The sequence below is a fragment of the Condylostylus longicornis genome, unplaced genomic scaffold, assembly GCF_029603195.1.
Source record: "Condylostylus longicornis isolate FDR11 unplaced genomic scaffold, ASM2960319v2 ptg000038l, whole genome shotgun sequence".
NCBI classification, from domain to species: Eukaryota; Metazoa; Arthropoda; class Insecta; order Diptera; family Dolichopodidae; genus Condylostylus; species Condylostylus longicornis.
In genome coordinates, this window is record NW_026578007.1 from 16,639,240 (window position 1) to 16,783,418 (window position 144,179).

The following is a 144,179-nucleotide window of genomic DNA, read 5'->3' on the forward strand; positions in this document are numbered from 1 at the left end:
TCATAAAATTGATATATTTAAAAAAAAAAAAAATAAATTAAAAAAAAAAAAATCCAAAAGAAATATTCTTATAATAGCTATATATCAATAATTTTATGCCATAATACTTACATACTTTTATACAAATACCTCTATATACTTTTATACAGTATATAGCGTGTGTATATAAATATCCTTTAACTGCAATATTATTATCCCAATTTTCTATTTATAATAATAATATTATTATCCTTAAATTTCCATGATAAGTTTTTGTTATATTTTTTTTAAAGATATTTTTTGTATAACACTTTTTTGCTGTTATTTTTATGATTTTTTTTTTTTGTTTTTTAATATCCAAAATTCTTAAATCTGAAAATTTTGTATAACTAAAATATTTTTATGTATATATGTGTATATATGCAATATTTATAAGTATATTTATAAGTATTAGTGTTTGTATACATGCATAATTATATCAATTTATGCATTATATACATGTTGATCTTTTTCCTTACTTAAAAGAGCTTATTCTCGGTACACTTAATCTTAAACTATACAAACTATATTTTATAATTATTATATACGTTATGTTTGTATATGTCATTTTCATACTTTATAATAATTATGTGTTTAAATGAATTTTTTTTTCTCTCTGTTATACTGTTTTTATAATTCCGTGTATACATATTTTTTATTTTGTATGTATGGATGTGTATTTATTGTTTATATTTTTTAATTGTCTCCTTATTTTAATCCCTAAAGTTTTCTCTTTAACTACAATGGTTTCTTTTTTTTCTATTCTTTTCTTTCATTAATTCTATATAGCTAGTTTTATTCTTTTTTTTCATTTATTATTACATGTATAGTTGTATATTTGTTATATTTATGTATATATGTATATATATACATATATATATATAGTATTATAATAATAGTTTAATTAAATTTCTATCTATATACAATGGGTCTTATACAAAATGATAAAATAAATGTTTGTGTGTTTTATTATTTTCTATTTTTTGTTATTCTCTCCTGCTAACTTCTGTTATATTATTTCTCTTTTGTTTTATTTACTTTTTTTGTTGTTGTTGTTACTGTTTGTTGAATATTAATTTATTTTTTTTGTTTTGTATATTTTTTTTTAATTAGCCTGTTACGTTTTTAATAATTGTTGCTGTATTTGTTGTTGATTTTCTTGTTGTGACTGTTGTTTTGACTGTAGTTGTTCTGACTGTTGCTGTTGTTGTTGTTGTTGTTGTTGTTGCGTTTGCTGTTGTAATATTTCTTGTTGTCGTAATCGTAACTCCTTTAAATCTAATTGTTCTTGTTCTTCTTGCTGTTTCTGTTGATTTCTCCAATGTCGAACTTCATCACTTGATGTTAATTCATTAATATCATATCCTGATGATTTTAATATCTCATAATGATATGGATGATTTTGATTAGAATAATTATTTAAATAATGTTGATTATTATCATTATTATGTTGATAATTATGTAAATAATGTAGATGATTTTGATTATGATGCTTATGGTGTTGATGGTGGTGATGTTGATTATTATGTTGGTTATTTTGATGGTGATGATTATGATGATGATGGTGATGATGTTGATGGTGATGTGGATTAGGATGATAATGTTGATAATTAAATTTTTTTCGAATATATTTATTAAATCTATTATGTCTATTATTTCTATATTTTATTCTATTATCATTATTATTATTATCTTGATTATTTTGATTACTATTAATACTATTACTATTATCATTATTATTATTATTATTATTATTATAATTATTAATACTATTATATAATATATTATTAGTATTATTTTTATTAATTTTTTTAAATTTACTAAATTTATTATAATTATCTAGTAAAATTCTTGTATTAATATTTTCATTTATATTATCATTATTATGATCATCATTATCATTTTCTATATCATCATCATCATCATCGTCATTATTATTGTTGTTATTATTATCACTGATATTTTCAAAAATTTCATCATTATCATTATTATTATCATTATTTGAAATTTGATTATTATAATTTGAATTTATATTATTTTTAAATTCAATTTGATTTGGGGTAGTTTCTTGATTTCTCTTTTGATTATTATTAGTAGTATCAGCTTCATTACTATTACTAAAATCATTATTATCATCATTATCATCATTATCATCTATATCATTATTACTATGATTGTTGCCATCATATTTATTTATTTTATTTCTTTCCTTTGATAATGTTAATGAACTTATCAATCTTTTGGTATTTGTGCTACTACTAGTGCTGTTGTTGTTGTTGTTCTTGTTATAATTATTAATACTATTATTGTTGTTATTAACTGTTGGTGTTTTTAATTCTTTAACTGTAGTTGCCATTTTTGATGAATTTGTTATTGTATTTGTTGTTAATGGAATTGATAAATTACTATTATTTGTATTACTATTACTGCAATATCCGGGCTGTATATCAAATGAAATGAACATTTAAAATGTAGAGAGAGAGAGAGAGGATGAGAAAATAAAAGAAAATAAATATAATTTAATTAAATAAACAGTGATATTTAAACTTTTTTTATTTTTAATATAGCATTATATTTTTTAAACAATTAAATTAAATGTTATATTTCAAATTATATAGGTGTTTTTTTAATTGTACATTGGTTTCCAGGCAAATATTTCTAAAATATCATTAATATTTTTAAAATAGTATTAAAAAATTCTTAATTCTTAATATGGGATTGGAATTATAATTTTAAAAAATTAAGATCATTTTGATTACATTATTTGGAGATCATTTGATTTGGTAAGCTTCTTTTTCAAATTATTAAGGACGATTAAGTTTTTAATGCTATAAAATAATGGTCTGAAATAAGAACGTGGAAATAATTATGATATATTTGGCCAGCGTCAAATCTAGATTCTATACAGCTGTCTGCGTCAGTCTGACTTTGCATGGTAAGCGATAACTAAAGTAAAATACATTAGTTACGTTTTATATTTTAATAAATGGTAATCTCATAATAATAAGGCCCAAGTTAAATAAGGCTCTGGTGTTCTACTATTAATAATTTCAATTACTTTTAATAGTTTTCAATGGTAAACACAAGTTTTTACTGAAATTATTAATAAAAATAGTAAACCCCTAAGACTTATTTAACTTGGATATCATTCTTGGGCTAATTTATAGAGCTAAAGTCAACACCATGAAGACAATTTAAAATATTTACTATAGCATAAATTCTAAAACACAATGAAATCTATTATACAATTCCTATAATCGTATACTTGTATCGGCATGACAGTACTAAAATAATCAACTCTACTAATTCTCGTGTTAATTAATTTAGATAATAATTAATATTCAACACAAAAAATCTGTGCAACAACACAATGACGGCAGCCTTACAATTTTTAATGAAAAAATTTCTTCTAACTCTCTAAGTTCGTTTTCAAATTAATGTTAAGAGCCACTGTCATATTTCTACATTTAAACATTTTGAAAATTAAATTTAGATAATAAAATTGAGAAGACAAAAAAACAAAAGTAACAAGATGAAAATTCAAATTAAAATCACAGAGAAAATAGAAAATTGAATGATGTTTTTTTGTTTTGTCCTTATTTGCCTTTCCATTTTTTTTTTTCTTTTGCATTTTAATTTTCATCATAAGGACAACAACGTAGATTTTTTCAAGATTGTAAATTGAAGAATTTCATTTGATTTATTATAACAATCAGTAAATTGAAAAATAACATTCTTAAGACTGAAGAAAAAACAGGAAAAACAAGAACAACAACAGTAATTGAGAGTTGATTTTGCAAAAAAAGAAAATCGAAAATAAATGAGTCTTTAAGGAATTATTAAAGAAATTGTTGTTTTACAGAACGAAATTTAAAGAGAAACGCATTTGTTTTTAAGCTTCTATTAAATTAAATATTGTATTTTTAATTTTCGGAATTGGTTTTATAATTTATTATTGAAATAAATTATCCATTTTATTAATTGTCTATTTAAAAAATGAACTTTTCAACTTTAACAGTAATTGGATTGTAAGGAACATATAGTCTAATTTGTTGATTTGGAACTAGAGAGAGAAATTCTGAGGTTTCCTTAAAAAAATTAAAATCCATCTGGATCCTTGACTTCTAAAATTCAGTAATACGGTATTAATACACAATTCAGCAATTCAAACTTATCAGCTGAATTGTGTTTTAATACACAATTCAGCAATTCAAACTTATCAGCTGAATTGTGTTTTAATACCGTATTACTGTAATTAAGAAGTCAAGGGATTTGTTGTACTTAGAAAAAGCAATAATCTGTAAATTGTATATTGTATCTGGAATTTCAGGAATATATGGTGATCATTGCTACTGGGAAGAAGTTAAAATTATAAACACTGTGCTAACTGCATGTTTCGAACATTATATGCACAACTTTGGTGTTTAAGTGTTACTGACCTGACAGCGTATATTTAGACAAAAGTATTTAAAAACGAGAAAGGGAAATGTTGAACTTATCGACTATATGATAACTGTACGAGTTAGTGATTTTGAGTGCTGTGTGCTGGTTGCCACAATGTTCCATACGTCCTCCATACGTCCTCGCGGTTTTAATTAGTTTTGTGCAAAATTTCAGTACTGTAATTTCAGTAGTTCCCATAATAATATATCACCAAATAAAGTTCGAAGTTGAATATGGCAGCCATTACCGCAATTCTAGGAATTCTAAGAAGTTTTAACAATTATAAAGCAGCCATAATAAAATATTTGTTTGTGTGAAATTTCTATATTAAAATTTCAATAACTTTTGAAATATAGCCAATTAATAATTTTAAAAGTTGTAAGGCAGCTGTCCGAACCATTGCGGCCATCACATTCAATTTAAATATAGGATTCTGGCATTTATTATTACAAATCATATGTGAAAATTTAGTGAATTTATTTCATTTAGTTTTTGAGTTATCATTGGAACGGACAGACTTAGAATCGATGCTGATCAACAACATACACTTGAGTCAATATCTCAGGCCATTATTTCTTTGTGTTATAAACGGTAAGGCAAATTTAGTATACTGTATTCTAAATTTCTAAATAACTTTTATTATTTCCAAAATAATTTTTTCGATTAGACGACGGGAGGAGTCACCTTACAATAAATGGTATCATTCTATTTCAAAAAATATTCAAGTATTTTCATCTAAAATCTAAATCAAGGTACCATAATTCAACTATTGCTACAAAAATTTAAAAATTTACAAAATTTTCATCTAAAATGAAGCAGTGAAATTGCCTGAAAACCAAGTATAGAATTCATTATTAATTTATGTCCTTGTCATCCTTTTCATCCCGAATATTTCAATAAAATAATTCGAATATTATTAATAATTTTGTTCCTTTGTAAAAGGATCCTACTCGATCCTACTATAATTATTAATTTTTATATAGAAAATACTTTTTTTAATAAAATTTTCACGTAGAAATAAAAATTTTTGTTTTTATATATCTAAAAATTTAGAAAACCCACCATCCATTAATATAAAAATTACATTTAAAAATTATGAAAATTTTAGACTTTTCATTTTCTACACAATTATATTTGCATTGCTACATTATAAATTTATTGTTCATAAAATGAATTTCTGTTTTAGCTTTTCCTGCAATACAAAAAAGGATTCTAACATTTATGGGCTCAATAATTTTTAATTTTAACAAAAATATTTTCATTATTACAATTATTATCTTTATTTATATGCATATGGGTTATTTTGGAAAATTTATTTATAATTGTATTCAATTCTTAATTAAGAAATAATTTGTTAGAAGAATTTTATTAGAGCTTATTAAAAATTGCATGTGGAACATGTGTGAATTATTTTTAATTCAGATTTTGAATATTATTCAAAATATTAGTAGTGTTTCGATCGAAACAATATTAATTAATCAAATCGTCTGTTGAGTTCACGTTTAAAATTTAACATCATTTTAGTTCAAAACTAAACGTTGAGGTTTCTTAAATTTTTATTAGTTATTTTTATTATAGTTTTAGGGGTTTCGGCCTACAATTTGTTTCGATTTCGATAAAAGAATGGCGAGTTATAGCAAGGTAATTAGAAAAGGTCCGGAGCGATTTTGGTCGTTATTCACGTTTTTCTTTAAAAATTATTATAGTAACTAAAAAATTGTATGAAAATTTGATCAATACGTCGAAGATTTTAGATATAGATCAAAATATATCTATAAAATTAAATGAGATAGCGAAAATTAGATTGCATTATTCGCAAAGATCGTTCTGGAAAACTTGTTAAAATCTTCTTAATTCAAAAGCCATGAAAGTGACGCATGGATCAAAATATCACTTGTTAAATATTTACTGTATAAAAATTTATTAATTAATTGAATTTTTTCGAATATTTCTAACTAATTTTAATATTTTGAATTCATACAAATCCAATAGGATGAATAAATATTGGCTATCCATTTTAATTACACAGAAATTGAATTTTATTTTCGATATTACATACAAATTTTTTTTTGACTGTATTGCCAATTTCCAAGGTTTTGTTTTACGCAGAACAAAATTTCATTAATTTGAAAAAAATTTTCATAATGGCTACGACGTTCAAGTAAATTATTGGCTGCCCTGTGCCTCTTAATACAAAATATTTTCAAAATTTTTTTAATTTATTCATTTTTTATTAATTTTTATATTACCTGTGAACTGCATTCACATTTTAATATCCACTGTACTGATATGAATTTATTTTCAATTTGTATTTGCCTAGATTGTAACAATTCCTGATTAATTGGTTCTAATGATGTACTATCCCAAAGGCTCATACCGTTCTTTATATAATCTAATGGATCACCTGAATTAACTGGGCATAAAAGTTCAACCTGCAAAAAAAATAAATATATAGAAAAATTAAAATTAAATTAATAAAATTATTAAAAAAAATTTCGTAAGGATAATAAGGATAGATTATTATTATTTTAAAAATGAATTGAAAGTAAGAAAACCTTTTTTATTGTTGTATTTGTATTAAGTGTTCTTGAATGAATTGATGATAAGGATTGAATAAAGAAAATAAAAATTATTTTGTTTTCATAAGTTCCGAAAATAAATCAGGAATTTTAAAAATTGTTAAGTCCAAAACGAGAGCGTGTTTTATAGAAATTAGGTGTAATTTTCAAATTTACATTATTCAATTTGAAATATAAGCAGAATTGAAATGGTGCTGCGCTATAATCTATAAAATGCTGCAGAACTATGCTGTACGAATTATATTTATATAAAATTTAAAAAGAAAAATTGTAAGGACCATAAGTACAAAATTTTTAGACCAGACGAAATTGTACTTACCAGTAGTAAAGCGGAGAATAATATAGAGTAATTATGGGGAAATTAGTTTCAAAACACTGTTAAAATTTTTATGTTAAAAAATATTTCACAAAAATACTAGTACATGGCAAGTATAATTGAAATTTCTTAGATTTTTTAAAATTTTTATTAATTTAAGAATGGCAATTAATTGTCATAAATTTCCCTAACTATAGCAAGGAGTCGCACAACACCTTATGTAAATAATTCGGAGCTCTAATTTTAACCTTAATGTAAGTAAATGGTTTTCATATTTCATTCACATTCAACGTATATTTTGCTACCTTACGTGAAAATCACTACTCTTTTAGTTTAGCACAAATATGCTAAGAGAAATTTTTGATTATTATTGTTGGACTACTTAAACATTAAAATTGGAAGTACAACTACACGCGGGCCTCGAATTAAATCATTCCATTTTATCCTCTTTACATCATTAATTTTCAGATTAATTGTTCTGTTTTGTATCCTTATTCCTGATATACATCCACTTAGAATTCAATATTTAAACAAACTAGCAAAATTATATAGGAATGCAATCATCTTAAGATTGTACAATTATTAAAAACTCTTGCCAAAGTACAATATTAAATTACATTTAATTCAATAAAATGTCAGTTATAGTATTATGTTTCTTATAGGATGTGATCTAGTATTACAAATAATAGTTCCATTTTACATATAATTTAATAACGGTTCGAATTTTGTTCGAATTACGCCCCTCAATTTTTTAAACGTAACCTGAACGTAAATCGAGGCCCTAGTGTAAAACTATTGAAATGTAGCTTTTACTATTTTATCACTTTTATATTCGTGAATTTGAAATTTTATTAAATTTCCAAGAACTACAAAAGCCACGAAATATTTACGAAAACTTAGAAACTCAAATTAAAATCAAAAATAGAAAATACTTTGATGAAAATAATTGGCATAATCTCTTTTAGTAGAAAATTACTTTCAATAAAGAGATGAATTTACAATACTTTATGAATGCAAAAATGTATAACAGTTTTACAAATAATATTCTTGATTCAAAAATATTGAAGACTTAATGAGAATATGAGTCGCCATAAGTTTCCAATTTATTTATGCTTTTTTAAATAGAACTCCAATTAAATTTTAAAATTTCACTTGAATTTCATACCGGAAAAAAATTTAAATAGTCTTTTTCTTTTGAGGAGCATTGTAATAATAATTGTTTACACAAAATTTTAATTACATTTTCTTGTAAGAATCAGGAGAGGGATTAATTTTCAATTACGAATATTACAATCATTAAAGCTAATTAACTAAATAGCTAGAAATAAAAGAAAGGCAAATGATATTTTTTAATTAAAATCAAAAATTTTATTTTATTTTTTAATAAGATCTTGATGATGGAATTTTGAAAGGAGATCTAATTTCAATTAATTTTTTCAAAGGTTTTTAATATTAATGAATTTGGATTGATTTGTTCCTCTAATATTTTTTTAATCATTAAAATTTTAATGACTCTTACACAATGAATTCGAGTCATTTGGAAATTTTTTTTTATTGAATAATTGTTATTTCTTTAGAATGGAAGTGTTAATGAAAATGAACAAATACACGAAAATTCATCAAAAAATTACTATTATCAATCCAGATTTACCAAACTCCTGAAAAAAATATTTATTACATTATATTGCCTCCTGTATAAGGGATTGCATGATTTTCTGCTCTATATAATATACTGGGTGTTTCGTGTAATGTGTCAAATAATTTGATAAATGATTAATTTCCAACTAAAAAATTTATGGCAGGGAGGAGGAGAGGGGCTTTAGTCTGTTGAAAAAAAGGTACCAGATCTTTCTAGCATATAAAATAAATCCATATAACTTCGGAAGTATACAACATAGAACAACCCTCTAAATCTAATTTCGTTCTTACAATCAATTTGATAATGCGAATTTCACACAGGCTGTAGCTCGAAAACAAATATATATGAACCGCCCTCTACCTTTGGTGAAACACTCTGTATATAATATTATTATTATACTTATACATGCATGAATTTTTAGTTACCTACCAACTAGATTCTAATATATTAACTGAAAAATTTTATTATTTTAGAATTTATAACTAAAAATTCATAGAATATTTTTGTTTCCTTGTTATTAATATGGAAAATATTTTGTAATCCTATTATTCGAAATGAAAATATTATTATTTCAGAATATGGAAGGTTTTAAACGGTACAATGTAATATTTTATTGTCATTATTTTAATCCTTTCTTTTAATATTAATTCTTTGAAATTGCAAATTACAGGGAAAGGAACAAAGAGGAGAAGAAATTATTATAAATGTAGTACCTTCTTCCTTAATAAATAAAATTATTTGTAAAAGACTTAAAGATCTTTGATTTCAATTGTTACATTTTAAATAAATTAACAAAAATATAAAAGGTTTGGCAATGCTTATAAATGATGATTCTCTAAATTGCCAGACCTTTTATATTTTGTTAATTTATTTAAAATGCAACAATTGATGATTGCAAATGATGATTGTTTTTGGCTCTTTCGCTTAATGAATTTGCAATTTGCATGATAATTAATGCTTGGCTTAATTAATACTTGGTCTCGCCCCTCGATTTTCATTTTCAATTCTTTTGGAATGCACGTAAACGTGATTATTAAGTAATTTTAATATTTTTAATTTCAAATTTTTCTTTAAAATTCTAAGTTATACCTGTGTTTGCACTTGTACACCTTCTATGACTACATTTAGTTCGCACTCCTTACTACTTTCAAATTATGCAATAAATATTGAAAATTGCGCATAATAATTTAGCATGCTGAATACGAGATTAGCTATAGAATTAAAGCGTGGTATCATCTTTTTGTTAGAAAGAAAAATTATTAAAATAATTTTTTTTCAAAAAGTTTTCAATAGCGCCTTGTTTTCCAGCGCCCATTGCAAATGCTTATTTTGCATATAAGGTAGATCCGGCCCTGATTGCATAATCTGCTTATTATATTCACAATTTAAAAATTAGTGGGGTCGTTAAATTTTTTTATACAATATTTTAATTTTTGATAAAGATTAAAAAAAAATTTGTTGTTTCAAGCGATCAATTGAAATGTTTAAAGAAATTTCCTTTAATTAAATCTAAAACAAAAAAATTTCTTTTTAACGTCGACGACAAACACACACACAAAAACGACTAATTAATTTTTTATGGAGTAGTTTTTTTTAAATTAAAAACAAAAAAAATACCTGATTTTCTTATTCCTTGCTTCTTTTTATTATTTTTCAGATGTGAAAATTTTTTCTTTTATCAAAAATCTTTTAAACCTCAGAAGAGGGTTTTCTTTATTTAACGTTTTAAGAAAAACAAACACGAATGAGTAAAAAATGTTTTGTCCTTGACATGAAGTTCCTAATAAATTTTTTGTTAAAGGTTAAAAAATAGTTTTGAAATTTTTTTATTCTATTATAGAAAAAATGAAAGAAAAGAAAATAAAATCTTTAAATTTTCAGAAAATATGCAAGGTGGAAAAAATTTTCTTAAAAGTTTCATTCGTGAACATTTCCTGCTGATGAACTTTTTTTCCATTCAAATTTTTAAGTTTAACAAGTCTCAAATTTCTATTGCTGTTCCTAATAAATGCACTTCTGAATTTCTAAAAGAAAATTCTTTAGCATTACTCATTCAAATTTATCAAGTTACTTTAGATTTATGTGTTTTAATTCTTGAAATATGCAATTGTTATTAAGCATTTTAAGTGACTAAAAGAATTTTATAAGGTCAAAGTATAAAGAACTTTGCAATCTTTTAGATTTTTTGACTTTCTAATTTCGTTTGTCAACAATAAGTTGTTATTTTGTTAAATTTATTATGAATAGAGATGAATATGCCCCGTGAGGTATGCAATTTTTTTTAAATTTTATTAAATTTTTAATATTTTATTACTGTTAATGTTTAAAGTTGCTGAATTTCAATTTTATAATAAAAATTTTTGAGTGCTGAATAAAATGCTGAATAAAACTTTATAATAAAATTTTTTTGTATGTTAGCGGCGAAACTATCAAAATTATGAACAAAATCTAATATGGCCCCTGAGGTATGCAATTTTTTTTTTAATTTTCTTAAATTTCTAATATTTGTACTGTTAATATTCAAAATAAATTTAAATTAATAAAATCGGTGAAACAGTTTATAATTTCTTATCTTCCATTGTCTTTATTCAATAAAATTTAATAGTACAAGTTTGTGCATAAGAAATTCTTTATTTTTGCATTAAAAACCGAAAAAAAAGGTAGACTTCAATTAAAATATTTTTATTATTTTGTTTTTTTTTATTTTTGTAGTTCTTGAATGAAATAAGAACCACAATACATACTTAAAACTTTCAACATCGAATAACACTTCAGTCAGGAAAAAAAACAGAAAAAAGCAAAGACGAATATTTTGTAGGAAAATGAAGTAGAAGTTTTTTATCACTTTCAATTTTTTCTTTTTTTTTTGTTTTGTTTATTGAAAATGATTACTTTTAGAGTATTCAATGTTGCCAACTGTATATCAGCAATTTGAAAGTAGTTTAAAATAATTTGAAAATTTTATATGCAATTTATTTTTAAATGTACTACACTTTTAAATTCATTGTGTTCGAAAGGTAAGTTGTTACTAAAAATGGTAATAAATTTGAACAAAAAATTCACGATTTCAACGCGAATAACTTTAAAATTTTAAGTATTTTAGCACATTTTTTGAAGTATGCTTGTAGTGTAAAAATATTTTGGTCGAAAGCAAGTAAAAATCTCTAATAATTTGACTCGAAAACATAATGTGAGTAAAACAGGCTCGTTATATGAAAACATCCACAAATTTATACTCAATTATAGACCTTTGCCTTCATTTTTATTTTAAACAATTAATATACAATTTTGGAACAACTATATTGACTATAGTATGGAACAATTTATTCCCCGAACCACTCATTCATTTACTAGTAGCCTACAAGAGTACCTTTATCAGGAATGTAAATAAGTAAATTAGTATTAGTGACGGAATAAAATTTAAATTTCCAAAATATTGAATATAATTGGAGGCTTTTGAACATTATGCTTCTAATTGCGAACTGTATTCAGAAGCTCTGCCAAAAAGTGACATTAATATTTGACAATACTGAAAACTGTAGAGTGGGCAACTTTATATTAAAGTAAATTAAAGTAAAATTTCATGTTAAATTTTATGTTTAGTTAAAAATGCAATCATTCTTAAAAGAATTTTTTTGGAAAAGAAACCTGAATAAATTCACATAGAAAACATATTGAAATTCTTTGAATTTACAAAAATGACTTTCAAAAAAAAAAAAAATTGAAATTTTATTGATTTTACTTTTGTATAGCTAGCTACCAAGCTAGCTAGGAAAAAAAGTTTTGTGTTCTTTTTAAGTTTTCTAACTTTTGAAATTAATTTTACTTGATAGTAGAGTCTAAAGAAATTTTTTTTTTCTTAAAAAAGTATAAAAGAATTTCAATTGAAGTTCAAACTATTTTAAAAGCATAATATTACTAAAATCAATTACAACATATTGTCTATTATAAACTTTGAACTTTCGAGAAGTTTTAGTAATAAATTAAGAAAATAGTGCCAGATTTAGTTTTTTCCTGGAAAATTGTTTTTAATAAAAAATTTATTTCATAAAATTTGAAAGCTCATTTTTTGTACAATAAATTGAAATTTTATTGAAAATATCGGATTTTAAGAAAATTTGCTAAAATTTAAGATTTAATAAATTTCGATGTTTTGTATTTCACTCATATTTCTGTACTAATAATATTTTTAGCGTAAATTGTGCTCCAGACAGACAATTTCCCGTATTTCAACGATTTTGTTTATAAATGGCGTTCCAGACACACAATTTTTCCATATTTTAGCAAGTTTTCATGTAAATCGCGTTCTAGACAGACATTTTCATATTTTTCAACGATTTGGCCTATAAATGGTATTCCAGACAGACAATTTTCCATGTTTAAACGATATTCCATATTAATTGTGTTCCAATCAGACAATCTTTCCATATTTTAAGAATGTTTAATGTAAATCGCGTTAAAGACAGACAATCTGTCCATATGTCAACGATTTTGCCTATAAACCGCATTCCGAACAGACAATATACTTATACTATAAAAATTTTTCATATAAATCACGTTCCAGACAGACAATCTTTCCATATTTTAACAATTTTTCATGTAAAGCACGCTTGAGACAGATATTTTCACATTTTCCAACAGTTTTGCTTATAAATCATGTTCGAGACAGACAATACTTCCAAACTTAAACGACTTTGCTTATAAATCGTATTCGAGACAGACCAATTTTTAATGTAAATCGCGCTTCAGACGCACAATTATTTTTCATGTTTTCATATTTTTCCTTGTAAACTGAGTTCAAGACAAACATGGTTTTTCCAAATTAAAAGATTACCCAAATTATCATTGGAGTTTTGGCAAATATAACAGAAGAAAATATTTGGAATTTATATAGTTTTCTGTTGCATTTCTTGTTTTCGTCTGAACCATATTTGCATATAGTCATTACGTGAAATAACAAAACATAATGCTAAAAAGGATATTTGCATAGACTGCATTTTACTTGAAACACATATACGTCTGATACAATACAATTTAAGTGGCATTTCAATCATACACATAATGACTCATATATACTTTCTAATAATATTGTTCATATAACATAAAACTTAAACGATCATAACACTTTAATACAGAAGTCTTTTTCATATTTAAACTTTTTGTTATGAGTTAATCATTCTTTAAGTATTCATCCATCCATCCATCCATCTATACATTTATACATAAATATATGAAAATTCATTATTAGCTCTCTCTCTAGACTATGTCCAAGTTTTATAATTTCCAACTTTATTATTTATTTGTTGTGTTTGCACTATGGGAATTGTGCAGTCATAAAAAAAAAAATATATTAGAAACTTATTTTTTAGTGTATTTGAAATTTTTCATATTTGCTTTTGTTGTTTTTTTAATATTTTTGTTTTTGGTTTTCATATTTTGTATGAGTATTATAAAATTTCTAGGGCTTTAATTAAAATTTTCCAATGAACCGAAACAGGAATTTTTATGATAGAAGAAATATTTTGTTTGTTTGTTTGTGTACCATTTTATCTGTTTTTGTCTTAGGAAAAGTTCATTTTTGTTCTAAAATTGTACGTTTTTTAATTGAGTTTTCATTTTTTGATATATGAAAATCTCATTTTCTATACACAAAAGATGAAAATCTCATATAGCAAACGATTATAAAAAAAGTTAAAATGTCCTTTATATTTTGCTGAGGCGAAAATAAATATGATTATTTCTTTTGAATTAAAATGAAATCATTGAAATGAGATTTATTAAAACAAAAAAAAATTGAATATTTTCAGGAAAACAATGTGGCCAGCAATTCATGTTTTTTTAAAAAATATTAAGAAGTCAGGTAATTTTAGATGGACTCATTCTAAAGATTGAACAATTTTGATATAACAAAAGTTTTTTTTTAAATCTTATTAATTTAATTGTAATTCGGACACCTTCAGTATGACAAATGACAAATTTATTTAAAATTAATATTGTACTCGGCTGTTAAAATAGTTTAAGTTCCTACAAAATCTTAATAGTGTATGGTGTGTTATTATTAAAACAATTGCATAGTCACGACCCTCGACAGAATAATGTGGTAATCCTCTTCTTTTACAACATAATCATTTCAAATATTTTAATGGTTTTTCCAATTCTGTATTTCATAATTGCGTTAATTGATGAGACAGAAGGTTTGTTTCATGATCTGGTGTACTATATGAATGGTTTACATTGATATCGTATAGTATAAAGCAATTTTTCATCCTGATCAATAGTTCAGTATCAATAATAATGAAAATTAATATTAAAGTAGATAACATACTCCCGAAATAGAGTAATAAAATGGATATTCAGATGAACAAAAAAACACTTAGCGATATTTAGATTTTTGGGCCTTTCATTCTTCTAGAGTTATGAGGTTTCAAGGTTGGAATTTGTAAAAATCGTGCAATTTTTATGTTTCTGTTAATAAGTCGGGAACTATAACAGGAAAAACTAGCTCTGCATATTTATTTTAAAGATCATATAAGTGCTCTTTCCATTTCTGCTCAACACTCGATGTGGCGGCGCATCATTAACGTCAACAATGTTTTTTGTTTCAGGAAAATGAAAAATTCAAATTTTCAAAAAAATTTTGCAATAAAATTGCCTTGTATTCTGGTCTTCATTTTGATATATCGTAAGATGGCAAAAATTTTAAGGAAATATATTCACAATTATGCCCTATGTACATGCGAGATTTCTTTTCCAAAATAAAAGTTATTTGATTCACATTCATTTCACTACCAAATATATCCAAAAATTTCAGGAACATCTTATGATTTAGAGCAAAAATTTTAAACCAATTACATTAGAACAACAAGGATAAGCTTTTCAATTGATTAGTCTCTTGTTCTTTAGGAAATCGGCAACGTTTCAGTATGCTGGTTATTTTCTCATACATTTGCATATTATGAGAATAATTAGCAACAGGAAAAATTCTATTGAGGCCTCAATTCGAATTGAATTTTAACTTCTGACTCGTTTTGTAACTCCTCTAAATTCTTATTTATTATTGATTTATGATAAGATGTTAATTAACAAGTAGCTATATGTAAATTAATTTCTTTTTTTTGAACCAAATCAGCGTTTTAATACTAAAAAATTATTCAATTGCATATTACCGGAAACTGATAAGAAATCTATTGAATTTCTCATTTCCCATCCATTCTTTTCCGTTTATCATTTTAATTTAAAATTCAAAATTTTCTTTCCAGTTCATTAATTAATTTATCTATTAAAATTTCTTTGATTTATTCCCACCAAATTTCTATAAAATATCTGAGTTATCCTTAAAATCTTTAAATCTTTATACAAGTTAAATCGAATTAAATTAATTGTTTTTTTATTTTTCTAATAATTAATATGAAAATGGAAGAGAAATTTGGACGATAAAAATTTTATTATATTTTAAAGATCTTAAAATTTTGAAACGTTTCTCGCCTCCATTTCTATTTTAAATTTTAATTAATTTAAATTTGTTTCAGCTTTCTCTTTCACTCATCCCTTGGGTAATTTTAGCTTTTTTATTAAAATGAAAATTTTTTTTTTATTTTTTTTTTTATAATTTTAAATTAGAAATTTTTTTTTTATTTAACACAATTTTCTATGTAATTTTAGTTTCTCAATTGAATTAAATTGAGAACGAGAACAAAAAAAAAGTTGAGAAAAAAATTTGATTTTTTTTTCTTGTGCTCTTCTTCTCATCTTGGGTTTTTCATTTGAAAATTTTAATTTTCGTACAGTTTTTATACTCGTGGAAACTGAAGAACGGCAACAATATACAAAGAAGAGAGAAAGTGAATTAAAGTCATCCCGGTGATAACTTTTCTTTAATGTTAATGAGAATATAGAAACTTTTTTGGTTGATTCTTTACAATTTCACTTTAATGAAGAACGATAAAGAGATGAAAATATTGTTCGGGAATAACTTTGGGATATTCGGGTTTAATATTATAATGAATGAATATTAAAGAGTGTATTGTGCTAGATGAATTTTGTGTTAAAATGTGGAAATGAAAGATATCTAGGAATTTTATAATATTTTGGAAGATCTATATGTTAGAAATTCCTATTGTTGAAAGTAACGATTAATATAACTGGAAAGAAATATTTCTGGGTCTTATAAATCGACTTAAAATAACAATAAACTAGTATAAAAATTAATAATAGTAATAATATTGGTTATGGTGGGGAAAGAAACTTATTTAATTCAAATGTGAAGAAGTTCAAAATTTTGAATTGTAAATTTTAAAAATTAAAATCTGAAATTGCAGTTTTAAGAAATTTTTATTAAATTTAACGCTACTTTTAGTTACGAGATTCAAAATTACTGCGATAAGTTGGCAATAGTAACTAATTTCAAAGTATTTAAACAATTTCTCGTGATTTCTCAATAAAGTAGAAACAGATCTACGGAAACGATATTTTAAAATGTGTTTAATTTGTGGACTCTCAATAAATCCCAACAATTGTGCTGAAATAATTTTATTTTAACTCTGTTTTGGCTACTGATAAAACTGATTATACTAATAGAACCCTTTCTCTAAGAAATATTTTAAGACTATATTTAAGAAAATGTAAATTTCGGGTCGTGTACTTTAATAAAATTTTTATAAAATTAATTTTTTCTTACATACTAAAACTGGTGTTGCTATTAAATGTTGCCATTAATTAAATTTTTCATAAAAAATTTTGGCATTATGAACTAAAACACAAGTCTCTTATTTGTTGTCTTCGTTTTACTATTTAATTTTTTTTTTGTTTTGTTTTAATTTCTTTGACAAAATTTTTTACAACTTAATAAAGTAATTTTTCAACTATTACAGCAGCATTAAGTTAACAATATTGTGTTGAACAAAAAAAAAAGGAGGTATAATAAAAGAACAACTCTTTAACGTGTCAAAGAAGCTGTTGTTTGAATTTTATTATATAAAAAAATAAAAAATGAAAGCATAATAAAAAGTTTCAAGATTAAAATTCGGGTATCATAAAAGGTTAATTATTATTTTTATTCTATTATTATTATTATTATCCCTGAAAATTATTATGAAAATGTTAAAAGGTATATAGAGATGGTATATATACCATTTTTTGAGGGTCATCTTTGAATTGAAAGTGAAATGTCAATAATGGGATCACAAAAATACAATGAATATTGTTATTAAACAATCAGAGAGAGAGTAAAAAGAGAGAGAAATCAAAAATTTAAATAAATTTAAAAAAATATTCGTGTTGTATAAAATGATTGTATGGTGAATATTTTTGTAGAAATATGGTGAAAATTTACATATTTTCCATTTTAAAAATAAGTTTTATAGTTTTTGTTTTACTGAATAAAAATTTGTTTTAAATGGAAATTTTTACGGTTTACATGAAAACAATGCATATTTGGTTTACTATTATTCATCACTTATAACAGTTAATTTTTATGGTATATATTCTTAGAGAGCATAATATACGTACATCAGAAAAGTATGTGAAAATGATTTACTTAAAATCACACATTTCTAGAATTTCTCGTGAATTTTTTCAAACTGAATTTGATATTTTAAATAGGTTTTAATTGTTTTTTATAGATTCCTTACAAATTACGTCGTCTTATGTCCTACTTCCTTCACAATATGTTAGCGAATGAAAATATTCACTGAGTACCACACATAAATATTATTCTAAAATTGCCAAAAAACATTAAGAATAACTTGTTCCATATGAATGTATTTGGAAAAAATCTAAATGAATCACAAAATTTTTTTTAAAACATCTTATAGAAAATAGTTAGGACAAAATAGCAAATAGCAGATGAAATTAAATAAGTAGTCACAACTGAAATAGAACTGTTCCCAAAAAATAAGATAAGTAAGACAAAAAAAGGCGCATAGAACTAAGAAAAAGGGTTGACTGTAATATTTGATTGGCTTGCATAAGAATATTGCTTCCAGAGAAATTCAAAAGAAATGTGATTACTGTATTCGGTGTTGTGACACCGTATCGGTCGCCAGTTTAATAATATTAAATACTGGAATTTAACCAGCTCTGTCGGAAATTTGAAAATATTAAAAGTTTATTATCATTTTTGAATGCAAAATATCACAAAACGGAAGGTGTTGATACTCAAAACTTGTATCTAATTGACAAAATTTAAAGCTGCTTTAATCAAAAATATTTTGTATAGTGTTCAGTAGCAAGGTAATGGTGATTAGAGCACATACAGTATTGAAATTAAAGAAAACACAACTATAAAATTAAAACTATTAAAAATTTTTGTACAACAATATTTTTTTGTTAAAATAACTTGTACACCAAGCAGTAGAAAAAAAAAAGTTTTATGAATATTGGCACACATGTTACCAAAACCAAAAAAAAATTTAACATTTTCAGCATAATTTTCTTATTACGTTTTCGATATTTAAATATGTTAAAAATCATATTAAACCTTTTATTTTGGAAAAAGCAGAATTAAAAAAAAAATTAAATAAATTTAGAATTACATGTACGCTCTGGATGTACACACACAAATTAACACTAAGTACACAAGTTTCTACATTTAAGTGCTATGGAACCGGAAACAAAAACAATGAGACACAAAAAGAGAAAAGAAAACTATAAAACAAAATTCAAAATTTTCACATGTGTACGCTAATTTTGGCTCAAAAACGAAAAAAAAGAGAGAAATTAACGTGTAAAATCAACTTGAACCCACGTCCTCGATGTCGTCGTCATCATCGTCGTCAAAACAGTATTTTTACTTTGTCAGAAGTCAAACATTTAACAACCATTTACTTTCAAATTAAAGTAAAAAAAATTTTTTTGATGATATTTTCATCTTAACAAAAAAAATTTCCGACTCCATTTTATGCCATTCTACTTATTAAATTTTTCTCATTTTAAACATTTTCCAGTTCCGTTTTTTTTTTTCTGTTTTTGCTGTGTTAAGCTATTAAAATTTTGATTATATTCCTGTGTTCCATATGGAATGGGGTAATTTTTTTTTTCTTTTTTGATTATTTTTGTTATAAAAGTTTAATTTTAAAATTTTAAGGATTAATTTTTTGTACCCTTTTTTTCATATTTGGATTTAGATGAAATATACTTGATCTAAAACAGAAATAAAAGAAGAAAAGAATAAAAATAAAAAAAAGGAGGAAAGGAAAACAAAAAATTGGGAAAGTTTTTATATGATAATAAAAAAAAAAAAAGTAAAAAAAAAAGGGTAGGTACATGAATTTTGGTGGAAAAATCATGTTGTTCATTTTTTATTTTGTTTTTTATTTTTTCGGTTCGTTGAAGAATATTGCTGTTTAGTTTCTTTAAAAAACCGCTAATTTTACATAAATATGTAGGTTAAATTCACATATAACACATAATTTATAATAAATAGGGGTTGCCGCATTGCAGGATATTTGAAATTTTTATAAAATTTGAGTTGAGTTCATAATGAAATCAGAGATCGAATAAAAGCTTTATAATGCAGTCAGCTATTGAATTTTAGATTCTTCAGTGAAAAAGTTGGTACCACAATCATTTCACTAATGTCGATTCGATTACAAATTTTTAATGTAGAATTCAAAACAAAAATAATTTTTGAAAAATACAGGAAAAACATTTTATAGTCTGTCTAAACCGGCTGAATTATACTCTTCACCCTTGAGAATCTGAGTGTAATGACTTGTTTTTGAAATATTTAAAATTAGCTTTTATAATTGTGTGGCTCAGTTACTCAGACCATTCTACAAAAACTTCACGGATATGTTTGACCTATAATATTGAACACATGATTGCCAAGTTTCATGAATCTTACCTTATTATTTTTCTGAATATTTAAAATTAGCTTTTGCTAATTTTAAATATTCAGAAAAAATTTTATTGAAATCGGACCAATGCAACAATTCCATTGAAATTTGAAGAGCAAATGTAAAATGTAATTGGACATAAGTATATACAAAATTGCATATATTTTATCTTTATTAGTTTTTGAAATATTTAAAAAAAATCTCTTTAAGTTGTCCGAATCGGTTCAATTACAGTAAGGCTAGGCAGAAAAGGAACAATTTCTGAAAGTTTGTTTTTATCATTTTTGAGTTTTGTTCTGCGTGGAAGGACGGACATGTCTAAATTTAACACAGAATTTATGCTGACTAAGAATATTTATACTTGCCTATACCACAGAAGACTCCTTCAATGGGTAACAGTAATTAACATTAACTTAACCAAAATAGAATTTTTATATGTAGACCCAAAAATTTAGCATAAATTCGAAAATACGAAAACATAGATTTTCGCAAAAAATTCACTTAATTTTCTTATCATTTAACACCTTCAATTACAAGGGTATTTTATTTATACTAGCTGCTATTAATATAAGTGGATCTTCACAACAGTGCAGCTCAATTCTCCAAGGACTTATAATACAGTCAATACAGTGATTTTGTGAAAATTGTAAGGAAATTCAATTCAATTAATTGAAATATCCTTTTTAAATAGCATCCAAATGCATAATCACTAAAGCTGCCTGTTATTGCTCTATTTCATATGTAAAGCTTATGTGAAGGAAACATGAAATTTATAAAATATTTATGATAATTTGGTAATCTTAATTAGTAATGAATCAAAGATTGAAATATATACTAGGACTTGAAGAATAAAAAAAAAATTTCTTTCTTTCTTTCCTTTTCGTTTTGTTTATTTGTTTTTTTTTTTTAGTTCAATTTTTGCATTTAAAGTTCAAAGCCGCACATTGAATATAATATCCTTTAAATAATAATATGTCAGATCTCATTGGAATACATAGAGGAAATATTTTTTTTTTGATTTTCTTATTATATATTTCGTGATATATATAGATACGTGCCTGCCTATCCTATGAACAGACATAAAATATATAAATTTTTTCATATGGGGTCGGTTTGTCTTCAACTTCTACTCTTGAATTTTGTTTCTGTTTTAGTTTGGTTTTATTTGGTGTATTTTTCTTTCTTTTTTTTTTTATTATTCTGTTCAAAATAGTAGACATGGGAATATGGGGGATTGAATATAATATAACAAATGTATGATGTGATATATATGATATAAATATATGATATATATGATATATAAATGATATATATGATATATATAAGATATATATGACATATATATTATATATATCATATATATGATATATATGATATATATATGATATATATGATATTGGGATCACATGTACATGTAAGTAAATAGGGGTTAAAATAAAATGTTTTTGTTTACTAACTTGTTATTTTTGTTTGTTATATTCTAAATATATATACATAGTTAGCATAAGATATGTAAATATGTATATTATAGGTTTATTTAGGTAAAATATACTTGACATTATGTAAGTAAATATATGCAAATATTTGTGTATATTGTACATGTTTAACTATAATATTCTCATATATTTTATTTTTATTAAAATATCACCTTTTTTCACCTTCTGTATTTATATTTTTTGTCTATTTAGAATCTTGTTATAACATTCACCATGCATGTGGGCATGTATACATACATGTCTTCATTTGTGTGTTATATACAATATATGTACTGTTAGATCAGTTTTCATTTACATTATATTTTCTATTTTATCATTTATTTGGGAATAAAATAAAAGGTTAGAGGGTATGAGTAATGTTTTATACATAAAATGTATGCCATTTTCAAAAAAAAAAAAAAAAGATGGTGAAAGAAGAATTACAATGTTTGTTTTATTTTTTGTTTCTTTTTTGGAATTTATGCGTACACAGTATACAACACGCACAACATATCTTGAATAATTTATAAATTTTTTTAGGCATATTTAATTTTTTAAAAGTGTCTGTACACATTTAGTATTGTTGAAGGAGGTTTTAAAATAAACTCAAATGAATTATCAATAAAAAGAAAAAAAATTAATTTATCCTAGTCTTAATTCTAACCTTAAAAGTCCTTTGATACTTACTAAACCTCTGTCTGTTCATGTAAAAAATTTTTGAATTGAAAAATTATTGTTCTTAATATTTTAATTATTGCATTTATTTTGAAATTTTTCTTAGATTTTATATCGGATCACTTTACTTGAACTGAGAAACTCTTTGAGTTTTTGGTGTAATGCCATTTAATTAAAATTCCATGAGTTAAACTAACGTATGGCTTAACTTGAACCTACATATGTGCCAAATTCAAGTTGAAATCTAGCTATGCAATTTACTATAAAATAATTCTTAAAATTTCAACTCTTTTGGTACTTAAGAAAAAGTTTTCTCGTTAGTATTATTATAAAAAATTATAAAAAATACAAAAATACTGTTAAATTTTTACCATAACACAGATTCCGGAAGCATAGTCTTAATGTCAAAATTTGGTCTGTCGAATAAATCGTTTCAGTCTACTGTGGAGTCTAAGTAATATTGTGGCAGTTGTGACGATTTTTTTGTCAACCGTAATATTAAATTCTAAATTTTAAATTAATGTACGTATAACAGATGCGATTTCTAAGTCACGAAATGTATCGTTATATTAATACAATTAGGGCATATTTAAGAAATGTTATATAGAAAGAAAATTATAAATCTTTGTAGGAAAGTAGTTGAAATGTAAATGCAAAATTGAATGTGTTTGTTGATCAGGAGGGCTATTCTTCAGAGAATGGGCAAGGGTGAGAATGAAATCTGTTTGTTCTGTCTAAAAGGAATACGAAATAAGAGAGAAGATCTTGTTAGAATGTGAGGCAGTATAAAATAGGTTTGAAATTAGTTTTGCGGCATTTTTCAGTGACGCCATTCGATATGAATTTTGTTAGAGCAAGTGAAAAAACACGAATTTGCTCGATACTCTTATCGATTAGAGTAATATCATTGAAGATAGAAATCATTTAAATTCCAATATAAAAAAAGAGCATTCTTTGATCAAAAAGAAAAGTTTTATTTATTTAATTGAAGTTTATCAAATTTCGGAGTTTTATTCATTGATGCCGAAAAATATCATAAACTTTGAGTACCATGTGAGTTATTGTGCTATATTATTTGCAATCATTGCAACAGGGTCCTGACTATAATCACTATAATATAATTGATTATTAATAAGAAACAATTTTTTCTTCTCAGGATTCTTCTATTTTTTCGATGTATTGGTAAGTTTTATACTGTATGCAAGTATAATTATTTAAGGCAGAGAAAAAATTGGGTTTTTTTTTCGATAAGAATTGATTTCGAAGAAGATGAGGGAATTTGTATTGAATTTTTCTATAAACCCATCTCTTTGGAAAAATGTTGTCAAAAATTTTTGACTATAATAAGTGTAACACTAACAAATTGAATTTTTGCTCTCATACTCACATACATTTTACATCGCATTATAATTTCAATTGAGACTAAACTGCAACACTCTGTCTATACAATATGATACATGTATTTATAGGTATGTATGTATTATGTACAAACCTTACTATAACATTTTTCTTTTGTAAAAGAAAAAAACTAAAATTTTGAAAAGGGATGTAGATGCGTGATAAATTATTTTCTTCAATGGGCAATCATTAGGGATTTTTTCTTCTTTTTGACTTATTCGAATAACTGTTGTTGATAAAGATCTAATTTTAAAGGTTTGAGTTGATTTCTAAAGAAAAACAAAAGCACAAAATTTAAATATTAAAATTTGTTTATAATTAATCATTTTAGTGTTTAACGTTTGCCTTTATTTTTCAATATTCTATTTCATTTTGGAATGGGGAAAATTATACATATTTAACAATATTACCTTAGGGTTCCAAAATATGTATATAATGTAACTAATATTAATACACCATATACCATACAACTTTGTATTCTTAATGAATTACAAATTAGTATGAGGAAATTAATTTTTTCACTTTCAAATTGAAATATGGTGGTTAACGTAGAAATAAATCTTTATGATTCATAATATATATATATATATATATATATATATTTGTATATAAATGAAAAACAAAAATTCAAACTTATTCCTATAGAACTTTGAATTGGAAATGCATTCATTTTCGTCTCAATTCAAAAATTTTGAGGTGAATCATTATGTAGAATTGATCTGAGCCGGATTTCGGTCTAAATAATTTTCGAAACATTTATAACATTATATTAACCAATTATTTCTTTCTGTCCTAAAACTAGCATAGATTTTTCAGTTGCGTTATATAGTTCATTTTAGAATAGCTTTCTAATGAAGCTATTTTAATTAATATACACAGAAAAAAATTGTAGTTGAAATGGAAATTGTAATTGTGGTTTCTGGGTGAATCATTCTAATTTATAAACAATTTTGTTAATATTAACATTTGCTATGCTGTATTAAAAATTGTACGGGTAGAATTTGAATATATTCAATATTTTGTTTATTGGGCTGAATCTAATATCGGAAGTCAAATTTCGGCCATTGAAATTTTAACTTGTATATTGCATAATTATTATGTTGAACTTTTTTTAAATGACAAAATAAGATCAACTATTTGTTGGCTTTTATGGGTTGTACATAAATTATGCTGGTTAAATATTCAATATTTTTATAGAAAATATATTCAGCCTCATTATCTTAGAAGACAATAATTAAATTGGGTACTAATACAGACAGCAATTTTCACATAACTCATAGGAATAGGATTAACAACTCGAAAAGGTATTACTAACTTGATTTGTGCTCTAATTACTCTAGTTTCTTAAAATGAAAAATTAATGAATTTTATTTTAATTAATTAAAAATGGTCAGGTACTTCATTGTTACTTTATTGCTCTAATTCGGTAAAATAAAAGCATATTATTTCATTTGAATTATTTTTTCTTAATCTATATAAATTTCAAGGCCTAAAAAATAAATTTTTATGAATTGTATAAGACAAAACTTACCATATAATATAGTTCAGAATTTTCAATTAATATTTTATTGTATAGGGCAACAAAACCAGTGGTATGGCAATTTTATAATAACAGAAGCATTACTTATAGTTCATATATTTTTGTATTTCTTATTAATGTCATATTAATATTTTAATCATAAGAACAAAGTAAAATCAAATATTAATTGGTAATGAATAATAGTAGTGAATTTGCAATTAATTTGACACAATATCGTTATTAAAAAAGCGTTAATCAAGAAGCGTAATCAACAAAAATTTCTAATAAACTTTTTTATTTCTATATAAATAAATTCTATAAGAATGTAAGGAAGGACAGGATTTTACTGCAACACTATTTTATTATATTGTATAACAATATTTACTTTTAATGATTTTGCTTTTGGGAAAAATCATTAATTTTTTATGGCATTCGGTCCCCCAAACCCCTAACCATATTATATTTTGTTCAAGTGTATTAATCTTTTACATTTAATTCATATTTGGGTTTCTATTTTTCAAAATTTACTTGTAAATTTAATTTTCAATAGATCTACCACTACATTAAATATTAATTTTAATATTCTAAAATATTAGGCATTTGTTTTTTTCTAGCTTATTTTACAAAAATTGTATAAAATGGATTACTTCTTAAAATATTGAAATAAACGGAAGGGTGCTAGGAAGTTAAATATAATAATAAATAAGAAAAAAAAGGATATATTATGGTATGTTAAAAAAGGATATGGAAAAAAAATTGCTACTACCTTTTATGGTTTGCTCATATTCTGTTTAAATTTTAACCTAATAGACACATCATAACCGCATTTCTTTTTATATAAATATGAATAGTGTCCCATGCAAATACATATATATATATATATATATATATATATAAATATATATATATATGAAAATACGAATATATAAAAAGGTCGTTAATCTGTGCCTTATAGATATGCACATATGTAAATGTAAACGATGAATATTGTAAAAATATTTGGAAGGATGACTTTTAACCGGAGATTAATAATAAATGAATCCTGGCGCGGCGGTCGATGCCTTTTTTTTTCTTTCTTTTTACTCTGTTTTTATTTTGTGTGCTGTTCTCTGTCATGCGATTGTTTCATATATTATATTTTATATTCTTAAATAAAATTTATCAGACCACCCACTATTATTTGTTTAGTTAAACTTCTCAAAATTATAAAATTATAAATAATGATAACACGCATAGCATATGCATACATTAGTATGTATGTAAATATTATTTTGAACGTCAATTTAAGTTTGATTACTGAGTATTATATATGTGTGTGTGTGCGTATAGATTTGTAAGGATCTGTATTATAATAAATTTACAATGTTAAAGATAACAGAAGTCATTTTTATAAAATACCGGTATAGACAATAATTTCTAGCATAAAATTTAATGATTTATAAATGAGTAGTAGTAGATCTAGATATGCAAAATATATGAAAATCTTGGTAGGTCAAAAAATTTTCAGAAATGCTATATGCAATGTTAAACTTATAGGTAAATGTTTTGAATAGTACAGTTAAGCTTCAGGGAAATTTCAATGAAATAGAAGGAAATGATACTTGTTACAATTGCCCATCTCTCAAGTCAGGTTTTCGTGTGTTTTCTGTTTTAGAAAATTGATTTATCGGTTAGTATACCTGAAATTTCAATAAGTAAGGTGGGTTTTTATGGGAAAACTATTTTTATATAACAGAAAATCTTTAGATATGTCTTCCAGGCTTTTAAAATTTAAACCTCTTCTAACACCCGATTCCCAAAAATTTAAGTTTTTGAAAATTTCCGACTGAATCAGAAATAAATTTGACATTGGTTAGAAAACTTCAGTAGCGCCAATGAAGTTTCAATAACAACACGAATTTTCTTGCAGTTTTGACAATTGAACTGAAATGATGAATGAACTGAATCTGAATGTTATGTGACATTCCAATTTATATTAAAAGCGCTTTATTCTTATTCAATTGCTCTATCAAACACTTAAAGTGCTTACAAATAGCACAAACTTTCATTAAATCGCCTTTGATTCACGCATGAAATGACATTGTTCTAAATTTAAATCACAATTTAATGAAATATTTAAAGTTTGTATCACGTCATTCATCGAAATTCTTGAACATAGCTCAATATGGTGAATTGAAATTGCCATTGCTTTTTGATTTTTCCGAGTACTGATAATATCTTTAAAATATAATTTAAATCTTAGACTATATAGGATGCTTCGCATAAGATGGTAAATAATTTAGGAGATGATTCTATAAATTAATTCCAAGCATAAAATATCAATTCCCTTATATACTCGAGGTTTTCGAGCTCCAGCCTGTGGAAGAAAATACCAGATTTTTTCTGCATATAAACAAATGCTAATAACTTCGGAACTATACCATATAGAGTAACCACCGGGAGCTTGTTTAACAGGCGATTGATTGGTCTTTATTTTCGGTCTTACAATTAATTTAATTTGAGCCACAGTTTTCGAGATAAAGCTCGTTAAAATCAGAATTATTGTTTTTTTTTTTTTGAAATTTTGTTCCATCTTATGCGAAACACCCTATATATGCACTATGTAATTTTAAACTTTATATCCAAAAACAGAAACATAAATTATTAATGTAAAATGTCTACAACAGCATGTTGTTAAATTGTAGAATTACATGAAAATTTAGAAGAACGAAGAAAAAAAACAACATAAACAAAAAGAGCAACAAAACAGGATGAACGAAATGCGAAGCAAAAATTTTTTTTTTTTTTAAATAAGGACATGAATAATAGTTTTACGTAATATAGTAATAGAACTATTTTCTGCTCTATTCTTTTTCGTATATATTTAGATTTCACCTTCCCCCCCCCCCCCCTCCCTTCTACCATTTTAAGAAATTTAATATGAGTGTATGTATATAAGCAAATTGCTATATACACTCTTAAAACATGAAAGTTTCACAACATGTTGCATTGTTTTGAGATAAATGTTAAATAAAATAAGTTAGAAAAAAAAATAGTAGACTAGATATAGAAAATATAGAGTAAAGTAAACAATTTGACATGATTTTCTTGTATATACGAACACATAAATGAATGACATTCTGAAATTGAAAAACATTTCGTAGAATTTGATAAGGAAAAAATAATTGAATTTCACTTTTTTTTTGGGTTCTGTTCTCCCCATTTCTTCATATTAGTTTTGCATTTAAGGATATGTGTAAAAGGATATTGAAATAAATTAATGTTGCTCTACTTTAACTTAAATAAAATTTTATTGTATACATTACGTAGGAAGTTACTCTTAATTTTTGATATTTTTAATGAAAATTCAGTGACAACGATTTATCGATTATAATCGAGGTGAAAATAAATAAATATTTTGTATTAGAATAGGTGAAAATTAAGAGAAAATTGTTCGTATTTATTTTTTATGTAAAATTTTACAATGCTTTTCAGTTTGTTTTTTAAAATCAGTACAAATAATTTTGAATTAAAAGTTAAAATTTTATATAAACATATTTTATGTACGGAACAGTAAAAAAATATTCATAAAAATAGTAGAATTCTATTGTGCTCAGAGAAATTTGGTATTTAGTTATATGTTTGTGTTGCTAATAAGAGTATAGTAAAGAGAGTACAAATATATACAATTTTTTGCAATGGAAATCGGGAGATTGAATTTGTTCCAATGCATATATATACATATTATAGCGCTAAGAAGTATAAGTATATTCTTCAATTTCTTTAACTCCGTAAACTGGTATATTCTCGCTTAAAATCTAATTCTAAACCGATGTATAATAATAATTTTAAATGTTTTTCAGCTTATTCTATAAATTTTCTATTTGAAAACGGAAAAGCTTATATAAACTTGCTTGTTATACAGATACGTTTATTGGAACAGATACCTTATTCATATATAAATCATTAAAAGAATCCGGTTGAGAATCTAGGGGTTTAAAAAAAAAATATCAGCAAAAATACGGTAGAAATTCAGATGACTAAAACCCTAAAAGGGTATAAAAAATCTCTTTACTCATATTTACACAACTTGCCTGTTCAATCAAAATTCAATTGTGGTTGGAAACGAAAATTGTTTTAGCCGAATTTCGCAGGCAACTAAATAAATATTTTGGAAAAAAACGAGAAAAATAATAGAGTTGACCTTGTCAACTCTGTGATACCCGTACGAATTTGTTATCCTATGTGCGAATAACTAATGTGCTATAACTAACTATGGGGCAGACTATGACTTTAAGTTGCCGTATTACCATATTAATTTATGCAAAATTTCACTGCTGTGCAAAATTTCAAAATACTGTGTGTGGCAAACTGCTATTGAAGTTGTATGGCAGCTACCAAAAAGAGCCAAGCAATTTTAACGAATTTTATCAAGCACATCGGCCCCACTAATATACTCACTTGTGGGAAATCTCAATATCACAGCTTTTATAGTTTCTGAGATATAGCCAAATAACTTTTGAAGTTGTATGGCAGGTACCAGAAGGAGCCAAGTAATTTCAACGACTTTTATGAGACAAATTGGCCCTACTAATATATTCGTTTGTGTGAAATTTCAATACCATAGCTTTAATAGTTTCTGAAATATAGTCAAATAACTTTTGAAGTTGTATGGCAGGTACCAGAAGGAGCCAAGTAATTTCAACGACTTTTACCAGACACATCGGCCCTACTAATATATTCACTTGTGTGAAATCTCAATATCACAGCTTTTATAGTTTCTGAGATATAGCCAAATAACTTTTGAAGTTGTATGGCAGGTACCAGAAGGAGCCAAGTAATTTCAACGACTTTTATGGGGCATATCGGCCCTACTAATATATTCGTTTGTGTGAAATTTTAATATCATAACTTTTATAGTTTCTGAGATATAGCCAAATAAATTTTGAAGTTGTATGGCAGCTACCCGAACCGGTATCCCGATCATGTCCAATTTAAATAGGGTTCTGGCACTTACTACAATAAATCATTTGTGAAAATTTGGTGAACTTAGCTCAATTAGTTTTTGAGTTATCGTTCGGACGGACGGACGGACGGACAGACAAAGCTAAATCAACTCAGAATTTGACGCTGATCAAAAACATACACTTGAGTCTATATCTAACACCGTTATTTCTTAGCGTTACAAACGGTAAGGCAAATTTAGTATACCCTTCGAACATACGTTCGTACGGGTATAAAAATTTGACCAATTTTCATCACTTAGATCCGAAGTTATGGATAAAAGAAAAAATTATAAAAATTTGGAATTTATTGAATAGTTTATTGGATTGGATTTATTGGAATTAATTTTCTCGAATTAGAACTTCTTGAGTGAATAATATTTCTACTGAATTCTCAGAATTCGGTTTCCTAAGCTCATAATGGAAAATCTAATAATGCAAATTATTCTAAAATTATGTTTAATGCAATAACTTCTTTTAGATTCGGATTCAATAGATTCAATAAAAGAGTAATGAATATTTTATAACTTCAACTCCAATAAAATATTTATACCTTCTATGGGAATTTCCCGAAATCCTACAGTATAATTAACCCAGAAGTTATAATTTTTTTTAATAGAAAATAGCATAAGAAAAGTTGATACTTCTAGATGGTAAAATTTTGGAATTAAAACCAAAAAAAAAAAATAGAAATTAAACAGAAAATTAAAATGTTTATTCAACTGATTTTAAATGTTTTCATTTAACATAAGCCCCTTTTTCTATATGCACCAACAATATTATTTTTAAAAGATTAAAAACTATTTTATAAAAATTCCAATTTCCATGGTTCCCCATTTTTTTTTCCTCAAAGGTAAATAGCAATTTTTTACCATAGTATATTCAAAATGATGATCCTTTTCTTTATTTAAATTAAACATTTACGTACGCATTGGTGCGATTTTATGAGCATCGTGTATGTTATATACCAATTTACGAGTATGTAAATATAATATTTTACAAAATTAAATTGTTAACAGGAGTTATTCTGATGAAAATTTATGTTTATAAAAAAAAGGGGGGAATGATTACTCTTCCATTTTAAAAACGCTAAAATGAATAATTTTTTTTTTTTTTAATTTAGTAATTTTATCTTTTCACATTTATATACAGACTGAGTTCATAAAATAATTTAATTACAGTAATATTTTAATTTTTTTTTTTGCAATAGAAAAGAAAAAATTTCCAAGTTTTCCATATTTTAAAAATTATTCATTCGTTCAATTTACTCAACTTTTTCTACAATATTATTTATACTCTCTTATATGAGTAATGACGTTGCACACAAATATATAAAATTATCCAAATGTGGTTTAATTGGCTCCAATACAAAAAAAATTCTCTACTCAGAAAATATACAGTACAGGCAGAAAGGTAAATTTTATATTGAATTTCCGATTCTCTTTAAAGCAGGTAGTGCGTGTGTAACACTACATCATACTGTTTATGAAATTTTTCACTTTATTTACATTTGATTAACTTTTCAATGTTATTTAGATAGGGTAAAATATATTCTCATCTTAAAGAATAATGTAAGGTGACCTTATATCGTAAATATGCATACTGCGGATTTTAAAATATTACGTGAGGGAATGTACAACTCGTCCGAACCTTGAGCAATACTATTTGAATTGTTAGCGACATAATAATTTACATGAAAATTCTGTTAACATTTTAGATTTGTGAAAGTGAATTGGGAATATTATAGGGCTTATTCAATTTGTACTATGCTTTATATTAAAAGCCATTTTTAAAAATTATTATTTAAATATCAAAGAGATGAAATAAACTAAATAATATTTTACGAAACAACTAATGAGCTATTATATGAATAATATCGCTTACGATATGATTATAAAGTTCTATATTTATAATTTCGATATTGAAAAAATTCTTATGTATTAAGAATATTCAGAATAGTATTAAACTTTCATATCATAAAATTTGCAATATTAAAATCTCATACATTATGATTTACGATATAAGTAAAAAAATATATTAAAGCTTACAATATTATTTGAAAACTCTTATACCGTTTACATTATTACTGAAGAAATTCAATATGTTATTGCAGTTACGGTATTACTACAAAATTGTTTTTTGTTTACGATATATTGTATATCGTTAGTATAACATAAGAAGATGCATTAACTAAACTACGATAAAACTTATTAATTACGATATTACTGTAGTTAAGAACCTAATTTTACGATATTACTGTAAATTTTTCAGAAATTTCATAATAAAACATTGTTATTATAAAAATATTGTATCAACAACTTATTAATTTATCATAAAGCTATCATACTTTACGATTTACGATATTAACATATAAAACCATATAGAACAGTGTTAGTGAACTTTTAAAATATTTAAAGCAATTTTGTTCGACAGTGAATTTGAGAAACATAATATTTTGATACCTACACAAATTTGTTATAATCTCATACTATTATACAAAATGTGAATTTTATGCGGTTGAAACATTTGTTGAATTTAAAAAAAAAATACTCAGTTTTCGTACGTATACGAGTATGCTCATATATTTCGATCCTTTACTACTATAGTAATAAAAAATTTTAGAAAAAAAAGAGAGAGCAAGAGAAGAGAAAAAAGAATGTACTATAAAACTCATAAAAATCATAATATATCATTATTATACGTTTAGAATTTAAAAAATAAGAATAAAAAAAATATTTTTTTTATATTTTATTTGCTAATAAAACAAGTGAAAGTCAAATAAACAGAAATAATTTAATTTTGAAATATTTTATTTAATTTTTTTTTCCTTCAGGATAATTCCTAGGAAAATTATTTTTTCATATTTCATACATTATTATTATTTTTATTACTGTTATTATTTTTATTGTTTTTTATTGTTATGAATAAATTCAATTTTTTTTTTCATATATTACAATATTATTTCTCATCCTTATATAGATGATAAGTTTCACTGTATGAAATATGTGAGTATGTACACATGTTTGTGTTATTTATCCGATGATGGACTCAAATTAGATCACTTCTCAATAATAAAAACAAAACCAACAAAAAATTGAATAAATAAATTTACTTAAATAAAAAAAAAATAATAAATAAAAAAGAAAGAGAAAAAAAAATGGCCAGTAAAATTAATTTATGTCTTATTACTTATGCATAAATGTATGAGTTCTAGTGAAAACATAAGAATTATTGTTGTAATATATGTAAGCATTCCTCCCATCTGCTCAAATATGGGAATTTTTTTATTAGGCATAATTATTTATCCAAAATATCAATGACTTTCAAAGAGAGAGGGAGAGAAAGAGAGATATTGCGATTCTTTAAATTTGCTACGATTACGATATTGAGATACGAGTAATTTGATATTTTTTTCAAAATGAAATTGAAAAAAAAGGAGAATGAACAAAAATCAAAAGGCTCTCTTTTTAAAAATTTTCCAAAAAAAAATGTAAACAAATAAACCTAACACTATTTCTCTTTCTAATTGAGTTTTTTAAAAATTACTCTCATAGCAGTGCTACTATTATAGTGATAAAATGGCTTATTGGGCAATATAATTATGAATATTATAAATTTACAAACAAAAATGATAATATAAAATTTTTATCCTAAAATTCTCTCCGTTTTCTCTTCATTTACCCCCCCCCCCCTCTCTATAATAAAAAAACATAAAAATTATGTTCATATACACATGTATGTGTTATGCATCTATATTATTATATAGAGAAAATTATTTCTTTAAGTACTTAGCATAAAAAATATTCGTAAAAGCCATTTTTATAAATTCTCTAACGGAATACATAATAAAAATAAATAATAAAAGAGAGAGACACAACAAAATAAAAAATTTACAAGTAATAATTTTGAAGTATGATGAATGTATTTGTATATATGTAAGAATATTAAATAATTCGGGTCCGCATAAACATATGAATTCATCCTTACAATTTTTACGTTATTCTACTTTTTCTTCTTCTTCTTCTTATTGTACAAGTAATTTTTTATTAGTGTTCTTTACACAAGCATAAAAAAAAAACAAAAACAAAATTATTGTTACTTTCTGGAGATGACTTTTTGTTGCGGCGATAGAGGCAGTAGCAACAGCAGTAGAGAAACAAGTTGAAGGACAAACAAATAATAGGAATATGTTGAATGGTTTTGTTAGAAAAGGTGAGAATGAGAGAGAAAGAGAGAAGGAGGGAGAGAGAGAGGAAACAAATAGATATAAATAAAATTTATTTCTATCTCAATTTATTATAATTTTTTTTTTTTTTTTGCCCTAAAGGATATAGGAAATTTTATTTTTGCTGCTTGTGTTTTTTTTTTTTTGTTGCCCAAAACGGAAACTACTTATTCACTTATTTGTTTATTTCATAAAAATCCTGTTTTGTATATAGTTTTTATTGGATAAAATAATAATTTCTGAGTATTAAAATAGATAAAAAGTTGAATTGTTCCAATGTTTTCTTTCTCTTTTTTTTTCTCCTTTTTGTTTCTTTTTTCTTATTATTATTATTATTGTTGTTATTTTGGTTGTTTTACTTGATGTTCACAACATGAATATATAAATTTTTTTTTGTCTTATTTATTTATATGTATAAAAGTATTTTATGAATGATTTATATTTGAAGAAAATGAAGAATAAAAAATTATTACAAATATCAATAAAAATTGAAAGAAGTTGAACACTTATTATGATTTATAAAATAAAATCGAAAATATTGATGTTAGAAAGTTTGGAAGAGATTATTTTTTTTTATGAGAAATTTTGTTAATTATAAGAGTAAAATAAAAAATATGATAGATTTACATATTAATATTATTATAAACGAGAACAAATTGAGTTGATCATGTAAATTTTGTGATACCCGTATATGAAGTTGTTAGTCTACGGGCGAACAAATATGCTACATGTGACTACTGGAGTAATGATTTTAATTGTACGCTGATTTTAATTTACAAAAGAGGCGTATGTTCGCATGGAAATAATAGTTGACTAATTATTATATTATTTTATGTAAATTTTTCAGGACCCTAATTCCAATAGTTCATGATAGTTCAAGATATAACAACTATTAAAATTGTATGGTAGTAACCACATGGAGTCAAGAAATTTCAACGATTCTCATAATACAATACATTATCAATAATGTGTTTGTTTGAGCGAAATTTCGATATTAGATAATTTTAATAATTTCTGAAATATAGCCAAATTAATATTTATGAAGTTATATGGTTGTCACCTGAACCAATTGCCTCGATCACATCTAATTAAAATTGTGCTCCGGCATTTACTATTATAAATCATTTGTGAAAATTTATTGAACTTAATTTTGGAGCTATCATTGGAACAGAAGGACATACACGGTCAAATCGGCTAGGAATTTATTGTCGGCTTTGAGGCCATTATTTCTTTGTGTTACAATATTGTAATTTAAATTTGTAATATCGTTCGAATACGAGTACACGATTGTACATGCGTAAAAAAATATTTTGAAATTTTCTAATATAATTTTCTGGCCACAAATTATTATTTTAATAATAGAATTTTAACGATAATAATCGCATTCGAATTGAAAGCTAGATATTTAAAAATTGCATTTCAATTATAATATGCAAGCTTATGAACTGGTAAAATTTCAAAGCATTAAATTATATAATTTTGCTTATGCTTTGCAAATAAAATACTGGCGATCTTGTGGTTTAGCGCATGAATATGATTTTTTTTCAATTTGTCCGGTATTTGTTTCAGATTGGAATTAATGTTGTAAAATAAAATTTCTTAAAATTTCATAAAAAATTTGATATACAATTAAATTAAAGATTTAATTTATAAATTGAAAATTTGGATTACAGTTAAAAAAAAAACAAAACCAATTCAAAACTATAAATGAGAAATAAAAACCACTAAAATGAATAAAACGTATGTGAAATACGTGATAAAATTTATTTAATATAATTAAGGATCAAAAAAAGGAGCATGTATAAGTTGTGTGTATGTACATAATAATGTATTACAAGTCCATTTACCTTTTATATTTATTTTATATTCAAAAGAACTTAATAATATCTTCATATAGTTATGTAAGTTTCATTATGCACATTTGGTTATGGTATTAAATATAATCCATAAGAAATTCTTCATATGGAAATAAAATGAACATACACACGTATTCATAATGTTCTTACATCATATATTTTGTAAAAACAAATAAGTCTAAGTAATAAATGTAAGAGTGTATGTATTGTTTGAGAAAATTTTATGATGATATGAAAAGATTTGTTGATATCCCCATAGCAAGCTGTCTTTCTGCACGTGAAGGTAATTATTTGCAAACAAATGGAGATGAAAGTAAAGAGGTCACTCATATTCAATCAAGCAATCCGTCAAAGGGTATCTTAAAGTAAAAACATAGTAAATACAATAGAAAACGTAAATAGACCCGAAATAAGAGTGTGAATCAGATTTGAAAATGACTTCCAAGTTTTGTGAATTTTTGCACTTTTTGAATAAGAACAGTTTAATGAAAACTATAAAATTTTTTAAGGGTATTATGCAATAGGCGTAACAAATTTGATACTAGAATACCTGATTGAAAATATCGTAACTATTTTGGCTACTGCTAAAATTTTCGTGAGGCAATTGTTTTATTCCAATCGGTTTAATTAAAATCTACTGTCAAAAATTCTTTTGCTATTTTTAGTACAAAATTCAATTTTTTGAGCTATTAACTTCAGGTTCATTCAATGCGGAACGATTTTGTGCAATACGCTAAAGAAATTAATTCTTTTGTCGTCATTAATTCAGTGGCTTCAAGCACAAACGACTTAAGTCTGTTTTAGTGATTTCGAGATAAATGCATTTTAAACTTTAAATTTAATTTTGAAAAAAGTTATGAAGTTTTTTGAGCCAATTTTTTTTTTTGATCGAAAGATAATTAAATAAAGTTGGGTCAAACCAATAGTTTGTATTGTAGCACTTTTCCCTTCAACAAGTGAAAATTCTGCTTTTAAATACAGTCTATGTATACCTATCAAACTATTAAAATTATTTTCATTCATATACAAAACTATTTCTAGAGTTGCATATATTTAGGATGATGCATACATGCAGTCTCTGAAATAAAGCAAAAATTAATATAAAAAGGGGTTAACATAATGCTCGATTCTAAGGGTTAATTGTGTGAGTTAAGAAAAATAATTATATTTTTTAATTTCATGGAATTCACCGTTAGCTTTTTGCGTTTATAAAAATTTGGAAAAGCTTGCGGTTTCGGAAATATAAGGTGTCAAAAATTCAAATTTTACGAATTTCAAGAGGTGATAACTTGAGAGGGGCTGGAGATGGAAAAAAATTTTCTTCTAACAAAATGAACTATTTGTTAATATCTAAAAGCTTTTGTTTTTCTAAAGTTTAACTATAGCATACCGCGCAAGGGGAAGCAAGCCACTGTCTTTCTGCGTTTGCAAAATTTCAAAAATGCTTATGGTTTCATTGCAACAAATATTTAAAAAAGGCCATTTTTAGTGTTTTGGGGGGGTATAACTTCTAGAGGGGGGGAGATAGGTAAAAATTTTGTTCTATGGAAATAAGTTTCTAGTGAAGATCTATGTACGTATGAAATTTCAGCTTTCTATCTTAAAGGGTGTAGAAGTTTTGTAAACAAAAAAAGTGTCCACGGACGGACGGACGGACGGACGGACGGACGGACGGACAGAGTGAAACTAATAAGCACTTTTTTCAAAAAATTTTTTGGAAAAGTGCTAAAAAGGAAGCGATTAACTTATAATCTGAAGTAAAACAACTAATAGTATTCTCATAATTATGAAAAAAGTGAGATAGGCGGTTATACAAAATTTATAAAAAGCACTTTGCAAAGCTTAACTCGACTTAGGCGATTTGTGAAAAATTACTTTTGTATTTTCGTCAAACTTAAGTCGACTTAAGCTGTTGTTGCGAAATTGAAGATATGGTTTTAGGTGACTTAAGTTATACTAAAAAGGGAAGAAATATATATATTATTTTTACGTTATTTGATTTTTCACTCTTTTTTCAAATCATTGTCATTAAAAACATAAATTGAGGTAAAAAATGAATAAACTTCAAGTAAAAATTATTTCTAAAAGTTTAAAAATAATTTTTTCATTAAATTTAAGAAAGGTGACAGTATCTTTTATTCTCTCTCGGATTCTCCAACTAAATATGGATGAGTATCTGCTAAATCTCCAGTCTTAATCGTTTTGTAAAATTTGTAAACCAACAGATTAAAAAATTGCATCAAGTACTCTAAGTTTTTCTTTTTTGGGACTAATTTTCTCTTCTTCTTCAATTTGGAGCATGTCTTGAAAATCTAACTAGTTAACACCTCGTCTTAAAATATAAAATCTTTGTATAAACTGTTCTTGTAAAATATTTTTGGAAGTAAATTTTTTGAAATCTGTGGTGCGACTCTTTCCACTTAAGAGAATTTCAAAAGGTAATTCAATTACAAAAAGGCTTCATTGTGCAACGGATCTGACAAAGTTGTTACATTATTGTAAAAATGAGCACATAAAGTAATCTCTAAAATGAGTTTATGAGTTTTGTGTTTGTTATTTTATTTATGTACTATAGTCCATATGACTTTCTTACTTGTTCATAATGATACTAAATGAGAATTAATTAAAATTTTTAAATCGAAAGCAAACTGAAATCGAGTGTGAGTCATTACAACTACTGTAATGAAAAGTCAAATTTGATAGTGAACTCGAACTCGTATAGAAAATAATAATTCGATACTTGTGAAAATTAAATCTTGGAGACGTATTATTAATTACATATAGAGAATGGTTTGTGAGTCAGTTTTTCTCTAAGTTCTGCCGTAAAAAGTATATAGATCTCCGTAAAAAGTTGTGGCAAAGTAAATTGGTTCGGAATTTGCTCTCCTATCATAGAGTATATAAGTATTTGATTATCAAATAAACAAAGAATATTGTAAGTTTGCTCGACATTTTTATTTTAGCTGTCATCATTTACTTTTCAATTAAGACTCCATACAAATTGACCACGAGTCAGTTTCGAGCGTTCATGTACTTGAGTGCATTCAGGAAGCCCGGTCGCGAAAGATGAAGCGAATTTTTCTAACCGTTCGGCAAATTGTAAAAGGATTTTTCTTAAAAGAATAAAAGTAGAAAGCCTTTCATATTTTTTTATCTCTACAGATATGTTCACATGCCCAATAGGACTCGAAAACTTGCTTTTGAATGTTGTCAATTTTAAAATCAGGATCATTAATACAGTCACCACGACCAAAGTCAATTGCGGTTTTCAAAACTGTATTTACTTCGGTTTCCAAAGTAAGATCTGTTGATGCTTGTTTATTTACTATAGGACCAGTTTCGCTAATTTCAATGCTTTAAAACACTTTGAATCCGTTATGTTAGTTTCAAATATATTGCAATACCTCTAACATCCGCCACAATCATCTCAGCTCTCCTAGCAAGTTCCAAAATTTTTAACGTACATTTATTAAGCGTGAATAAAGTTTATATTGGATAATTTTTGCATTATTTAACAATTTCCAACATCAGCACATTTAAAAACAACAATAAATAACTGTCTTTGTAAAAAATACTTCCTTCGAAATAACAAAAATATAATAAATATTTGAAAATCGAAGAAATTTGATCTCACGGAAATGAGTAATAAAAAGTATAACAAAATATTGTTATTCCCAGATGTACCAATCTTATTTATTGAAAACCCTTGCATATTATAATAATTTGAATTTTCTAACAAAATGTGTTTTACTAATGTATAATAAAAGTGTTGCTTTGTAATACAATAATTAGAATAAAAACTCTTGTCAAACACAAAAATTTGTTCTTCCTAATAACATTTGTTTTACAAGGGCATAATAAAACAACACTTTGTTTAATAATACAATTAGACCACAAAGGCAAAACAATCTACCATCAGGTAGCTAGCCACGTGTCATTTTAACATGGGAACTCCGTCAATTGAAAAAAACATTTGTCGCAGGTAAATCACGAAATGACCTACAAGATTATTTTTTAAATAAAAAAATTCAAATCTTAAACGTGGGATATTTGGGTAATTAGAGCATTAATAATGCAGGTAAATTCTGCAGATCTTTTATATTTTGGGTTAAAAAATACAACTATCTTACTTGTCGCTTAATGTAAATCATGAATATAAAGTACCTACACTATATATCACATAAAATAATATGTTAAGCGTTATAAAATATTTTTTATTATAAAAAACTAAAAAATATTCCATACTGATCATGTATTATTTCGAACACTAAACGCTTAACTTCGATGTATTGTTCTTATTTGCACGCGTTATAAAAACCTAACTCGACATAAGAAGCCTTTTGGAATATAATTGCATTTGCAATAATCGCCTAACTCGAGATGAGTTTAAAAAACCACCAATTATTATTTTACACAAATCGCTTATGTCGAGTTAGTATTTAAAAAAATTCAAAATTAATTTTGCAACAAAAGCCTAACTCGAGATAAGCGGTTGTAAAAATTCATACAAATAAAAAAAAATGTCACTAATTTTGATTTGCAACAACAGCCTATCTCGAAATAAGTGGTTTGTCAAAAACATAAAAAAGATGTTTTCTGATCTTAACTCGATTTAGGCGATTAGTGCAAGTGCACATTGTTGCCATTTCGAGTTAGGTCATGTGTGAATTCGACAATAACTCCGGCTACAACAGTCGTAGAACCACCAAATTTTGTGAGCATATGAAACTCAAAGCGGAGAATTCGCTGGTAAACATATCTCATTTTTGTCTTAACTCGAGTTAGGCGGTTTGTGTTTGAGGCCACTGAATTTAAATTTTGTCTGTCGTCCCTTTAATTTTTAAAGAAATATTTTTGATATTTTTTTTAGTTTAACATTGTCACTCTGTCACCCGGGTCAGGAATGTTATATTAATTGTATCTTAAATAAGTTCAACTACAAGTTCTTGTTAACCTCAAACCATAACTTTAAAAGCGTTAAGAATCTAATTTCGACTACCTGATATTCTTTACAATATATAGAAAAAATAAATTTTATATCTTAAAAATAATAATTTTTTGTATGTAAGAATAAAAATATATTTTGATATTAGAATTTACGAACCATAACTGTATATGAGTGCAGTAAAATTTACCATTTGTATATAGGGATGATTGTGACAGTAAAATTTTTATCATTCAAGAGTATTTTTCTTTATACAAAAAAAAATTTTTTTTGCTTGTTATTATGGTCAATCTAAAGTACTGAAACAAATTTTTATATTCATTTTTGTTTATATGTATGTATCTAAATACCATGATTTAAGTGTCTCATCTCAAAAAAAATTCAAATAGAAATAAAATCTAAATTAATTTGAAAGATAAATTTGATGAGTTTTAAGCCTACATTTGAAATTTAAAAAAAAAATTTTTGAACCTGAGAAATTGTATTTTTAGAGTTAACACAGGTTAATTTACAACAGAGGTGACGTTGATTAATGTTACCGAAAATTTAATATTGGATAGCCTACGGTCCGGCCAACAATATCCCCGTTCCAAGTATAAAACTGGAGATATTCATGGAGGGAATAATACAACAGCTCCCGAATGCTCAGAAATCCGTGCCGAAGACAATAGCAACGACGAACAGCCAGTACTGAAGGCGGTCTCATTACCATTATCGCATAAATCTGATATTACACTCTTTCTTGTAGCATTATATTGAAATTTAAAATTTTAGTATGTAAGTTTTGGATAAGGGAAAAACAGTAGAACTGATGGTTTAATATGGTGATTACAAGAACACTGTTGTTGTTGAACAAATTTTAATTTAAAAATAAATAAATTCGACTATAAAACCAATCGTTCGATCCGAAATTAAGAAAACTATCTTTATTTTTAAATTATTCCCATATTAATGATTATAATAAATTTTGATTAATATAACAAAAAATAGTAAATTTATTGCATAACTTCAGGATGACAGAAAGAATAAATGAAAAAACAGACAAAATATAATTATATTTTTCGACGTTAAGAAATTTAACGTTATTAATTGAATTTAGGAGTAGCTTGCAGAAAATACAGGAAAGAAAATACATCGGAACAACAAGATGCGAAAAACTGAAATGTTTCCGATTTCGTTAGCTTACAACAAGAGGTGGGGGGAGGGTGGAGGTGAAAAAGGGAGGAATAAGTAACATGTCTATTAAAATTTAGGAAAACAATATTTATAAATCCTGTGGCCATGCGGTCAGCAGTTTTCTTTTTTTTTTTTGAATTTTTTGCTAAATTTATGAAAAATTTTAATTTTTCTATCTTGGATGAATAATATACTCGTAAGCTTAAAAATTATTACTCCTAAAAATTTAAATCGAATGACCTAATAAAACTTTTATATTTAAATCTTAATAAAAGAAAAAAAAGAGTAAAAATCTGCTATTATCTAAAAGCCTAATAAATATTGAGATTGTCCTTTTTATGTTTTTCCAATGAAACGAAAATTTTATTATTATTATGCTTATATTTTTAGATTTTATTTTTGTTGTTTTCTTGTACAAAAATATCCTTATTGATCCTATTGGATTTCTCATCATTTTATTTATTTAAAAATTGTTATACGCACATACGCATATTTAATAGAATAGGATAAGTTGAGTGTATAAGAATATTAATATGTATTATATTATAATTTACATAGTATAGGTACATATAGTTTTCCTCATTATTACAAATACTCGTATTATATGGGTCTATACTCTCTATATGATTGTAATGCTATCCTTATAACATGTTATAAAAGCAATATTATAGTAAATGAGCTTTATTATATAACTATAATAGTTGAATGGTATATAGGCCATTATAAATTTTTATTAATTTTAAGAGTATAAAATTCAATTTCTTTTATACAAATTCGCACGTGCGTATTTATTTTAATACACAAGATTTTATATTACACTTTTTTAATATTATAAGAGAGTGTTATGTGTGTGTTTATTTTTATAAATATAAGCACTTGGATATTATAAGATTTGTATAATATTAGTGTATAATACAATATATTTAATAAAAAATTATAATATAAATTTAATGTAATAAGAATTTAATCTTAAATAGCTAATATGAATTTATAATTTTTTAAGGGTATTGAAATGGATGGATTAAAATTTATATTTGAAATTGGTAGTTTTATACAAATAATTGTTAGCTGGGAAGAAGTGTCCTTTTCTGTATTATTATATAAGAGCAATAGAAATACAATCTTTCAAATAATTTTTCAGAAGCGCTTATGAATATAGAAAATTAGATTCACGCAATTAGTTATGAAAATTTAAAAGCTGTTATTTCAAGAAATTCAACTCCACTGAAGATTTCCTTAATTCTCATTTCAGGAAACGAACTGAATTCACTTGAAAACTGTTGAAATAAATCATATTGAGGCAATGCAGTGGCGTTTTATTCGTTTTTCTCTTCGTGGTATGGCATGGTCGAATATTTATGAGAGTAGGTTTTAGCTTTTGGACTTAAAATCAGTTCGTTGTCGTAGAGTTATTGCCGATATAAAAATTGATGATTTCATTTATCAACTAATTGTGGGTAATGTGGTTGCCCATGTGGGTAATGTGGTTTTATTGGTTCAAATTTCTTACAGGTAGAATTCCAATAAATTTAGGTTGGTTGAGCTTTCAACTATACCTCGTGTCGTAGTACGGAATATGGAATGCATTAGCCTATGATGCGTATGTTTCGAGATATTAACTTGTATTAGTTGGTTTTTTGTACAAACATAAGTAAGAGGGTGCTCCATGCTTCGGTAGTATTGATTTTATTAAATTTTTTTTTTTTTTTATTTACGTGACGTTTTCTATTAGCTTGCATTTTGTAATTGTATACGTTTGGCTTCAACTGTTTAAATTTACATATTAATATTAAATTTTAATGCTACTAATACTATTTCTCCCCCTCTCTATTCCTTTCACTCACCTTTCTATCTATAAATGATGACGATTTTAGTTATAGATACTGAAAACCACGTCTGATCCAAATCGTCTGATGTACGTTAAATAAAATTATTTAAAGACATCATATTCTTCTATATGCATGAACAGAAACCTACACTTCCAGGAACGAACGGAAATTTTCAAATTTTTCAATCCATCTCAAATTAATTTTTTATTAATTTTTTTTTTGTTTTCAAAGTAATTCCATTTTGAATAGGAAAATTTCCAGTTATTTGAAATCATAAAACATATTTTGAAAAATTAATTGGATATAACAATTTATTTATATAAGAATTTGTACATACAATACGTGTGTACATAAAATTATGTATTTTAAAGGCAACTGTGTATATTTATAAAAAATATTTGGAATATTTTAAACAAAATATAAGAAAATCCTTACAAAGAATTTCTTTTGTATTTTTCTTTTTCTATTTTATTAAGGAAAATTTGTCATTAAAAAGTAATTGTGTTTATTTCTTAGTTACTATGTATATGAAAAAGTAACATAATGTTATATAGTTGAAGTAAGACGAGTATATAAAAATATATGTAAGACGTGCTCTTTATTATAAGTAAAATATGTTAGAGCCCCTCCCTGCTATCCACCCCAATATAAAAAGCATGTATATCATATTAAGGATTATAAGAGTAACAAGAAAAAAAAAAATAATGAAAACAAATGTTTTAAATTGATGATACATTTGAATTCGATGGTATTGATGAAACAATGTAACAGAATAATTAAGGGCATTTCATTCTACTAGCTTCCTTCTCGAATTATGATGCCTCAAACTTGTTTTTTCTGAAAAGTGCCAAATTAAGCTTGGACTTTATAATGGCAGGTGGTTACAACTATTTGATTATATTTTTAACAGAGATCTTAAGGCCGAACTCCTAATTATAGTTTTAATATTAAATTTGTTGTATAACAGTTTGAAGAGTTTGCCTGTTAACCTGATTGTTTTATGTTAATTTTTTATTTATTCTCTATTACCTTTCTATTGGTACAACATCTAGTCTCGAATTCTCTGTATACACACATATAAACGTAAAATAAATTTATAGAAATGAAAAATAAATATTGGGGCCTTCATTGTAGTAATATTATAAAAAAAAATTCATGCAAATTATAATATACACAAATCTTTGTATCAAAGATTAATAATTGGAAAATTTTTAAAGAAAATATTTTACAAAAAATTTTATATTTTCAAATTTGTGTGAGTGATGTAGGAAGGTCGGTGAGGGGAGGGGGGCGAGGTAATATTAAAGGTAATTGAATAAAATATATTTTAATAAATTTTAGGATTTACAAAATTGTATTTTAAGTATTTTAAGCAAAAGAGTCTGTCTACATATAAATACATGTATAGCTTTATGCAAAAATTTAGTCATTCAGGATATGAAAAAGGCAAAATCCTTATTTACTTTTATATTTATAAGATATAAATTTTGTTTATCTGAAATCAAAATCACTTAAATATTTTCAATATATTTTTTTATATTTAATTATTATTACTTATTTTTATACAAAAAGCCTAGCTATATGTTAAAATTATAATTTGAAATTAATATTCAATTGGATATTTTTTATATAAATAATAATTTAATAAAAATGAAAGGATAAACAAAAAAGGATCTTGACAAACAAAGTATTTATGTACTTATATTTTCTGAATTCATATAGAATTTTTTTAAAGAAGAAAAGTAGATTTTAATCTATAATTTATTATTTGAAATTTTAAATAATTATCAAAAATTTGAATTTTATGTTATTAAAGTTTTGCATATACAATGTGCATTATAATTATTATAATTTAATATTGAATTTGCGGCAAGTTTTAGAATTATAATATAGAAGAAATTTATTTTTAGGATTTTACTAGACTTAAATTTTAAATTTCAATTAAAACATTTTGGATATTATTTTGTAGATTTCCATAATATAGCGATTAAACCTATTAGAAATTTTAATGAATATGAAAATGTGAAATGTTTTATTGTATTTGTGATACTTTATGTATTGCGTGAAAGATTTAAGCAAAATTTATCATCTACATTTGAAATTACAGTTAAACATTATTGTAAAAATGAAAATATTACAAAAATATTGAATATTTTGACAAATTTTACATGGTTATTGCTCTATTCATTGAGCGAATGAATTGTTCTATGTAAGAATTTAAAGTGAAAATTCACAAATTTTTAAAATAAAATTCAAATTTTTCTAAATTATTCCATTTACATAGGTTATTATAGGAAAGATATGTAAAAAAAAAATGAATTCCCCTAAAAGTATGCAATTTTTAAAATTTACATACGGTACGGTAAAATTTGCATTTACGTACGGTATTATAAGAAAATTATGTGAAAAAAATGAATTTCCCTAAAAGTATGCAATTTAAAAAATTAATTTGCATTAATTTTTTCCGTATTATTCAGCATGGTATAAGTTGAAAAACAATAAAATTTTACAGTGTTAAGTTCTAATTAGGGTTTTATCGAAATTCTAAGCATAATTGTTAAGATGACTTGGCTTCAATATTTTCAAATACAGTTCAATATTCAATAAAAATAATTTATTTATCAAATTTGAAACTTCAAATATAGCTTATCCTCCTTAATTACTGATTTTAGAATTCAAAAAGATGTTATTGAAGATGTCGTTTTGCTTAGATTAGATCACAATAATATTGACTGTCGCACTGCTATCTTATTATGAAGAGTATACGAAAGAAAGAATATTATTTTGTGCTATAATATTTAGGGAAAGTAACGGTACTTGTGCAAATCCGGACGGTAAGGGTATCTTTTATGTGATAAGGGTAAGGATAAGGTACTTCTTATGTGAACTTGGCATAGTAAGTTACAATAAATATTGCATAAATATAATTATTGCATTAATTCCAATTATGATTGCTGTATTACGAATAAATGGATTTTCTAGAGTTTTTCTATTGAATACAACTAATAGATTAAGGAGGAGATTGCAATGAGTATCTAGAATTTAGATTGCATAAAAGTAGAACAGTTTGAATATTATATCTGAAGATAATTTCATATATTAATTTACAATTCTTCATTTCTTAAAACGAAAATCCAATATTTTTATTTTAAGGCTATTAAATTTCAATAGTAATATTCTCTAATCATTTTTGGCAATAATCTATGTACACAATATTATTATTATTATTCAATATTATAATTTTTAATGTATGTACTCGTACTTAATATACTTATAATTTAATAATTTACATTAAATATGAATAGAAATTATATACAAAATGGACACTAAAAATAAATTACTGTAATATTATTATGGTATTTTATTTGAATAGAAATTATTTTTGGTTTTTTCCCACTGCATTCTATTAAAATTAGTATTTTCTATATTTTACAAAAATATAATATTATATTCTTAAATTATTATTATATTTTGATTATAATATTTTTTTAAAAACCATATGGAATTTATTTAAGAAATCAATATGATTATTATTACTATTGTATTAGTTAAGTTTTTGTTATTTCAAATCATAAAATCAAAATTTTTTAAAATTCAAAATAATATTTTTTTTTTTTGTATTTTTATAGAAAATTATCATTATTATAATAATGTAGAATGTAGAATAATATTGAGAAGATTTTTTAGTCATTATTGTTATTTTATTAGAGTAACCATGTTTTATATTTTATAATATGTAGGTATCTACTTAACAAAATTTAAGACAAGGTGATTCAAAATTAAATGCATATTAAAACTGTAACTATAAACTAGAGGAAAAAAGAAATTTTTTTTAGAATGTCAGTGATCAATGGAGAATTTTTTTTAAAGATTAAATGGAAATATAAGCTGTCTTATATTTCAATAAAATATTCACAATAATTCGCAAAATTCAGAAATTAATTATTCAGAAAAATCGAAATTGTCCACGAATTTTTTTTAAATTTTTCATTATATTTGAAAATTTTTTAATTTTGTCTTCATAATATACCCATGATTTAACATGATATCTACAAAGAGCCATGATTTCTACAACGACATTACATGTTGTTTGTATAATATTGCTAAATAATGCTGCTTTTGGAAAAATGTTTGGTCCCATTGTACATATTTTCAGCTTATTAATCTAATTTAATATATAAAATATAGAAAAATTTTTAAAATTTTCAAGCTTCATTCGAAAATTACTGGAAAAATTATTAAACATAGCATTGGATCTTAAGTCATAAAATTGAATATCTTCAAAACCTTAATGATTTATTTACCTTGATCCATAATTCTTTGAAAATTTTCAAATTTTCTACAAGTTTCCTGTACTAAGGCTTAAAATCTCCGAAATATTTTTTATTTCTACTCATTTCATTTAACATTTACGATCACATCCAATACACTCTGTATATCATACTTTTTACTAGATACACAGATATGTTTTCTCTGATTACTAGAGAAAACCAAAATTTTATTTTTTGTATAACAATAAAAAAAATTTCATTTTTTCTTCACTTTAAACATAATACAACCGCAACTCTTAATAAAAAATAATTTGGTTTTTATATTTAAAGAAAAAAAAATATTAAAGAAATCTTTTTGTTTTTTTTTATACAATTTTTTTAATGGAACAATAAAGATAAAGGACAAATATATATATATATATAAATATTGTTATATATATTTGTTATTTTTAATATTGTAAAACAAAATTCAATAGAAAAAATATTCTAAAGTTAATGCATATTTGATAATGTGGAAAATTATAGTAAAATTTTAATGATAAAAAAAAAAAATACTTAAATCGAATTTTGTGGAAAATCTGTATAGAATATGTAGCATATGTACATAAAATAAACAAAAATATTCTGTGGTTAAAAGAAATAATCTGGTATATATTCATGAGCCAATTATATAATTAGAATATTAAATTGCAATTTTCATGCAAACTAAATATGGTTGCAATTATTCTAATATATGGAAAAAATTTTTATTAGCCTTGGGTCAATTTCATAAATTAAATGTGTATTTTATTTTTAAAATGGCATATAATATAGATATAAAATGCAGAATATTGAATCAAAGGGTTAAAACAGCTATGATAAATTGCAAATTTGCACATTGATGTACACGATTCAGTGTGGAATCGTTACTCTGCCTTAGAGTATCACTTCTCGACACCCAATTCTATTGATCAGTTCGAGTAAATTATTAGATATGGAAATTATCAAAATTATTCAACTCATATACAATGTTACTCATATTTGGTTTAAAAAATTTTCTTCATAAAATAAAATTGCTATAATAGTTTGTAAAATTCGGTAAGGAATAACAACAGTAAGAAATACCTTCCAAATACTTGTAAATAATGTGGAACAAAATAATATAAAACAAATTGAAATATTTGAGAATGTAAATTGTAAAAGTCCAATTTCAAAGATAATTTTAAGCTACGCAGAAATCTTATGTGAAGAAAATTTGATATTTTAATTACGATTCATTTTTTAAGGGGTTATTACCACGATTTCGAATTGCTTGCCGTTGCGAACTTAAGCTATTAGATATGAGTCGTTAATTTTCAAATTAATTTTCAATCGATTTATTTTCAATTAAAAATTAATTGAATAATATTAATTTTAAATTGATTTAGAATTAAAAAATTTCACTTACTTGAATTGTTGTAGAAACAGAAGGCACACAACATTTATTTATTTGATGACATCTCCCACATATTTTGGGACGATATAATTTTCTTGATACACATGAACCAAAACGTATTCTAGCTGGACCTAATCTTTGTAAGCTACGACATTCATGTCCTTTCTATAAATAAAACAAAAAAATTAAATTTAATCAAAAAACCAACATTTAATTTAAACATTAATAATAATATTTGGCAATTAATTCGGCAAAAAAAAAAAACAAAATATTTATTTACCCTAATTCTATGTTCAGGATGCTGTTGTAATAATTGTAATTGTTGATATTGTTTTTCCTGTTGTTTTATTTGCTTTTGCTGTTGTATTAATGATAAATTTCTATCAACTATTTTACTATTTAATTTATTGTCATCACATTTACGATTTTCACATAGCCTAATATTACTTAACTTGTGACATCCTGTTGTGGTATTTGTTATACGTGTTGATATACCAACACCACAATTTTCAGAACATGGCGTCCATGGACTTGATGATGTATTATGGCATGTGGCTTTTACTATATATAGAAAAAATAAATGAATATAAATAAATTAGTAAATACATAGATAGAGAGTTATATAGAAAGAAAGAGAGAGAGAGAGAGAGAGAGAGAGAGAGAGAGACTGAGGAAGAAAATATTTTAATAGTATTATAAATTTTGTTATTGTTTAAGGGAGCACATTAAAAATATAAAATATACCTACACTGAAAAAAAAAAATTTGGTGTACATAAGTATTTGTTTTTCATTCTATTTAATGTTTTCGAAATTATCTGTATTTAACCACCCTCATTATTATAAAAATAAGTAAGAAGATAACAAATTTTTTTTGCAAAAATTAGAAATTTTTTTTTGTATGATCGTATTTATTTTAGGGTTTATTTTGACGAGTAGAATATTATAGAATTTTTATGGTTCGTATATGAAGTATTTGCGACCACATTTTATAGTAACACTGGAGTTGATTACGTTGACAATATAAATAGCGTTTTAGTGTTCCGCAAAAAATTCTACTATATATAGAGCACTTCACTAGAAGGCTAATCAATAGTGTTATAGTTGTAATTTGTGCGAAACTTGTTATCTGGCGACTGTAGAATTAGACTTTTACAGACAGAAAACTAAAAATTTAGCATGAAATTTAGTAGCAGGTAAATTGCCTCTAGTAAATTGCCAGAGTCGCAAACCTGCTTTTATTACTATTTGTCTTTGAAAGTAATTTACACTCGGCTATAAATATTTTAAATTCGGGAAGTCAAAATCATATTTTTGAATTGTGTTGTTATTCTTTCCAACGTGATATATGTTATAAACGAAAACCAAACATAGTAATTAAATTTTAATCAAATCACAAAAATTCTAACAAAAGAGGTCAATAAAATTTTTATTTATAATGATAACAAAATAATAAATAAAATTTTTATTATCATGTCCTTTTTGATTTTGTGGGTTTCTATTGAATATACCATAGAAAATAGTTTTAGTATACTTGCATGTACACCATATTATATGGTGTTTTTCGGTATTAAAAACTTTATTGAAAGCAATTTTACAAAAAAAATTTTCTGCATATTAAATTTAACAAAATAAAAATGGGAGTTTTGTGATATTTTTCGGTTATACTTTTGCAAAATTTGTTCACAAAATTTTCCTCTTTTATTCTTTTTAATTATTATTATTGTTATGTGAACACATTGTACGACTTCTCTTTTATTAGTCTACATAAGTATTTATACACAAGTATAATATGAGTATGTTACATGCTTACCGGTACGTGACACCGGTCCGGATTTAAATTCTGTAAACGGATATTGTATTTCATTTTGTTTTTAAATTTTTGCGGTGAAATCCTGAATGGAAAACTACATTACAACTATATAACAATATGTAAGAGAGAGGCTCATCAGGACTATATAACAATAACAGACATTGTTTTTTGTTTCTTATACAAGTTTTTATACATTTTTTTTTATTATGGAGCAGATAAACAAACATGACTACAGCACTATAGATTTATAAGGACTTAATTGTTTGGTTTTGTTACTTTTATTTAATAAAATTAAAATAAAAATTTTCTAAAATTTTTTAGACAAAAACTCAATACAAAAATAGACAAAAAGAGTCGAAAAAATAGAAAAAAAAATTAAATTTATAAATAAATTTTTTTTGATATCAAAATAGTTGAAGATCAACCAGAAATGAAAAAAAAATTAAAAATCTGTGATAAATTTATTAGAATCCTTTTGGATTTACTTTGAAAACACACTTGGTTTATTTGTTGAATTTTTTTCATTTTATTTTTGATGTGGTTCTATTAATAGAATAGAAAAAAAAATTAAGAGTCCTTAAAATAGGATTGTCAAATTTTTTGTGGTTTCAGTTTTTGTTTTCTTTTTTATTTTTGTTGTACATTTAGAATACATTTAGTGTGGATTTTAAAAATTTCAATAATAAACAGAAAAGGAGCAAACAATAAATTGGTAATCCTTAGAGATCTTTTTGTTTTAAGCTTTTAAAAAGCCACTTATTTTCTATTTTATTAAAATTTGCAACAAATTTTTTTATTTTAATAAAATTTTAGAATTTTTTTTTAAATTTGTTTTAAATAATTAAGTGATTGATGCTTAGATTTAGAAATATTGAAATTGTATAAAAATATTAGGCAGTTATGACAACATTTTGTTGGTTTTGTTGCCGAAAATGTGGCTTAACTCTAAGGATGGTCAAATCTTTGAATAAATTGTATGAAACTTTTAAATTTTTTTTTTTTTTGGAAAATTTAATGCTCTAGAATGCATAAGCATTTTCTATCATTTTTTATAAATTTTATAAGATGTTTTTAATTGATTGAAATTGAATTCATGAATGGTATAGCTTTCAAATTCATGATAATTCATATTTTGACGGCTATTCGACATTTATATAGTTCAATAAGGCAATAATGTGCAACCGGACGTATAATTATAAGTTTATATATCTATATTAGAAGCCTGGATCCGTATATCTCTGTGTTTTAAGTTAAAATACATACAACAGAGATATGCCTGAGAGCAAATTTAGAAAGGGAATAAAAATTGCATCATTTATGTGCTCTCAGATAGCAGAGCACGATTGTTTAGATTCCAATCTGGAGACTCTTTCGTTTGAGCCTTTCCATTCTGTAAACTGTCAAAGTCCGTCATTAGGGGCAAACTTGGTGCTCTGCTTGAGGGCAAATCAAATCTTTGCTGGCAGGCTATTGAGGGATGTCATCATACGGAATTTTTTTTTTCCATCTTGCTTGAGAAAGTTTTCAACAGAGCTGCTTAGGGAGAACCGGATGGAATCGGATTTGAGTTGTTAGTGGTTTCTTCACTGGACATTGTTCGCATTGTTGAAATATCACTTACACAAACTGGACAAATTGCACTACCTTTTGTGTAGATTCTTACAGGATGACGTCGAGACGGCCATACATATTCTTTTTGGCTGTCCAGCACTGGCTTTCAAGACGTGCAGATGGTTTTATGGGAGCTTTTCCAGTGTTGGGGAGTTCACATTTAACTCCCTGAGGATATATCCAAGTATTTATTTGAAACCAGGATAGTTTAAGTGGGATATAGGAGGGCTACGGTGCTTTGCTGCGGTGTTCGAACAGGTGGAATTCGTTTGCCTATATCACTCTTCAATAATCTACAATTTACAAGGTAACAATTTAGTAAAATAATTTAATGAGAACGTAATTTTACACTGTATGTTCATATGACTGAAGTAAGAATCCTCAAAATTCAGTGTTAAAAATATTTTAATATATTATGGGGAATAATTCATTATTTGAGGTCCCAGTGTTAGTCATAAAACCTCGATTTGGATTCATTTACTAAACTAGTTATTATAACAGTTAATCAAAACAACATTTATTCTTATATTTATTGAAATTTTCAATTTTTCAAACTAAATAATTTCTATATATTAATTAAATTTCAAATTAAAAAAATTAAATGGGTATTTATAAAAAAAAATATTTGGAAATCATCCAGTCTCTTAATTTAGAGTAATTATCGGATATGAAATCTGTTATATAAAATCAAAATAAAAAAAGAAAATTAAAAATAAGATCACAAAAATGAAACAGGAAGATAATAAATAATGATGAATTGCTTCTTGCTCTCTCTCTATAGTATGTTCCATTCAATTCAACTCTAAATAAAAACTCATTAAAATTTACTTTATCGTTTTTTTTTTGCTTTTGCAATTTTCTTGGTTTTTTTTCGCTTCTTTTCTATTTTTTGTTTTAAATCATGAGTGTTTTGTAATAAATATTTCTAGTCTTGAAGCCCATATTTTATTCTTATTTTTATATACAAATTTCTCTATATATAGCCACAATATGGCAAGTATACTGACAATATAAGTCCCAATATTATTATTGTACATTGAGATTTTTTTTCCTGTTTCTAAAGGAAAATACTTCAGTACACAACAGTAATTATCATTATTATTATTATATGAACATTAAGCTTATATGCAAGGCATTTTTATAACAGTATACAAGAAACACGATGAAATCACGAATAAAAAATAAACATCAGTTTTCATTTTGATTCTCTTTTTCCGGTTCACAAGAACAATATGGAAATAATAAAAAGAGAACAAAGCAAATGGAACATAGTGAACAAGAATAAAAAAAGAAAGAGAAAATAAGTAAACATAAAAATAAAAGAACAAAAAATAAAGAGAGCAAAATTGTCAGGAAAATTAAAATGGTTGTATTTGTCACAATAAGATGTCGCTTTATGATGTTGTCATTATTATTATTTTTTTTCTTAACATTATTGTTTTTGCTTTCTCTTATTGTTTAAACATATGGTAACTATTATTTTCTTAATAATTGTATTTTCTAATTTTTTTGAGTTAATTTTTTTTTGTTCTTTTCATTTTTGTGAATAAAAAATTCATCATCATTATATTTTTGCTTCTTTTATAATAATAATTGTGTACATGTTGTTTCCTTATAACCGGATTATTATAATGTATATATGTATGTACACATATTTAATCTGTCCAACCAATTGTAATTGGAATTCATTTTATATACGGCAAAAAGAGCAATAACCCATTCAATTATAATATTGTAGTAAATTTGCTTTTTCTGTTATCTGTTATGATAACAGAAGAATGTTAATATGAAATGAGGAATATCTGAATTTTAAGATTTCATTCAAGTTCGGACCTTATATTTTATGTCGAAACTTATAGTTTTGTGGAAGTTATCAGTTTTCAATTACAAAATTTTGTTTTTTTTTTGTATAATAGTTCATGAAATCTAATAGCCCATGATAACAGGTAATAAGATGGGTTCATAATTAATGGGAATTTTTTGAAGTACAGTAACATAAAAAGTCGCTCTTTTTAAAAATATCACATGATGATCATGTGATATGAGTCATCATTTGTCAAATCAGACAAACGCCATAATTTTAATTTTCCAATTGACAGTGGCAGCCCCTTTAAAAATGTTCAATATGTCAAAATTGCAGCTATAATTGTGTCATTTATGCTACTTTAAAAATCTGTTGTAGATGAAACTGAGTAAGTGTTGATTCTTTTTCTCGTTGGTTAACTAATGTAGAGAGCATTAAGCGCATTTTTCATTAAGTGTAGCAAAAAATCATTCAAGTCTAGAATATAGTTTACAAATATTATAGATGCCAATCCAATTGTACTAATTGATCATCTTTATGATTTCACGAATCTTTCAAATTGACTCTCCTCAAAACCAAGTTCTTTGACTTATTGCTCTGTGCTTCATAACCGGCGATATATTTTTATAAGGTAATTTTCGAGTGAGAAAAATTATTTGATAATGTGCATCTCGGTTTCTCTAAAATATATGGAAATTTTACTCACTTTGATGGGGAGACGTTCAGGCGATAATTAGAGAGAATGCAAAAATGAATTGAATCATATTGGAAAAATTAAATATTCACTAGAAAAATGGAGAATTCTGATTTAAAATGTATTTTATATTTTGTATACTCGTAAATGAGATTATGAAAGTATTTATCATAGTAAAAAAGGAGCCTATTGTTTTCGTTTCTCATAAAAAATTTGCAATTTTCCTGTATTCTTTGATATTTTCTTGCAATTTATTTTCCTGTAAAATTCAACTGCTTCCTACCCATGCTTTCTCAATAAATTTGATCTACAATTCATGGAAAACAAAAATTTTAAAATCTTCATAATTATGAAAATTTTTCATCATTTTTCATTTTGAAAATTTTTCCAATTCAAAATATTGCAAATAATTACAATGGTCTGGATTTCATTAGAATTTATGGTTTCAAAAATTGCATAATTTATTTCTATCTGCTTCTTTTTCTTTGTTTTTTATTGTTTCTTCAAATTAACTTATCATAAGCACAAGCTTTTCTCTATTTATTATGAAAGAAATTCATTATTCAGTTCATTGATTTAAAAACAAAAAACAAAAATAATTTTCTTCCGGTTCCTTTTAACTTATGATAAATATGATTTTAAGTAGAAAATCATAAAAAAATTAAAGAAGGCGACTATTGAAACATTGTTATATAATCCACAATAAATACTATGTGCAATCACACTGCAACTAATGGTATAAGTGAGTTTTTTTTTTAATGAAGAAAAATTTATTTTTAAAACAACAGTGAGCAGACGTTGAAATAAAATTTTAACTTTTATTTTAAAAATTTCAGTAGTGAATGGAATTTATCGCGACCGTATGAGAAATAAATACCATGTCTATAGAGAAAAATGTTAGGTAAGTGAACTGTAAAATTTGATGAAAACAGTCAAGAAAGAAAGGTGGTCAAAATGTTATGGGCTGAAAGAGAATTTATTGTGAATTTATTAATTATAAGTGTTATTCTCAAAGTGTTGATGCGTATGTATACATTTGCATTCATTGTTGTCGATTGTAGTATATGCTGAATTCAATTGATTACAATTTTTGGTAATTTTACTGAAAATAATTAGGGGTTTTATTAAATGTGATTGGATCTAAGGCCCTTATGAAGTAATGTGAAAATTCCAATAATAGGATTTTTAAAAACTTACAATTAACAATTATACAATTAAAAATTTTTGTATTAAAGTGTTTAGAACCTATAATCTTTCACCATATTATTCAGTTGTGCTATTGTTGGTTGTTTAACGTAGACAGTGTACCACGTCAAACGTATCCCAATTAGCACAAATGTACCGTTTTGCTACTACTACCCCGTGATAAATCCTATCTAAACCACTCAATTTTCTTGAGCAATCTATCTAATTCCCTAATGCTAGTCTTTAATATCTCGCCAAGCCTCGTCGCACTTGCTATATTCCACATGACCATTCTGGCCCTGCTCAGAGCCCGACAATAACAGAGATAGCGAGAAATAGTCTCCTTCTTATCTTTTCGCGGCATCTGCAGTTCGTCATATTTAAGGGTAATCATAACCTAAACGCATGTTCCCACAAGCCTATACAAGTTTTATTTTGGCCACATTTTACTTCCTTTTCCGAATGTGGACTGTACTTTTCACCTGCGGTTGAAAGTACCTGTTGTCTCATATATTAAGAGAATGTTTTCTACTAACTAAAACAAAGCCAAAGAGAAGTAGAAAAGATAAGAATAAAATATTATTTTATACAATTCCAAGGGTTGCATTCCATTCAAGTGTCAGATGAAATAGAATTCCATTTGGGAATCTTGAAAAATTAAATATAATAAACAAAATACGTGTATTGTGTTAAATAGTACATTAAATATGTATGACTTGTATATTATTTATAAAAAAAACTATCAAGAAATTTATATAAAAGCACATGACAGTTACAAGGGACAGCATTTTTTCTGTTGTTATTTTTTTTAATATCTCATTGAACAATTTTCAAAATTTTATTTGTCAGGATTGAGTTTATTAGTTTTCATATCTGAAAATTTATAAGATTACATAAAAGATTTTCAATAATTCATTGTTAAAATGAAGTTAATAAAGAATTATATGAAATTCATTATAAATCTAATTGGACATTGAAAGATAAAGGTATTAAGAAAGAGCGAAAACACTTTACAATAACCTAGTAAGTACCATCTATAATTCAATAAAAATTATCAAGTCCTCAAGAAATTTAGCAAGAAAAGAGAAATATTTAAGGTGAAAATTTCTAACTTTTACTTTATTTATCATTTTTAGAAAATTCGAAAATCTTAGAGTTCTTATTATAGAAAAATTGGTAAGTACTTTAGCAAGAACTCATTTTAAATCTATTAACAAGCAAAATGATCTTTGAAACATTCATGTCAGGACATACACTATGCAGTCTGCAAGTGCTCCCAACCAATGAGGAAGATAAGGATATATTTGAACCCGTTCTAGTTGGGCGATTTTGAGTTGTTTCCGAGAAAATCCGTGGTGAATTGCATTGATTTATGAAAGATACCCAGTGGTTTTAAGAGTTTTTATGTATTGAGAAGGGTTGACAATGGGCTTCGCCCCCTTTCTCACTATTACTACTACTATTAATACCTATAATATTTCGTCATTAAATTTAAATCCTATTATAATTTGTTAAATAAAATTTTCTGTTATATTATTTAAGATATATACCTACATACATACATAGAAAAAAAATCAAATTCTTACCGTCAGCTGTTGGTTTTTCACATAGCCACATTTTACAACAATGACCAGGCACTTCAACTAGTCTTGGTGATCTACATGATTCTGTATCCTCTGGAGCTGGTAATTGTTCCTTTGGACACAATGATGAACATGCATGTCTGCCATTCTGGTAAATAATATGAAAACAAAAAAAACAAAATTTAAATGGCAATTACGTAAAAAATTTTATAAACATTTCTTTTTTATTTCAATTAATTTATAAGGATTATAATGTAAAAAACTAAAAGAAAAAACAAAAATAAAAATTAAAAACAATTTATAAAATGAACACCAACTTTATTATGATTGTGTTTTGTGGTTGTCTGTTACATTTTATGTATAACTAGAGTGGTATTAAAACTAAGAGACCAAGAAAAAATTTAAGCAATTAAAAAATATTCTTTTCTATTTTTACTGATCGTATTGCATACAATAAGGGAGGTTATGTGATGGTATCAAATTTTGGATGTCAAATTTTCGGTGGAAACGAATTTCTCCAAAGTAAGGAAGCGTAAAGAAACTATTTTTTAGAGAGAAGTTTGTCTGTCGATCTGTGGGTTTGTCGGTCTGTCGGTTTGTCGGTTTGTCGGTTTGTCGGTCTGTCGGTCTATCGGTCTGTCGGTCCTTCTATCTGTCGGTCTGTCTGTCGGTCTTTGTGTACACCCATGTATTTCAGTTCGGCTGAACCAATTTCGATAAAATTGTAAATGTATGTTAATTTCGGCTCTAACACCGAAACTTTTAACGGATATATCAGATCTCGAGAACTGGACGTTTTTGCTGGCCGACATTTTCGCGCATATAAAGAGAAATAATCAACCAATCTGGACGATTGTTGTGGCACAAAGTAAAGCACTACAAAGAGCCAATTTTTCTAGTTATATTGATTAAAAGCTTACTAACTTTCTGTAAATTGGAAAGAAGTGTTCAAAACGCATTTTCATAATCTTCTGTAAGACTAGACAATATACGTTGGGGTCGGTTATGTGTTGATCATATCAGATTTTCTTTTTTTGTAGAAATGTTTTCTAATATGGGTTTTATGGAATGTAGAATTTTATTTTGTATATAAAAAAATAAAAAAAAACATTCAAAATTCCAGAAAAAAATAAATTTATTTTACTTAAAAATCTTTTTAATAAACTTTTTAAAAATTTTATTACAGCTATGCATTTTTATTTTTTAAGAATTTTATATTTTAAAATTAATTTCTTTACAGTTTGTTGGGTGAGCTTTAAGTAATTTAGGTGAAATTCTTTAGAAATTGTGTAAAATTTTTAGATTTGGGTACTAGCAATTTTAAAAGCAAATTCGAATAATTGAAAGCATTAGTACTCGTAGTATACCCTTGGAAAGTGAATTTTTTGAATTTTTAAATAAAAGAAAAGAAAATTTTTTGCTTAATATAGAAAGCATGATAATATTTTTTGAATGAAAACCCACCCTCTATTTATTATTTTTGGTTCTGTTGCTCATTTCAAAGTTTTCTTCATCCATAACGATTACTTTCAGAGCGAATTTTGGTAAATATTATATTTCAATTCAGTAATTTCAAATAAGAAATTCATGACTTGCACGAGAAGCTTTAATACTATAGGTAAAGCATAGGTAACTTTTAGATATTTTTAAATTTGATTAAACATATTTAATTCATTACTTAACTTAAATAATACACTTAAATATTCTACTATCATAGAACTGTTATTGTATTGTCATATCACATTCATTAATTTCATTAATACCGTTTTCTGGAATAACAATTTTATTGCAATTAATAAGCATCTTGTCATTTTGTAATAAAAAAAATTTAGTTCGAGCTTTTGCATACCAACAATTTTCTTTAACAAAGTTTAATGTACTCTCTACATTCATATTATACCTAGACCAATTTTGTATATACTAAACAGTATTACTTGTACACATTTATGGAAATTCCATTTGCCCATGTTAAGGTACATACATATATGAACAATATTATGCTAACAAACTCTCTTGAATGTATTGTAAATGTGTGTATAAAATAAACTTCTACTTTTTATTTACACATGTAAATAAGTTAATATAAAAAAATACATTACAGGATTGCTGTTCATATATAATAACGTTATACATTGTACTGCATATGTAAATGTATAGATAAATGAAGAGAAAACACAGAACACATAGTATAAAGGGAGCAGAGCATAGTTAAAATTTCTCTTGATTTTTTTTTCTTATTGTATTTGCGTTAATGCCATTAAAAGTATCGTGTTATTTTTTAAATTAATGTTATACAATGTTAATATTTACTTCTCCTTTTAGTGATACATAATATGGTGTAGACTGAGGTAGCCGTCTGAAAATATAATTTTAAATAAGTCGGTTGCCTCAAACTGCTAAAAAAGCAAATTTTTCAAAAAAATCCGGAAAGTTTCTAGGTATTTTGCGTGATTTCTTTAATTTTAAAGGCAATGCCTATATTTTGCAGAATTCCAATTTATTGTGATATTTCTGAATATACTTCTTTTTTGAACATTTTAATGAACTTTACTAAAAAAATAAATATTTCAGACGTTCATGGCGCATTTCTTTCTTGTGCTGGTTAACTTGAGAACTTAAAAAAGCTGAATGTCATTTTCTGTCATATTTTTTTCAAGTCCCAATGCCTATTAAGCCAATGTCTAAATGTAGCCGGGTTCGGCTTGCGTTCCATTCTTTAATCAATATTGGAAGGTAAACCATATTTAAGGTTTTTAAGGGAAAACTTCTATTTAAATTTCTGGTTGAATTTAAATCAATAATTGAGAGTTATAAGAGTTTGTAATTTTAAAAGTAAAATTTTAATAGAAAATATTGTAAAATAATCGGCCTGATATACTAAAATATTTTACATTAATTAATAACGTAGTGGAATTAATGATAACGTATTGGAATTAATAAACACATATTAAAGTTTACCAATGTAAAATTTTATACATGCCTCACGCAGCACTGTTATATTAATTATATATTACATATATAATTGTTAAACTAATATATTAAGGGTATTACGTGCAAATTACGTACATGTGTGTAAATACAATTTATATAATAAAAGATAAATATCTTACCTCGCAGACACATTGTGTTTTACAATCCAATTTGAACGTTTCACCATGTGAGTACGTTGTATTACCAACTTTACAATAATTTGATTCTGAAAGATATAAAAAAGAAACAAAAAAAACTATCAGAAGAAAAAAATTTATAACATGAATGAAAGTCTCGGGTAAATATTGAATAAATGGAAGAGAAAAAAATCTTATACATATATGAAAAAAAATAATATAATGTAAGTTAAAATAATTAAAAATATTAAAAGAATAAAAAAATAAAATGAAATGAGAAAACAAAAACTGCAGTTAAAAAAATAAAATGGAGGGAAAAATTTTAATTTGGTTTCGATTTTTTGTTTTATTTTTTTTTTTTTTACTTTTTGTTTATATATCTACGTACATTTAATTTTATTAATATACGAAGCATTAAAATATAGTATTAATCAGGATTTTTTTAAATATTGTATTGCTACAAGTAGATTTTAGTTCAGAATATTCTTAATATAGCTTTTACATCCAGCCATTTACTTATTGGGCAAGTGAGAATTTTGTTTTTTAAATTTAGAACTCTGTTTGTTTTTAATTAAAAGAGTGCTTTGATTTGCATTTATAATTAATTATAATTGCAGTGTATAACAGTGTATAACAGTTTAAATTTTAAACTGTTATACAATGTTATTTTTATATAATTCATATGTAAACTTCAAATTTTTAATATGTCAAGAGTATAATTAAAGTATTCAAATATAAAATTGTGTGACAATTTAAGTATAAGATTGTAGTATACTGTGGGGTAATTAGCTGTCGCATAAACCATTCAAAACACAATACCGAATTGTTGAAAAACAAATATTCGAGAATCTTAATAGTACTTTGCATATCATCTCTGGCACCTTCTATTCTTATGGATGGTATTTCGGGCTTGATTACTCTATAATTTTTTTTTTACGTTCTCATGTGTTTAATAGTTTTCCAAGTGACAAAATAGAGTAAGGTTGTGAATGCCTCGCAGTCACTTAATTATAACCCACATTTCATTATTTTTATTTAGAAATATAAGCCAATTTTAGTCTGATCTTTCAATATAACGGTCAATATAGTTTCTGTACAATAAAAGAAATAATAGGTTTCCACTAAATTTTTGTTCATATTGTGTTTGCTCCCTTGTTTATATATAAAAGTTCTTAATCCAATTCATTATAATAATTGAGCTTAAAACATAATATTATAATTGTGACCTACACACAAACGTTGGATCACATGATTTTCTTAAATCTCTGTTATGGCCTTTAAAATTTTGTCGCAATATTAAATTACAATAAATAATAATAATTCTTATTGGATTGAAAACTCATCCTAGTGTTATGCAAATTTATTATAGTTACAATACGCTTTTTATTACAGACTTATCATGAAAATATATTGATAATGTGTGTAAAATGGTTTTGAACCACATTGTTTGCATTAAGGTAAAAATATTTTTTTGCTTTTTCATATTTTGTTTATTTTTTACTTTTCATTTTTTTTAAATAAATGTAATAACGAAATTGGGAAACCAATATATTCATGAAAATGGTCAAAAATATGCGGTAAAAATATATATTTGTATATATAGGTAAAAAATTATAAAATAAAAATAATGAAGGGATGGCTACTTCACATAATTAATGAAAAATATTAAACAATTTTAAAATTATACAGCGTGGTATTAAATTTAAGGTTTTATGAAAAGGAAATTTTTGAAATTTAAATTTGTTAATTGTTATAAAATTGAAAATTTTTACAATTAATTGTATTGTTGCCGTTTAGAATTATTATTTTCTCGAAATAATAATTCTATCTTATTCTATTGAAAATAATTGGGCGGATATTTTTGCCTTTATGATTTACTTATTATTAAAAATTGTAAATTAAGACTGCTATTTTTAATTTAATTATAAATATCGTCGATTCCTGTATGAAGGTAAATATAATAGACAATATTGTTTCGATTCTGACCGTAAAATTAATTACGGTCAGAGTCACATTAATATTGTGTGCGATAACATTGGTATATTAAAATTCAAACTATATTTATAAGTATTGCTGTTGAATATTTAAGGACAGCATTGATAATACTAGTTAGTAAGTTTCCTCCTAATATAAGTAAATTTTAATCAGATTCAATTGTCTATTTTAAATTAAATACGATAATATATAGATTTTTCAAATTGTAATAAGCAGAATTCTAAAATTGGTACCTTAACTACTGCTTTCTTAATTAAAATATTAAATAACGTAAAATTGAAATGAATATCTCGTAAATTTGATATTATAAATATTTTTGAAATCTATTCGTTTATATGAATTTCAGAACTAACCAATATTATTTTACTGGGATTTTACTGGGTAGATTTGATTAAGTTTTTCTAAAATGCAATGTATTCGAATTTATGTGATTTCAAAATTAATACACTTAATAATTTAATAATATGATGTGAAATAATGATATTGTTATAGGGTAAATATTAAATTTTTTTAAAAAATTTTTCATTTTGCCAATTAATGGCATTGACTCGACAATATTACTGTGCAGCTATTTTGTATAACATTTCAATATTGGTTGCAATAGCCTGAATTTCAATTCTCATATATTTAAATTTCTAAATTTTGTAATTTTATTGAAATTTAAAACTTTTTTTGCATAGTTTTTCCAATAAAATACTCATATCTTCTCAAATATTGTTGAAATTTCAACCTCTTGACCTTTTAATGTATTTTTTTTTGCACAACACTATTACTATATAGACAATGTTGAAATATAGCTTATAATATATGCAAAAGGCATATTAATTATTAAAAAAAAATCCTGTCTGGATTTTCAATAAAACATTTTAAAAATCTGATAATGATTAATATTATATTAAGAGTATTATCACGGATAATTAGATTTTCCATATTGTTTGTCCATTTTTTGGGTTTTTTAATTTTATGATTTTCGTATTTTTGCCTATCTATGTATTCTGTGTATAATTTTGGTCCTTTTTTTTTTGTTGCACTTCAAATAGTTGCACTGCAGCAGGACTTTTATAAAATCATTTTTAATATTTTACATAAAAAAATTTTAATTAATTCTTTTAACATTGTAAACGTTTTTCGTATTCATTTTTAATTTTAATATTTTCTATAATAAATTATTAATAACATAATTATTATATTGATAATAATAAAATTAATTTCTCATAGTTTTGCTTTCTGAATGGGAAAATTAATTTATTGTGTTGAAAAATGAAAATTAATGAAATTTAATTGGAAGTTTTATAGGAAAAATTTCGGACCTCATTTTTAATGATATGTGCATGAAAATATTTTAAGACTTTTAGAGTTTAACATAAATTTCAATATGAGCACTTTAAATTTAATAATTTGAATATGCATTTAAGCCGTAACTGATATCGAGCATTTTAGATAATCACGAAAGTTAGACAATTCTGGAACTATTTTTGACCACAAATTTAAAAATTCCTCGTCACCTTTGAAAATATTCTTACTAACACACAATTTATTTTTAAATTTCTTTTCACAAGTTTGCTACTCCATTTTGACCCCAGTAATTTATGTGTCACAATTACACATTTATGCCGAATAAATTAAAGGCCAAACATTTTTGGTAGTTAAAGAATACACAAATTTATTAATATAATAGTTATCGGACAAACAATATTGCAAAGAATTATTTTCCAACCCCAGATTTCAGTTAAGGGTTATAATAAAAAGGTTTGATTGAATTTTCGCTGCATAGTTAGGGAACACCTTCTAACATTATTTTCTTATTATTCCCTCTGACCACTAAATTATATCTGACCATTAAATTATAAACTGCAAGAAATATTAATAAAGTATCTAAATTGCTATACAAGTTTAAATCATTAAGTCTACCAAACAATATTAACATTTCAATCAGTTTTATTCAAATTCCATTTTTTTTTCAATAGTGGACAGAAACCCTCTGGCCCTTCTTACAACGACCAATAGCGCATTTTGTGATTCCCATTGCCATCTGTACATTACCAGTATATCTAGAATACTGATTAACTACAGTATTGCAGCTAGCCCAATAAGTGCTGCACCATTATATTCACACAATAAGTGCTCCACCGTTTCTTCCCCTTTTCCTTATTTTAAACAATATAAAACTTATTTAGAACTTTTAAAAAACTTATTTTTTTATGTAAAAACAAATACCGAGCTAATTCAGTTCTTCTTTAATAAAATAAAACAAAAACTCTAAATAAAGTCTATAATAATTATTGTGAATTTGAGAGGATCTTCACCTGAGTATGGTTACTTAAATGAAATTTTTCTGAAGGATAAAGCAACAAAATAGAAAAGTTTTTATTTAAAAATAATTTTCATTAAATTTCTTGTTTTTCTATACTAGTTATTCCTTTACTAGAAAAAAAAAACAGAGAAAAACTTTTAACAATAACAAAATTTTAGATCTCAGAATGAATGCCACTAATTATTGGGTTTTATTTTTTGTGAAATTGAAAACTTGTTTTTAACAATTTTAACACTACAGTGATTATAAAAATATACCCGAAAAGCAAAACATTAAGATTCACTTAATAACAAAAAAAAACTTAAAGATAAAAGAAGGAGGATTTTGTGGGAAAACTTTGTTTTCTAGTTTTTCAAAGTTAATGATTTTATTTGACTTGTTAAAATAGAATTGAATCGTTAAACTGAAAACCATATTTTTAAGGTTTTGTGAATAATGTGATTATTTGAGCAATGTTTAATGTGTTAATTGAATATTTTTATATAACATAAGTTTTTCGGGCAATTTTTCGTGCAATTTTTCGTGAAAATTTTCGTGGAATTTTTCGTGCAATTTTTCGTGGAAATTTTCGTGCAATTTTTCATGGAAATTGTCGTGAAATTTTTCAACCGGAGTTCAAAGAAGCGGTTCTGTATTAGCAATATTCGAGGTGAATAAAGTTTTCATTACCTAAAACACGATTTATAGGAAAAATTGTATAATAAAGGCTATCCAGAACACAATCTACTTTCAAAACCGTTAAAAAATAGAATAACATCTGTCATGGGAGGCAGTTAATGTGGAAAAGAAGCTAAAATATTAAAAAAAAATTTATCTCATTTTACATTCGATATTTTAAATTTTGGATTAATATGTTCTAGTACGCCTAACTATTTATACATTTAGAATCCCTTTCCTAAATTTCTACACTTCATCTTTAAAAAAAAAAATCTATAAAACAGAAAATAATTATGATAGAAAAACAATAACTATTTCATACGAAAAAATTCAACTTTACTAAAATAATCTTGAAAAATAAACAAAAATAAATCTAATCTTTTATACCATTTATAATCTGTGCCTGTGAATCGATAACACCAACAAAATAAAAATTTGAAACAAATTATAGGAAAAAAAAATGAATATCCAATTTGTAATAAATATTTTGTATATAAGAAAATTTTTTCTATCGAAAACTAAAATTTATGGTCCCCTTTTTGCAAATATAATAGATTTTTTGTTTTTTGTGTTATAATTTTATTTTTTTTTTACGTTTCTAGGGTTCCTCATATAAATATTCTTTCTATATATCTAAATAAGGCTGTTCTCATCACCCTTTTCCTCAACAAATAAATATTTTATACCTATATTATATTTTATTTTAGATCTGATGATAGATATTTTCCATTATAATAGAAAAAAATAAGAAAAAAACAAAAAAAAAACGGTAAGAAAAGAAAATTTTGTGGGCACAACTTTAAGAAATGGCAAAAACAACAACATGAAACAAAACAAGAGAAAAAAAAACACTAAGTTACAAAAAAAAAAATCCCTAATGGCACTCAATGTCCTTTTTTGTGTTAAAGAATTTTATATAGAGAACAAAGAAAGAAGAAAAAAAAAAATTAAATATATTTTTTTTTGTTTCAAAGATGACCAGTGGCGATGCAGTAAAATAGTTGTTATACTATTGTATGTGTTTATGTTGTATGTGTGTCGAATTATATATTATTTGATAAGTTTGTTGTGGAAAATGAAAAAAAAAAAACGGAAAAATTTCTAACAACACCAGAAGAATTCTAAAAATTTGCAATGACCGGATTGAATAGAACAAAAACAAGAAACTATTTAAGTCTTTAACAATATTGGTCATAAAAGCTTAAATTTCTGTATTCAAAAAATTTTGGAATTGGAAATGACTAGAATATAATGGTTAATTATAATATTAGTTATGTACACAAATTTTTGTAAATGGAAATTATTTCCTAATTATGGAGAGTATAAGAAAATATTTAACCCTCCGATATTCATGCTGATCCTTCTGAATGTGGAAAATCAATGAAAATGAATAAAATAATCAGTGAATTTTTATGAAATCTAGCATTTTTAAAAATTATTTGTTTTCCTATTAGACTTATTTGACATTTAAAGTAAAAATATCCTTGAATTATTATAATATAGAAGAATACGTACTTATTGGGAACCTACTTCTTGAAATCATTGTACTAAATTACTTAATAAATGGCTATATCACATTAACAGGCGACTGAAATTATTAAAAATTCTATATAATTGATAGATCGAATTAAGTTCTTACAACATTATATTCTGAATAACCGGAGTATCCTATTACATCCCTAATATGTAGTTTAAAATCTTGTTACGCGTAAATGAAATATATAGTATACATATAAATAATCCGGAATGGAAATTTAATTTATTTTAAATATACTGCCTATAAAAATCAATTGTGTCTTTGCTCTTAGCACCTTGAGGGATTCGAAAGACGGAAACTCCATCGACACGGGGTCAAACAAAAAAATTGCTTTAAATATTTGGAATTAAATGGAATAGCATATAAAATTGAAATATTTAATTTTACTAGACTAGATGCATAAGAACAATGGCATTGAACTTATTATTTCTCCATAATAAAAATATAATAATTTCTGTATGCTTTAAAAATCATGTATACGGAAAAATAAACAAAAAAATTTTTCATGAATATTAAGAGACTGAAAATTTTTGACTCTATATGGTCCTTATGTTGTTACATCTACCTTGTTAACAATAACAATATTATAATGACATACGAGTATAACTGCGAGATCAGAACGATCAAACTATTATACATATGAGGTGAACTTTTTTCAAATCCATTTTCGATTTATATTATGTACAATAATATACATATTTATATGTTACATGTCATAGTTCATAACAACACATTACTTCTATATGTACGAGTATATAACAATTTTAAGTATTTTCTTTTATAAATAATTACGTGTATTTGTGTTCGTATATAAGTAACGCAAGGAACATGTCCTGAATATTGAATTAATAAATATTGTTTTCCTTGTTCTTGTTTTCTTTGTTCTTGTTTTCTTGATTCATATAAAATGTTAGATTGTTTATTATTTTGATTTGTATTTCTCGTTTTTAGCGGTTTTCAAAAAAAAAATATGAAAAACACTTTATAATTTTCATTCTGGCCGTTCATCTGTCCGTTACTAGAAGGTTAGTTATAGAGTTCTGAAATTTTAGCAGACTTTCTTTAGTCTATTTCATCGTTGGAAGAAGTTTTTTTTTTCAATCTCCATCCCCTTCCAAGTTATCATCTTTTACGATATTCGTAAAATTTGAGTTTTAATCGCCATAGTTATATTTCCGGAATTGGTTCCGGAAGCTTTTGAGACATATTTTACAAAAGCAAAAAACTGACGGAAAATTTTATGTTATTAAGAAATATAATTATTTGGCCTTAAAATTCAGTCAAAGCTAACCATTATGCTAATATTCCTTGACTTGCAACATGCAGTAATACGGTGTCAATACATAATTCAGCTCATAAGTGTGAATTGCTATTGATGAATTGAAATACGGTATTAAAACACAATTCAGCTTATAGGTGTGAATTGCATAATTGTACAGTAATACGGTATTAATACACAATTCAGCTTAAAATTGTGAATTGCTGAATTAACACTCTATTACTGAATTTTGCAAGTTTTTTTTCAAGTTTTTTCTATTGTTCATCCTAAACGTATGCAATTACTGACAAATTTTAGTATATCAATAAAAATAATTTCAGTAATTTAATAGATCAATGTTTTTACATGTTCAAGGGAAAAGTGCTACTTTACAAACCATTCGTTTATACCCAACTTTATTTTTTTTTTTTTGCTTTCCTTCCTCCTCTTATACTCATATTTATTATTTATTTATTTAATTTTTTTTCTTTTCTTTGTATATTTTTTCTTTTTTGTGAATGTTGTTGAAGAAAAGGACTCTCTTAAAAAATAATAAGAAACTTATTATTATGCTTGTTAAATATTCGATGTATTGGAAAATTCAAAGAAAAACAAAAAAATTCACAACACAAGAAATTATTCACAATAATTTTTATTTTGTTGACTGTTGAGTAGTTGATTTTCTATAATAATATGTTCAAGAGTGAAGGCGAACTATAAAATATAGCAAATAGAACATTTTCTATTTATCCATACCTAAATATATGGTTTGTATGTGTATTTATTAGATTACTATATGATTATAATAATAATAATAAATTTATTTATTAATTTGTTTGTGTTATTTGGGAATTTTCTTACAATTCTTTTATTTGCTACTTTTTTTTTTGGATTTGAAAATATTCATTCCACTTAATATTAATAGAATGTTAAGAAATTAGTTAAGTGGTTTTTTTTTGGTTATAGAACGGAAATTATGGTTCGACTAAAGGTGGCTGATAGATGAATTTTTAATTCTCTTTCAGTTTATTAGAAAGTATAGAATTTAATCGTAAAATACAAATATAAAAGTATAAACATGAGCATTGCCAGTGGCTGGGGGTTTGTTTACTTAAGTATTGTAATAATTTTCCATGTTAGAATATAGAAAAGTTGTTTAGTAATTATTTTGGTTTTGTATATATTTAAAGATGTGGAGGATTGTGGTAGGTACTTAAAATGTTAAAATTAATGTGATTAATGTAATAGAAAATTCTGTTATATTTTCTTATATGCTTACTTTTATAAAAACTTTCTTGTTTTTTTTGTTTTTGGTTAAGTGTAGTTCAAGAAACTTTTTGATTTATGTTATTAACAAAATTCATGAATTATTAATTACTATAATTATAGAAATCAACTTACGGGAATAAAAATATATAACTTGTATAGAAATGATTTTAGAAAATTTTGAAAATTTTATTTAGAATAAAATAAATAGAAGTTTTCCTATTATAACACGTGATTCAAGTAGAAAAATTCAAGAACAAAAAACGATATTAAGGATATAATGTGTGTATATGTGTATAAAATTATGTCCGAGTCAATCAATTAATTTATGATATTCATTATAGACTATACGGCAATGTGTGAATTACGTTTAGAGTTACAAGCTTCAATTGAAGTTTTGAAGTAATTATGATGTTCTTCTGAATTGTGTCAAATTGCAGTCAATTAGAAACTAAGATTTGAAAACCAAGAAATTTATTATAAGTTCTTGTTTTAAGATTAAAATAATTTAGTTATATGTAAGTCAAATTGATCTTATTTTGCATAATTATGTAAAATGCCTGTAATATTGTACAATTTATGTAAATAATTGAATATTGTGGAATTTTATCATAATTTGCAGAAAAATAACTTTGAAATTTTGTTAATTAAAATAATTTTTTTTATTATTGTCTTAAGTCAATATTAATGCGAAAATATCTAGAGTAATATTGAAAAGGAAAATTTGACACTTCTATAAACGCAGAAAACTAACGGTAAAATAACTCTTGTATAAAAATTATACAAGAGTTGTGCTAAATCTGTAATGTAAGTACGTATCTTTAGAGAGTTTATTGGCTGATAAGGCTAAATACGAAATATTGTACGGTTTCACAAACATCTTAACAGCTTTCCATAAAAGTTTACTGAATTTCAGCATGATTGAGTATAAAGTAATGCAACGCAAATTGTTTGAAGTTTAAAAGAGAATTGCATTTGCGATTAAACCATTAATTTAAAATATCCTATTAGGGTTTGTATTTCAATTTTAAATGGGGTTTTTTTTCACAAAAAAGCAAAAAATTTCTAAGGAATTTAGAAAATATTTAGAATTAATTAAATAACTTTCCATATATTCATAGTTCCCGTTTTGCCATACAAACGATTAAATTGTTTTTACTTTCATTGTGCTTAGATCTAATAAAATTGAATAATCATTAAGGATTTTAATAATGGACCTTTCCAACGAAAAATGGATAAACTGTAACATGATAAATCTACCTATCAACAGCTAGTATTCATTAGCAAATAAATTCCCATTATTATATGACTTGATCCATAATATCTTTTTTGATTTGGTCGCCTTTTTTGAAAACCAACGAGCTCGATTGTTGAACGGTAATAAATTAGATTATATTTTGATTTTTTTTTTTAAATTGCTACAATTCCCATATATATTTACTTGCCTAATTTTTCATTTTTGTACTCAATATTAATTCTCTTTTTGATTAGAATGTGGCCAAGCAAAAATTACACTAAAAAACAATTTTATGAAAAACAAAATATTGTTTTTCAAGATTGTTCAGGATACCCACCCAAATTTCCATTCAGGACGAGCATATAATAATCGGAATAGAATAGTATTACATAATATCATGAACGATATTTTTGACAAATTCAATTTTTACAATCCATTACTATCCATGACATGCAGCACAGGTGTCTTGTATAAAATATACTCGCTCTTACGTCTTATTAGAGAAGAGCTATTTTACTATAATAAATTTGTAGTATTCTGCAGCAAAATATTTAAATATTTCTTTCATTTTCAAATAATCTAGTTAATTAATATCAAATGCTTTTTTTTTCAAAAGGATGTTTCCCAATGATTTTCTATTTCCCCCAATATATGATGGGCAACCACTTCTTTGGAATTCTAAATAAAAACATCCGTTTTTTGTTTTAACAGTATTAATTTTTTAATGTTTTGTGTTTTCATTCGAAAAGGTCCAAAATATTGTATAACAAACAATTTTTTTGTGCCTTTCCTATACTAATTTAAAATTTCATTATAATTTTTTTTATTAACTCTTAATGAGTCGTCTAGACGTAATTTCCATCTTTTTATTAGTAAATTAAATTGTTTTTCTTTACAAATATAAAAAAAATAGAATGGAATAATGTATTAAAAGAACCAATAAAACATATTATTCTTGTATAATGAAGAACAATTAGGGAAAGGATCTCAAAAATCTTATAATGGACAATGTAAAGAAAAAACAAACAAAGAAAATACGACAAAATAAATGATTTCAAAGATCATTGTACAAATCAAATCTTCGTCTATTTTTGTATTGAAATCAAAATGAAATTTAATTTTTTTGTTCGCTATGATTTTGTTTAATCACAATTTAGGTATTTTTGCAAGTTATCAAGTTCATAACAAAGCAGGACACATTAAAATTATTATTTTTTATAGAATTGAATTTTATTTTAAGATTATGATTAAAATCTCATACACTATCAACGATAGAAATTTTTTTGTTATTACATAGCTCAAAACTCTCGGTCTTATATCCGATAAGGGGGAAGATTAAAGGAGAAATCAAGAGAAATTACTGATAACTAAGTTATTTTATTCGAAAAAAGACTGTATTCGACTATGTTAAAATTGTATAAATTGATTATATCATAATAAAACCAAAATTTCCTCCAAAAATTTCCAAAAAATGCATTCCAATTTTTCAATAAGGTTTTTTAATCGAGTAAATTTTTGGTTCGTTGATGCGACCGAATCCCAGTTAGCACAGAAGTGCCGTTTTACTACAACCACCCCGCTATCACTAGGCCGTCATTTAACGTATCTAAGCCACCCGGTTCTCTTCAGACATTTTTTTAAATCCCAGATACTGATCTTTAATACATCGTTCAGCCCTGTCACATATACAGCAGTGCTTCTGTTGTTGAATCTATTCAGATCTCTCCATTAATAATTTCAGTGATTTAATTCAATTTCAATTAATTTTGAATTTTGTTTGGTTTAATAAAAAAATAAATATTTTATGAATTTAAAAATTTTTGCAAGAATTTCTAATATTCCTGAACTTTAGATAAATTAGTAATTTTGTGAAATTATTGCTCAGAAAAAGAGCTTTTGCACTATACGTGCCTATACAGAAAAAAAATAAAGCATTGGAGTCTAATAAATACTTATAGTTGAATAATCAGTGCTTGTGAAATTATTGGAAGCAATTACTTTTTATGATTTCCACTCTAAAATTTAATACTATATGAGTGAGTTTAAGTAATTTAAGTGAGTCCTTCAATAATAATTTATATAATAACCAATTTTTATAATAAAATTTTTTAAAATTCTAATTAATTTTCAGTTCTTAAGAATTTTAGAAATAAATTAAAATATTTTTTTTTCCATTTTCAAGTTCATTAATTCAACTTAATTCGAATTTACATAAATGGCAATTTTAAACCAAAAAAAAAAAACCAAAAAAAAAAAATATTAATAATTTATTTCCGGAAAATTTTCAAAAAAAAAAAAAGAATTTCTAATAATGTACAGGGTGTCGGAAAAGTTCCTGTAAAATATTTTTACAGCTTAGAATTGCTAAATGGATTAAGAAATTATCATTTTTAACTGGTCGGAGACGTTTATTAGTACTACTCTAACAATATTTAATAAAAAAATTTACAACAAATACTCAAAATTAGCTCAATTTGTAGTAATACGTGCAAGGAGGCGTTTTGTAAAATTGTTGCCAATGTTCGCGCACTTTGTTGACAATAGTCGCGCACTATTCAATAATAATTTCATCATATAGTTCGATCGTATAGTGACAGAACGCTCCGACGTGCTGCCTAACTTCTGGCAACGTTTTATGACATCATAGACAATCATTTTTTTGTAACCAGTCGTTCTTACAATCTCAGCTGTCTTCATACTTAACCTATGGAATTCTATAATAGTAATGCGCTTTTTTATTGCGATTCATTTCTAGGCGAACAAAAAATAAGGACACAGTTAACAGCTACTATTTGGGGTAAAATTGCACGACGAATACAAATAATGAAATCAAATTGAGAAAAAAAACTCCAGAATTATAACGAGAAAAATTAGTGTTTCCAAAAGTACGAAAACTTTTCAGACATCCTCCCGTATATAAACATAAAAAACCAATTTCGAATAATTACCATAAAAAATTTTTTTACTTATATAAGATCCAATTACCTATTTATGTGTCATTATTAATACTATGATACGCTTCACTAAACTATTCATATTTTCATAACATACAAAACATACATATATACACAAATAATATGCATGTACAACAAGAAATATGGAATCAATTTAAAATAATCTTTAAGATTTAATAAATTAGAAAATATGGACAATAACAATAATAATAATTGATCAAAGAAATAAATTTTAATAACAATATTTCTCATATTGTTGATATTATCCCTCTCATACATATAATATACGTATCAAACATACATACACATACACACTAGTACATGCATTATACGTAATATTTAAAATAAATTTCAAAGGCGTTCACAAATGACTTGATATGACATATGAATAAATAAATTAAATAGAAAATTGAAGAAAAAGAAAAAAAAAATAGAAGAAAACGAGAAAAGAAAATTTTAATGCAATTTCCATATTATTATATAATACAAAAAAGGAGGAAGGATATTCCAAAAATAAATTCATAAAAATTACAATAAAAAATAATAGTAAAGAAAATTTTTATAATATTTTTTTTTTCTTAGTTGTTGTGCAGAACAAATTTTGTGGAAGAATAAACCCCCCCCCCCCCCATTATAGATTATAAATTTTAATATTCGAATAAATTTTTACAACAAAAGAGTAGATACCAACAAAAAATATTCACTCTTTTTCTTGGCCACAAAAAATAAGAAAAAACAAAAAATTAAAAATTCTTATTTTTCTCATAAAGTTTTTCTTTGGTCAGAAAATTTTAAATTTCTAATATTTTTTTTTTTCTTAATGTTTTACAATATTTTTATTGTGTACAACAAGTATCTGTTCTGATTTAGATAGGAGCTGTATTGCATAATGATAATGTAAGTTTATAACAATATTGTGAATTTAAATAATTTTCAAAATATTTGCAATATTTCAAGTTATTCTGATTGCTATAAGGACACTTAATTGACTGAAGGAACAAATTTAGATTTTAATGTGAACAACTTTGTTCGTAACATGCTTCTTGCTAACAGTTCCTAAATATTCATACATAATTTGAAAACTGTTATGAATTTGAAAACTAAATTCGCAAACCACAATTGAGGAAGAAGATGGCAAGAATAACAGCTTTTTTATTACGTTAAACATAGGGTAACAGGCTAATAATGTACATCATCACATCATTAATTTCAAATTCAATTTTTAATTTCCAGGCTTTTAAATATGTTTACGAATTATATTTGACTGCATTATTCATTGAGTTCCAAGAAAGTTGTTATAAAAAGAAACTTGCCAGGATGAGAAATTTTAAGATCCAGGTCCAAAAACAGAGGTTGAAAGTAAATGTTTATACCTTTATGGTTAATAATTCTGGCTGTGGACTAAATGAGATTTGTAAAATAGTAAATTATGTGATTTCTTGTAAGATTGAATTGGTTTTTGAAATAATTAATTAATTGCATAAAAAATTTGTCGTGTTTTAAGTAAAATCGCAATAGACGTTAAAATCTCTTTTGATTTAAATTAGATTCTTGGATTGACAGAGGTCAACCTCAGATCAGATCATTGCAGCCATAAAAATTTATTGTAACAACCAATCATTTATAAAGTGCCGGCAACACTCACAATCCCCACGTAATTACAGATTCGCCCAAACGTCATTTACTACAAGTACGAGGGTGTTACCACGTATCCCCTCTAGTGAACTAATCGCCTCCTGGCCAATGCATAACAAAAATCTCATCTTTATTATGGCAAAATCTACACAAACGGTCCCCAGAATTATGGTAAGAAATTGTCTGAATTATGGTAAGAAATAGCCCAGTCTACAGTGTCTAGTGAGCAGGCCAACCACCAACATGGTCTTCCTATCCTAGACACCAACAGTTCCTTGGCCCTTCTATGGAAATTGGGAATATTTTTGTTGAAAATTCCTTAATTTTATAAATTTTATTAATTCAATAAAACTCCAAACTCTGTATAAGTTTGTTCCAAATTTTCTCTACTAACTTTATGCGTAATAATTTTAATCATGTTATCCTGTAGTACAGTGGCCATAAAATATTTTTTCTTTTATTGATTCTAATATTTTTTTTATATTTTCTTTTTCTAGTATAGTTCAAATATGTTCTTCTTTTCGTACTAATTTTTTTTGTTGTTGGCTATTATCCTTATATGTCCTTAATTTCCATTTTTTTTTTTGTGTTCATTTTATATGAAAACTTTTCCACTTTTGTGTGTATATGTGTAACATAAGTAAATATAACTTTTAACATCAAAGTATGAGCCAAAAAAAAAGAAATAAAAAAAAAAACAAAGAAAACAAAAAAAAAACATAAAAAATATTTGTTGAATTAAATATTGAATAAATTTTTGAGTTACCAACCCAACTAACATTAAAACTTAAAGTCTAAAAGAGAAACAACAAACAAGGGTGGTGGAGAAGAAGCAGGAGGAAGAGGGTAACAATGTGAAAAATTTTTCAAAAAAAAATAAACTAAAATTTTTTGCTTGCCTTTTTCTTTTTTAAATAAATATCTATGATCCGTATCCTTGATTCCTTCTATACATTTATTATAAGAACTCAAATAAAATGCACACACACACACGCACGCACACACATAGAAATTAAACGTATGTGTATAAAATTTCTATTTTTCTGAAAATTTTTCTATTTTCTAAAATGGTCCTTAAATTTAAATGTGCACATACGTAAATTGCTTTTTATTCTCTTCTTCTTTTCATTATTGTTTTTGTGTTATAGTTTTCCAAAAAAGATTCTATTTTTAGTGCACATGACTGACCATAGCATATTTATAGGTAAATTGAATATAGTGCATAATGAAATGTTTGACCTAGTAAAAAAAAAAAAAATAATTTAATATTCAAAAAAAGATAAGAAGAAGAAGAACAACAAGATGAGGACGAAAGAGAAGAATCTACATTTTAAAAAGATTCTTGTGTTAAATAGCAATTATGGCAACAATAAAATGGTTGTTTTCGTAACGCGTTTACATTATAAAAGAATTGGAGTAATATGAACTTTAAGTCAATAGGAATAATTGTCGAGTTCAAGCGATTTTTTCTTGCTGCTACAGAGTGTGTACATTTTAAGAGTTTCTTATTAAAATTCGGAACAATTAAATGAGACAGTTTGAAAAATTCGAATTAAATATATAGAAGGTCTCGCATATTTTTTCGCTAAATTTATGTAAATTTGAACAGAAAATTCTGTATAATTGAAAAACAAGCAGGAAATATATTTTATGACTCTTTCCACAATTGAAACAATCTAATGTAATTATCATATATGTATGAATAGAAGTTGCTGCTACAGGTCGATAGCATTCTGTTTTGTTTAAAAATTTAGTGGAAGATTTCAATATCTTCTAAAATCGTTTACATTTTGTCACTTTTGCCAAAATATCTCAAATATCATGGAATCATGATTTTGAATAACATAAGTTATTAAAGACGTAAATATCATGTGAAACCTTTTTGGATTTTCAGTTGATGATTTAGGCCTTGTTGGTTTAGACTTTCAATTGTTGCTTCTAAATAAATAATACGAGAATATAAGGTATAGCTTTAACTAATAATTAAAATTTATGTCATCCACATAGTTTTCAATTTGTTGAGAAAAGAAATAAAATGGAATGGTTCTGGAACTTATGCCATTATTAAATAAGTTCTCTTCAAGAGAACACACAAAGTATAGAATGTCATTGTAATGAAAATATAATAAGACAGATGATATTATAGCTTAAAGTTATGGATGATCTTATAATACTTTAAAAGCAGTACAAAATGGGTTTTAAATCACCCCTTGGCTTAGAGGTCATCTGTTTAAGCTTTTTGCTTTTCTTGAGGAATTTGTCTAAGTATTCGATATCAATCTCCGATACCTCCTTTAAACCCACCACGCCCGGTCAGTCTGGTCTCTTCAATAACTTGACTCTTATAGATAAATAATTAAAAAGCTTCTTCCTGTTGTTCATTTTTCGGCTAGTACTACACGATCTATTGCAGCAACCACACAAAATGTTATGAGGGGACCATGCTTCCTCAATGTCTTGTCTAAGTTCGCTCCGTTAGGCCGGCAATATTACTCCGAGACATTTCTAGAAGCCTCTCCGCTTCCTCCGTCCCCTTTCCCATCGAACTGCTTTTCGTAAGGGTCATACTTTAATCACATTTTTCACACATAATCTGTAAATGTCACTTTCAGTTTAAATTAAGTTAATTATACTTAAGCTGTAGAGGTCCGTTGTAAACATCAACTTAAAAATATTATTCTTTCAATTAGTAAACAAAATTTAATTTTCAAAATAATATTTCTTAATATTCTATAATATCACAATTTTATTAAATTTGTATAGACAATGTTAAAACAAGGGTTTATGTAGGTATTTACTTTCCAAGCATTTTAATGACTTTAGTAAATCAAATACTAAAGAAAAAGTTTTTTATTAAAACAAGCAAAAAATAAAAATTATCTGACCCTAAAATCCGGATGACGACAAATCAAAATAAGAAAAACGAAAAAAAAAAATAAAGAAAAATCTCATATAAGTTGAATTAAGGAGCTTGTTGATTTTTCATAAATTTTCATTTTCTAACTACTTACGTTAGGCAAAAATATAGAGAAAGAGAAAACGTTTACGATTATGGAATGAAAAAGGAAACCCTACAAAATAATAGGAACAAAAACGCTTTATTATTATAGACAAGTTTTTTTTTTGCCGAACACAAAAATTCTATTTTATTCGTTCATTTATTCAAAATGAAACATTTTCAAAAAAAAAAACTCCATGTCATCTGGTGTACAATAATCCTTAAGACCATATTCAGTCATATTTCACGTATACATACACATTTTCTATTATCATTCTTATTATTATTATTATTGTATGTATGTCAAAACGATAAAACTATGATGATAACAAGTTGCTTTAGTTATTTAAAAGCAATCATGAACATATCCACTTCGCATATATGAATAAAAACGACCAAAATGAACAGAAAATCAAAAAAAAAAAAAACAGAAAGAAAAGGAAATGAGAAGACAATAGAAAAAAGAAAAAAACCAATGTATGGCACACACACCAACACACACAAATAAAATGCGAAAAAAAAGGACATTTTGATTAGTAGATTTTATTCTGTGATGAAGATTTTAAGATATCAAAGAGAGTATATAGAAGAATATTGCTCAATCTTAAATCGGTCCGTAATACTTAAAATGAATCTATAATAAAAAAAGAAGAAAAAAATAATAAGAAGAAAATGATTTTGCAAAGGATCTCATATAAGTGGAAAACCATTTACGAACAAAAAGAAAGCAAGAATAATAAAAGGAGAGGAAATAATTTCAATTGGACTAACTTTTGAGATCTTATTACAAAAAGTAGAAAAAAAGGTGCCTATAATAATTTTATAGAGAATATTTTTTGTAAGTAATATGCGAAATATGTTTTAAAAATACTCACATAAATGTTTTTGGAATTAAAAAAAAAATCTGTCACGTATTTTGTACACACAATATATTGAGTCAGTGCGGAAATATGAGATTTTTAGGAATTTAGGTTAAATTTATTATATTGAAATAAGTCTGTATTGAAAATTTTATTGTAACAATACACTGAATAATTACTGTTAAAATTTATAACAATGTGCATATAGAATTACTGTAATTTTTGTCCGGTCCCTTTTACGATTTATTTGTAGTAAAGACATGTAACGAGTGTAAAATTCCCTCTCAAGTTATAACCTGTTATGTAAAATTTTAATTTTCGCCACATTATACTTCCAAAACATCATTCTTTTCCAAAATTTCTGTAAACGTAGAAAACTAATGGTAACGCATGCAATTAACCCTTAAATTCGAGCATTGTAATTACGATTCATTTAATTTTTTTTTACCTCATCCTGAATGTATGCAATTAAAATAATTTCATATGTAAATAAAATTACATCATTTTAATGTACTGTTTTTAATAGGTGTTCTTTCATTTGTTGAAGGGAAATGTGCCACGATATACAAACCATTGGTTTAAACCAACTTTATTAGAGCTTAACTTTTATGCCTTTTAATTAGACTTTGTATTTAAAAAATGATAAAAATCTTTTTTCATATTTTCAATTAAATTTCTTGTCTTTATAACAAAAATTAATAAAAATTTTTGGAAATATCAACTGGACCTTTTAGTTGAGTAAACAATTTTTGGCACATTTTTAATCATATTATTAGAAATGTGACATATAAGTGAAAATTACCCCGACAATATTGTCTTCTTTCTTGTAAAGCACATGACATAAACAATCTGAAGGAATTTTTAATTGTATTGCATTCCTTCACTTTAATATTTCCATCTCTTATACTACAGATAAAATCCAAATAGTTGTTTGATAATATAAAAATGTCTCACAGATTTCCATGGATAAAATCAAAATTTGAAAAGCAATAAATACATTCTATATATACCCTGAATTCATATTGTAAAAAAGTTATTAGAATTTTTAATTAAAATTAAAAAAAAAAGAAGAAAATTGCATTGCAAGGGAATTAAAAAAAATATTCCCTTAAGCATTTTGTTTACTTGAAAAGCAATTCAATAATAATGAATAAAAATACTTCATATACTGGTTGTAAATACCAAAAAAAAAACAGCAAAAAGAAAAATTCAAAGAAAAACTTTGATAAATGAAAAATTAAGGAAAAAAAGGAAAACTACACAAAATGGTGAATTCATATTTGTTTTTTTGCTTTTTGTTTTCTGTCTCTTCAATATTCATTATTACGTTACTCTTCCTTTTTAGAACTTTTCCAAAAAAAATTTTTGAAAAAATGTCCTTATTAGTTTCACTCTGTTCGTTTACATTCTTGAAGATAGAAAACTAAAATTACTTATACGTTCATACTCGTAGATCTTTACTAGAATCTTATTTGCGTAGAACAAAATTTTAACCTATCTCTCCTCCCCCTCCTCCTCTAATATTTATAGCCAACCAAAGAACCCTAAAAATACCATTTATTGCGGCGAAACCATAAAAATTTTTCAAATTTTGCAAACATAGAAAAGTAGTGGCTGGTTTCTTCTACCACGGGAACTTTTTATAGTTCATATTTGAACTTTAAAAAACTCAAAATTGCCGTTAAAATTTACCGTTATTTAAAGTCAGTTTTTTCCAAATTTTTGATATAGTTTTTCATTTAGATCGCAAGGAGTCTGAAATTTTAGCGCCTCTTAGATATTCATAAATAATTCATTTAGTTAGAAGTTATTTTTTTTTTTCATCTCGCCCTCTCTCTCAAGTTATCACCTTTCAAAATTTGTAAAATTCGAATTTTCAACTCTTTATATTTCCGAAACTGTAAACTATCCCGAATTTCAAAAAAAATGCAGAAAGCTAATTGTAAATGCCATGCCACTTAAAAATATAATTATTTTTCTTAACTCACGCAATTAACCCTTAAATTCGAGCATTATGTTAATATCTTTTTCATTTTTTTTGGGTTTACATCAAAGATTTCATACAGTGATCATCCTAAATGTATGCAATTTTCGAAATATATTTCGTATGTGACTGAAAGCTGTGATTTCACTTGTTGAACGGAAAAGTGCTACATGACAAATCATTGGTTTGACCCAACTTTATTATTTTCCAAAAAAATTTTTTTCTCATTTTATCCTTGCTTCTTTGATTTCCTTTTTTTTTCGTATACATTGTTTTCTTATTTAGAATTTCTTGTGTTGTACATTTTGTTTTTCGATTTATCATTTAATACAAAATATTGTCTTTATAAATGGTGTATAAAAGGATAAAAAAAAAAAATAATAAAAAAATAGAGAAAAAAATAAGTGAAGAAATAATTTTCCTTTTGTATTAAACGGGTTGTCCTTCTTTCTTTTTTTTTTTTTTTTGCTTTCACTCTTTCTCTTATTTAGTTTTTGTCTTACAAATCTTAAGCATTTATAAAATGTCGGTATGTATACGATAAGAATACTTGCAAACAAAGCAATAATACAAAGTTATACAATATTCTAATAATGATGATGTTGATCATGTTGATGATGATGATGATGTTGATGATGATTATAGCACAATGATGGCCAATTTATTTATTATGGGTATTGTGAAAAAAAAAAAATTTATACCCACTTTTATCTTTCTGATATCAATCCTTCTTAGTATAGAAAGAAAAAACATTCTAAAAACACAAAACTAAAAGGAAAAACACCAAATTTATGTAGGATAAAAGGAAACGAGATTTCAAAATTATTGTATAGAGCGGCAGCCGAGAAAATATAACAACAAAAAGGATAAAAATTGTTGTATAAATACAAGTAAAAAAAAAATTTGGAGTAAGTAATCTTAAAACTTACGGTATTTATAGTCATTTCCACATATTTCGTTATCCTTTCTATTTTTCAGTTTATTTTTATTATAGCAAATTAGATTATAGTTTGTGTCAAATTAAGAGAAAATATAAATGAATTTTATGATAATTGTTATTATTATAATTCTATATAAATAAAATTATATACAAACTTAGCAAAAAAAACAAAAAAATCTAAATAGCCTAGTGTTCATTGAAAATATTGTTAGGGTTATTGGATTTTTTTGTTTTATTATAATTTATGAATATAAATAGTTTAAATTGCCTGCTTACATTACAGATGAACTTCATAAACATATCAATCGTATACTAAAAGCTACTAATAAATTCAATTGTAATATTTTAATTTAATTAGAGCCACTCTAATAAAATTTATTGCTAAATATAAGATTATTATAAGAAAATGTGCTGAAATGCAAACATATGATTTTTATAAATATTATTTTTTTTCTTTCAATCTAGATTTCAATTTTCTTTGAATCTAGAGTTTGTGTTTATTAATATTGATTTAAGTCTAAGAGGTGGAAAAAATATTGTTTCAATTAAAATTATTGTTTTATTACTATAAATTTTGCATAAATTTAGGGGAATTTAAATTTTAAGGCCTTAATTACTTATTTATTTCAGAAGTGAGTGTATACTATTGAATAAAAGCAAGATTCTAGGTTGCATAAAAATTCAGTAGTAGTAATATCTAATATTCTAATAATTCAGTTGAATGTCGAAGAAGTATATAGGGCTAAGTATGGGAATTTGGCAGAATATTTCGCGACGGTGAGGAAATTCAAAAAATAGAAGCTTTCCACGCAACGGAAGTCGACCATGATGTTAAAAATTCATTTTAGAAAGATTAGAATGCATTTGAATTTACAAAATTCTATTATGGCGATGTTGTTTTCTTTTCACTTCAAATACTTCTTCCCTCTTTCATTGAAATTTCTCATCCGCATTTTGACATATTCGAATTTCAGATTGTAATCAATGAATACAACTGCAATCGCTGAATTTTCACGGCAAAGGTACTCTATCAAATTAAAATATTAATTTACTTGCTTAAAGAGATTTTGATTAGCACACTGAAAATCACTTTAGAATGCATTCTTTACAGTCATGACACTTTTAGAGTCAATAAATATTAAAAATCTTCAGGAACATTTTTCTTTACTCCAAAAGAGTGATTCAATGTACAGGATTCATAATTAATTTCGTTTTTATATTATTTTTATAAAAATGACAATTATTTTAAATAAAATTTAATTATTTTTCTAGAATGAAATTTCTTTGTTGAATTTTACGCTGTGTCTCTTAAAGAATGCTTTCTGCTTAAAGTCTACTAAAAGCATTGGAATTGACATCATTTGCTAGACGATTTATTCAAGTAAATTGTGGTGATGTCGATTACTATAGTTTGTAAAAGCAATTAAATAAATTAAATAAAAGCTGTTTAAAAACAGAAACGCCTAAAAGTAGGCATGAATCTGAATGCATTCTTTTCTTGATTTGTCAGTTTTTAGTTAACGATTCGTAAGATTTTATTTGACGAAATTTTGAAATTCTAAAGCTAAATAAATTTTCTCAGTCAGCCAATTTCAAGGAGTTGAAGTTTTGCATGGTTACTAACAAGGCTAGATATAGAATTTAATATCTAGTTTTTCGATGAAACACAAAATGAACTGAAAATTACAAAACTTCTTTTTCTATTTCTTATAAACTCAAAAGTCAATTATCATAACTCTTAAAAACTGACACTATTAACCACAAAATTGTCAATATCCTTTTTTTTATTTTACAATTTTTTTGTGCAATATTTTGCTTTATCATTCTACACTTTCTCATGTAAAGTCATTCAATGTTTTGTAATAAGAACCATGTCCTACAACAAAATTGCATTAAAATTTTTTTTTCTGTACCCTATGACTTATTCTACTTATTCTTCTATAATTCTGGATTTGTTTTTTTGAGGCTTTATTGCATGTTTTTTTTCTCTTGGTTTTCTACATGTTTAAGGATCTCAAAACAAAATCTTTAAAAAATTAAGATTATGCTATCAACAAGAGAAATGAATACGATTTTGTTTTTTTTTGTTTTCATTTGGAAAAAAAACATTTAAAGATATAGAGAAAAGAAAAAGAATTTCGGTAAATTTATGCTGATTGAATTGCTGAAAGTGCTTTTCAATTTAGAACGGTAAGGAAACCATGACGACATGTAACACTTATAAAGCTTAATAGCAGATTGTGAAAGTTAAAATTATTCCGGAATTTTTATGAATGTTGAGAGTTATGATTTAATTGGAGTACTTTCTCTGGTACACTTGTAACATCCTGTTATAAATTTGTCAAAATTTAATAAACTGCAGGTACAATTTAGTGTATCGCAGCATGAAAGAACGTTTCACAGTAGGTACGTTTTTGAAAAAAGGAGGACGTCTTTTAAGGCAAACCGATAATTGAGGCATTTTGGCGTTCAGTTTCAAGATGGGCAGGCTAAACTAATTTCATGGATCACCATGGATTCCCATTTATCTATAAATTTCAAATTCCAAATTTACATCCCAATTCTTTCAGATATTGATTTCAAACTCCTGAAATTATTACAATGTTTATGAACATTTCATTCATTCCATTCTTTAAGAATTTTGTATTGAATTTCCTTTTGCAATTTACACGTCCCATCACTGGATTTTTTTTTTATTTAAAGTAAAAACCACAGAAAAAAATCCTTATCTCCTGTAAATTCATCATCTTTCATTACATATTTTGTTAGAAAAATTACTAAATGGATATACAATTTGACTAAAACTAAGCTATCAGAGTATAGAAAAGCAAAAGAATGGGGAAAATAAAATGTAAAAAAAAAAAAGAACAAATCAGTCAAGTTTGTATAATAAGAATAAAAGTAAGGACTTAAATTTCATATTTCCTACTTTTTGTGGTAAAAATACAAGGAAAAAAAAAATCTTCCTTTTCCTTTTTTGAATGCAAAACACGTACGTTTCTTATACTTACATACGTATAAAAAGTATACCTAGCCATAAAATCTAACAATAAATTAAAAACGGAATGAGGTGCAGAATGTGGAATTGGTTAGATGTCAATCTTCCATAATACCATGTAAACTAGTTTTTTTCTTTTTATTCTATTTTTTGAACTTAAATAAGATTTTTTTGTGTTTCATGTTAATTTTCTTGTTTGTCTTTGTTTTTCTAACAAAAATAGAATTATATTTTAACAGGGTGCTGTATTTTGTATTTATGTGACATTGTAAAGTGAGAGTATGCGTTTATAGATGAGAACGTATGCATTTGACTTGTCTGTTGGAAAAATTTATTTATATTATAAACCAGTATTCGAAAGCAAATTAGAACTCAGAGTTAATTTGTAATGTGACAAGAAAGTTGTAACCATTGCTAGAATTGCGTCACACAAGGGATCTGATATTATTCCCATGGGAGAATATAAGCTTAGTATAAGAGTGGCTTCAACGAGACATTTCATAATATTCTAGGAAACTGGACCGCTTCGCAAACGATCACTCTAGAGACTGTTGGAACGAAAAGGAAGAGGAGGCGATGATTTATCTCATATGTACATGTCTGGCGAATTTTCCGAAGTCTAGGTAGAGATTTTTTATGTCTCGTACTTTTCGGAAGGTTACAAACCTGGTGTACGTAAATGCAAGAAACCCTAAACGGTTATTGAAGAATTAAAGCTGTTTCGTGTAACGTAGAGGAAAGATGAGATTCGGCGGCACTACAACAGGTCTGGATCGCTAAAGGAAAGGCATAAAAAGTGTATTCATATTGGAAAATGAATTTTGGTATGTTAAAAGATTTTTAGTATTAAAACTATAGTCAAAGAATTGTTTTCATATATTATGTAATTTGTATTTGTACAAAAATTGCATACTTTAAGGAGAACGATTAAACAACAGTATCTCATTAGTTTATCAAAATGCTACAACATTATCAAGCATGTAGGTTTACTGATTTATTCTTAAGCTCTTTCTCATCGAAAATTAATTTGCTATGAATTATTTCACGAAAAATTCTAAAGTTTCGAACCCAAGAACGAATTTTAAGTGAGACATTATGTGGAAAAAAATTGCATACTTTTAGGGAAATAATTTTCAAAACATTTACTAAATTTATTTATTAATAAAATATAATTTTAAAATTCAAAGAAAATTAAATTTTTTTTGTTTCAGGAAAAAGCAATTGACTCAAAATTAAATGGTTTTTTAATTTTAGTCAGTGACAGTGGGGGTCACATGACCCTTCAATTCGGTAATTTTTCATACTCTTACTTGGTATTCACCTTTCTTTCATATAAGAATGCATAGAAATCCACTCAATATTTAAAAATTTTTTTTTTCCCAGAATTTGAATTCACGAAAAATTGAGACCCTGTAATGAATTCTTTACAGTTATGTACATATTATGTACCCATACTCACGTACATTTACACAAAGATATCAATATTCATGTAAAACTTGATACGTAATAATAATAATTTCTCTTTTTTTTTCTTAAAATTTTTGCTATCATATTCATCAAGGATAATGAAACTAAATCCTTAAACCTTTAGAATATTATTACATTATGAATACAAAAATATAAAAAATATAAGGACAAAATAATATGAAAAATTAGGTAATAAGGAGAAAAGTTAAGAAAACGAAAAAAAAAATTGTGAGAATAAAGAAAATTATGAAAAAAAAAAGAAAATCAAAAATTCTATAGGTAACACAAAGAAAACAAAAAAAAAAAACATTAAAAATATGACAGAAATTTCAAATTAATTTTTTTGTTTTTGTAATTGTCTTGTTATTATAAAACTTCTATAAGATTTCTTAAGGATTGCATAAGGATATGAGATCATTTCTGTTTTTTTGTCTTATTATTATAAAAAATATTCTATTTCCTACTTATTTTTATCTTGCATGCAAAAAATTTTTTTTTATTCTTGCGTTATGCTTTCCTCTCCTGCCCTCTATTACATATTCTTATGTTTATATATGTAATTTGTATATATAATGTAAAAATATATTTACACTATTATTAATAGATTACATAACAGTGTTTGCATAATAATAAAATTTTACCACCCCCTACCCCCCCCCCCCCCCAACCCCTCCTGTAATATGTTATTTTTGAAATTTATATATAAGAAAACGAACAATGATTGATAAATTTCTCTACATGCAACCTATTTTTAAATAAGCACATACACGTAAATGGCAATATACATATATTTTTTTGTAAAAGGACATTATATATATTATATGAATATTCAATTGTATTATATTTAATAATGTTTATTATTATGCTGTTCTATTTTATATAATATTTTTAAAATGCATAATATTTTTTTGAGTAATGTGTTGAGAAAAAGTAGAATAATTTTTTATTCAAATTTTAATATTACAATGGTATACACTCTCTAGTGAGTGCTTTCATATAATTCTTGAATAAATGAAAAGAAGAAAATTAAATAAGGTATTTAATATTTTTAAAAATAATTTTAGAATAATTATTTATTATGATTTTGAAAATATCATAAGATTATGAAGATATGAAACAGGATTAATAATCTTCATTAGCAATATTTGAGTTGAAAGCTTTAGTTAAGAATTAATTAAAAATGAGAACTTTGACTGCATCTTGCATCATCCTTTATTCATAAATTATTAATATTGTTAATTAACATAAATTCTAATTTCTCTGTTAAATTTTTGTATATGCATAGTTGAATATTATTGTCTTGTTACTCCTGCAGTTAATTTAGTATAAAGTAACGTAAAATCATTAGTTTTGTAAAGGAGAACTTTTACCTTGAACTAGGAAAAATATTTTTGGAAAAGTGGGTAAAAAATTCAGCTTTCTATCTTAAAGTGTGTAGAAGTTTGGTAAATAGACGTACAGACGGATAGAATGATTTAGTCCTGCAAATTATACACAGCACAAATTCAATTCTCCGTTGCTTTGTACTCTTGAAATTATAAAGAAATTTATGATTTCGCTTCCGAAATTTAAATTATTGAAAAATCGACAATTAAAATGTTTTATGAGACAACACATCGTCTACTATCTAAATGACTTATACAATAAAAGCTACCATGTAAAACTGTTTTGGATTCGGACGAGTATCTAAACTGTAAAATAAAATTTATTAGGTGTGCAAGAATGGTAATCATGTAAATGAATAAAATGATGTCTTCCATGAGTGATCGATGAAAAAGACTCCCACTGAAAACTACTCTTTTTCTAACTAAAATCTTTTAATTTTCTTGAAACATGTAAAAGGAAAGAAGATTAACATTTATTTAATTATTATTTTAAAGATTTGCTATGTATTTCACGTGAGATAGAGCTTGTGTGGCGTGACTGAACAAGATATCGAAAATTCATCTGGGATTTATATAAATTTCTAAAAGAAAAAACAAGATAGCTTAAATAGACCACCTGTAATTGTATGCTCAATGATGGTCTGGTGATCACGAGGTAGTAGTAGAAAAACGGCACGTTTCTTCTTAATTGCCTCGTTAATCAATTAACTGAACAACTACGTATTTATTCCCGTACAGATACAACAATCAAAAATAGCATAAAACATCTAAGTTCAATAAGTTTTTAGAAATAAAAATAGACAAGGATTTTGACAACATTAAAGATTATTTTAGTTTTCTCTATGACCATTTTATTAATATTAATATTATTATTATTATTATAGGTCTCAACAAATTTTATTCATAATTTAATATCCTTTCCACTCTATACTACAATAATATTTAAAGGACACACAAAAACAATAATAACAAAACAAAGTAAAAAGAAAAAGAAAAACTTTTTACTTAAAATCTTTCTTTCATCAAATTGATTTTTATATCATTTTAGGTGTATTTATCCCCCCGTATACGCATTTCTACTAAATGCGTTGATAAAATATTGAAATAATAATGTTGAAGAAGGAAAAAAGGATGAAAAAACAAAAAAAAACAAGACAAAAATAAAAAGAATACAGAGAAGAGAAGAATTGGCAAGAAAGCAGAGGAATAAGAGGGTAGATGAGGAAGAGAAAAAGTAGAAAAAATAAACAATCCTTTGGGATGTTATATAAGGATATTTTGAGCGTTTAAAAAGACTTTTTGTTATTCTTTAACCAAAGAGTAAACTTTTTTGTTTGATATTAAAAAAAAAAAATACCAAAACAAAACCAAGAAAGTAATACAAAATTTTTTAACTAAATATTTACATTATTGCTTTATGGTGGGAGAAAAATAACAGTATTTATGTTTTTCTTTAATTTTTTATTCGTTTCCTTTTTCTCTCTTTTTCTCTCTTTTTAATATACAGTATAGAGTAATTCTGAACGAGTGTAATAAGAAGAACTTAAAGGATATTAAATCCTTTTTCATAGGGTTATTATAAAAAAATATAAATACAAGTATGTATAGGTAAAGTACATGTAATATTTTTTTTTTTTTACTATTAGAAGAGGCAGGGCTTTATGGATTCTATTTATTTAATATTTTATGTGGAAAATAAGAAAAGAAAAATTTTCTTTTTCCTTGTTTTCCATTTACAATAATTTTCTATATTGATTTTATTTTTTTTTTCATTTTGTTTCTTGCTATTTCTCTTCACATATTCCGGTGAGTTTTGATTCATCATCTTACAGCTATTTGATTTAAGACAGTTACAATTTGTATAAGTAATAATAAATATTATAAAAAAAAATTTCATGTTCTATTTCATGTTCAATTCGTAATATTGATGTGTTTGCATTCACAATTATGAACATTCACAATATTTTAAGTACAAAAATTTCTTTAATTTTATATAAATTTAATATTGGAAATTGATTTGTTTAAGAAATTTGAAGAAATTTTGAATGAGTTAAAGAAGAGCTTTTCAGGGAATATTTACTGGCTCACATAGTACAATGGTGATTCTTAACAGCGCTTTTAAAGTACAATGCCGATTCTTAACAGCGCTTTTAAAGTACAATGGTGATTCTTAATAGCGAAATTACTTAAATCCTTGATTGACAATTTTTTTTTATTTTGAGAACTGTTATACACTTATTTTGTTCTTTATAAGTTTAAGTAGAATATTGGTATGAATTTTAGTAAAAATTTAAAAATTTTTGAAAACTAATTAGCAATTATGATTAATTTAAGATTTTATAGATAAAAATTTGTTGGAAATATTTACGGCAAATTTTTTAAAGAGAAACTGTAAATATACAGTTAAAGGCATTTTAATGCAAAATATTGCCAAGGTGAGACCATAATATAAATAACACTATCAAAATTATTAACTTTACAAAAATGTTCATCTTGGTTAAAATATTTAGTTTTCAAATTGTTTTGTTACTACAAATAGAAAGGTAAAATGGAACAATTAAGAAATTAATTTACGGATCCAGAAATGACTGATTTTCGATAGGGATTAGATATGTTGTAGTACTGTGGTATACACTTGGGTGTTGGAGAAGTGGGTGCATATGTATGAAGTGAAATTTGTTTTTATTTCTTTTGGAATTTTTTCATAGTTTTTTTTCAAGGGGGGGGGGGGGGGGGGGAGTGGACCAGGGCCTTCATGCCTCTTTTCACTCCAACCCTTATAATTTTTTGTAATTCGCGATCCAGTTACATGAATACTATTCCTGGGCCTTTAACAAATGTCAATATTACGTCCACCACCCGAAGAGGTCACAAAATCCCGCTTGAAGCACTTGAGCCTCACACTCGCATAGCAGATGCTTTGCGTACTTTATAAAATACAATATTAATTTTATTAATTAGAGATCCAATTTAAAAAACTTTACTTTAAAGATTCTTGTATTATATGCTTATTAAGCGGCTTTCAACATCAATCAGTTGAAAGGGTTTCTTGAATTAAATAGTTATTGAGCCAACTAAAATTAACTCTGCATAATCCTATCGAACGTCTTGTTGAAAAAATCCAACATATTCAAGCCAATTGAACTCGTTGTGTACTGTGAAATCTAGACCATTATAAGTGCGATTTGGTGTTAAAAGCTAACCATTGAAATGACTGTACTCCGTAAGGTGTAATTTCAATAATTAATCACAGACCTACTTTACGTCGGGAAAATATTGCATTAATTAAGAAATATTCGATTACAGATAATTTATTGCTGCTGGTATTGGAAGTGTATTGCTAGTGGTCATTTCGTTTCTTTTCTATTTTTTTCAATCTTAACTGTCAATAATCATAAATATTGAATATTGGCCTTTATAACACGTTTTAATTATTTTCAAGTCAATGATTTTCTCATTAAATTTCTGTTCGTCAATCAAGAATGTTGGAATTTTTCTTCCATTCTTCAGAAAATACTCGTGCCTTTAAAATGTAAAATCTTTAAGATTTTTTTTTTTTTTATTTAATGTTCATATAAGAATTTTCATAAGAAATTTGTAAATTTTTTTTCCTTTTTTGGCATACTTGAATTTTTTATGTTTATTTTTATTAAATGTAATTTAAAATTACCATTTCTTTTTATAATATAAACTCTTTATAATATAAAAGAAGAGAAATAATTTTCATGTAAAAAATAAACGAAAAATTTGTCCAAGAACTTTATACTAAAAAAAAAAAATTAATATTTTTTTTTTTTTCTGGAAATAATTTTTTATGAAAATCTCATTTATTTTTATGCGATTAAATATTCTCTTTTTTTTAATTCCTCCTCTGAGGGTAGGCCTACCTATAATAATATGTTTGTTATGTTTATGTGTGCTTGTTGGTGATTTAAAAAATATAAAGTATAGTGCGAGTACATGTGAATTACATGTGAATGTTGTGACAGAATGTTAAGTTGAAAGAGAATAATTTTCAATCCTCATTTTCAGTTTAATACAATATAAATATAAAAAAAAAAGAAATCTTATTTGCTGCTTTCCAGCCGGCCTAATTTAAAAAAAACAAAAAAAAAAACATAAGCATACTGTGGAATAAAATTTATAAAAAATAAAAAATTAAGGTCTTGAAAAAAAAATTGTAGGAGTACCTTACAATAGGATCCAAAATATAAAAGAATGTTTAGGGATTTCGAATAATATGAAATATCATAAACACTTGCTTAAGATGCAGAAACAAATTTAAACACCCAAATTGCCTAATATGCCTCAATACATCATAGGCACTCAGAATTTTTGGAATAATTTAATATTTATTATACTGAGCTAACAAGTTTTCATTGAGATTCAAGGTTATTAAATATGTAGACATTTTCTCAATAAACTTTCATTTATTCCCATTTTTATTTCTTTCAATTACAATTTCACGGTATTTCTGAAAAATGTATTCGTTTCAAAACTTATTGTATCAAAAGCATGATTATTATCAAAAAAATTTTCGTAAACAACAGAAAGGTACTAATATATATTTAACACTATATTTGTATAATAATTAAAGTGAATGCCAGGTTTTAATTTCCCTCCGGATATTAATTGCTATCAGAAACTGGAACTCCTTTATTTTCAGAGTATAGGCATATACAAATTATATGTATTCTACATAGTATCTCGGTGGGGCTTCAAATTCTACAATTTGTAGATATTAATCAATAAAATACTTAATTTTATTCAGTAAATTAATTTGCAGCAAAAATTGTAAACAATGCGAACAATATAATATTATTCTCATCGAATACCTCAAATAGGCTAATTAATTGGTAATTTAATTTATTTTTTACTCTAGCGAAATATTCTTGTATTAAAAATTATTGTAATTTTAAAGATTTCCTTCTAATGACCAAAGTCTTGAAAGTCTCAAAAATTAATTTATTATTAAGAATACATTTTATTTGTTATACTGCTATAGCACAATACGTAAATTTCAAAAAATGCCCCTAAAAATATGCAATTTTATTTAGTATTATTAATTAAATTAGGAAATTATGTTAGTAGCAAATTATTTTAGGTATTCCAGCTATAAAGTCACATAAATCTTTGTATTTCTTTACTAGTTGCGTTGGCATCGGGATATGGCATCGGCACAAATTTTTAAAATGTGTTCTAATTTTCATAATACCATGTAATAAAATGAAAAAATTTTAATTTGTCCTTGAAAATTAAATTTCAAGTGAATAAAAATAAGCAAAAAACAAAAAAAAATAGCATGGAAACGTAAGGTGACTCCCGAAAATGGTATTTTGGGCTGTTCATAAAATTTTATAAATAAAAATTTACATAAGTATCCAATTTTTTTTTTTTTTCCCATTTTTTGTTTTTCCCACTTTTTTGCTTTTCTTATATTATTTTTGTTTATGTTGTATATGATCCTTTTTTAGTATTATTATGTTTTCTTTACAATGATTTTTTATTTTTTCTTTTTTGTTTTTTTTTTTTTTTTGTTCTTGGTACGCTGTAATGTACATTACAACATAAGGGAATTAATTCAGAGCTCAATTCATTATTTTTAATTTCATTTAATTTTTTTTTTCTCTTAATTTTTTTCTTTTTGCTTATATTCTTATAATTTAGTCTCTTCTCTTCTGTAAATTTCTTCTCTTATTTCAGGGTATATTATCAATTTTTGTTTTAAATTTCCCCCTCTCCCCTTCGTCTAAAATTTTCTCACCATAATAATATGCTGCTCATTTTTTTGTCTCTTTTCTTATATTTAATTTTTATATTATCGCACATTTTGTCATTTTATTTCTTGTTCTGAGTTTGTTGTTGTTCCCTCTTTTTACTTATACGTACATATTAGAAAATGTTTCAAGTATAAAGTAACATAATATTATTTTTGAAAATAAGAGAAAATATAAATATAAGAAATTTTGTCATAGACATTAAAGTATGTAATATAAATATCATTGAATATAATAGTGTATATATAACAGAAATGATACTGACTGATACCCATTTATAGAATTACCAAATAATAATAAAAATGTACAATGCACATACATGTACAGAGTATAGCATAGTGTAATATGACATGAAGCGATAAATGCATAACATGACGACAAATAATTTCTATTGTATGTGTTATATAACGCGTACGTTCTCTTTAAAGAAAAAAAATATTATTATTAATATGTTTTTTGCCAAGGACACGACAGCATAAATATATCAATTTTTCTTAATAAGATTTTTAAGAGATACATACATATACATTATTGTAAGGATAATAGCAATAGCAGTAATAATATTCTTTAGAATATTATGTAATATTTTGTTATACAATATTTATATTGTAATAAGATATAATATAATATAAAAGAAAAATTCTTATATTATATTATACATAAAAGGATACAACAAGGAGTCATTAGCATTAAAAAAGTCAAAAGTTTATTGAAGTGTTGATATCAAATACGATATTCTCTCTCAATTTAAATATAGATTGTCTAATTTTTTTTTTTGTGTTTTGTTTTATGAAGAGAATATAAGAGTAAAATAAAAAGAAAATCAAATTAAATCAAATTTAAATGGTTGTGTAGTCATAGAATTAAAAATTTAAATTGGTATTAGTTTCATATATATATATATATATATATATATATATATATATATATATATATATATATATCTTGTATAATAGAGGTGGTCAAATTGAGGTTCGCGTGCTATATATACAGCTAGTGGCTCCTTAAAGAATTATTTTGTAGCTAAAGATAACTTTACTCGAAATTCTTTATAAATTCTCAGAAACAAAAATTTAAAAGAGTTTTTTGTAATATTGTACGAAATTTCATTTCCGTTTAAGTTAAGATATTACACATCTCATCGAAAACTGTGCAATCGGAGATAAGTATTAATTTTATCATTTATAATCGACCGACTGTAGACTAATTTTGAATTTGCAACAAACACTTGCTATTAAGGAAACAACTTGTATTATTGCTATATTAATAGGTATTTGATTGCAACTCCCGAAATTAATTTCAAAATTTGAAAAATGGTTCGGGCTATCAAGGATCTTGGTCACCCTTGTCATAAAACAAACAATAAATAATTTTTGCTATTCAATTATAACAAATTCAATAATTTATCTATTATATATAAGCATTTTAATTTACTATTTTAGTTACAATTAATTAAAATTTAAAGTGTTATATGGCTTATATTATAATTGATAAATTTTTTTATATATAAGGAGGATTAGATGATTGGCATCAAAATTTGTAAGAGCTACTATTGTTTAAAAATCGAAGAATTAGTGTCTTACTTAGATTTTTTTCAAAGGAGCATTTTTTTTTTTTCAAGGAGTATTGAATTGAATTGAAAAAATTATACTGTATAACAGTTTTAAGACAAAACACAAAATTTAAATAACAGTTAACATAAAATTTTCTTGTCAATAAATTATGTCCGTCACCTACTTGTTCGCCATCTAGTCAGCAATTGTAAATTTTCTGTTTGCCCAATAATGTACATATAATTCCTAAATAAAATCAATTGATTTCACATATTGTCGAGATTTTTAAAGAAAAAAAATGATTTAGAAACACGCCATCTCTTCCAAATTTTTCAAAGCTAAATAAATATAATATACAAAATAATTTTCTTCAATAAGATTTATTTAATATTAATTTTGATTAGTCAAATTTTTTGATTCCAATGGTCCAGACATTTACTAACCATAGGACTGGATAAAAGAAAACTTAGGTTCTATGCTAGAGTAATTCTTATATTTAAGGTAAAAATTCAAATATGAAGCCCGCAAAGATTTGAGATTTAAGGTAAAAGTTAGTGACTCGTAAAGAAAATAAGATCAGTTTTGACTCCGTTACTCAATGATCATTTTGATCAAAAAATATTTTATTTTAAAAAAATTATTAAAATTTTAAATAATAATTAAATTTTAAGCTGTTTAAGGTCAACCAAAAAATCTATAATGATATGTGAAAACTTTTCATTTACTCAACTACATTTTTCATTCCATTTTTTTTCTACTACATTTTTCATTGCTCATTTTTGTCTTCCTCGAATTCCAACAACTTAAATACCAATAAAAAAATGTTCTTCAATTTCATCATACAAAATTGGTATTTTAATCAAATTATAAGTTTTTTTTTTCTGTTTAAAAGGTTGTTTCCCATAACCCTTTGTGTTTAAATGATAATATAAAATATTGTTAGTTAAAATTATAGAGAAAGAGAAGAGTAGAGGAAAGATATTTCAATCTTCTCTTAAACCAAATTGTAGAAGCTCGAAATTAATGGGATGACAAATTTCCAAAAAAAAAAAAAAAAACAACATTATTTCTTTTTTTTTCTGCTGTTCTGCTTTCTTTCTTCCCATACGAAATGATAAAAAAATCCTTAGATCTTAAATCAATGAACTCTCTATGAATGATTGGCGGTGAGACAAGGTGAAATAGCGAAAAAAAATGACATCCATTTAATGTAAAGGTTCTATTGCTTTAATGTTTGTACAAATTTTTTGTTATCCTTATATGAAAGGATATGAGAAAAACAAAGAATAAGTGAAAATTATGAATTTTTGTTTCTTTTCGCAAAAGTGTGTCTCTTTTCGATGAAGAGAAAAAAAAAAATAAAACGAATCACGTTATTTTGAGCGAGATTAAAAGCGAGACTGAAATGAAATTTAATTTTCTTCTTGGGAATTTTTTTGTAATTTTCCTTTTTTCTTCAAATTTTCTCCCCTCTGTTTAAAATTTTCGTGTGTATGTTTTCCCTTTTGTTTCATGTAATATTTTTGTCTGTGTGTGTTTTAATTTAATTAGACTTTTTTACTTATAAATTATTTTTTTTTTAGATTTTTCTTCAGGTTCATATTAATAAACTTATGGAGAACGTTTTTTCATCTTTAATTTTTGGATTTTTCTCTTTATTTTCTTGTTTTCGTTTGCAGATATAAATTTGAATGGCATAAAAATAGAATGGGGTTGTCTTGGCATATAATCAAATTTCATGTTTTCTTAATTTTCTTTTATACCATACCCGCTCTTCTTAGTATATAGCTATGTTGTTATTGTTATAAAGAAAATTTTGAATTAAACAAAAAAAAAAATTAAAAAAAATATGTGAATATTTTTATTCTGCGTTATTTTAATTTTAAATCCACCAAATTCTTGGGCTATGAGCCTTATTATTTTCTTGTATTACCAAGATAACAAGAATTTAAAGAGAAAACATATTGTATAATTTACATTATTTTCTTTAATTATTATAAAAATTCTTCATTTAAAGTCAATTTAATTTAAATAAGATTTTTTAATTGAAAAATGGTAGTAAAACAGGAAAAACAAATGAGTTTGTAAGTGAAAATTAAGAGATGAAAAAATTTATTTTTTTTTTTTTAATTAGCGAGAATAATGAAAACAAGAGAAGCCAACAATAATAGAGGCAATAGAGCACTCCCTTTTTGGGAGTTAATTAAAGTGCTAAGAATTCAATAGGCGGGGTATAGTAATCTTGTGCGTTAAATGAATTTCTTCCTTAGTAGAAATTAGACTAAGGAATATCAAGATTAAGAAGTGTCTCCTAATTTTACGTTTATGTAATCTTAGATTAAGTAGAAGAATCTAATCTATAACATAGTGTATATATATTTGTATATGCGGTAGAAAGATTGTATTGCCTGTGATTTATATTTTGTTGAGTGTTACTTGTATATCAAAGAAACTATGACAGTAATTACTATTATGATTGATGTGTAAGGCACACAATTATGTTAGGGTACATTTGTGTTAGTCAACTTTTATTTGTTCTTCCTTGTCTTCTTGGATTTTTATGCGGTTTTAAAGCTTTTCAATATTATCTAGGTCTTTTTGAAATATTGAGTATCTTAACAAGATTACTTATGATTGTTATTGATATGATCGTATTCAATTAATTAAAAGTTACAACTTCTGTACCTTGTGAAAATATTCTAATAATTTTAAGAAAAACCAAAAAAAAAAATCAGCATTATTAGAAGAAATTTTCATTCAAATTTAGAAATTATGGCAGCCCTAAAATGGAGTATGTAACTCTGTAGCTCAGTTGGTAAAGTTGGTAGAAAGCGGTAGGTAAAATTAATTAAAAATTTTTTAATTAATTTTTCTGCCTTTAACTCGTTCCTTTGATTACATCATCCATCTGTTCTGCAGTTGCATAAAGAAATTTCCATTAAGTTAAAAGTACTTTAAATCTTTTATTTACTGCCGAAATATTGTATTGTAGCACACTGTATTTCGACCTATAATTCTATGTATTATAACGATATTTTAGTTATATCATATATAATATCGAAAAAATATTAATCGAATGAAAAATAGAATGAGACTATGGAGTCAAAATCTGAGTTGCAATTTCATATTATTATTTGGGCTCTGTTCGTAACTTAAATTTGTAATATATTACAATTGGCTTCAAATAAGTAATTATATTTTTAAACTTGACTGGTAAATGTGAGCGAATTTTTCAAAAAAATATAGAATTTTAGTAAGTTAGCCCAGTAGTATTGGTTCTGAATTATAATGTTATTGAGATAAATGCCTTCAAATATAACATAATCTTTTCAATTAAAATATTTTGTATTAATAATCTTAAAGCCTTAAAAATTGAAGTATCAAAAATTGAAATTTAACATAAATTTTTCATGAAAATTGTCATATTTTTGTTTCTTTTTCCCCCTATAAAAATATCTTTAAAGTCTATACCCTCTAAAGTCTATTCGTTTTAAACCTATTCAAAAATCTATTTTTTAAAATAAAAATTCCAAAATTCTTATTGTACAACCTAATTATTTTCTATTTCCTAACAAAAACAGTTTTTCATTTTAGTTTTCCATTTCAATTATAAAAAAAAAAGAAAATTTTTTTTTTTTTTCATTTTCTTTATAATAAAATTTTGTTCTAATAAATTTATTGAATTGAAAAACTTTTCCGGTTCCATAAAACCAAATTGGAATATGGTAAATTTCTTTAATATTATATTTTTCCTTATTTTTTATTCGACCACTGCCTACATATAGAGAGTTGGTCATTTTCCTATATTTTAATGATTTTTTTTTCTTTAATTTTCAATTTTATTATTTAATTGTGCTCTTGCCTTCTTTTGGTTTTCTTTCATTTTGAAAATTCATTTAATAAAAATTGTGTTATAATTTTTACAATTTATGATCTGTGCTTCATTTTTGTTTTTCTTATTTTCTTCTTACCCACAAAGTTTTCATTTCTATTTTGTCTTCAATTATTCTATATAGAACAGATTATTGGTATAGAGCAGGCAATTTTCCGCGTGTCTGTACATTTTAAATTAAATTTAAATTAAATTTAGCTTATGCTTTTATACAATTTTTAATGGCCTTTAGAAGATTTTTTAAAAAAAAGGACGAATCATTACAATCGTGTTTGTAAATTTTTTTAAATTATTTTGAAAATATAAAATAATTTTGTGATTGTGGGTATTTTAATAATTGAATTTTTATTCTAATTAATTAAATTTTTGCAATTCACAACATTCATTTAATTAATTTTAAAGATAGCAGTAAAATAAGAATTGGAAATATTCCTAACAAAAAAAATTCAACTTTAATTGCAATTGAATTTTTATTCCAAAAAGGCATGGTTTTCTTCCATATGTGAGAGAACCAGCTTAAATACGAGCCCATTAAAATTAAATTAAATTTAAAAGATTGAATTTTAAATAATTGCCTTTGTCAATTAAATGTGCTGAGTTGATATTTGGAAATGTTCAGAGTGTGTGCGGTAATTCAAATATCATATCTTACAGGGAGTTCTGGTATTACTTCAAAATATGGAATAGTCTGTCCTGAATATTAATACACTACATACATATATCAGTGGTGTTACTAACAAAATATTCTACTTGTGTATTTGAATAAAAATTCTTTTAATAATTTAAAGGATAACAGAATAAAAATACTGCATATACGGAGTTGATTCTTGGAGTAAGAGCTTAAACCCGAATTTAAACGCAAACCATAATATATTTTAATGAATCCAAGTAGGAATTAATTCCGGGTCATAAATTTAAACCCATTACTTTCACTTTAACAGTAAACATAAGTGATTTTCAATTAAATTCTCTCAAAAAAGTCATCATTTTCTTAAACGTTAGAATTTATAAATGACAAATTAATTATTATTAAATATTCAACAATTTGCATTATACTTCAAATTCATTTCCAAAGAAAATTAATCCTTAAAAGACTATATAATTTAAAAAATCGCCCTCTACATCACGTGAACAGAGAGTTTTAATAACTAAATACAAAAATCATATTATTTTTCGTCCTTGTTTTAACGTAATTAACGTAAAAAGTAAATAGAGAAAAAGAAAAAAAAAGAAAAGAATAATTCATTGAACTTTTGCTACGTTAGCATGAACATCAAAAATGTTTGACAAAACAGAAAAAAAAGAAAAAAATGTGATACAGTGGTTATCATAATAATTTTCTTCTACAAGGATGAAAAGAAAGTAAAGGACATCCTGAAAATTCTATTTAAAATTTCATTTCCACTTTGTTATGCTTCCCAACTTGAAACCCTTTACCCATATAATGAGCAACGGGATAAAAGAGAAGAAAAATAAAGATGAAAAAAAAAAAACGAAAAAAAGTTTTTTTTTTTCAAAGAAGATGAAAAGAGAAAGAAAATAATGTGATTAACTTACCCAGATAATATTCCCTTGCGTTGTCCTGCATTATCCGAAACAGCAATAAATATGAAAAGAGAAAGAAAAAAATTTTTTTTTTTGTATGAGTTTACAATATTGACACAGAGACATAATTATGGTATATTTATATTATATATATGTAATTACAATGTAAATGAGAACGTATATATAAGGTTTGTGTACAGAGTGTTAACTATATTTGTGAGTTATTACGAAATATATAAAAATCATATATTACCCCCGATTATGGCAATGTCTACTACAAACGGAGTTTTTTCAATAAATAAAGAAATATAATTTTTCACGTAAAGAATTTATAGCTTGATTTTAGGTGAGACCAGTCTCTGAAGCAGACATTCTTCAGTTACTGATCGTCATTTTCCGATAAAATGGTCAACATTCGTATTCGTATTCGTAATTGTGGCTACAATTGTATGGCACAAAACTTTAATATAAATATGTCAACGAAATTCTGGTAATATTTAAAATTTAATTTCAAAAGGCTGTAAATTAATCGTGCCTAATATTGTGCCTAATAATTAAAAAATGTTTATGCTCTAACGCAAATTATAAAGTTTAATTTTTATTAGATTTCAAATCTGGACACATTCCAATTTCAGCACAAATTTTTATATTAATATTTTTATGCATTTATATCGAAAAATTTAATGAATATTTTAATAGCAACATTATTACGTGGAATGTACCGAAAAGCATTACGTGGAAAATTGCAAAAGATTTTTAGACCTAAATGAAATTGCGTGCAATAAGAAAATTTCTACAATTAATATATGATACGAAATTTTAAAGCAAGTAATGTTTTCAATATTGCAAGAACTATCAAGAACGGGGGATTTTTTGAGTGAATAATTAATTATTTTATGATGATTAAATAAAGAATTTAAGCAGGACTTAAAATAATTTCTAGTCATTACTAAGGAAGTTTGTACTTAAGAAATAGAAGTAATTAATAAATGGATTGATTGGAATGGTTCGGTGATGTTCGGAGAAGGTGAGAAAATACGAAGTTGAAAATTTTTATTTAAATAATTTTTAATAGAAATCTTAAATATTTGGTGTAATTAATTTTATAAACTATGTTCGAAAAACGCTTAATTTGCTGTCTTTAAAATGACGTCATTATAGTTTCAAGAATATTAATAAGAACTTACGGTCAATGGGGTCAGTACGACCATTTATGAGGCCAGTATGACTATTGAAAATTTCAATTTTTTTAATATTTTAGCAGTCCGTAATAATAATAAATTATTTGTCTTTCTCACTAGAATTAGAGAATTTCAGGATTAGATAATTACTTTAATTCAGTAATTAAGCTTCAACATTATTCTCAAATACTTTTATTCAGCAATTCAGGAGAATTTTATTATTTTTGAGAAGAATAAGGCATGTTTAAGCCTTGAAACCGAAATATTGCTCTCGTTTGCTAATATTCCTATATAAATTAAACAAAAATCTGCCTCACATTCCATAATGCCCATAGGCAAGGCAAAATCTAAAATGAAAATATGATGAGGCATATTTAAACGGTAAAAATTTTTTACATTTCCTTTTTCTATTATCATAACTTTTTTCTTTTCTTTTTTTTTAAAAATTTTTGCTGAAGAAAGTTTTGAAGGGTTAATCCTTTTTTTTTTCTTGCTAAAATTGAAAATATGTTTTTATTGTGTCTTTGCATACTTAAAAAGCATAAAGAAGAATATGAAAAAAATTTAATTTTGTAATATTGGAGTGCCTATATACTAGTACATGCAATTTAAAGCATACCATAGTGGAAGAAATTGATTATCTCATATTTAGAAAGCTTGAGCGAACAAGTTAATTGTCATATTTTTTTTTTTTATAAAAATTTTTTGTGGTTATTAAAAATTTTCTTCTCACTGTGTAAATGAAATTTTTATTTAAAATGAAATTTCAATTTAAGAGCTTTTAAAATTTTGTGGTCATATTGTTGGACACGGACATTATAAGAACATGATTTACTTTAATTCACCTGCCACCAAATGCTATGAGCGAGGCAATATAATAATTTTAGAAAATTTTGAAAAAAAAAAAATTTTTTTTCTAATAAAAGAAAGTGGGGACGTTTTAGTGTTATATTGAAATTGAATGTGATTTTAAATTCATTTTAGTAAAAATGGAGTCTGAATTTTGGGAAAATTTTTTTTACTTTTAATAAAATGAATATTTGATGACTATCCGATTAGATTTAATGTGAAATGAGGCCAGGAAAAATTAAATGATATGTTGGAGAGGGATTTGAAATTTTAATTTTTGCATTTCTTAAGGCCTCAGATATAAATGCAATTTTTCATTTTGCAATTATTGTTTAATTATAAATTTGACGTGCGCTCACCTAAGCAACTAAACTGCTGCGTCAATTCAGAAATTAAATTGATTTAACTAAAAATTACAAGGACTTTGATTGCTTAATAACATGTGACAAGTCAGGGGAGTATTTGGCGCCACGCTTTTTCAAATTCGCCAAATAGGTTAATTGGTGCCGGTAGATGGTTTTTGAGATTATATTACGTTAAGGTTGTGGGTTGTTAATTTCAGACTTCCCAATAATTTTTCTTGCTACCCTAGTGCATGGGCTTCGCGTGAGAGGACAGACGGAGCCCGTTCTCTAACTGCTACTATTACAGCTACTATTACCAATATTTGTGATATCACTACTACTACTACTACTAATTGAATGTAAGCCTACAGAAGCAAACTATACTACTCCTACTAAGCGCTTGAATCTAAGCCTATAGAAACAAACAGTTAAATTGCATGTATTTCTGAGCCCTAAATATTTTTAATTATAAGTAAAACGCGGATAATTTTTAAAATATTGAAAAAAAGTTATTTTGTTCTTATTCTTATAAATTAATATTAAATTCATAAGTAATTATCTTCTTATTTCTGGAATCCTTTAAAGGTTGCCCGTATGCTTCGGATTTATAATATATTCCAAGCTTTATAACTTCAGCTGATTTATTTTCTCTTATACAATTACGATTTATTAAAGGATGCCATAAATATTATTATCAAGTAACAACTTTAAAGACGAAAATTGTTGATCCTCTTGTTCAACTTGCAAGATAATAATAATTTATGGAAATTTTTTTTTTGTAAAATAATTGAAACTCGTGATCAATTGAGTTATTTGGTTCAAAACATGTTTAAATCAAATGTTTGAGTAGTAATTTCCTTAATTATCAAAATTTTCAATTAATTCCGAAATTATAATTAAAAAATAAAAGAAAATATTTATATCAAGAAGTCAAAAGGTTTCAATTTAATAATTTATGCAATATTACGGGACACTTCCTATTTATTATAGAGAAGACAACATTATTAACGAGGTTATGTCCACCCATTAAAATTATTATTGAAAAACTATGTACATATTTTGATATTTTTAATCATTTCACATCAATTTTAGTATTTGAAAATCAAATTTAACCTTTCGTTGATGACCTTTTATTTCTACATACATATATGAAAATTGTATATGAAATTTATTGAATTTGATTGATTGACAAGTGAAAATGAAATGCTACGTAGGAAATATAAATTTTTGTTAGTGTTATTACGTTTGTATTAATGTTATGTAAATAAGTACAATATATGTGAGTATGTATGTATGCAAATATATCCTTATAAACTATTTTTATTATTAATATAAAACTTACCTTTATATTATGGTTAACGCCTAAATTTACTGGGGAACAATCCGAAAAATAACTAAAAATTATTCCTAATAAAGGCAGCAATATAAACATTTTCTGAAAAATAAATAAAACATAGACAAAAATTAATTATTAAATTATAAAATTTTTAAATTTAAATTAAAAATATTTAAAAAAAAATTTGCATTTAAATAATTATATTTTACAAATTAATGTAATTATCTAGAAATTAGTAGAGAACTTACATAAATAACAAATTCTATTAACCCTTTCACTACCCATATCTAAGCCTGGTAGAAATATAATTTTTTTGATTTCGAATTCAGGCTCCAAGAACTCGTCATAACCATTAAAATATAAAATGTTTAAAATACAAAAATGAACAGTATTTTTCGTAGTATGTGTATGGGTTCTTGGTGCAATTTGGGGACTGGCAAATGCAGGTCAAAAGCATTAGTATATACAACATTATTGGTTCTTATATGAATTATTATTGGAGACAAGAATCTTTTTGGCTCAATTTAATTTTACAAAAATTTTAACTCAATTCGTCACAATTTAAAATTGTTAAAAAAAAAAACATGAGAATTCTAATAATTTAAAAAAAAAAAAACAATTTTTCTAATTTAAAAATCACATTGAATGAATAAATTTGCATTTACTCACTCTTTCCCATCAGATGTCAGAAGTATAAAAGAATCAGAAATAAAGAATCCGACCCTATAATATTTTTTACTTTTTAATAATTCAAAAAATTCTTTTATATACAGAACGTTTTGCATAAGGTGGCAAATAATTACAGGGATGATTCTTTAATTAATTTCCACTAAAAAATCGTTTTTGGAGGAGTTGCGTGGGGGGAAACACAGAGCATTTTTGGCATGTTTTTAGAATACATTTAACACGATTTACTGGAAAATGTTATATGGAGTAACTCTTAGCTTTCATTGTTGCGCATCGAAAAAAAACCAAAAATTGTCGAAAAATTTCGAGTTTTTTAAAGAGAAATTAAAAAAAAACAAACAAAAAATTCTAATTTTGATGAGCTTTGTCACAAAAACTATAGTTCAGATTAAATTTATTGCAAAATCGAAAATGAGAAGCAATCAATTGCCTATAAAAAACAAGCCACCGATCTTTACTATATGTCGCATGGCTTCGAACTTATAAGCATTTATTTATATGCAGGAAAAATCTGGTACTTTTTTTTCAACAGACTGCAGCTTAAAAACTAGTATATATGGGTGCACATCCTCCAAAATATGATTTTTTGCTGGAAATTCATCAAGGAATCGTCCCCGAAATTATGCCACCTTATGCGAATTACCTTGTATAATGAAGCTGTTGTAAAACATTTAAACGAATTAGCATTTTTTCTTTTGGCATTATAATTGAATAAGATTAAAATTCAATTCGAATATACCCTAATAATATTCGAAAATCAGATCAAGGACATTTTATTATAGTCAATTATAATAATATGAATATTAAGACAAATAAAAATTTTTTTTTAAATTAATTTTCCATTTTTGCTTTTACAATTTTTGTTTTTTTTTTAATAATTATTATTCAATACTTGCTATGATTAATACCATAATCAAATTTATTCATTATTCATTATTAATTTATGTAAAATATACACGTTTTATATAATTATAATTGCACGTGTATTACAAGTATATCTGCTATATTCATGAAAATTTTTATATGTATATGAATTATCAATGATTATCTAAAAATATAATTTCGGAAAAAAAAAAATGGAAAAATCTCATTATTAGCTTAATATCGCTATTATCATAATAAATGAGCTTATTCTCATTTTTTTCTATATATTAATGAATAGAAAAAATTTTACTTTATTTTCTTATTATTCTTATCTTTGATTAGACACAAGAAAAAAAAAAGGTTCAAATTCTTATGAAAATAAAACAAAAGAATGAAGGTATTGACATAAATTTTGAATTGATTTAAGAAATCGATTTATAATGATTATTTTACATAATTTATGAAGAAATTTATTCACAAATAAAGTACAGGGAGATTTTCTAAAAAAAAAAAATAAGGTATGAACTTACAAAGATATGGACTCAACTCACTTTGATATAGTTGCAAAGAGTACTTCTGTAGCAGTCATATAACTAAACTAATATCGTAAATAAATAAATCATATCGTAAAATCAGATTCTCGTAGCATTCCTACGAATATCGCTACCTATGCTAAATTTTATATATAAAAGCAATATACTTTCATTTCCTCCCCTCATTAATTAGACGAACAGCGTAGTGTAAAGTGTTATCAATAAAATTACATGGTAGTATTAATCACCCATCTATATTTTTGCCGGTTAATTTCAGTTAAAGTTATTACTAAGCAATTTCAGCGTATATACTCAATCCGAATTTCGAAACGACTTAAAATTTTTAATTTTCATTCATAATTCTAATATAGTTGCTAACAAGTAAATTGGTCCAAAATCAGAAATGATATTTTTGGGAAAAAATTTTTACCTAAATTAGAAAATTCAATGAGGATGAGAACCGTACCCTGTTCCACTCAAGAATTGCAAGAATTTTTCAAATTTTACATCAAAAACTTGGGATACACTTGTGATTCTTTTCATATATTCTTCATACTTACTATTTGATAAAAGAAACGGTTACGTTGTTATTTAGACAATTTTGCTGTTATACGACCTGCTTTAGTAGCAAATCGAAAGTGATCCATTCACATTTTGTTTATAAATTTTTGTTTTATCAAAAAATTTAGAAATCCTATAATTTATTTGAATCAATAAGTTCGAAATCGATAATTTTGTTTGTTGAACCATTTTATTTTCAAGCACCCCAAAATTGGGCCTTTAAAACAATATTCACGAGAGAAGTCCCTTCTGCGGAATTGGACCACATACTTCATTTAGAACTTTAGAAAGCAATCAGAGAGGAAGCGATCGGAGCCCTAGAGAAGTCTTTCAGGATTAGAATTGGGTAAGAGTCCTCATGTCTTATCAGGGGTCTTGTCAGGTCACTATAGAATCAAGGGGCATCTCAGTAGACTGGGCCCGGAAAGTGGAGACACTTTGTTGTTCTGTGTCGGAGGGGAGAGCATCATAACATTTTCTGGGAGAGAGTTGTGCTCTTGCCCACTGGAGAAGAAAAATCGTGGGCGGCTTTGCTCTCATAATGGCGGTATTACAATCTTCCGGGTCTCACAAGTTGCCTGAGTTCAACAGGAGAGTGAATCTCGAGCGTGGGTTTTGAGGCATGCCACGCGCTCAGGGGGTTGCACAATAGATCCTTATATATGGTCGCGGTGTACTGTTACCTATATATGTCGTGATTTTAAAAGAGTTTCTATATTAAGCGAGTATTCTATATTAAGCAAGCTCAAATTATATGTAAAAATATATGAAGATTTTTCTCGTTTTGTGACTATTGCTGAATTGTAATATTAAACAGGGTGGATATTAAGCTTGTTCGACTATAGTATGTTAGGTACGCATACAAGGTTGCAAAATGTACAACACGTAATTATTAGAAAAATTATAATAATCATATTGAAGGTTATTTTAATCAATTATATTATAAATATGTGTTTGATAGCACATTTTGAAAAAAAAAAAAACGAAAATATTCATCACTACAAATTACTTAAATCCTTTTTAATATCAAAATATGAGTGCAATATCATGTAACCAATAACCTACATATACATACACATATATACCAACATACATTTTCTTGTCATAAGCTTTGATAAGTAAGGAAAATAAATTTTCAATAATAGCTTTAATATGGTATAACCTGTATAATATGTGTGTTAACTATGTTATTGAAAGATCTCATAAATTTATGAAAATTTCAAAATAGAAAAAAAAGGATATTATACTTAAGAAAATTTATTTTTTTTCTTTAAAAAGGATGTTCATACATTTTTTTTTCTCTTTTGCCTTTTTCATATATAAGTATCAGACCCATTAAGATGCACTTAAAGGAAATATTTCTATATATGTGTTGAGAATCTATTTAAAAAGCTATTATAAGGGCATTTAAAATGCAAGTTGTTAAAAAAAAATATATATATAAAATGTGCTTTCTACAAAATTATTGCTTTTATCAATAAAATTACCCTTAACTATGAGAGTGATATACAATGTGTGTATAAGAGTGTATATATAGGTATTATAAATAATTTTTAATATAAATCATTTCCATTTTTAGCACAGCATTAGGTCATCATTTTAAATATCATTATAAATTTGTAAAAATGTGCACTTTTCTAGAAATTGTTCGCTAATATTATATTATATTTTGATATATTCCATATTATTTCTGGAAAATTTTTTTTCATTTTATGGAAAATTTAGAATAGAAATTGAATAATATGAAGCTTGATTCCTTTATATTGGATTTTAAATATTATTTCGGATGGATTACAATATTAAGATGCAATATAAAGGATCAATATATTAATTCGATAGGATCATGGTGTTGGATCATAATATTGATGAAAACTTATGGGTCGCTTAGTTTTTCTAATAAAATTTTTTGGATGCAATTAACATAGAAAAAGATTGGAAATTTTGTCTGAATATTGAAAATTAAAAAAAGAAAATAAAAAGATTTTTTGGCATTATGTTAGTTTTTCTTGTAAAACATTAAGGGGTCCATGAAAACCTGCTAGGAGTCTATGAAAAAATATGAATTTAATTATATAAAATTTTTATTTAACTTTCTCACACAATTGGGCATATGTGTACCTTGCTACTGTTAAAAATTTAAATCTATCAAAGAAAGTCGCAGGGGGTCTATTAAACATTGAAAAACACGACAAGTGGTGTACGTGAGAAAAAAAAAATTTGGGAGCCTCTAAATTAAACAATTATAATTATTCCAAATATTCAACACAGCCAAATTTCACGACTAACACTAAGAAATTCTGGCATTTCTACTTCAAATTGTTTTGATTTGAGAGTGTATTCACTTAGGCCAATAATAACAGCAGATTATTGTACATAAAATACATTCCCTTAGATTATAACTTTAGAGCTATAATGTGGCTCATTTAGGAAATATTCATTAGTAATTCTTGAAATATTGAATTATCAGTTTTATATTAGGCTCTTTGTCTTCGAATTTAGGCTCTTATTTTTGATAAATTACATCTACTTTTTTATATTATTGCTAAGAGTATGGTGTCTCATATAGAATACTTCCGAATGTAAGAAATTTACAGTTTCTTAAAACATGCTACAAGATTTTTTGAGCGTAAGGAACTAAAATTACTGTGATATATAAAAAAAACTGCTCTATCTTCTTTAGAATCCAAATTTTTAACATTACAATTGTTTTAAATTCTTTAACTAACCAGAGAGCTCTCTATACACTTAAATTCATATTTTAAGAATAATTTACTTTAATATTACCATAATAACAAGCTATTCTTTCCTCTTAAAAAAATATTGCAAATTATTATTCTTCTTTTTTGTTTTATTTTTTTCAAAATTTTTGCATACTTATATCTAATATATTTTTATTCTAGGATCTAGAATATGAATTAGCAAGTAAATATTTAAAAAAAAAAATTTAATTTTTTTTTTGTTGTTTTTTCTTTTCTTTGAATCTTCACACAACAAAAATCCTTTAAGCATTTTACAACTCAAATAAAGAGGACCCAAGGTTATAATAATATTGTAGTAGGTTAGTATATGGGTTATGGGCCTTTTACATAAAAAAAAGGAAATGTAAATAAATCTTTAAATAGAATAAATTTTTAAAGATAAGCATCTCACAAAGAAAAAACGAGAGAGAAACAGAAAATTATAGTGAAAACAGGATCATTCTGTTTAGGATTTCTGTGCATACAAGGTAACATTGATATATTAGTTAAAATATTGAAATAAAATTAGAAACTGGCCAAAAATTTGAAAGAATTTTTAAAAAATTTTTAACAAATTTTATGTTTTTTCATCTCTTGCTTTATTTTTGGTTTTAGAAAAAGGCAAGATATGTTTGAGAATCAAGGAGTATTGAAAGAAGAAATGCTGTGAATGGAAGAAGAATAATTGAGCGACAATTCGACACATATTGTTAATTAAACCAGACAGCTGACTGATCATAACCACGCTGTTTTGTTAAGAACTTATAATATGTTTATATGTTTCCGAAAAATATTTTCAAATTTAATTTGGAAATTCGGCATGAATTCTAATTATCCGAATAAATAACTAAGTTTTCTATTACAGAGTGAAATATTAATCTAGAACAATAACAGTAATTTTGCTTATGACAAGAACATAATGTTATACAATATTACAAAACAAATTTCTGCCTAAATTACTATTATAAAAAATTATGCTCACTCAAACAGAATAAGTATTTAATGGGTAATATTCAAAATTTCTTGAAGATCAACACTGTGCCATAAAAGTATTTCTAAATTGTAACAAACTCCTGCTGTTTTAACTATAATTTTCTCTTACTATATGTAAACTAAATCTCATACAAATTGATAAACCTGAAAAACTTTCATATTTTAAGAACAAGAAGAGTTTAAAAATACAGGAAGAATTTTAATTTTTTTTCTCCCTTTCTGCATCGTATTTAACAGAATTAAAACTCAAAAAAAAAAAAAGGATATTTTACCTTTTTCTTTGATAAATTCAGAAGTCTTTTGGGTTTTAAATCAACACTATTTTTGCATAAAACAATTTTTTAATAAAAACAAGAAAGAGAAAAAAAAACACAAACAACAAGTTAAAAAGGTTTCATATAATTTTTGTATGCTCATATTAGTAAGATGGCTTACATTTTAAGAGTAATAATTTATAAAAATCTATTGGGGTTATTTGTAAAATAGTTTTAAAAGGTATAATCCATGACTATATTTTTTTTTCTATTTTGTGGTATCTTTTAATCAGTAAAGTGTGTGTATAGATACACTAATATTAATACGGATGTAGCCATAAAATTTTCCTTTAAAATTTTCATTTTGTTCTTCCTTTAACCTTTACTTTGTATTTTGGTTTCCTTTAGATTTTCAGAATAATTATGTTTTTCACATTTCAGTTTCTTATTTAAATTTGTTCTTCATATTCCAAGACCTTATGATGAAACTCTTTTATTAAATTTTTAATATTGCAATAAACTGTAATAAATTCATATCAGCCTATATCAGAAAAATATCTGAAATTTGTGCATTTTAGAAAATTTTAAAAATAACAAGAACTAAACAATTGAATTACATATTTTGTCCAATTCCATGTTACATTCCAATTTCCATTACAATAATAAAAATTCAATTTGTTAAAAATTAACTTAAATCGTTCTTTTAGAAATGTATTTATTATTGAGTCTATCTTTCATTCATTTGTGTGACTATTCATAGTTTATGTAATGAAAAATCACACAAAATATTTTTTGGCCTTATATTTTAAGCAAATTTTAATTTTGGATACCATTTAATATCTTTGCTTTGAGAAATCATGCGGCAAGTTCCAATAATATGCATGAAAATGTGTTTACTAATTTCAGCAGTTCCGTCCTAAAATCCGTGAATTTTTTCTGAAAATGCTTATACTCCTAAAATCCTAGAAACGCATTACAGTTCGTTAAAATTCTAAAATTTTAATAGAACTAAATCTGTTGAATATCCTAAAAATAATTATTTTTTCAATAAAAAAACTAAAAAAAAGCCCATTAATCTGTACAAAATGGCCATTAACAATTAATGGTTAATTTACATCCTTGTAATTATCTTGAATTTTTCAAATTTTTCAAGAATAATTTTGTTTGGATGCTTAACATTTGGGACATATTAAAAAATTTTGATGGTTGTAATTTGATTTCTCATTTTCTTTTCTATTCGTGTCATAACACTAGAATAATTTAAATTTTCGTCTTATAATATCTCTGGAACTGTATGATTTTCCGAATTTCATTAAAATGAAAGACCTAACAATAAAAATATTATATATTTAAAAAAAAAAAAAAATATTTGTTTGTTTAAGCCGTTCCTAATTAATTCGACAATATTCTTATAATACTACTTTTAAATTTAATCCTAAAAGTATGCAATGCGAGAAAATATAATATTATGTGAGAAATTTTGTGAAAATATTGTTTTTTTTTGTTTTTTAAATAGCAGTTTTTAAGAAAATTGAATTTTTCAAGAGGAAATTACGTGCTGTTTTAGAATCACAGTAAAATTTCTTTCAATATTTCGAATTGCCATGCAAGTTGGCATTGTTGTGACATAAGTAATATTATCATGCGATATTCATTATTACAATTTAACTCCTCAATTATTACAAAATGGCTAGCAAACCAAAAAAAAAAAATATTTTTATTAAAATTTATTTTTTATTTTTTTTGTGATTTTAAAGATAAGCAATCACAAAATTAAGGAAATGTCAATTAATTTGAACTGAAATTTTCCAAAAAAAAACAAAAAAATATGTCAATCTTAATTTGTAACAATTTCCGACTTTTTCCTTTTTAATTTTTCCATTTACAGAATATATTGTGTATATGCATATACATACATACAAATATTCTACTGCTATATTTTAGTAATTTTGATTAGGCATAGGTGATCCTTTTTCACTTTTTCATTTTTTTTTTAAATTTTAATACCTACCCTAAAATCAAATCAATTTTCACAGTATATTTTATTTCTACTATGATTACGATATAAAAATGTATAACCTATTCCTTTTTGTTATATACATACACACACATATATGTACATAATATGTAGGTATTTATGATTCAAGGATATTATTGGTAACAAAATAAAAATATTTTAATTTTGTATTCATTTGAAAATATTTATTTTTTTTTTGTATAGCATGAAGCTAAAGGTACCTGAATGTATCAGAATTCAATTTTGTATGTACGTTTGTGTATAAATATTTTCTTGGTGAATGAATCATGTGTGTAAAAATATTCTGGAAAAAAAAAAATACCCATGTCAAAGGAATTAATTTTATATTTTATTTTTTTCGAATTTTCGAACCAAAATGCAAATATCTATATTCCGTACTATTTATGTAGCAGGCTCTACTTGTTATATTATGTAAGTGTATATTTTTGTGTCAGATAGATGATATTGTATACAATATGGAAATCTTATATATTGGGGGAAAAAATGTAAGATACCATGTAATGTTATTTTTAAGATTCAAGATGTCAACTTCAATTTAAATGTATTTAATAAAGAAAAAAAAAATTTACTTAAGTATAGGTTTTGTTTTCTATTTTGTTTGTTTTGTTGTTGTTCTCCTTTTTTGGTTTCAATTTAAATTTTATGTAAAAAATAAATTTTGTTATTTATTTGTAATGTAAAATTTTGTAATTTTTGCTTGTACAAATTTAATTGTAATTGAAATGAAATTGAATTGAAAACAAAAAAAAAATATATTTTTAAAAATAAGGAAATTTAAGGATTAAAATTAAATGAAAAATCTTGTATATAAAGTTTGGATGCATGAATTTGTGCTGGTAAGAATTTGAGAAAATTTGTATGGTTTTCATTGATAATAGCAGATTCCAATATGAAAAATTATTCTGTAATATTCTGTAATTTTGTAATACGGTTAACGGCCCGATATAAACCTGATGCATTCCACATACTCGATCTTTACAAAACTTGTATTATCAATGGTATGTTACAATAAGCGATGTAATTTATTGAATTTCGTTGTGATTCACTTAAAACCTTACGCACAATACTGTTATACTGTTACTAATGGGTGTATTATTTTATGAATATTGAATGGATATATTATTATTATTGTGTTTATTAAATTATAGCTTTGCCCATTTTGGTGATTTTAAATTATAAAATTCGAAGTTTTATAATTTTTGATTATGTTCGTATTGAAGCGGTGCACGATGAGATTCTTATTCTATAATAATAGCTAAATTAAGCTTGGACGAGATTGTAAGTATTTATCTCCATATAGGAGATTATACGTAAAAAATCATCTCAGTTACCGATTTGAGTGATTAAGGATACCAAAATTGTTACTATAATGTACTTTACCCTTATAGCAATTCTGATAGCTGAGATTAAAGGCAAAATTATATTTAATTTACTTGAACTTTGTTTGGTTTCTGCGTTGACCGTTACATGCATATTTTAAGTGGAAATTTGAGGTATAAACGAATTACTAAATATCTATTATCTCGTTGAATTTTGAGTTGTGCCGCATATTATTTAAAAATTCTTGGCATTTTTTTGAATGTTTGAATGAAACTGTGGTGTACTCGTACACTCCACATTTAATAGGAAACCATAACATTTAATTCTTCAGATTTCTTTTTTTTTTCGAAAAAATTGAATGGTTATTGTTTCGAATAGAATATTATATGTGACAATCTCATGTATACAAATACTCTTGGTAATCATGTAGTTTACTGTAAAGCAAAGTGAAGAACGGTTTGCCGTTAATTTCTTCATACCTCTAACCTCTGTAATTCTATTACTTTTTTGACTCAGAAACTGGTAGATCATTGGATCGAGTTCAGTTCGAGGACAAAATTTTTTTTAATTTTTCTGTTTTGAGTCGTTCCTTTAATTATGTCATCCATCTCTTTTGCAGTTGTATGAAGAAATTTTCATTAGTTATTATCATAAGAAATTAATAATAAAAATAAATTTAACAAAATATAAAAATCAATTCTTTTCCCCAAAATGTTACATTGAGTACAATATTTTGATTCCTAATAATAAATACTACCCAATAAACTCTCAAATGTTCAAACTTTTAACAATAGTCAAAGTACATATAAGAAATAATTCTAGAAAATTTTTCAAAATCTTTTTCAGACAGTTTCTTAAATGAAAACTGACAAAGGTAACACTTTTCTATCTTTTAACAAAAACAAATATTATTCATACATACATAAATAAATTTTACGCATTATTTAATGTTGATGCTGTTTTCATATACGCAATGTACAAAAATATAATATAGGGTGATCTGATAGATGGCATGTTTGTTAATTATATCTGACGCAAGTGATGATCAAAAATATAGAAAAATATTGATGTTGGACTCATTCTTCAAATAGAATTAAATAAATTATACATACATTTTGTTTTCTTACAACGCCTTTTGACCTTGTGCCTGTTTTAATTAAATTTTTTGAATTTCGCAGGGTGTCTTTTCATTAGAATGAAATATTGTTTATTAACTGTTAAACTTGACATTTATAAATGGTTTTCTATTCATTTGAGTGACTATCAAAACGGAAATAACAATAAAATAACCGTCAGAGTAGTGTTAGGGCAGGATTGGGGTTGAAAGTGAAATCGAAATTGTTGTCTGCTTTACGTTGAGGCCCGCTTTAGAATTCCGAGTTGTAACAGAAGTAAAAGTTATAATCGTGCTTGAGTTTGGACCAAAAATATTAAAAAATTATTAAATAAAAAATTTCATTCAAAGACGAAGCAATTAATTGTTGTCGACTTGTACTCAATATTTTTAAGTTCGATTTAAATACTCATGAATTTTTCATGATGTGATCTAGGTAGTTAAAGTTCTCAAAGAGAGTGAACTACAGTCTTTAACCAAAATTATATTTACATTTTCTTACTTTAAAAATTTCCTATTTCTGCATAATTTTACAAATTTAATGAAACAATATAGTGTAACGTAAAATTACAAATTGTTTCAATGTTTTTGTAGGAACACGAATTCACTATATTAAATTACCCAATATGCATAAGAGAAAGAAAAAATATCAGTATCCATATAGTATCAGTAAACTGTTATACCCATATCACTATAATTCTCTTTTAATTCATTGAGTTTGTGTGTATATGTATAGACATTATAATTGTATATTAAGAAAATTTAGTTCTAAAATTTCCTATAAAATCCTAAATACTACATTGTGGCCCTTTTTATTTCAAATTTAATACAAAAAAATATCATTATACTATTAAAATTTATGTAAAATTGAATATAATTTTAGTTCATGTCAACTATAGGAAATATTTTATAATGACTCTGGATTTTATAATGAAAGGGGTGAACCTGTGACTTTCTATATTCTCTGGAGAGGAAGAAAGGTGGAACTATATTATGAAAAAAATCATTCCAAAAGAAGGGAACCGCAAATGTATATTTAACCCACAAAATCTTAGTTGATAATTTTTGGTTTCGAAAAAAGGGTATATCGACTTAAATGGCTATTAACCAGAGAAATTATGAACGTAAGTATAACAGATTCGAATGAGGCACTTAATTGAAATTGAAAGTTGCTTAATAATATTATAAATTAGATAATTTTTCAATTTTATTGTAGATTTTTTTTAGAAATATTATAATTGTAAGAATCCTTAATAAAATATAAAAATCCTGAATCCACAAATTATACCCTCGCCGCTCGAATTTTCGAAAAAGGAAAATGATTGTTCCTGATTTAAAACTTTCTTCTAACCATTTATCTACTCAAAGTTTCGTGATATAGAACTGTACATTCGGAAATTTCAACTATATCAAAATTTTAGAGCAGACTTTGTAAAGTTTAACTAAAGAATAGGTTAGATCTACTTGATTAGATTGCCTTCAATTGACTAACATCATTAGAATATTTTTCTCCAGATAGTTTCCCAGATGGTAATGGCAATTCTCTAAATTGATATAGTAAATTTTATCTAGCACTTAAATTTATATTATATTAAATTTATTATATTAACAGGTTACTGAAATTACATTTCTACTTTTTGCTAAAAGTTAGTTGATTCTTTGACTTGACAGGTCCATTGTACCCCAATTAGCGCAAATGTGCCGTTTTGCTATCACTATCTTGTGAGACGGTATACTCAATGGTGTATACGATTAGTACGTTTGGATATGTAAGCCATCCGGTTCTCTTGAGGAATTTCTCCAAATCCTCGATACTAATTTATTATCAATATCTCATTTAGTCCCTTAACACATTCTAAACGTTAAAATTCCTTATACTAGTGTGAAACGTAGTGAATATTAATTTTTATTTTATGGAAATTTTGTTATTTTACTTCTAGAATCTATATACACATTAAAAATAATGAAAGCAGGTGTTACAGAAAAATTGAGACATACGAATTCAAAAAACGGAAAATTTTTCCTCTTAAATTTTGATATAAAATTTTCTTCTATTTTACGGTACATATACTATACACATATCGGCATTATACCCACATTATACGAATAATAAAAAATATCACTTTGCTCATATTTAAATGGAAACCTATTAATATTTTTTTTTTTCACTAAAAATCAAAGTTGACAGGTAAAAGCTTCTTAAGGTAACGAGAAAATTTTTAAAACTCTACAATGTTTATACAAATTTTGTATAATAAATTATTTTGTTATACTCGCATATTTCATTGTGTAACCGCAGGATGTATGCTTCAAATTTTCAAAAAATATAAAAAAAAATCTTATGCTAACGGTGGTGTAGAGTTAGATTGAGTTGCATAGGTATTGAAATTGAAAAGTATACGTAGCAACGATGTGAACAAAAGTTCAATTGTTATACAAGAATTTTTTTTTAAATGTGAAAAATTCACCATAAGCACGTCATATGAAAATCAAACTACATATACAGACTGTTTTACGAAAATTAATATTTTCAAAAATTCATTCACATATTAGTCACGCATGGAATCAGCGCCGGATTTACTATATGTGCAAGAGAAGTATTGGCAATGGGCATCGGAAAATGAGAGGAAACAAAGTACCACAAGGAAACATCTCAACCAGGTCCAATCAAGATATCATCGTCAATCTAAGATTTCGTTTTATTAAATGTTACATATATTCTATTCTCTTATATGGTGTTGAATCATGGATTCTATAAGTTGCAACTATGAATAAAATTGAGGCATTTGAAATGTGGCATTTCAGGCGAATGCTAAAAATTCTCTGGACAGATCGAGTTGCACTATTGCAGAGGCTCTTATTAAAGTTAACAAACAAAGAAAACTACTTGTGTCAATTAAAAAATAAAAGCTGCTTATTTTTTTTTTTTCATATTATATAGACGACGCCAATACGAACTTTTACAATTAATTATTAAGGGTAGAATAGAAGAAAAAGATGTCGTGGTTACGAAATATCAGGAATTGGACTAACATAATATCTATTGATTAGTCAGTTTATACAGCATCTTGCCGTGAACAATATTCTACAATCATTGCCAAGATTTGTTAATACACTCTAACATCCAGCAGTGGATATTCAGCAAAAAAAAGAGAAGAGATTGCATATTGTTCTTTCTGAACTGAATAACAATTTCTTTCTGAACGTTGTATTTAAGCTGTGGAATTGCTGTTAGTTTATTCAAATTGACTTTGCTTTCCAGAAAGTCGCCCAAATACTATAGGCTAATGGAGTTAACGTAGAGCAATATTTTATTTTCGTTATACTAAAGTATTTTCGTTATAGCAGAGATTTTCGCTATAGTAGAGTAGAGAACCAAAAGCGTAACAAATTTGAAATTAATGTTCAATTCATTGGTTTAGATCAATATTATTTTTATAAATCAATTTTTAATTATTGAAATGAGAAGTTTTTTTTTTTTAATTTTTTTAAAAGTGTAAGCGTGTGCGCTTTGTAAGTAAAATACAGAAAATCTTAATTAATTTTATTAAAATCTTAAATGTTATACGACTACTTCCTTTTGTGAAACCATACTTAAACAATAAAACTTTTATTGTTCTTATTATCCTTTATGTAAGAGGGAAGAAAAGGATCATTTTAATGATCTTTGTTTAATAAAATAAGAGTATAAAAGTTTTAAGAAAATATCAAAGGAATTAATTTAGCGAAACCAATGATTTTCCAATATCCATTTAAAAAAAAAATTTTTCTTCTTAGAGTTTTCTTTGTTTCCTTGTTTTCCTTTTTCCTATTTGTGTTTTTAAATATCCCACATTACTTATTAATCATGCCTAAACAAAAATGTGTCATTTAAATGAATTTTCTTGTAAAATTAAAATTTTTTATTTATTTTGTTGTGTTCCTTTTCTTGTATACCGTAAATGTTATTTTCATTTTCATTTTTAATGATTGATGACTTTTACATTATTTTCCTTCTTATTTAACTTGTTGAATTTTTGTAAGTTGATACCTACCCATACCCAATGAATCCTGTGTTTGTTAGTATAGAAAATTGTATTGAAAATATTCAAAATGATAAAATATTATAGCTAGAGCTATTATTATTATTTATATTTTATATTATAAAATATAAATCTTGACCTTAATATTGTAGAGCATTTTTATACATTGTAAATTTTATATTTATATTAAAGGATTTTTCTTTTAACCTTCATAATGATTGTATAGGATAAAATATACAAAATAATATTATAATGACTACAGTAGATCATCGGTATGTGAATGCTTTAGAATGAAATCTGATAAATCATAAGCATACAATATTCTTAATAGTATGTTAATAATATTGACAGCTTACAGTCACTCTACAGAGAAAATTTAACAGAGATATCCTTTTCTTTTTTAGATTTTACATTCATTTAGTAATTAAAAGATAAATTTGCATAACGAATTTGTATAGCTTTTATTTTAATTACCATAACCAAAGAATATTCCAAAAAATGCAAAGAAAATTTGGGATCCTATAGCACAAGCTAGATTTTAACTTTTATTTTAATCAATTAATTTCAAAAATCTTTCAAGTTTCTCTTGTATTAAAACCCAAAAAACTAGTGAACAATTATAATGAAATTGTTGTTGCAAAATGAATTTCTGATATTCATTCAATTTTATTAAAAATATTCACACTCAGAGAAGATATTAGAGAAAATTACTCATAAAAAACAAGGATTTTTCCAGGTTTTCCAAACTGGTAATATAGAAATTAATATTTGCAATATTGATATATGCACTTGAGTTCTGTATAATAGCTTGAGCTTCTCTTATTAATGAGTGATTTGAGAAAAAAATCATAATACTACGAATATAACATGAATTGATAAGGCAGTTAAAGGGACAGAATAGTGCCACAACAATCCCTTTTAAATTCAGTAATGGAATCAATATTACTCCCCCAGTAATTATTAATTGAAATTTTCGAATTTATGAATTTAAAATCACTCTTTCAAATTCAACTGTTGTATAATAAATTGAGTATTCACTGTTATTGTTCATCAATTATTGTTTGCTTTACTCATAAAGCATATCTTAATTGAGTTAAGGGTATAAAAATTGATTTCCTTTATCAAAATAATTTTTTTTTTTTTTTTTGCTTTGTTCCTTGTATTATATAAAATGCTATGTCCTAATTTAGCTATATCCTTTTCTTTGAATTTTCTTTGTATTCTGTATTTTTATTTTTTGTTTTTCTGGCTTCTTATATACTAAGGACAAAACGAAAAAAAAGGAAAGAAACAAAAATCCTGTTTGAAATGTCATTTATCATTTCTACTTTATATTTTTGGTTTTCTTTTTTAGTTTTCTTCCTTATTTTCTATTCCTTGTTTTTTTTGTTATACATAGCTATATTTGTTTGAAAACTTTAAAATCATCTTGACATCTGGTCTAGGGAGGCGCATGCTAGATATCAAAATATAAATATTGATTTTAAAATCAATATATTTCAATTTTGATAGAAAGGATGTAAAATATCAATACATACATATTATGTACATATAAATGCGTATCACAAAACCATACATAAATTACCATAAAAAAAAATATTTTAAATATTGCGGAAAAAAAAAAATTGAAAAGGAATAGGTTACAATATGTGTCATGTACAAGATTATTGTTAGAGTAAGGATCAAAATAATATGTAAATTTTTTAAAGAAAATTTTTAATGTTTGTGAATGCAAATGTGAAATTATTGTTAATATTTATTTTATTAGAGTAAATTTATTCAAATTTTTTCTTTATGTTAATTTATTTGCATAATTTTTATTATAATTTATTTTAAAGTGTATCCGTTTTGGAATCAAGATGCGAAGATTGCATTGCAAAATTCTCAGCAATTTTGATAATTTTTCTAATAATTTGTATGAAAAACCTATATGACACAAGAACTAGCTCTACCACTTCATACGGTAAAGTAAAGACATCAGAAAATTTGAGAGATTTTCGGCTATTTGACGTCAATGAAATTTTTGAATATTTTTAGAGTATTTTTCGATATCCTTCTATCGAGGCTATCCCAAATCGAGTGTTAGTTTGAAATGAATTGGCAATTCTATAAATATCGTGATAGTAACTTATGTCTGGAATTCTAGATAAATAAGGAATCAAAAAAAATAAATGGAATTAAGAAGGAATTCAAGCAAAAGAAATTAAATTAAGGATTTTCTGTAATGGATTTCAAAAAAAGAGAATCTAAAATAGACTGCCAGTTTAGAATATTGTTTAGGTCGGTTAAAGTGTCGACTAAGGGAATCCTTTTAGAGAAATTTACACAGGCTCACAGTTTTTTTGCAAAAAGGAAGTAATTAAGATGCCCTCTTCTCTTGTACATTTCACTTAAATTCTCTTAGTACATTTCATTTAAATTCTTTTAGTAATTCGAAGATAAATTTGTAGAACAATATGAAAATACTCCGATTAAATCATTCAAGTAGCCATTTAAAAAAATCTTTTATAATTTTATATGAAACCCAAATTCAAAATGTGCTTAGAATAAAAATTTATTCAGTTATTGCTAAACTATAAAAAATTCAACAAGTTTTTTCTTTGTCATCATATCTCTATCTTTTTTTTTTTTGATTTGAACACTTATTTTATTTTTTAATTTCAGAAAACAAGAAAAACATCTTCATTTTAGATTAAGCAATTAAAAGGTGATTACGGAAAGAAATAGTAGGTGTAGAATAAAAAATCATACTCAAGATCAATTGAATAGGAACAATAGATTCTGCTATAAAAAAGATGAGTTATTCGAAATTGATATTGGTGTAGGCAAGCTTGTAGAAAAATGTAAGCTATTTTAATTAGAAAAGCTGATAACGAAATGGAGTTGCAAGATTATAAAACTGATAAGCCACTTAAAAGCGAATAAAGCGAGGAGAACAGAAAATGTAAGAAATGAATTAGGACCCAGTGATGGTAGTTATTGAGCTTAGGTAATATATTTAACGTGAGCTCAATGAAATTTTTCAATGTGTTTTGGAATATTGCATACTTTTAGGCTGTATTGCAGTTTCTTATTACTGTCAATGAGTTGAAAATTTTACAAAATTTTTTAATAGTGATTTTTATTTCCATATTTTTATTACTATCTTTTGAATCTTTTCAGTTTTGCAACTAGCTATGTTGTACCATCAATTTCATATTGGAAATTAATTTTTATAACCTACAGTTGAAGGTTCTATTGATTTTTATCATCTAGGTTGGAGATTAAGGTGATTTTTTTGGTTTAGATAGCAGATTTTATATATAGAAAGCAGGAATTCAATTGTCAAGGCTTATTTAACGTAATATCATTTGCATTGGAATCTTTTCAAAACAGCTTACAATATTTGGAATCTTCTGTTCTGAAATTCGGATTAAAAAAATTTATAGATTAGAGACAACAATTGAATATAAGGAGAAGAAAGTCGCTTACTATTTGTCTCACTAAAATTTCCTTTCTCAATAGAAATCAACAGTTCCCTTGGCGTATTATTATATCTAAATCAATGATCTCATGAAGTTGTTAAAAATTTTGTACGTTTTATAGAAAATAAATAACATTTTTGTTTTCTCATCTCTCAGGATTTTCTATTTCTTCCAATTTTGTTTTTTTTTCCTTGTGTGTCCAATTTATCGTAAAAACAAAAACTTGTTAAATTCTATCGGGTATATTAAAAAATACAAGAAAACAGAAACCAAATCTACCTGTAGAAATAATAATAATATAGGCAGGTAAGTACAGGTAAAATCGGTTTTGTACGTGATACCTTTAAAATTCTTGAAATGCCTTCCAGTTTTTTTTTTTGTTTTGCTCTTTCATGAAGAAAAAAAAAAAAACCAAGAAATAAAGTTAGAAATCTCTTCACTCAATTTATTGTATTGCTTCTGGTTTTTCGTGTTCCTTGTATGTTGTCAGCAGCCTATAAAATTGTGTCTTATATTTTTGTTTGTTTTTGTGTTTTGTTTTAAATGTTAAACGTAAGAAACATTTAAAAAGGACATTAATCTCTTAAAATGATCCTCAATTTCAATCTCTTCTCTTTTTTTTTGCCATTCCTTATGTTTTTATTATTTTTTAAGGCTATTTTGTTTCTAATATTATTAAGGATTTTAGGTTGGTCTACAAAATTTTAAAGATTATAATATTAAAAAGTCTGTAATGACTTAATAATAATATAGGAAGTGAAATTTTCATATTATTCTTTTAATTCTCTTTTCCTTTTTCCTAAATAATCAAAAATAATATTGTTTAGAGAAAAAAGAAAATTATAAGAGATAAGTGTATTTTATGAATATTGAAAAGGGAAGATGACCAATAGGATAAAATAAAATATTAGAAGAATTTTTAAGATTTTTGGGAATTTTTGGTTAAAATAATTATAATAAGTTCAGAATATCTAGTTATAAAATTATAAGTAGCTAACAGATTAATTCTAAATTTTTTTTGATTAATCCTTAAAAATCCCATTGTCCTTAATCTTATAAAGTAGAAGATATCTGTTTTGAAATTATTTAGCTAATAGAATTTAGAAAATTTCAATAAAAGTTTTATTTAATTTATTTGTTATCAGATTGCTGTTTTAAGCCAATTTAATTCTTTGAAGAAATTTGGTTTTGTGTTGTAATTACAAAACGCCTTATCTTGCACAATTAAAAATTTTAAGTGCGTTTGAAAGAAAATCTCACCCAAAAATATCAGAGACAACTAGAATTTGAAATAATTATAATTATCTAGCAACGTTAAATAAATTCTTAAATATTTTATTATTGTTATTGGGCAGTAACTTGTGAATAAGACACAAAAACCCTTGGACAATATAAAATTAAAATAGACTATGGTTTTAAAAAATCTAAGAAAACATTTAGAGGGTATTGTATATCTTTCAAAATTAGACTTTGATTGGTCGCGAACATAGTTTTCTTCGATAAAAATTTAAAAAAAAAATTGCATACTTTTAGGGACTTTTGGAAATATATGGCGAACTTTATGAAATTTTGCATTTACTCCATTTTGTATTCTCATAACAAAAAAACTTGACAATGTTGGGATGCCGGCTCTAATAAGTTCTCTCGTCTGAGAAGTGTGATGAGTACTCTCGGAAAATTATAAATATTATGTAAGAAATGAGTTATTCATGAATTTACCAACAATATTAATTAATTTAGCATATAATTTTAAATTATATGCTAGTTAACATTGAACTATTTAAATACATGTTTAAGTTCTTAATAAGAAGTTGACGCACAATTAAAATCCATTAAGAGGTTATTTTCATAAATCTATTAAAATGCAAGTTTAAATTTACTTTGACAGTTTTGAATAATTTTAGAGATTTTTACTTTTAAATCTCATAAAATAAAAGTTTTCGTTGTGATCGTTATTCTTGACCACTATAGCGGTTATTGTGCTTAACAAAGCATGAATGTACAACAAGCTTTTAATATGCATTCTGAAATTTGATTTCATTCTGAAACATATTTAATTAGTTTATTAAAAATTAATATAAGCAATCTACTGAAGAGAGATACAAAAGGAAGCCATATACAAAACTCTTGTTATAAACTTAATTTACATTTAATAACTTACTGCGAGCAACACAACTACAATTTCTTAAAAACATATAGAAGTTAAAATAATAGAAAGAAGCTAAAAATAATTTAATTAGGGTGATTTTCTAAAATTTATTCCATAAAAAAAAATATCAATTTGCCGTGTAAAAAGAAACCAGAAAAGGGAGCAGAAAATAAAAGGGCCTTTTCTAATTCTTTTGAAATTTTTCAAACAAAAATCATATTTACGCAATGATAACTACATTATTTTAGAAATTTCATTAAATTTGAAGTAATCTTAATTGCCTATAATAGAATTATTGTTATATTCAGCTCTTCTCCTATGATCTTAATTAACAATATTAATAAATACAGATTGTATATTAAAGTAAATAATAAAATGTTACTTCAAGGGCTGATAAACTAAAGTTCTGAATATCGAATTATGTACAATAATATAGATGGAATTAAAAATTTATGTCGGTTTAATATAGAAAAGTAAATTCAGTTTACATATACGAGAAGTTATAGAAATATTGATGGAGAAAACTCTTAAGAATAAATTTTCTTTTAAAGAATTTTATTCTGCTGTTCCACTGAATCAGATTTCCTGGATTTTATTCTGCTGTTCCATTGAATCAGATTTCCTGAATTTTACGAGTATTCTACTGTTTTACTAAAAATGTAAGCTCATATAAATTTTGTTTATAAATGCAGATTCTACAAAAAATTAACAATTTTTCATTGCTGGGTTTTTTTATTGCTCCAAAATTAATATGGGGTTAGTCTTTCCTTGAAGATAAATCAGAAATGTCTGTAATAGTGTTAAGTTTGTTTAAATTAAACTGACGTAAATTTTACTACTATGGACAGAATGGCTACATTTAATCACAAAAATCTAATTTACTATAATGGCTAGTATTATTTCAAGTTTTAACAAAAACTATAAAACAATTTTGTTGTGATCAATTTTTATTACTACTAGTCTACATTTTCCAGGCAATTTTATCAAGAAAAACTCTCTAGAATCATTTTAAATAAATTCTTCATTTTAAAGATTTCCAATTTTTCGCTAAAATATTTTTAGAATTTTTAAAGACTAAAGACCCAATATTATATACAATTTACATCGTTTGTCCTTTTTTTTTTCCAAAAACTTTAAAATGAAAAAAATGTTGAAAAAAAAATTCTTACAATAAATTGATTATAACGGCATATAATTTCCTTAAGTACAAAATATTTAACCAAGAATTCATCTTGTCCTTGTTCCTTTGTTTTTTCGCAAAAAAAAAAATTTTTTTTTTTTGTTTTTTTTTTTTTTTTGAATAGTCTAAAAATTAGTCGCATATGAATTGAATGATTTTCTTTTAAATTAATAAAACGTGATGAAAAGCGGAAAACAATTCGTTAAAAAGATATTCCACTTTTCTCCGTTTTGTCTTGCTTTGCCTGTTTCTTTTTCCGCTTAACTTCTCTTCCACAACATTCTTTAACCTATGCTCTACCAGCATAAGGATAAGTAAGGCAAAAAAATAAGAGTTTTATTCAAGCCTCCAAGAAAAATAAGAAAATAAATTCAATGACAAACACAAAAGAACCAACAAAAAAAAAAAAAATGATATTTTCAATAAAAGAACAATAACAGAAAAAACAAAAATTGAGAAGAAGAAAAAAAAAATCAAAAGAATCCTGGTGTATTCCTGTGAAATTTTCTATAAATATTTAATGATACCTTTTAGGTGTATCATTTTCATCCCACGTAGGTATATGTGTACATACATTTAATTTATACTCTATATATGTACTCGTATATATGTATGTGCATAAAGATACCTTATGGGTTGTTATAAAAATATCAAGTTCGAAGGTTATTCTCTCTTTACATTTTTTTTTGTATATTTTTAGAAGATTGTTACCGTTTAATGTTAACAGGTCTAGAGAAGGTTTTCGTATAATTTTTTAAAAGAAAAACTTTTTAATATTGATGACACAAAAAAAAAGAAAACCAAAACAAAAAAAAATCATTTTACCTTTTGTTTGCCCATGTCCTTGCCATACTTTGCTTTTCCTTTGTCTTTTCTCATTTTAATTATTTATAAGATGTGAAATTGAGAAAGAAAACAAGAATAAAAAAAAATCATGACAAGAGAGAAAAAGAATTTTCGTAAGTGTCTTCTTGTTTTTTCTTCTTGATATTTAAGGAGGAAGTGTTAAATGCTTTATTTTTTTTTTGTTTCTTATTTTTGGAAAATATTGATTACTTTCTTTTTACTTAATATAAAAATATTTTTAAGGTTTGGTTAATGAAAATCATTACATAATTTAAATTTTATATGAAATGCTAAAATGTTTTAGGAAAACAAAATTATTTAATATTATTTTTAATGAATTTTTTGAATGAATTAATCCGAATTATATTTTAATGAAATCACCATTTTGAGATTTATGGCATTTAGGAGGGTTTTTTTTTGTAGATGGCATACAGATTGTGGGAATTGTAAGCTGTTAATGTAATTATATTTATATCTCATATCAAAAGATATGAGATTATATATTTTTAGTTCTCAATAGCATTTGTACTATAAGACTCTAAATTTAACCTGAATTCTTACAATTTGATAATGACATTTAATTCTTATAGATGCAGAGCTGATAAATGGTTTTAGAGTAATAGAAATAATAGGCAAATTAGTGAATTCACACTATACAAACCGATATAAAATAGACATGGGCTTAGTTTTCAATAAATTAAAATATATACTAGGTAATATCAGAGATAAAACTAACAATATGATTAAAAAATCTGGAATATATTAAATTACTTGCGTAGCACTAAATATGTGGGGCAAAAAAATAGAGAAATATAGCAAACATATTGCATATAATCATATATATAACAGACCCAAGAAAACGGTCATAGCCCATCACATTGCTTAGAAAATAACAATATAAATAATAATAATAACACGTCACACATAAATAAATTAGACACTTGGAAGTTTTCTGATCAACAAAGACACCCAAATATAAATGAATATAGCTGATGCAAAACAAATACTATCGCCATTTTTAAAATTATCGTAATGAAACTACATACAATATCTTATTTACTATTTGTTTCTGTTGCAGAAAAAAATTCATGTTATGTTAAATGTAATGTTAAATGTTAAATTATTTATAAATAAAATGTTTAAATTATTTAATTAATAATTTTATAGAATTTAATTATTGTGAAAAAAATTTTAAATAATATTTTTATTTATTCACTTGGAAGAAGAACAGATCGATTTGAAGCTATAAGATAATTGTAGGAAAAGTTGCTTGGTAAAATCCTAGAATAAATTATTTTAGGTGTCTATGTGTTGTTCATGTCAACAATTGCTAGGAAATGGCAAAATTAAAAATGTTTTAGGTCGTTTAGGGTTTCGACACCACATCTAATACCATGTTGATGAAATGTTTAATTCGCTGATAGAAAAATATAGGAAAAAGCTGCAATTCTAGGAACTTCATATACCGAATTAAAATTCGTATATTAAATATGTTTAAAACTAACATACATATTAAATATTTAAATCAAAAATATTGTATAATTTAAGAATCTTTAATAGTTAAGCACTTCTGAGCCATTATACAAACTGTGAGCCGATGGGATGTACAGGGTGATGCAGAAATGTATACAACAACACATACGATTGGTTAGAGTGTCAAAAATGGGTAATCCTTTTGTTCCAGACTAGCTATGTATTTCACAAATTATTTAATCATACGAGTTGATGTGATATCTTAAGAATTTGCGTAAATACTTTAAAAATACGAAATCTTCATAACATACAGGACAACCATAAAAATTACATTATTATTATTATTATTGGCATAATAAACTTAAAATACACGAACATACAATTGAACAATTGAACTAGAATCAAAGCAGTATTCTAGCTATTTAAAAAGAAAATATTTTAAGAAAAAGCCGAAATGGAGAAGTTGAAAAAAACGTATCGATTTCCTGCTCAATGTCATAATTTAATTGGGTAACAATAACCTTTTCCATATTATTTCATACTACAAAACAGAATTGCAAAGGACTTCCATTTAAAATACTTTCCAAATTTTTTGGGAAATTATCTGAAAAACCATTGTCTAGCTATTTTTTCATAATAATTTTTGAATTCATTGAATTAAAATTAAATTTTTGATTCCTTTTTCTTTTCTTAAAGGATGATTGAAATTCAAAATTCAAGAAAGAAAAAAAAGTACCTTCAAAATTTTCTGTCAATTCTAATAAGTTAACAATACTGTAAAATCGGGTTCATTGATTTTGCTTTTTCTTTTCATTCTACGGCTTCAGTTCTGAGTACATTTTTTTACTACGTCTACTTATATACAAATAATATAAACATGATGTTGTAAATCTTAAGATTATAAAGTAAAATTTTTGTTTATTTTTTATCAAATTTTTTCATAATTCTACAAAATATTTTTTGTCTTGCCAGTTTCAGATAAATTTGGAAAGTCAATTATTGCAAAAGTGGTCCGTTACATTAAAGACTTGTCAATTTAGTGGCTTATATAACATTGCACTGTAGCAACTGGTACGTTTTGGTGCCTGCTCTTCGAATTATACTAGTTTTGATATTAATTTCTTAAACGCATCTATGTTGCCTTTTAAAGCTCAAACATACAATTTTGTTACTTCAAAAATATTTTGATGAAAGATACTGTTCGACTTGTGTTTATTCAAATTGACTGATGACATGAAAAATTTTATATTTCATATTATCATTTGCAAAATCATCATTTGAATCCAATTATTTTGGGGTTTTGTATATAAATTTTATTATTAAGTATTCCTATTTTCTGTTGAACTCCTCTTATAAGACGTGTACGTTTACATACTCTGAATTATCATGAAAAATGCTGCTCTGATTGGCAAATTAGAAGTCATATACCTAGTATAGATGAATCAAATAAACAACAACGAACTTGAACGTTGCATAACAGTTTGTTTGTATGAATGCTAGATTGACTACAAATCAGAATTTTGTTATTTTATGATTAATACTTTCGTCATTATAGCGACATAAACAAATTAAAATCAAATATAACTGAAATATCATAAATAGGTAGATCGCAAAAAATCTCTCATTGTAATTATTTAACTACAAACCTGCTCCTCTTTCAGTTACATGTGATTTTTCACCTTTTCTAGAATATTATATTAATATTGCATACCTTTAGGGACTAATTAATTTATTTATTTTTCTTTAATCACAATACAGAATTCTAATAATATTAACAAAACACCCGTTGTTTTTCGCATTTTTTAGCTAATTTGAAATCTGACCTTTGATTTACACAAATCATAACTAATAAAATCTGATGTTTATTGAAAAAACCTAATAAAATTGCATACTTTTAGGGTTCCAAAAATTTCCTGTTACCTAATAACTAATATAAAACAGCATTTCATCATAATTTGATTATTATATTAGCAATAAATTTTCCGAGCAACTTAAATAGCTAGCTACTTTACGAATTCGTACCAAAGAAAAAAAAAATTTACATAAATTTTATTTAAACTGAAAGTTGAATAAAAAAAAAAATTTTTTCAACAAAAAGAGGTATGAATAATAACAAAGAATTCAAAAATAAAAAAAAAGCAAAAGAACATGAAAATTCATAAAGAATTTTCCGCTTGTCATCCATTCTATTATTCAATTTGAGTCAATAAATTCTTTTTTCCGTTTTACTTACATTATAATAACGTAAGTACATATATGAAACGTACAAGTATTCTCGTACATGAAATTCAAGAATTTTTTATGAACAGATCAAATCAGGCACATACAAAATTTATAAGAAGAGTGGAATTAGAAAAAAATTTAAGATAAAGGAGAAAAAAATCAGAAAAATTTGGAAAAAAAAAAAACATCATCAGTCAATAATTCAGTAGCTAATAAAAGAATCTATCTGCATTCTTTATGTTTTTGGATTTTCCGCTTCAATTCCTTAAGCCATCATCAATATCATCATCATCATACATAATATTATGTACGTATATATATTGTTAACTTACATCCAAAAACCCGCATTTACCGGTAAAAAATGAAAGGAGCCATCATTTCTCTTCTTATTATTTTTTATTGCTGTTATACTTTTTCTTCTTGTATAATTCACTGAATTCCTTACAATATTCTTTTGTCATTTCAATAGGAATCTTTAAAGTACTACCATGGAATAAAAATAATAAGGAGCACAAAAGCAAAAAAACAATATTTTATTTTTATCCTGTTCATGGATTTTTTTTTTTTTTGTACATTTACTCATTGCAGATTTTTGATATACAGGATGATTTCCCAAAAAGTTTAGAGTCGTATACCACCGGGTACAACAAAAGATTTTTTAATGCCTAACATCTTAAATTCAAACTTAAGCAACTGGGCAAAATTGTGTAAAGAGAATTTTGGAAGTTTTGAAATTATTCATGAGGAATTGTCAGGACAAAAAAAGAAAAACAAATAATAGATGAGGAAAATTGGAATTACCTTTCAAATGCTTGTATTTTCGAAAAAAACATAAAACTAAATAGACTGCTGGTCTTTATTTAAAACCCTCTTAAAGCTCTTTCAAAAACTATTTATTTGAAACTTCTATCATTTTTGGAACGGAAGTTATAGGCAAAAACACTTAAGTATGTTAAAATTTCATCAAATTTTCATAAAATCTCTGTAGCTCGGAAACAGTTCCAATTTTAAATTATGTTCCGAACAAAAATTTTTTTTCATTTTAGATCCTCTACCTGATGGTATATGGTTCCTAACAATGTTGTTGAATAATCCTGTATATGTACACATTTGTTAGGATATACACAGAATATACATTATAGATGTACATTAAAATTGGTGTAGGTGTACAACAGAAGACGATCACATAATAATTCTTGCATTCTTATGTCAAAATATAAGGAAAGAGTACAATGGTACAATGTATAGGACTGCTTTTTAAGTGCATCAAAGTTGACTGTATTATTTAATATATTATTAGTTAGGTAGGTACAAAGGTATATATTTATGGAATATATCCTTCACTGACTGCAATAACACTATATTAAAATATAACTAGGTTATCAGCTTTCAGCTATGAATTTAAGGAATTTTTTTTTATTTTTTTGTTAATAAAAATTCCTATTCATGCCGCCATATGGAAATTTTCGTTTTATCTATTAAATAAAATTTTTGTTCTTACAATTCTTAAATAATTTTCTTTTAGGAATTCTGGAAATGAAAGGAAATTTTTGGAAATGCAATTTTTTGTTTTTTTTTCCTATTTTAAGTATTTTTGTATTTTAGGCAAAAATTATGACAAGAAATTTGATAAAACTTGAGAAATCAATTTGATGAACTTTTTTTCTTTTCTCAAAGTTTTTTAATGTTGAATATTGTTGAATTGTTGAATATCTATGGGATCTGATGTGCTATTTTAATTATACATTAAGACATAATATAGTCTTCGGTTTTGTTTGAAATTCAATTTAGAAATCGTGTTAAGTTGAAATTTTGTAGATTGAACGGAAATTGAGATTAAGATGGTATTAAGCAAATTTAGAGAATTTCTTTGTTGAGGGAAAGACAGAACTACATATATGCTAATTTTCAATATTAATAAAATAATAAATGAAAACTGAAATACTCAACTGTTGAGAATAAATTCTGTTTTAGAAAATGACTTCCAGCTAATAAATGAGATTTAAAAAATTAATGATTGTGTAAAACTGCTTTAGTACTTTAAACTTTTCAAGAAATTCAAGTAAATCTCAAGGGTAGTGAGATTACCTTCTGTTTGTTATTATGATGAGAAGCCTTTTGAGAAAATAATTTTGATTTACACAAATACAGTAATAATTTAATAATCAACGTTCTCTCTTATCAAATTTAGGAAATTTAAGCCTAAAGAGTCGCAGGAAGTCAAACAGCTTTAGAAAGATAAGCGATTTGTTTCTGTTAAAGCTTTGACCTTTAACAAAAAAAGAGGTGTTTATATTATTATACTTTCTATATGTTACACTTTCAAGAGAGAAGCTGTGGAGGCTAAATCCTTAAATAAGAAATTGAATTTTACCAAAGTAGAGTAAATTTTCTGTAGATATTTTCAACGTGGTACGTAATAAAAATCTTCAATGAATTGACAACCCAACGTAAAATTTAATCTTGTTAGAACACATAATTGCATACATTGAAAATTGAGTTTTTTCAATAATTTCTACAGACACACCATTTTCGTCCTTAAATACTTGAAAAAATTATAAATCACATTTTCAAATAAATTCATACATAATAATAGAAACATAATTTCATAAAAGAACCTACGGAAAACGTAAAATTTAAAATGGATCAAATTATTGGTAGATAATTAAGATTACTGAACCCATTATTCTCATTCATAATGGATTTTTCAAATAATATTGGATTTCAAAAGTCTCAATATGATAAAAATAGCAGAAAAAATGAGATATTATTTTATTATCATATTGTTCTTATAAAGATGAAAGATTAAAGCGGATATTTTGAAATTTGTAATTAATTTTTAGACTCATACATGAGAAAGATTTACCAGATTTACTTTTAAAAATTTGAATAATTGAAATTATCGAGGATGGCAAAAAGACATAAAAACTATTGTTGATTTTAAATTAAATGTGGATATTAAAGAAGGACTACCTCGTATAACGTTATTCTGGATTTTCTCTCCTATTTTCTGATATCCTGGAAGCATTTTTTATAGGTACAAAAAATTCCCAGTGATTTTTAAATTTTTAAATCTAAAAATATTAAAATTTTATTGAAGAGACATGAGGTGATAAAATGTCCTTTATTAGTAATAAAATATATAACATTCAGGATATGCGTGGCTTGTTATAATTATAACTTTAATCAACACAAAATTCAATTCTTCAAAAAAATATAATAAAAAAATATTAATAAATTCAAGTAAGTATACTGGAAAAATTTTTCATAAAGATAAATTAAATTTCCTATGAAAAATAAAATGAAATTCTTTGAAATATTTCTTAAACAATATTGTTGAATTCATTTTGTTTTCTTGATGAAAACTATTATTTTTCATTTAATTGTACTTTCAAAACAATTTCCTTGAATACATTTTATAAAAGGAAAATAGTTTTGTTTTTTCTGTTTTCAAAAAGAGAAAAGTTCAGAAAATATTTTCTTCTTCTCCGCAAAATCTTAAATTAAAAAATCATAAAAAAAAATTTTAAAATTTATTTTATATTTTTACTATTATTTAAAATTTACATTAATTTTATTAAAAACTTTAAGAATTCAAAGAAATTTTCATTAAAATTGACTTAATAAAAAATATTGTAGGACTGACAACTTATTTTTCAATTAAAACTGCAAATGAATTTAATATTATTGCAAAAACAGAAAACAATTTTAAAATAGTTCTAAGTAGGATTGAGGCTTGAATCCTAGAAATTTGTAAATAATTTATAAATTGAAAAATAATTGCATACTTTAAGGCTTCCACCTTAATTAAAGAGTACAACTAGTAAAGTAGGTAATTTTTTTTTTAATTTTTTCTCAGAAATTTTTTAAATTTTTCAATTGTTACATGAAAATGAGGAATTTAATTTTGTTTTAAGGACTTTATCAATATTGTAGATACTAGAATATTGGTTCTCTCTTATTGAATTTTGATGAATTTAAGTTCAATAATTTTAAACGAATTGTAGAACGTATTAATTCTGAAATTTGCTTGAAAAATGCGATAAACAAAATATTTATCCTTTTTAGCTAAAATTTACTAGTGGAAAGGCTTAACAAAATAAGTTCTACCGTAATATTGTTAAAAATAATTGAAGAATATTGGACGTAAAAATTTCTTTTAGTGGTTTATTTCAATTTAAATAATATCTGTTCATTAAAATTTGAACATCTTGTAATTTAATTGGAATTTTAAAGGTAATTATTATTTTACCTTTTCATGTATTTCTTTAACTGTTACGAGTAATTAAGTGAAGTAGAAATAAAAAGAATTTCAATTTCTTTGGTTTTAAATTTTATTAAAAATTTTATGAAATTAACTTTTAATTTATAGAGGAGAATATTTTGTTTTGAAGAGGAAATGAAACTGCCCGAATAATAGCTCATTCAGCCCGAATATTACTCATTTCAGTATAATATATGATACCTATATTAATTTGATACTCTTGAGAATGCTATTGATCCCGCGAATATTACAAATTCATTCTCCAATTATAGCTCTTTACTCGAGATCTATTGTATCTTTTGAAAAGACGAAAAAAAATTCAATTTATCCTTCCGAATTTGTCAAATCATATTTGAATGTTTCGAATTTTGGCATCTTCTTTAACGAAAACTCTGAAAATCGTAAAATTTAACGATATTTAATTTACTCAATCCTGATTTATTCCTTAATAAACAAGTAAGAATTTATCACAATTTATGTAAGTAAAATTTTTTTTTTGAAAAAACTCGAAATATCTGGATTTAATATTTTAGATGATTAACCTTGAAAAAAAACTGGATAAAAACTTTTCCAATTTTACTTCTTCTTTAGTTCAATTGAACTCGTTTCGAATTCAATGTGGGAAGAATGAATGCCTTTTCAATTTTCTTCTTCTTCTTCATATTCTTCTTTATGATTTTTTTTTTCTGTTATGTTTCAAGGACATCTGATAATAATTTGATTCCTACATTCAATATTATGCTGGTTTATAAGAAAAAAGTAAAAATATTCTTAAAATTAAATTTCATACATTTTTTTTTCTTCTTCTTTAATTAAATTTTTACTACATTTTCTTCTTTTTTTCAGCATAAATTTTCTCTTAAATTTTTCTTTCATTCAATATTTTTAATAAATTTAAATTTCATATGTGTTGTGTATATGTATATTGGTATTGAGAAAAATGAATTCATTAAATTTTTTAAAGAATATTTAAAGATTCAATAGAACGAAAAATATTAAAACAAGTTAGAATTCATTTAGAATAGGAGGAAAAAGGCACATTTTCAAAGAAAATTTGGAAAATTAGGATTAAATAATTTAAGGCAAACAAAAATTTAAATGAAAAAAAAAAAAAAAAAGAAAAAAAATTTAAAGGGATTTGAGGGAAAAAATTCTTGGGAACATTTTTGAAAAATAAATTTTTTTCCCCCAAAATAACCACAGCCAGAAGGTGGAGTGAATTTTTTCCCCCCATTCCCATTTCTCAAATCTTATCTTACCATCTCCCTTTATCTTATTCTTGTTCGTTGAAATTTTAAATAATTTCATTTTCAATGCATTATACAAAATATTTGAAAAGAAAATAATAAAATGTAAAACAAAATGAAGTTCTTTTTTTCTTACCAGCCTCTTCTTTAAATACCATCCACATATAGAGTAAAAGGATTTAGGATTTATGACCCTATGAATATTTTTCATTTTCCTTTTTTCCAGTATAGCTATTTTTATGCAATGTATCTTACGCCACCCCTCTTTCGTTTCATTTCAAATAATGTGAAAAATGAGAAGTGAACCACAAAAATTAAGGGAAGAAAACAGGATCAGGATTCATTCTTTGAAATGTTAAAAAAAGAAAGCTGAAATTTTGAAAGGATTTTTCTGTTTTTATGATTTTTTTGTGTTCTATTTTTACGGGCCGCATTGCATACAATAAGGGAGATTATATGATGGCAGCAAATTTTAATTGAAGCGTAAATAGACTATTTTTAGAGAGGTCGAACCGTCTGTCTTTCTCTCAAGTACGGCTAAACTGATTTTTATTAAATTATATATGTGAGTTTTTTTCGGGTATGTCACGGATTGGTCAGCTTTTGACTAAATATCAGGCCTTGGCAATATTATTTTTTGGTATATAAAGAGAAATACTCGTAATTTAACCAAATTCCTTGAAATTTAATAATTAAATTAAAGTCTATGTCTAAAGTTAAAGACTAAAATTAAAGTGCTAAGTCAATGAACCTATAAATTGTTTTGGAAAGATCAGGCCTCAGAAACTGTACCAGGGCCCGATTTCACCTTCTGTATCATATCTTCGGAAATAATTTGTGGAGTTTCTAGAAATTTAACGCTTGAGTTGTGGTTGTTATCGAACCTAAATAGTAAATTTTTTAGTTGATTCGAATAACAGTTGAAACTTTAATTTAATTAGAGTTTCGTTTTATCCCAATTAGTAGCCAGATGACATTTTACAGGTGACAGTTGACAGGTGACAGTTGACATTTGGCAGTTGATAGTTCACATTTGACAGGTGACATTTGACACACGATAGTTGACAGGTAACAGCTGACAGTTGACATTTGACAAGAGGCACATGACAGTTGACATTTGACAGGTGACAGCTGACAATTGAAATTTGACAGCTAACAGATGGCAGTTGACATTTAACAGATGGCAGTTGATAGGTGACAGGTGACAGGCGAGAGTTACTAAAAGTCTAATAAGAGATAAATCTATATTTCTGTAACACTTTCCATAGACAAGGCAATATTATTTTCAAAGGTCAGTAATGTGCTGATCACATTCGATTTTTTTGAACATTCGATTATTACTGAACATCAATTTTCTATACCAAAATAAATAATGTACGTATGTAGGGAATTACAAAAGATTTTATAAAAAATTTTTGAAAGTCTTTTTGTTTTCTATTAATTTTAGGGGAATATTACTGATTCTTTATTATTGAGTGATCATATTGATCAGTCTAAATGCAAAGAATTTTTTACAAAAGTCCTTCCAATTTAAAAATTTTTAATTATTCATAAGTTTTTTGTTTGTAAAAGCTTGAATTAAAGATAATTCATAAGATTATTCACTTTAAGCATAGTTGCAGCAATCTGCCTTATTCCGTATGAAAATTGCACCACCGTAACACAAAAAAATTCAATAAATATCGAAGTTAAGCTGTAGAAAAGATAACAAAAGAATATTCTGATAAAAATTAGAAATTTTATTCTAATATAATTCGCTGAAAACTTCATATTTTAAATATAAACTCCCTAAATTTATGCAAATTCTGCTTACATGTAATGAACAGTGACCAATTAAGAATCCACCAAATCAAATCAAATCAAATAATTGAAATCATCTTTAGATTTCTCTAGCTTTTTAAACATATTAAAAGTTGTGTTGCCATACGCTTCTTTTGATGGCGTGTTTTAAAAATTTTTCGAAAGGACCTTATAACATATTATGAAATTCTCATAATACAATAAAAATAAATATTAAATTTTATGTTTAAATTAGAATATTTAAGACATTATTATACGAAAACACAATTTGAAGAATATGTTCTCATATATATCTACATAAATATTCATATATCCACATATACATTAGAAAGTTTTGGACATAAAATAGAGAAAAAAGACGAAAAAAGAAAAATATCTTGTTTTTTTACAAGTTTATAAAGGTCTATAAATTTGTGGAATTTTTTATTTTTTCCTCTTCTAATATCCTTTTTTTTATAATAATATGTTTTTGGAATGTATATTAGATTAAAGACTTAATTCTTTGTAGATTATTTTCTTTTTCTGGTATAACCATCAGAAAAACGTAATTTAATACAACAAATTATTAATGTATTAGGAATTTTTTTTTTTTTTTGCAACTTTGAAAAATTTTTTCACCTTCAGCAGTTCTCATAAAAAATAATTCTGTGGAAGAAGAAGGAAAAAAGGAAAAATTAAATAATTTTGAATGGTCATTCCATAAATTTAGAATTTTGAATTGGTATTCTTAATTTTAGTAGACTACATTCACATAGTCCTTGAGTGGAAAATCTCAATTTTAATCTGTTAATTTGCCGAAGTTTTATTGAAATTTGAGTAATTAAATTAGGGAAACAATTATTAATAGGAAAACTATTTTGTATTTGGCGATAAATTAACTATATTTAGTATGATTTTGTGATAATTTCTTATTTAAACAAAACTTAATATTCGATTTTAATCTAGAAATCAGAATAATTAACCAGTATCGTTAACAAGCACGTTTTCTCATTGGATTTCATTTGAAATCTAGATTATTGATAAAATCAACAATATTGTGATGATTCTTTTATCATAAAAGACATACAATTCCTGTTAAACTCATAATATCGATATGATATCATTTGAATATTTGAAATATGAGCTCGAAAACTAAAGGGTTATCAAAATAGCTTTAAATATTTTAATAGACTTTGTATTTTTTCATAGGAACTCTGAAAATGTCATGATGTTTATGTAATTTCTTAATTTGAGTGACACAATATGCTTTCTATTAATTAAATTTTAAATTATTAATGAAGTGAAAGCGTTGTGGGTTATGCCTCAAATTTAGATCTTAGTTTTGTCAATACTGAGCTTATATCTCCTAAATTGTAGTCCAAGTAAGATTTATTCATCTTATTCTGATCGAGAATACAATATGATGACCATGAATTTTCAAAAATAACCTAAGAAATGTCGGAACAACTCATATCCTTTTAAAGATCCAAAATATTATTTTTCTATTAAATTTTTTTTCAGCTCATATTTCATTATTCCTTTTGATTTTTTGTTTTTCTTTTTTATTGTTTAATCTATTAAAGATTATTTTGATTTTTTTTTTCTTTGAGTAACTTTTGCTTACTCTTGCATAATTTTAATATTTATAAATAATTCGAAAGTAGCAAAATTTTATATTTGGTTTAAAATATGTTCGAGACAAACAGAAAAATCAAGAAGTGGAAACAGAAATAGAAAAAAAAAAGGTTTTTATTTCAATATTTAAGAATTTCTACCCATTTTTTTTATTAAAAAATAAAATCTTTATTTTCTAGGATATTGTTAGGAATTTTTTCGATTTAATTTGAGGAAAAATTAAAAATAGTAGGAATATAAAATTAAAATTTTAGAAAATGGTGAAAAATGAATTTTTTATAGGGAATTTTAGCGCCTTTTATAAGAGGCCATTAAAAGTGAAATTTGTTAATAGTTTTCAAGAAAAACAAATTTCATGTTCGACTTGCTTTTGACTAGGTATGCAATATTAATCCAACATTATAGCATTCGTTCTTCTAACACACTATTTTCATTTAGTAAAAAGTAATTAAATTGCATTTCGGACAGACGTGAGTCCTACATTTCATGAATTGTTTTTTTTTTTTTTGAAAATTTGATTCGAAATCAGGATCTATATCTAATTGTATCCTAGACATTAGTTTTTCTTCATTTTAATATGCTGATTTTAATATGCTTAAATGATATACATTGGTTATTGAAAATTAGAATCAACATTATATTCCATTCAAGTTGGCAATCTTAATAAAGGTATATATAAATTAAAATTTTCTAATATATTTAAAGAATTTGAACTTGAAAAACTATAATGAATGGATACCTGAAATTTTTTTTGGGTTTTCTTTTTATAATAATTTATTACTAGAAAGAAATTTATACAAATTTTTAAAAGATCCTTGTAAAATTTAAATATTTTGAGTACATTTTATTTATTTCAAATATTTATTATACCATAAATAATCTGGCCCTTAAAAATTTATTATAAAATATAAATTTGAATATAATTAATATTATTGTGTATAAATATATGTACATATGTTAATAGGAAATAAAAAAGGGTATTTAAATTTAATAAATTATATATATAAGTATTAAAAATTAATTAATTAATTTCTGAAATATTTAAAAAAAAAAAGGGAAAAGAATTGATTTGAATAATTAAAACTAAATTGGCTAGCAATTTGATTTATTGAAAGGGAATTTCAATTCCAATTGATGATAAAATCACAATCTTCAATAGTTGTTAATTAAAAAATATTTTGCATATTTTTAGGTGTTGATAATTTTGATTTTATTAGTTTATTATAAGTAGGTACTTATTGTTAGAGATGCATATGAAAATTTTTTTATAATAGTACTTACTTATATGAAATAAAAAATTGAAAACATAGGGCATATAGGAAAATAAGGATATTCTGTAGATTCTGGGTATGATGTATCAATAATTTAATTATAAAGAATAATTTTTTTTTAAAATAATATAAGTAGAACAATTTTCAATAAAATTATGAATTTTATAATAGCTTTCATTCAGAAATTTGATAAATATTTAAACATTTTCTATAGAAATTATGATTAATTAGATTAGTGACAAAATATTAGATAGATTAATGACAAAATTTAGTCAGAATTTTTATAAGCTCTACTCAACTCATATTTAATTTTTTATTTAGAATTCTGTAGAAATTTACTTAAACATAATATAGATTAAAACTACAATGGAAAATAATAAGTTTTTCATGATAAACTATAAATTATATCCAATTGTACTATTCTGTTAATAGTACAATTGGATATACCATTTACAGCATATTTCATTCAAAGAATTAAAATTCTCTTTTATTAGTTGTATCAATATGATGATATTTTTAAAGTTAATTTATTTGAGTAAGTTGAACACTGAGTTGTTGCTTCTAAATTTTAAATTTAAATCATTATTCTAAATCAAATATTCTCTTAAAAATTGTGAACTACCATTTACTAAAAATAAATTCTCTGATTAACTTAATATTAAATATCACAAAAACGTGACAATAAGAGCTCGACAAACCTCAGTCTGTTGGTGCTGGAGAGTTTTTAGTTTTAATAAAGTTGGGTCAAACCAATGGTTTGTATTGTAGCACTTTTCCCTTCAACAAGTGAAAATTCTGTAACAGTCTACGAGTATGTATACCTATCACACTATTAAAATTATTTTCATTTATATACAAAACTATTTCTAGGATTGCATATATTTAGGATGATGCATACATGCAGTCTTTGAAATAAAGCAAAAATTAATATAAAGTGGGGTTAACATAATGCTTGATTTTAAGGATTAATTGTGTGAGTTAAGAAAAATAATTATATTTTTTAATGTTATGGAATTTACCGTTAGCTTTTCGTGTTTATAGAAATTTGAAAACGTTTGCGGTTTCGGAAATATTAGGCGCCAAAAATTCAAATTTTACAAATTTCAAGAGGCGATAATTTGAGAGGGGGTGGAGATGGAAAAAAATTTTCTTCTAACGAAATGAATTATTTGT

General features: G+C 25.1%; 1 protein-coding gene across 1 annotated transcript; it reads right to left on the minus strand.

Annotated features, from left to right (window-relative positions):
• Positions 1-433: 433 nt before the first annotated feature.
• On the minus strand, positions 434-106,447 carry LOC129608954 (GATA zinc finger domain-containing protein 14). Its single transcript, XM_055520761.1, has 9 exons — positions 106,358-106,447; positions 102,654-102,678; positions 62,393-62,478; positions 59,286-59,430; positions 50,875-51,155; positions 50,607-50,759; positions 6,711-6,893; positions 1,982-2,458; positions 434-1,744 (listed from the first exon to the last, which is right to left on the minus strand). Exons 1-9 carry the CDS (start codon positions 106,445-106,447, stop codon positions 1,136-1,138), a joined length of 2,049 nt encoding a protein of 682 aa, XP_055376736.1. The 3' UTR covers positions 434-1,135.
• Positions 106,448-144,179: the final 37,732 nt, after the last annotated feature.

Coding starts and splice junctions, on each gene's coding strand:
- LOC129608954 (XM_055520761.1), bottom strand. CDS start 106,447: ATGTTTATATTGCTGCCTTTATTAGGAATAATTTTTAGTTATTTTTCG. Junction 59,431..62,392: donor AAACACAATGTGTCTGCGAG/GTAAGATATTTA, acceptor ATTATTTACCAG/AATGGCAGACATGCATGTTC. Junction 50,760..50,874: donor ATCCTGAACATAGAATTAGG/GTAAATAAATAT, acceptor TTTTATTTATAG/AAAGGACATGAATGTCGTAG.